Source organism: Salvelinus fontinalis, chromosome 1 (assembly GCF_029448725.1).
Source record: "Salvelinus fontinalis isolate EN_2023a chromosome 1, ASM2944872v1, whole genome shotgun sequence".
NCBI lineage: Eukaryota > Metazoa > Chordata > Actinopteri > Salmoniformes > Salmonidae > Salvelinus > Salvelinus fontinalis.
Window position 1 is genome coordinate 41,071,664 of NC_074665.1, and position 126,729 is coordinate 41,198,392.

General features: G+C 43.9%; 2 protein-coding genes and 1 long non-coding RNA gene across 8 annotated transcripts; 2 read left to right on the top strand and 1 right to left on the bottom strand.

Moving 5' to 3' along the window:
• The first annotated feature begins 26,997 nt into the window (after positions 1-26,997).
• Positions 26,998-31,986, top strand: LOC129854402 (uncharacterized). 3 transcript variants are annotated; one of them, XR_008759300.1, is made up of 4 exons: positions 26,998-27,671; positions 27,890-28,160; positions 28,249-28,537; positions 28,634-31,986. It is a non-coding gene; the product is annotated as an uncharacterized LOC129854402 (long non-coding RNA). The 3 variants fall into 3 exon arrangements; XR_008759298.1 differs by having other exon boundaries at positions 27,002-27,671; positions 28,249-31,986; XR_008759299.1 differs by having other exon boundaries at positions 27,003-27,221; positions 28,249-31,986.
• A 125-nt stretch (positions 31,987-32,111) lies between these two features.
• Positions 32,112-42,177, top strand: adprh (ADP-ribosylarginine hydrolase). The gene is given in 7 exon segments (XM_055925356.1): positions 32,112-32,121; positions 33,471-33,576; positions 34,052-34,270; positions 34,272-34,307; positions 34,821-35,035; positions 39,476-39,511; positions 39,514-42,177. Coding segments are annotated over 7 exon segments (747 nt in total). The 3' UTR covers positions 39,639-42,177.
• Positions 42,178-42,273: 96 nt separating this feature from the next.
• Positions 42,274-110,333, bottom strand: LOC129854389 (ataxin-2-like protein). 4 transcript variants are annotated; one of them, XM_055921387.1, is made up of 24 exons: positions 110,262-110,333; positions 109,426-109,552; positions 79,433-79,472; positions 79,061-79,117; positions 78,720-78,791; positions 67,702-67,864; positions 64,562-64,683; positions 59,046-59,137; positions 58,433-58,666; positions 57,518-57,945; positions 56,975-57,061; positions 55,138-55,251; positions 54,684-54,761; positions 54,189-54,250; positions 52,023-52,324; positions 51,211-51,280; positions 48,384-48,521; positions 47,891-47,954; positions 47,069-47,244; positions 46,690-46,828; positions 46,362-46,471; positions 45,830-46,003; positions 44,984-45,158; positions 42,274-43,001 (listed from the first exon to the last, which is right to left on the bottom strand). In XM_055921387.1, the coding sequence occupies exons 2-24, from the start codon at positions 109,536-109,538 to the stop codon at positions 42,952-42,954; spliced, it is 3,060 nt and encodes a 1,019-aa protein (XP_055777362.1). In that variant the 5' UTR covers positions 109,539-109,552; positions 110,262-110,333; the 3' UTR covers positions 42,274-42,951. The 4 variants fall into 4 exon arrangements, with proteins under 4 accessions (XP_055777362.1, XP_055777353.1, XP_055777344.1 ...); XM_055921378.1 differs by having other exon boundaries at positions 110,030-110,305; XM_055921369.1 differs by having other exon boundaries at positions 109,946-110,305.
• Positions 110,334-126,729: the final 16,396 nt, after the last annotated feature.

Below are 126,729 nucleotides of genomic sequence, written 5' to 3' on the forward strand. Positions count from 1 at the left end.
TTTTTTGGTAGGCTATACCCAGGCAGAGATCAAATTTAAATCTTTAGTTGGAATTTAAATATGAGTAGGCCTACCAACTAAATATCACTTTAAAGAAGTGTTGGACTATTTGTTCAGCTGTATAAAAAAGAGAAAGGGAAAATCAAGTCACTTCACACTATGGGCCATGGTCAAAATGAATGCACCAAAAAGGGAATAGGGTGCCATTTTGGACGAAGCCACTGCCTCACAGTCTCTCCACGGAACTGCAGTGTGGATTCATTCAGGCATTCCAGTCTCTTCTGCTGCTCCACCAATGTGACTTTTTCCCTCGGCCTCAAGGCTGAGCTGGAAGGAAGTTTTACAGTCAACCTTAAAGCAGCAATCAGCAGTAGAAGTTTAAAATGGCGCCCGAAGAAATGGCATCAGTTTTTTACAGGCGCCCAACCAATTGTGCTATTATGTGTTTTTTCTCACGTTATTTGTAACTTATTTTGTACATAATGTTTCTGCAACCGTATCTTACAGCAAAAAAAGAGCTTCTGGATATCAGGACAGCGATCACTCACCTCGGATTAGACAAAGATTTTTTCTTCAACAAACAAGATGCACAAGACATTCTCCAAACACCTGACAGGGCCAACATCCCCGTTATTTGCAAGAGGAAGCGACGCAGGTACAGAGGACAAAGAGCCGGATGCCTGGTCAGGACCCGGAGAAGGTGAGTGGGAAAGCTGCCGTTACCGTCAATACTACTCGCCAACGTGCAATCATTGGACAATAAACTAGACAAGGTACGATCACGAATATCATACCAACGGGACATCAACATTTTTTATATCCTATGTTTCACGGAATCACGGCTGAATGACGACATTGATATTCAGCTAGCGGGATACACGCTGCACCGGCAAGATAGAACAGCACACTCCGGTAAGACGAGGGGGGTGGGGTGCGGTCTGTGCATATTTATAAACAATTGCTGGTGCACGAAATCTAAGGTCTCTAGATTTTGCTCGCCGGAAGTAGAGTATATTGTGATAAATTGCGGCCACACTACTTGCCTAGAGAGTTTTCAGCTATACTTATCGTGGCTGTTTATTTACCACCAGAGACAGATGCTGGCACTAAGACCGCACTCAGTCAGCTGTATAAGGCAATAAGCAAACAGGAAACCACTCACCCAGAGGCGGCACTCCTAGTGGCCGGAGACTTTAATGCAGGGAAACTTAAATCAGTTTGACCAAATTTCTATCATGTTAAATGTGCAACCAGAAGGAAAACAATTCTAGATCACCTGTACTCCACACACAGAGACGCGTACAAAGCTCTCCCTCGCCCTCCATTTGGTAAACCCGACCACAACGCTATCCTCCTGATTCCTGCTTACAAGCAAAATTTAAAGCAGGAAGCACCAGTGACTCAGCCTATAAAAAAGTGGTCCGATGAAGAAGATGCTAAACTACAGGCCTGTTTTGCTATCACAGACTGGAACATGTTCCGGGATTCTTCCGATGGCATTGAGGAGTACACCACATCAGTCACTGGCTTTATCAATAAATGCATCGAGGACATCGTCTCCACAGTGACTGTACGTACATACCCCAACCAGAAGCCATGGACTACAGGCAACATTCGGACTGAGCTAAAGGGTAGAGCTGCCGCTTTCAAGGTGCGGGACTCTAACCCGGAAGCTTACAAGAAATCCTGCTATGCTCTGCGACGAACCATCAAACAGGCAAAGCGTCAATACAGGGCTAAGATTGAATACACCGGGTACACCGGCTCCGACGCTCGTCTTATTAGGCAGGGCTTGCAAACTATTACAGATTACAAAGGGAAGCACAGCCGCTGCCCAGTGACACGAGCCTACCAGACAAGCTAAATCACTTCTATGCTCGCTTCGAGGCAAGCAACACTGAGTCTTGCATGAGCACCAGCTGTTCTGGACAACTGTGTGATCACGCTCTTCGTAGCCAACGTGAAAAAGACCTTTAAACAGGTCAACATACACAAGGCTGAGACAGGGGCCAGACGGATTACCAGGACGTGTGCTCCGGGCATGTGCTGACCAACTGGCAGGTGTCTTCCCTGACATTTTCAACATGTCCATGATTGAGTCTGTAATACCAACATGTTTCAAGCAGACCACCATAGTCCCTGAACCCAAGAACACAAAGGCAACCTGCCTAAATAACTACAGACCCGTAGCACTCACATCCGTAGCCATGAAGTGCTTTGAAAGGTTGGTAATGGCTCAAATCAACACCATTATCCCAGAAACTCTAGACCCACTCCAATTTGCATACCACCCAAACAGATCCACAGATGATGCAATCTCTATTGCACTCCACACTGCCCTCTCCCACCTGGACAAAAGAAACACTTATGTGAGAATGCTATTCATTGACTACAGCTCAGCGTTCAACACCATAGTACCCTCAACGCTCATCACTAAGCTAAGGATTCTGAGACTAAACACCTCCCTCTGCAACTGGATCCTGGACTTCCTGACGGGCCGCCCCCAGGTGGTGAGGGTAGGTAGCAACACATCTGCCACGCTGATCCTCAACACTGGAGCTCCCCAGGGCTGCATGCTCAGTCCCCCTCCTGTACTTCCTGTTCACCCACGACTGCATGGCCATGCACGACTCCAACACCATCATTAAGCTTGCAGATGACACAACAGTGGTAGGCCTGATCACTGACAACGACGAGACAGCCTATAGGGAGGAGGTCAGAGACCTGGCCGGGTGATGCCAGAATAACAACCTATCCCTCAACGTAACCAAGACTAAGGAGATGATTGTGGATTACAGGAAAAGGAGGACCGAGCACGCCCCCATTCTTATCGACGGGGCTGTAGTGGAGCGGGTTGAGAGCTTCAAGTTCCTTGGTGTCCACATCAAGAACAAACTAGAATGGTCCAAACACACCAAGACAGTCGTGAAGAGGGCACGACAAAGCCCCTTCTCCCTCACGAAACTAAAAAGATTTGTCATGGGTCCTGAGATCCTCAAAAGGTTCTACAGCTGCAACATCGAGTTCATCCTGGCTGGTTGCATCACTGCCTGGTACGGCAATTGCTCGGCCTCTGACCGCAAGGCACTACAGAGGGTAGTGCGCATGGCCCAGTACATTGCTGGGGCTAAGCTGCCTGCCATCCAAGACCTCTACACCAGGCTGCTGCTACTCTCTGTTTATCATATATGCATAGTCACTTTAACCATATCTACATGTTTAACCTGTTAGGCTGGCTGTCCCGACATCGGTACACTTATGACAACATCCAGCTCAATTGCAGGGCGCGAAATTCAAAATCATTTTTTTTTTTAAATATTTAACTTTCACACATTAACAAGTCCAATACAGCATTTGAAAGATAAACATCTTGTGAATCCAGCCAACGTGTCCGATTTTTAAAATGTTTTACAGCAAAAACACCACGTATATTTATGTTAGTTCACCACCAAATACAAAAGAGGACAGACATTTTTCACAGCACAGGTAGCATGCACAAAGCCAACCTAACTAACCAAGATCCAACCAAACAAACCTAGAAACAACTTCCTCAGATGACAGTCCTAAAACATGTTACACAATAAATCGATATTTTTTTCAAAAAAAATATTTGAGCTATAAATCAGTTTTACATTGATGCTACCATCATAGCTACAGTCAGAAATAGCACGGGAGTAGCCAGAGTAAATACAGACACCAACGTCAACTACCTAATTACTCATCATAAAACATTTCAGAAAAATATATGGTGTATAGCGAAATGAAAGACAAAGATCTTGTGAATATTTATGATCTTGTGAATACAGACAATATTTCCGATTTTTTAAGTGTTTTTACAGCGAAAACACAATATATCGTTATATTAGCTTACTGCAATGGCTAACACACAACAGCATTGATTCCAAGTAATCGATAGCGATAGCACAGCTCAACAGATGTATGAAATAGCATCCCAAATTGGGTCCTTATCTTTGTTGATCTTCCATCAGAATGTTGTAAAGGGGTCCATTGTCCAGAGCCGTCTTTGTTTGGATCCAGAACTAACTATTTCCCTCTTGAATTAGCAAGCACACTGGCCGTGCGGCGCTAACCTCTCCTTCTTGAAAATATTCTTCCAACGCATGACGTCTAAAGTCCCGAATAAATTTCAATAATATAATTAAACTATATTGAAAAAACATACTTTAGGATGATATTGTGACATGTATCAAGTAAAATCGAAGCCGGAGATCATATTCACCTATAACGACGGTTTTCCAGGAGGCAAATCCAGGTCCAACTTCGCGCCTTCGAAAAAAAATAATAATGGCGGACCTCTCACTCCAAGAGGCTGTATTCAATCCCAGAACGAGATAATTAAGTCATTTCTGCTCTCACTTCCGCATGACACCCAAAGGAAGGTGTATGACGTGTTTCTATAGTCCCAAGTGACATACATGCCCTTTTATAGACAAGCTCTTGAAAAAATACCTCGCTTTTGGAAATCTCACTTCCGGATAGGAAATGGGCTGCAGAAAGAGTTCTGGTTCACTTAGAGAAATAATTCAAACGGTTTAAGAAACTAGAGAGTGTTTTCTATCCAACAGTAATGATAATATGCATATTGTATGAGCAAGAATTGAGTAGGAGGCCGTTTGAAATGCCCACCTCTTTCCAGGTTACTCAGTGCTGCCCCTTGCAGCCATAAGAAGTTTTTAACAATGTTTTGAGGCTATAGTGTTTGTTTACATTTACTTTGTTTACAAACATTGGAGTAAAACATGCATATATTTTGGGTTCTGATGGGGTACAACAGTTGAACTAAGCTCATGAGACATTTATAAGTTAGATTCTTCAAGAATCAATGGGTACATATTAGCGGTGAAGCGGTTCACAAAACTCACGGTCAGTTTGGTATGTCAAGGTTCGGTGTCACGGTTCAACAAAATAAATGCCTGAGAAATATATAATTTGTATTTCGATTTTCCAGTTATTATAATAGTATACATGGGTAGTGTCACGTGTGCTCCCTCTCCAGCTTCTTGGTCACCAGGCTGCTTGTTAGGGCACACACCTGTCACCAACGTTAGGCGCATAATGCCACTCACCTGGACTCCATCACCTCCTTGATTACCTGCCCTTTATATGTCACTCCCTTTGGTTTCTTCCCCAGTCATCATTGTTCCTGTTTCATGTCGGTGCGCTGTTCATGTTTCTTGTTTTGTTCATTTATTAATTAAATGTTTTCACTCCCTGAACTTGCTTCCCGACTCTCAGCGCACTCGTTACAGGTAGCTTGAATTCCCAGGAGCATATGGAAAGAAAGGGACAACAGAAAACAGCAGTGCCTGCCTTATAACATGAAATAAAATAGTAATTTTAGTTTTCCAAGCAGGGTGTGGTGGTGTATATTGATGACATTTTGATATACTCCACTACACGCGCCGAGCATGTGTCCTTGGTGCGCAGAGTGCTTGGTCGCCTGTTGGAGCATGGCCTGTACGTCAAGGGTGAGAAATGCCTGTCCTTCCAACAGTCCGTCTCCTTCTTAGGGTATCGCATTTCCACCTCAGGGGTGGAGATGGAGTGACCGCATTGCAGCCGTGTGTAATTGGCCGACTCCCACCACGGTAAAGGAGGCGCAGCGATTTTTAGGGTTTGCCAACTACTACCAGAGGTTTAACCCGGGGTTTTGGTCAGGTAGCGGCTCCCATTACCTAACTACTGAACGGGGGCCCGGTGCGCTTGCAGTGGACAGCTGAGGCGGACAGGGCTTTTAGTCACCTGAGGGCTCTGTTTACCTCGGCTCCCGTGCTGGCCCATCCGGATCCCTCTTTGGCGTTCATAGTGGAGGTTGATGCGTCTGAGGCTGGGATAGGAGCTGTGCTCTCTCAGCACTCAGGTACGCCACCGAAGCTCCACCCCTGTGCCTTCTTCTCTAAGAAGCTCAGCCCGGCGAAACTATGATGTGGGGGCCCGGGAGCTGTTAGCTGTCGTCAAGGCCTTGAAGACATTGGCTTGAGGGGGTTAGACACCCTTTTCTCATCTGGACTGACCACCGCAATCTGGAATACATCTGGGCAGCGAGGAGACTGAACCCTCGCCAGGCAAGGTGGGCCATGTTTTTCACCCGTTTTGAGTTTACCCTTTCCTACAGACCAGGCTCCCAGAACGTTAAGGCAGACGCATTGTCCCGGCTGTATGACACAGAGGAGCGGCCCATGGATCCCACTCCCATACTCCCCGCCTCCTGCCTGGTGACTCCGGTAGTATGGGAGTTGGACACCGACATTGAGCAGGCGCTACGTGCAGAGCCCGCTCCCCTCCAGTGTCCAGCTGGGCGTCTGTACGTTCCGTCTGCTGTCCGCGACCGTCTGATCTATTGGGCCCACACGTCACCCTCTGGTCATCCTGGGATAGGTCGGACAGTGCGCTGTCTTAGTGGGAAATACTGGTGGCCCACTTTGGCTAAGGATGTGAGGGTATATGTTTCCTCCTGCTCGGTGTGCGCCCAGTGCAAGGCTCCTAGGCACCTGCCCAGAGGTAAGTTACAACCTTTACCCATTCCACAACGGCCGTGGTCGCACCTGTCGGTAGATTTCCTGACGGATCTTCCTCCCTCACAGTGTAACACCACAATCCTGGTCGTTGTGGATCGTTTTTCTAAGTCCTGTCGTCTCCTCCCGTTGCCCGGTCTCCCTACGGCCCTCCAGACTGCGGAGGCCTTGTTTACACACATCTTCCGGCACTACGGGGTGCCTGATGATATAGTGTCTGATCGGGGTCCCCAGTTCACGTCGAGGGTCTGCAGGGCGTTCATGGAACGTCTGGGGATCTCGGTCAGGTTTTCACCCCGAGAGTAACGGGCAGGTGGAGAGAGTTAACCAGGATGTGGGTAGGTTTCTGAGGTCCTATTGCCGGCCGGGGGAGTGGGCAGCGTTCGTGCCCTGGGCAGAGATGGCCCAGAACTCGCTTCGCAACTCCTCCACTGGCCTCTCTCCCTTCCAGTGTGTATTGGGGTATCAGCCGGTTCTGGCTCATTGGCATCAGAGTCAGACTGAGGCTCCTGCGGTGGATGACTGGTTCCGGCCGGCGGAGGAAACATGGATGCCGCCAATGTTCACCTTCAGCGCTCCGTGCTGCGCCAGAAAGTTGGCGCAGACCGTCACCGCAGTGGGGCCCCGGTATTCGCACCGGGGGACCGGGTCTGGCTCTCGACCCGAAACCTGCCCCTCGCCTGCCCCGTCGGAAGCTGGGTACACGGTTTGTGGGGCCATTTAAAGTCCCGAGGAAAGTGAACGAGGTTTGTTACAGGTTACAGCTTCCCCCCGATTACCTCATTAACCCCTCGTTCCGTGTGTCTCTCCTCAGGCTGGTGGTGGCAGGCCCGCTCCAGGAATCCGAGGTGCGGGAGGTTCCTCCGCCCCCTCTGGAAATCGAGGGGGCCCCGGCGTACTCCGTTTGGTCCATACTGGATTCGAGACGTCGGGCGAGGGGCCTTCAGTACCTCGTGGACTGGGAGGGGTATGGTCTGGAGGAGAGATGCTGGGTTCCGTTGGAGGACGTGTTGGATCATTCTATGCTGCGAGAGTTCCACCATCTCCATCCGGATCGCCCTGCGCCTCGCCCTCCGGGGTGGAGGGGGGGGGGTACTGTCACGACTTCCGCCGAAGTTGTTCCCTTCTCCTGGTTCGGGCGGTTTTCGGTAGTCGACGTCACCGACCTTCTAGCCATCGTTGATTCATTTTTCATTTTCCATTGGTTTTGTCTTGTCTTCCATCACACCTGGTTCCTATCCCATCAATTACATGTTGTGTATTTAACCCTCTGTTTCCCCTCATGTCCTTGTCGGTGATTGTTTATTGTAAGTGTATGTGTACGTCTGTACTGGTGTGCGTCAGATTCCGTTACCCATTGATGTTTATTATTATGTTTTAGGGTGTTTTTTTTGTAAATAAACTGCGCCGTTGGAAACACAGTTATTTCTCTCCTGCGTCTGACTTCTCTGCCGCCAGTTACAATAACAATAATAGTTACAATTACAATAACTAAACTTGTTCTTTTGCTCAGTAAAGCTGAACGAAGCTGAAGCAGGTAATTTAAAAAGAACCACATGAGGGATGAATGCAAATAGGCCAGGTTGGTAATACGTCCTATTGAATCTGGATATCTTGTGAGCTTTAATTGACTTTGACACCGCTTGGTTGCTTCTGTGTATGATCATGTATAATTATTGAATGTCTGTGACGTGTGGAAACAACATATTGAAATCAATCCATATGTGCCTCTCCAAACTACACACATGCACATGCACATGAGCATGCACTTGCATGCATGCACACACACACACACACACACACGTGCACGCACACACGCACACACAAACATACACAGAATTAGAAACATTTTCAAATCATTGTGCATGAGCGGTTTTTGCTTTTAATTTTTTTACCAATGTGTTTCCATGATGTTGGTACAGTGACAGAATATCTCTAGCTAGAAGAGGTACAAATGCCTCCTATTCTATTCAAGAGTATCGTCACATGGATCACATGCACCACTTTATATCTCCACTTTCCATCAGCTTTATGGCCAGTTAAATCTCATGTAACAAATTACCACCAGGCTATCACCAATACTTCAGCCATCAATATCTCAGGTCTGTGTGATCTCAAGACATTCCCTGAGACAAAATATTTTTATATCCTGGATTACAATGTGCAGTAGTCATGGGATTGCCTCAAGCTATCATACACCAACCCTGAATAACTATTTTATGTGAAATTGTCACGTTCCTGACCTTGTTTTCCTTTTGTATAGTTGTGTTTAGTGGATCAGGACGTGAGCTGGGTGGGCAGTCTGTGTTGTTTGTTCTATGTTAAGTGTCAGGTTTAATTGACCTTGTATGGCTCTCAATCAGAGGCATGTGTTTTATGTTTTCCTCTGATTGAGAACCATATATAGGTAGGTTGTTTCACATTGTTTGTTGTGGGTGGTTGTCTTCCGTGTCTGTGTATGTCGCACCACACGGGACTGTTTCGCTTTCGTTTGTTCGTTCGTTCGTGTATGTGGTCTGTTCCTGTTCGTGCGTTCTTCGTGTTTATGTAAGTTCGTTTGTTCAGGTCTGTTGACTTCATTTATTGTTTTGTAGTTTGTTCAAGTATATTTTTGTCTTCGTTATTATTATTAAAGTTCATTATGTATTCATCACACGCTGCGCCTTGGTCCGCTCATTCACCACAAGACGACCGTTACAGAACCACCCACCAGAATCGAACCAAGCGGCGTGTAAAGCAGCAACAGGAGCAATACACAAAGGATTCATGGACATGGGAGGAGATACTGGATGGAAAGGGACCCTGGGCACAGCCAGGGGAATATCACCGCACCAAGGCAGAGATGGAGGCAGCACGACGACACGGTAGGAAGCCCCAGAGACAGCCCCAAAAAATTATTGGGGGGGGGGGGGCACTTGGAGCAGTCAGCGAAGTTGAGGGGTGAGTCTGAGATTGTCGAGGAGTTATTGGACAGATTGGAGGAGAGTGAACGAAGGGGAGATTATGAGACATTCTAGGAGTTGTTGACGAAATTGGGGGAGAGTGAAGAGAGAGAGCTGTTGGTTTGGCAGAGTATGCATGGCATTCTCCCTGAGGAGCATGTTAGCTGTCCGATGCCACCTGTGTCAGTTCCTCGTACTCAGTCTGAAACTTGTGTTAAAGTTCCAGAAGATTTGATGCCGGCCATACACACCAGGTCTCCAGTACACCTTCACAACCCAGTATGCCCTGTTCTTTCTCCCCGCACTAGCCTTCAGGTGCGTGTCCCCAGCCCGGTACCACCAGTTCCGGCACCACGCACCAAGCCTCATGTGCGTTTCCAGAGCCCTGTTCCTCCTCCACGCACTAGCCCTATGGTGCGTGTCTCCAGCCCAGTACCACCAGTGCCTACACCACGCACCAGGCTTCCAGTGCGTCTCCAGAGCCCTGTTCCTCCTCCACGCACTCTCCCTGTGGTGCGTGTCTCCAGCCCAGTGCCTCCAGTTCCGGCACCACGCATCAAGCCTCCTGTGCGTCTCCAGAGCCCTGTACGCACTGTTCCTTCTCCCCGTACTCGCCCTGATGTGCGTGCCCTCAGCCCGGTACCACCAGTGCTGGTACCACGCACCAGGCCTATAGTACGCCTTGAGAGTCCAGTGTGCCCTGTTGTTGTTCCCCGCACTAGCCTGATGGTGCGTGTCCTTAGCCCGGTACCTCCAGTTCCGGTACCACGCACCAGGCCTACAGTGCGCCTCAGCCGGCCAGAGTCTGCCGTCTGCCCAGCGGCGCCTGAACTGCCCGTCTGCCCAACGCCGTCTGAACTGCCCGTCTGCCCAATGCCGTCTGAACTGCTCGTCTGCCAAACGGCGCCTGAACTGCCCGTCTGCCTAACGCCGTCTGAACTGTCCGTCTGCCAAGCGCCGCATGAACTGCCCGTCTGTACTGAGCCTTCAAAGCCGCCCGTCTGTACTGAGCCTTCAAAGCCGCCCGTCTGTCTTGAGCCTTCAGAGCCATCTTCCAGACAGGAGCCGCTAGAGCCGTCTGCCAGACAGGAGCCGCTAGAGCCGTCCGCCAGACAGGAGCAGCCAGAGCCTTCCGCCAGACAGGAGCAGCCAGAGCCTTCCGCCAGACAGGAGCAGCCAGAGCCTTCCGCCAGACAGGAGCAGCCAGAGGCTTCCGCCAGACAGGATCAGCCAGAGCCGTCCGTCAGACAGGATCAGCCAGAGCCGCCCGCCAGACAGGATCAGCCAGAGCCGTCCGCCAGCCATGACCAGCCAGAGCCGTCCGCCAGCCATGACCAGCCAGAGCCGTCCGCCAGCCATGACCAGCCAGAGCCGTCAGCCAGCCATGACCAGCCAGAGCCGTCAGCCAGCCATGACCAGCCAGAGCCGTCAGCCAGCCATGACCAGCCAGAGCCGTCAGCCAGCCATGACCAGCCAGAGCCGTCAGCCAGCCAGGATCCGCCAGAGCCGTCAGCCAGCCAGGATCCGCCAGAGCCCTCAGCCAGCCAGGATCCGCCAGAGCCGTCAGCCAGTCAGGCTCCGCCAGAGCCAGCCAGCCAGGATCCGCCAGAGCCAGCCAGCCAGGATCCGCCAGAGCCATCTGCCAGTCATGAGCTGCCCCTCAGTCCGGAGCTGCCGCTCAGTCCGGAGCTGCCCCTCAGTCCGGAGCTGCCCCTCAGTCCGGAGCTGCCCCTCAGTCCGGAGCTGCCCCTCATCCCGGTGATGCCCCTTATCCCGGTGATGCCCCTTATCCCGGTGATGCCCCTTATCCCGGTGATGCCCCTTAATTTAGGTGGGTTTATTTGGAGGGGGATACGGAAGCGGGGAGTGACTATGGTGGTGTGGGGACAGCGTCCGGAGCCAGAGCCGCCACCGTGGACAGATGCCCACCCAAACCCTCCCCTTGAGGTTGAGTTTTGCGGCCGGAGTCCGCATCTTGGGGGGGGGGGGGGGGGGGGGGGGGTAAATGTCACGTTCCTGACCTTGTTTTCCTTTTGTATAGTTGTGTTTAGTGTTTAGCAGTCTGTGTTGTTTGTTCTATGTTAAGTGTCAGGTTTAATTGACCTTGTATGGCTCTCAATCAGAGGCAGGTGTTTTACGTTTTCCTCTGATTGAGAACCATATATAGGTAGGTTGTTTCACATTGTTTGTTGTGGGTGGTTGTCTTCCGTGTCTGTGTATGTCGCACCACACGGGACTGTTTCGCTTTCGTTCGTTCGTGTATGTAGTCTGTTCCTGTTCGTGCGTTCTTCGTGTTTATGTAAGTTTGTTTGTTCAGGTCTGTTGACTTCATTTATTGTTTTGTAGTTTGTTCAAGTATATTTTTGTCTTCGTTATTATTATTAAAGTTCATTATGTATTCATCACACGCTGCGCCTTGGTCCGCTCATTCACCACAAGACGACCATTACAGAAATGGAATCTCTGCTGATTTTGCAAGGAACTCAAGTTTAAAGAAACCATGCCACCACGTGGATGCACTTATTAACCAGAGATTAAATTTGGTTCTTTATTTTCTATAGAGAGAGATGGGCAGAGGCAGAAAGGGAAAGAGGGGTACCAAGACTGAGCATGAGGGAGAAAAGAAGAGGGCGCAAGAGAGAGAGAGATGAGAGAGAGATGGGAGGGGGGACACATACAGTGCATTCAGAAAATATTCAGACCCCTTGACTTTTTTCACATGTTGTTACGTTACAGTCTTATTCTAAAATGGATTAAAGTGTTTTTTTCCCCTCATCAATCTACACACAATACCGAATAATGACAAAGCAAAAACAGGTCTTTAGAATCACCTTTGGCAGCGATTACAGCTGTGAGTTTTTTGTATTTTTAATATATTTATTTCACCAGGTAGGCTAGTTGAGAACAAGTTCTCATTTACAACTGCGACCTGGCCAAGATAAAGCAAAGTAGTGCAACACAAACAACAATACAGAGTTACACATGGAATAAACTGAAGTTTCTAAAACTGTTTGAATCATGTCTGTGAGTATAACAGAACTTATTTAGCAGGCGAAACCCCGAGGACAAACCATTAAAATATATATTTTTTTGAGGTCACTCTCTTTTCAATGAGTTTTCATTGTGAAACCAGATTTCTAAGCGAATAGCTTGCAGTTCCTACGTCTTCCACTGGATGTCAACAGTCCTGAGAAATAGGTTGAGGTTATTCCTTTGTGTAATGAAGAAATACGGCCATCTTGAAGTCAAGTCACTCCAGGTGTCCTGTTTGATTGAAGTGCATGTCCAGAAGGCATGCTACATTTGGTTTTAATCCTGTAATGAACACAGATCATCCCGTCTTCAATTTTATCGATTATTAACGTTAAAAAATACCTAAAGTTGTATTACAAAAGTAGTTTGACATTTTTTGGCAAAGTTTACAGGTAGATATTTTGTCGTCACGTTTGAGCAAGTTGGAACCTGTGTTTTTCTGGATCAAACGCGCCAAATAAATGGACATTTTGGATATATATCGACGGAATTAATCGAACAAAAGGACCATTTGTGATGTTTATGGGACATATTGGAGTGCCAAGAACAGAAGCTCGTCAAAGGTAAGGCATGAATTATATTTTTATTTCTGCGTTTTGTGTCGCGCCTGCAGGCTTGAAATATGCTTATCTCTCTTTGTTTACAATGGTGCTAACTCAGATAATAGCATCGTATGTTTTTGCCGAAAAGCCTATTTGAATTCTGACATGTTGGCTGGATTCACAACCAGTGTAGCTTTAATTTGGTATCTTTCATGTGTGATTTAATGAAAGTTAGATTTTATAGTAATTTTCATAGTAATTAATTTGAATATGGCGCTCTGAATTTTCTCTGGCTTTTTGCCAAGTGAGACAGTATTAGTATTAGTATTAGTATTACCTAAACTCAGATTTTTGGATATAAATATGAACTTTACCGAACAAAAAATACATGTATTGTGTAACATGAAGTCCTATGAGTGTCATCTGATGAAGATCATCAAAGGTTAGTGATTCATTTTATCTCTATTTCTGCTTTTTGTTACTGCTCTCTTTAGCTGGAAAAATGGCTGTCTTTTTCTGTAACTTGGCTCATACCTAACATAACCGTTTGATGTGCTTTCGTCGTAAAACCTTTTTGAAATCGGACACTTTGGCTGGATTTACAACAAGTGTAGCTTTAAAATGGTGTAAAATACTTGTATGTTTGAGGAATTTAAATTATGGGATTTGTGTTGTTTTGAATTTGGCGCCCTGCAGTTTCACTGGCTGTTGACGAGGTGGGACGCTACCGTCCCACATACCCTAGAGAAGTTATCCTGCAGAAAGGTGAATTTGTTTGCCAGTGTCTGCTGTAAAGCAGAGTGAACCGTTTTCCTCTAGGAATTGTGTTGGAAGAATCAGAATTAGTTAGGTATTATAGATAATTATCCGGCTGCGGGATACTCCTTAATCATTTATCAAGTCTCACCTTGTGACGCATTCCACACATCTGTTGTTTGTCATGTAGACTATGGGGTGGATCTTTGCTATAAAATATTTTTATAGCCTTTGTATCGGGGCTCTAAACGAATCATCTGAGGGTGGTTCGTCGACCAGCCATTGCTATTGCAGAGCTCTCACTAATAAAGATTCAGTTTTAGTATAACTCTGACTTGTGGGATAATTTTGTCTCTCCTCATTTGATAATACCACCACAGATTTTGCATGTGCTTAACTCTATTCTGTTCTTTTTATCCTAAAAAAACTCCCTAGTCCTTGCCAATGACAACAATACCCAGAACATGATGCAGCCACCACCATGCTTGAAAAAATAAAGAGCAGTACTCAGTGATGTGTTTGGTTTGATACATTCACCTATGAAGGTAAATACTGTACTTACATTTAGTAATCCTGCTCTGATTTGTCCTCCTGAGGGCCCCAGAGAGAGAATGTAGCATAAAAATGTATTTTACCAAACAAAACTATGTTCAAATGTAGGAACTGGGGTCTACAGTTTGAACCCACTGCTGCCTCTGGCTTCACATCCATCCCGCCCAGAGATCAAGACGTGTGAAAGTTAGTGTATAAGCTAATGATCCATCATTATGACATTCCTGGGAGTGTGTAAACTTACATTTTTTATTACATAGAATTTTTGTATTTTCTCTATAGTTCTATAATTGAAAATATATACATTTACTAATTCGGCACATTTGGGCAAACACCTGGCAGACTTATTGTGCAATAATGTAATTCTTCACTGGATCAGTCTGAAACTTTGCGCACACACTGATGCGCACACACTGGTGGCCAAAATCTAAATTACACCTAGACTTCCTATCTGAAAGTATGGCCTTTCTCTTGCATCTCAATGATGGAAAAACATGTTGTTGTTTTTTAAACAAGTTTTTTTGTTTGTATTATCTTTTACCAGGTCTAATGTGATATATTTGCCTACATTAATTTCACATTTACACAAACTTCAAAGTGTTTCCTTTCAAATGGTATCAAGAATATGCATTAACTTGCTTCAGGTCCTGAGCTACAGGCAGTTAGATTTGGGTATGTCCTTTTAGGCAAAAATGTAAGGAAAGGGTACGATCCTTATTAAAGTCCCTGGGGGGTTTCCTTCTTCTCCGGCAACTGAGTTAGGATGGACCCCTGTAGCTTTGTAGTGACTGGGCATATTGATACCACCATCCAAAGTGTGATTAATTATGTCACCATGCTCAAACGGGTCTGATCTAATATTTTTTTTTATATCTACCAATTGGTGCCCTTCTTTGCGAGGCGTTTGGAAAACCTCCCTGGTCTTTGTGGTTAAATCTGGGTTTGAAATTCACTGCTTGACTGAGGAACCATCAGTGGAGGCTGGTGGGAGGATATAAAGGAGGATGGGTTCATTGTAATGGCTCGAATGGAATTGATCAAACGGTATCAAACACATCAAACATATGGAACCCATATTTCTGACTCTGTTCCATTTATACCATTACAGCCATTACAATGAGCCTGTCCTCCTATATCTCCTCCCACCAGCCTCCACTGGACCTTACAGATAATTGTTTGTGTGAGGTACAGTGATGAGGTAGTCATTCAAAAATCATGTTAAACACTATTATCGCACACAGAGTGAGTCCATGCAACTTATGTGACTTGTTAAGCATATTTTTACTCCTGAACTTATTTTGGCTTTCCATAAAAAGGTGGTTGAATACTTATTGACTCAAGACATTTCAGCTTTTAGCTTTTTATTCATTTGTAAAAATGACTAAAAACATCACGGACACCGATGTCTTGCTTCCAGACAAACTAAACACCTTCTTTGCCCTGCTTTGAGGATAATACAGTGCCACCAACGCGGCCAGCTACAAAGTGCTGTGGGCCCCCCCTCTCCTTCTCCGTGGCCAACGTGAGTAAGACATTTAAACGTGTCAACCCACGCAAGGCTACCGGCCCATACGGCATCCCTCGCCTCGTCCTCAAAGCATGCGCAGACCAGCTGGCTGGTGTGTTTACGGACATATTCAATTTCTCCCTATCCTAGTCTGCTGTTCCCACATGCTTCAAGATGGCCACCATTGTCCCTGTACCCAAGAAGGCAAAGAACTGAAATAAATGACTATTGCCCCGTAGCACTTACGTCTGTCATCATGAAGTGCTTTGAGAGACTAGTCAAGGATCATATTATCTCCAACTTACCTGCCACCCTAGACCGACTTCAATTTGCATACCGCCCCAAAAGGTCCACAGACGATGCAATTGCCATCACTCTGCACCTCTGCCCTATCCAATCTGGACAAGAGGAATACCTATGTAAGGAATACCTATGACTACAGCTCAGCAATCAACACCATAGTACCCTCCAAGCTCATCATTAACCTTGAGGCCCTGGGTCTCAACCCCGCCCTGTGCAATTGGGTCCTGGACTTCCTGACGGGCCACCCCCAGGTGGTGAAGGTAGGAAACAACATCTCCACTTCGCTGATCCTCAACACTGGGGCCCCACACGGGTGCGTGCTCAGCCCCGTCCTGTACTCCCTGTTCACCCATGACTGCGTGGCCATGCACGCCTCCAACTCAAATCATCAAGTTTGCATGGTAAAGTTGGTAAAGTTCATGTGGCTGTAAATTACAAGCTGACCCCTACCTATATGTACAAATTACCTCGACTAACCTGTACCCCCGCACATTGACTCGGTACCGGTATAGCCACGTAATTGTTATTTTATTGTGTTACTTTTAATTTTATTTTTTACTCTAGTTTATTTAGTAAATATTTTCTTAACTCTATTTCTTGAACTGCAATTGTTGGTTAAGGGCTTGTAAGTAAGCATTTCACGGTAAGGTCTGCACCGGTTGTATTCCTGCGCATGTGACCAATCAAATTTAATTTGATTTTGATTTGCTCCTACTTATATATATTATTTTATTTATGTAAATAGTTCACAAAAGTTCTGCTTGTACTGGCCGCCTACTTCTTTGTTGTTTTACACAAATACCATCAACACCTCCAGTGGTGTCAGGTTACACACTGTCCATCAGTTCGCCTTGGCATATAAGAGAATGGAGTTTGACGTTTAACAATGTAGCCCTGATGGACACGATTACAGATTTCGATAAGAGTTACAAAGCAATAATATCATAACAACCTGCAAGGTTGTATGAAATATACACAAAATGTTAAAATACAATAGCTAAAGGATTCATGCATTAAAATGTTAGTTTGTTCGGCTGGGTGGCACATGGGCTGAACCAAGCGCACATTGAGCAATATTTGTTGATCCCTCCAGAGATTGGACAGTTTGATGATCTGAGTTGGTGATCCCTCTTCTCTGTGCCTGAGGGCATAGTGTCCATCAATAGGGCACAGATATCATCAGCCAGAGGGATGAGAATATGGTCAGAGGGAGAGTTACTGGGCGATAAGGGGTTTCCCTAGCCATGTGTGTCAAAATATATTTGATGGGCATTATTGTGACCAGACTACATCATTGTAAGTCAAACTCTTGTGCAACTAGAGATACATTACATGACCAAATGTATATGGACACCTGCTCATCGAACATCTCATTCCAAAATCATGGGCATTAATATGGAGTTGGTCCCCCTTTGCTGCTATAACAGCCTCCACTCTTCTGCGAAGGCTTTCCACTAGATGTTGAAACATTGCTGCAGGAAATTGCTTCCATTAAGCCACAGGAGCATTAGTGAGGTTGGGCATTGATGTTGGGCGATTAGGCCTGGCTCGCAGTAGGTGTTCCAATTCATCCCAAAGGTGTTCACTGGGGTTGAGGTCATGGCTCTGTGCAGGCCAGTCAAGTTCTTCCACACCGATCTTGACAAACCATTTATGTATGGACCTCTGTGCACGCAGGGACATTGTCATGCTGAAACAGGAAAGGGCCTTCACCAAACTGTTGCCACTAAGTTGGAAGCACAGAACCGTCTAGTATTGTCATTGTATGGTGTAGCGTTAAGATTTCCCTTCACTGGAACTATTGGGCCTAGCCCGAACCATGAAAAACAACCCTAGACCATTATTATTCATCCACCAAACTTTACAGTTGGCACTAAGCATTATAGCGTTCTCCTGGCAGCCGCCAAACCCAGATTAGTCCATCGGACTGCCAGACGGTGAAACGTGATTCATCACTCCAGAGAACACGTTTCCACTGCTAAGAGTCCAATGGTGGCGAGCTTTACACCACTCCAGCCGACGCTTGGCATTGCGCATGGTGATCTTAGGCTTGTGTGCGGCTGCTCAGCCATGGAAACCCATTTCATGAAGCTCCCAAAGAACAGTTCTTGTGCTGACGTTGCCTCCATAGGCAGTTTGGAACTTGGTCGTGAGTGTTGCAACTGAGGACAGACGATTGTTACGTGCTTCAGCACTCAGTGGTCCCGTTCTGTGAGCTTGTGTGGCCTACCACTTAGCGGCTGAACAGTTGTTGCTCCTAGACGTTTAAACTTGACAATAACAGCACTTACAGTTGACCGTGGCAGCTCTAGCAGGGTAGAAATTTTACGAAATGACTTGTTGGAAAGGTAGGTTGGGCGTTACCCTGGGGGTCGGGTATGGGGCTACACCAATGCCATGATTACTGTATATATGTGATAACCTTTGTATGCTTGCAATGCGCAATGATGGAAAAGTACTGGGTAAATGGAGATGTACTGCTTTAGGTCTCAGGCTGAGAATTGTCTGCACCTGCTGAGTCACGCAGGCTCAAGGCCGAGATAGTAGAGTGAGAAATCACTCTTCTTCTGTTGAATCTGACAATTAATCTTGATGGTTGTACAGTCGTCTCAAATAAAACTGTGAAGGACCTCGGCGTTACTCTGGACCCTGATCTCTCTTTTGACGAACATATCAAGACTGTTTCAAGGACAGCTTTTTTCCATCTACGTAACATTGCAAAAATCAGAAACTTTCTGTCCAAAAATGATGCAGAAAAATGAATCCATGCTTTTGTTACTTCTAGGTTAGACTACTGCAATGCTCTACTTCCCGGCTACCCGGATAAAGCACTAAATAAACTTCAGTTAGTGCTAAATACGGCTGCTAGAATCCTGACTAGAACCAAAAAAGTGGATCATATTACTCCAGTGCTAGCCTCCCTACACTGGCTTCCTGTTAAGGCAAGGGCTGATTTCAAGGTTTTACTGCTAACCTACAAAGCATTACATGGGCTTGCTCCTACCTATCTTTACGATTTGGTCCTGCCGTACATACCTACACGTACGCTATGGTCACAAGACGCAGGCCTCCTAATTGTTCCTTGAATTTCTAAGCAGCTGGAGGCAGGGCTTTCTCCTATAGAGCTCAATTTTTATGGAATGATCTGCCTACCCATGTGAGAGATGCAGACTCAGTCTCAACCTTTAAGTCTTTACTGAGACTCATATCTTCAGTAGGTCATATGATTGAGTGTAGTCTGGCCCAGGAGTGTGAAGGTGAACGGAAAGGCTCTGGAGCAACGAACCGCCCTTGCAGTCTCTGCCTGGCCGGTTCCCCTCTCTCCACTGGGATTCTCTGCCTCTAACCCTATTACAGGGGCTGAGTCACTGGCTTACTGGTGCTCTTCCATGCCGTCCCTCGGAGGGGTGCGTCACTTGAGTGGGTTGAGTTGCTGAAGTGGTCTTCCTGTCTGGGTTGGCGCCCCCCTTGGGTTGTGCCGTGGCAGAGATCTTTGTGGGCTATACTCGGCCTTGTCTCAGGATGGTAAGTTGGTGGTTGAAGGTATCTCTCTAGTGGTGTGGGGGCTGTGCTTTGGCAAAGTGGGTGGGGTTATATCCTGCCTGTTTGGCCCTGTCTGGGGGTATCATCGAATGGGGCCACAGTGTCTCCTGACCCCTCCTGTCTCAGCCTCCAGTATTTATGCTGCAGTAGTGTATGTGTTGGGGAGCTAGGGTCAGTCTGTTATATCTGGAGTATTTATCCTGTCTTATCCGGTGTCCTGGGTGAATTTAAGTATGCTCTCTCTAATTCTCTCTTTCTTTCTTTCTCTCTCTCAGAGGACCTGAGCCCTAGGACCATGCCTCAGACTACCTGGCATGATGACTCCTTGCTGTCCCCAGTCCACCTGGCCGTGCTGCTGCTCCAGTTTCAACTGTTCTGCCTGCGGCTATGGAACCCTGACCTGTTCACCGGACGTGCTACCTGTCCCTCCACCCGGCACAGCCAGAAGAGGTCTGGCCACCCCTCAGAGCCTGGTTCCTCTCTAGGTTTCTTCCTAGGTTTTGGCCTTTCTAGGGAGTTTTTCCTAGCCACCGTGCTTCTACACCTGCATTGCTTGCTGTTTGGGGTTTTATGCTGGGTTTCTGTACAGCACTTTGATATATCCGCTGATGTAAGAAGGGCTATATAAATCAATTTGATTTTGAAATTTGATTTGACACTGGATTTATGTATCGTGTTCTTACCTGAGGGAAGACACTGGTTTTGTGTATGGTGTTCTTACCTGAGGGAAGACACTGGATTTATGTATGGTGAACTTACCTAAAGGAAGGCATTGGTTTTGTTTTGATATATGTATAATTGATGGGATTATAGATTTGGTGTGGGAGAATTGTTGTATGAGTTGAATGTATTTAATAACAGCGAATGGATATATGCTAGTCAATATCAAGAATTTCTATGTGCTGAAATAAATCTAGACTGGTATAGACAAGTCTTTAAGACTAGTACAAGAAAAGGATATATTTGTGAATTGCGTATTGGGAAAGAGATGTTGTGAGTTTACTCTTCCATTACATCCACAAGAGAGGAGACAGGGAGACCTCCGTACTGAAGTTAAAATACAATTGAAACCAATTGTGGTTATTTACCACACACATGTGGAACCATTTACAGTAGTGTAGTTAGTGAATGAATGTAGTGAAACTAAAGAAGAAGAGGGGTTAGAGAAAATAGAACTGCATTGGGGACAGTTGAAGTCGGAAGTTTACATACACTTAGGTTGGAGTCATTAAAACTCGTTTTTCAACCACTCCACAAATTTATTGTTAACAACTATAATTTTGGCAAGTTGGTTAGGACATCTACTTTGTGCATGACACAAGTAATTTTTCCAACAATTGTTTACAGACAGATTATCTCACTTATAAATCCCTGTATCACAATTCCAGTGGGTCAGAAGTTCACATTCACTAACTTGACTGTGCCTTTAAACAGCTAGGAAAATTCCAGAAAATGATGTCATGGCTTTAGAAGCTTCTGATAGGCTAATTGACATCATTCGAGTCAATTGGAGGTGTACCTGTGGATGTATTTCAAGGCCTACCTTCAAACTCAGTGCCTCTTTGCTTGACATCATGGGAAAAATCAAAAGAAATCAGCCAAGACCTCAGACAAAACATTGTAGACCTGGTTGGAACAAGTCTGGTTCATTCTTGGGAGCAATTTCCAAACGCCTGAAGGTACCACGTTCATCTGTACAAACAATAGTACACAAGTATAAACACCATGGGACCACTCAGCCGTCATACCGCTCAGGAAAGAGACGCGTTCTGTCTCCTAGAGATGAACGTACCTTTGTGAAAAAAGTGCAAATCAATCCCAGAACAACAGCAAAGGACCTTGTGAAGATGCTGGAGGAAACAAGTACAAAAGTATCTATATCCACAGTAAAATGAGTCCTATATCGACATAACGTGAAAGGCCGCTCACAAGGAAGAAGACACTGCTCCAAAACTGCCATAAAAAAGCCAGGTTTGCAAAAAAGCCAACAGGTATGGTTTGCAACTGCACATGGGGACAAAGATCATAATTTTGGAGAAATGTTCTCTGGTCTGATGAAACAAAAATAACTGTTTGGCCATAATGACTATCGTTATGTTTGGAGGAAAAAGGGTAAGGCTTGCAAGCCGAAGAACACCATCCCAACCGTGAAGCACGAGGGTGGCAGCATCATGTTGTGGGGGTGCTTTGCTGCAGGAGGGACTGGTGCACTTCACAGAATAGATGGTATCATGAGGCTGGAAAATGATGTGATATATTGAAGCAACATCTCAAGACATCAGTCAGGAAGTTAAAGCTTGGTTGCAAATGGGTCTTCCAAATGGACAATGACCCCAAGCATACTTCCAAAGTTGTGGCAAATTGGCTTAAGGACAACAAAGTCAAGGTATTGGAGTGACCATCACAAAGCCCTGACCTCAATCCTATAGAAAATTTGTGGGCAGATCTGAAAAAGCGTGTGTGAGCAAGGAGGCCCACAAACCTGACTCAGTTACACCAGCTCTGTCAGGAGGAATGGGCCAAAATGCACCCAACTTATTGTGGGAAGCTTATGGAAGGCTACCCAAAATGTTTGACCCAAGTTCAACAATTTAAAGGCAATGCTACCAAATACTAATTGAGTCTATGTAAATTTCTGACCCACTGGGAATGTGATGAAAGAAATAAAAGCTGAAATAAATCATTCTCTCTACTATTATTCTGACATTTCGCATTCTTAAAATAAAGTGACCCAAAGCAGGGAATTTTTACATGGATTAAATGTCAGGAATTGTGGAAAACTGAGTTTAAATGTATTTGACTAAGGTGTATGTAAACTTCCGACTTCAACTGTATATCCTCCTATTTTACGTTCTGCTACCCGCCTTGGGACAGCAAGTAGCCTAATGGTTAGAGCATTGGACTAGTAACTGAAAGGTTGCAAGATCGAATCCCCGAGGGGACAAGGTAAAAATCTGTCGTTCTGCCCCTGAACAAGGCAGTTAACCTACTGTTCCTAGGCCGTTATTGAAAATAAGAGTTTGTTCTTAACGGACTTGCCTAGTTAAATAAAGAAAATTAAAATCTGGGGATAGAACTGGGTTTTTCTACAGTACCATTGAAACAAAATCACAGGGCAAAATCACCATGACAGATTCAACCAAAGGCAGAGACAGTGGGTCCCACACCAATGAAACATATTAGTCCTAAACAATATTTACAGGACAAATATCCCTACTTGAAAACCGACAAAGACTGGGTGTTTTGTAAAATGGAATAAATGGACAAACAAAGAAGAAAAGTACAGATATCCGGTCACAGGAACATTTGATAAGACTAAGTGTGATGTGATAAGTGACATAGTCAAGGGAAGGCAAGGCAGTAATAAGAAGGTTACCATACTGTCAGCCACTATATTTGGACTAATTCGGACTAATTCGGACTGAAGGACAGACATTTTATGCTCAAAGTCAGTTGAAACAGTTGAAGAGTCAAAGGGTGGCGGAACAAGGGAAAAAGAGAGACCCAGGATGTGGGCCCCTTCACCCTACAGCTCCCCCAACTTATGAAGATAAAGAAGGTGTGGAAGTGAGAGAAGGTTTATACCCTTTAACAGCTACTGGTACAAAGGTAATTTGAAGATGAAGAAGGAGGAGAGGGTGAGAGTCTACAAAAAAAAAAGAATAGAACGAGATGGAGAAAAAAGTTTCAGTAATTGGCGAATTGCGGAATTCGGGTCCCCCGGGTCCTCGTCAACCCCTCTAGGAAACCCAGGCAAAGACAAAGGCAGGAAGATTCCACATATGGCCAGCAGTTCATATAAGGGCAGTAGTGGACCCTGGGATCCTGAGAAGGACTGGGAAACAGGCAGTAAGAAAAAGATCTCATACAAACCAGTGAGAACTGCCATATGATGGAAGAACAAAGTTTGAAACGAGTAAAAGAATACTGTGTTTTCCAAGAACAATGGAAGGACTTAAGGCGTAAAGTCCGCAAACACCGAAAACAACTGAGGGAACTACAGGATGACGATTCTGAGGAAAACAGGAGACAATATGACGAACTAAGAGAACAACTCACGGAAGAGGAAAGAATGGAAGGTGATATAGAAGAGAAATGGAAAGAAAAACTGGAAGAGGAAAAACGTAGAGGATATAGCGCAATAAGTTCAGATGATGACCCAATGGGCGTGTTCCCTCTAATGTACAAACAAGGCCCGGGGGGGGGGGGGGGGGCAAATGTATGCTGAATACAAGCCCTGGAGTTTGGAGACATTGCAATTGCTGCTAAATCCCTACCAAGAATGTCGAAAGGAGCCGAAATCTGGATAAGAGAATTTGAAACAAGGCACGGCCACCAGAACCTATGCCTTGGAGATATGAAGGCAATTTTATCCCGGGCACTCACCCATGGACAGTTCAATGATGTAATGATCCGTTGTGGGTTATTGGCTCAACCCGCTGAGCTGGAGTTAAGCCAGTGCAGACAACACCTATGGGACTGCTTGAGAGATATGTCCCCTACCATGTGAGACATGAGTCAACTGACTATAAATTTGGACTCGACTCAGATTTCGGAGATTGGATAGATAACCCGAAACAGAAATGGCTTGAGGAATTGGGAGAGTGCCATGACCATTCTGAAGCCACCGAGAACATGTTTTATGACAGAGCCTGCCGCAACCTCCCAGAAAAAGTACAGATGCAACTGAGGGATGTCGTGGGCTGGGATAGAAAGGCGGGAGGGGAATGCGAGGATTATATGAGACACCACTGCCATAACTGGCATTGTGATAAACAAGCAGAGAAATCAAGAAAACAGGGGCTTGATGGTGCAGTAAAAAAGGCTCAATTGGAGAAGAGTAATAAAGGAGGTGAGCCTGACATGTTGATGATGAACACTCCTGCTCCTACAGCGCCCCCAAGTGGACCTGCACCGGAACCACAGCCCATAGTGCCTTATGTACAATTTCCCCCTCAGACCTATGGGAACCCACAACCATGGGGCCCACCATCACCCAGAATTCCACCTATGCAATGCTGTGGGTGTGGACAATTTGGACACATGGATGGGCTACAACACCTGGAGTGAACCGAAGAGGGAGAGGAAATTTCAGGATGAAACCGAAGAGGATACCAACAATAAGGTGGACATCAGCAGCAACCCCAAACCTATGGAGGACCCCCCCAGCAGGCACAAGGAGGTTACCAGCCTGGTCCTGGCCACCAATCAACCACAGAGGGGGAAGAGGAGGTGTCTGGCCACAAGGAAATCAGAACACCACCAGTTCCTATTTTCCTGACGATCAGAAATGAAGAGGCCCCGACCCTTTCCTCCAGTGTCCCCAGTACATATTCGAAGATGGGGAAAAAGGACCTGAACTCTCTGACACTGCCCTGACTGATGCTGACTTGGAGCTTTTCGTTGACGGTTCCGCATGTATAGATCAAACTACAGGGATGAAACATGCAGGGTTTGGTATTGTGACAATTGATAGAACCACTCACATACAACAACCATTAGCAGATACTTTCTCAGCTCAACAGGCTGAACTTTTGGCACTAACCACTGCCTGTAAAATGGGAGAAGGGAAAATGGTTACAATTTTCTCTGATTCTGCTTATGCAATAGGGGTTTGTCTCTCCTGGTGTGGTGTCTGGAGGAGTAGGAGGTTTCACAATGCATGTGGAAGTCTATTCGTAATAGAACTATGGTTTTAGATCTCTTGGAGGCTATGATGTTGCCCTCTGCTTTGGCTATTGTGAAGGTTGCTTCTCACACAGGGGGGAAAGATTTTGTGAATATGGGTAATGCCGTGGCAGCTGAGGCTGTTAAATTGGCTGCCTCAAAGTGTCATAGCCACTCCATGTTCTTCTTTGCTACTGTTGGGAAAGATGCTGATGATTTGGCATCTAAACAGGCTTTGGATGTTGGTTCTCATTTGGTATGGCAACAGCGGGGTTGTAAACTTGACCCCGTTTCAAAAATTTGGAGACAGACTGTCTGGCAGACCATGTCTGCCAGCTTGTCTTATCGCCTCTGTTTGCCAAGTGGCCCATGGTATGGCCCATTTTTCAAGGGGGGGATAGGATAGAGGCAATTTCTTTGGATTGGTTCTGTCCAAATTTGACTCAGCATGTGAAACAGTTGCTGTTTCGATGTGCTACGTGCATGCAATTTAACATTGCCAAAGGAACACCTCTGAAACCAGGTCCTTTCCCTATGCCAAGAGGACCATTTGTCCATCTTGCCATGGATTTTATAGATCTTGCAGAAAGAAAAGGAAAAGGTACTGTTTAGTCCTTATTGACAGGTTCACCAGGTGGGTGGAGGCATTTCCACACCACACACTGTGATGCTAAGACAGTAGCAAAGCTACTAGTGAGGGAGATAACACCTCAGGAACACCAAATCTAGTATTATCTGCAGACAATGGTACCCACTTCACTGGTGATGTAGTGAAGCAGGTAGCCATAATGATGGGAGTGGACCAGAAGTTTGTGTCTATCTACCACCCCCAGTTACACCAGCTCTGTCAGGAGGAATGGGACAAAATTCACCGAACTTATTGTGGGAAGCTTGTGTAAGGCTACCCGAAACGTTTGACCCAAGTTCAACAATTTAAAGGCAATGCTACCAAATACTAATTGAGTGTATATAAACTTCTGACCCACTGGGAATGTGATGAAAGAAATAAAAGCTGAAATAAATCATTCTCTACTATTATTCTGACATTTCACATTCTTCAAGTAAAGTGGTGATCTTTACTGACCTAAGACAGGGAATTTGTACTAGGATTAAATGTCAGGAATTGTGAAAACTGAGTTTAAATGTATTTGGCCAAGGTGTATGTAAACTTCCGACTTCAAGTGTAAATAGGAATGCAAGAACACAAAATAGCAGGATGTGTAAACATATGCTCTGATAAAAGCATATCAACAAATGCAATATTAATATAGAGTAACAAGGATATTCACACATCATCAATGTAAACATCCTGAAGGCCAATCAGATTGAGAGGGGCCGGCCTTTTTTACACTGGCTGTTGATGATAAGCATATTCAGTTCATATCCATCTGTGAACCATTTCAGGAAACTAGGCGTATGTCGCAAGTCACGACTTCACAGGAGAGCCGTTTGAATGTAAAAAAAAACATGTTTTATCAAAATGCGTTTTTTGTAAGAAATGCCTTCTCGAACATGTGAACTTTCATGCCATCTGTAAATACGAATAAAGTTGTTCAATTACGAGCTTTGTTGGTTTAGCCAAAGGAAGGAACCTTCCTGCTAGCCATGATTGGCTGAGATAATGAGTGGGCTGGACATGCCGAGAGATGAGTTTCAGATTGGTCTGCGGTGTAGCATCTTGTGTCTATAAAATTAGCTGCTCGTTATGCGTACATAATCCTTTTTACTGCAGTTGCTTTTCAAAAATGTTGCTACTGCTCTCAATAAAATTGCTGCCCTGAATTTATCAGGCGCTATCGACTACAGTCAGTGATAAAACTTAAGCTAGCTATGACAATCGGTTTGTATTGCTAGTACTCTATTGCTTGGGATTATAGTTCATTATTTAGCTAGCTAGCTAACATTAACGTCACATGTCTAAACAAAAGACCCCAAGTTAAAGATTGCTGTTAGCTAGCTGAGGTTAGATGGCTGGCTTGCTAGCTAACATTAACTTACGTGTATGAACTGTGCAACGTTAGTGATGTTCTCAGAATGGCATTTCACATTTCTAGTTATATTATAGCCTAATGTTAGCTGGCTAACATTGAACTTATTTGGTAAACTTTTTTATTTTACTTATTTTTATTGACCCTTTATTTAACCTGGACAGTCAGTAAAGAACAAATTATTGTTTACAATGACAGCCTACCCCGGCCAAACCCAGACAATGCTGGGCCAATTGTGCACCACCCAATCGCAGCCGAATGTGATACAGCCTGGATACAACTTTAGTTAGCTATGACAATCGGTTTGTATTGCTAGTACTTTATGTATTTGGCTTAAGGTTCATTATTTAGATAGCTACACATCTAAACAAAAGACCAAGTTAAAGCTTGCTGTTAGCAGACGTTAGATGGCTGGCTAGCTAACTAACATTACATGTATGAACTGTGTGCAGTGTATCTCAGAATGCCATTTCGCATCTATTGTATAATAAAATATTTGTATCTGGAATTTGTCTTTCAGCATCAGTAGAACATGCCTGACTCTCCTCCACCAGTCATACAAGGAGAATGTTCTAATGCCTCCCATCAAAAAGAGAGCTGGCCCAAGCAAGCACAGGTTACACCTGAAGCATGAGGACATGCAGTGAGTGGTGAACTTCAACAACTACGCAGAGGATAATGCAATAGTATTACCAGGACACCACCCAGGACACAAACTCTTCGGTGGAAAGCTGCTACCATCCCATGTGACAAAAGCAGCAGTGTGGCTCTCTACAAGGAATCAACACTTTGTATGTAAAGCATAAACACATTTTGATTATTTAATTGACCAATAAAAGTAATACCAATCATGCTGATCTCACATTATTTCTGTCTCAGGGGGGCTCTACTGAACCAGCAAACAGTCTGGACCTTCACTTCCAAGATCAAAGGCCACACCAAGTTTGCCCCCGACTGGTGCTTCGGCCTCATCAAGCAGCGCCAGACCAGAGTGAACACTTTCTGAGATTGCTGGTGTTGTGAAGGACAGCACTGTGACGGGGGTCAACATCCCACAGCTGGTTGGACTGGAGGATGATACTGTGCTGGTGGAAAGCTATGGCAGGCAACAACACTTGACTTCGTACTTCAGGCCGCTGCCACAGATCAAGCAGTACCGGCACTTCAGGTGAAAATCATTTTCATTGCATTGTATGAGGTTATTCTTCTCTAAACTTGGGAGGTGAATTGATGTTGTGCAATGCTGACATCCTTCCTCCCATAGATGGTCTGCCTGTACAAGCACCACCTGGACTGGACACAGCTAGACAAACTTACATTTTTGAGAATATTATATGGACAGAAACGTGTGGTTCGGACAGACCAGTCATCAGCACTATCTGCAGTGCCTCTATTCAAATGACTCTCCTAACATACGTTGCTGCTACAATTTTTTCTTTCCTGCTGCTCAGCCGCTTTAACCCTGATTATATGCATATAGCTACCTTGTCTATCACTGATATAAATTGATATTGTTCTTGTACATACTGTATATTTGATTTATATTGACACTATTTCTGATATTGCTACGATGCAACTAACCATTTGGCTGTACCGTTTACACGTTCTGTAGAGACCCATCGACGTAGCAAAATATTGATATATAAAATTAATATTGATGTGTGGTCGTGACATACCACAACAATATCATGTAACCGTATCAAGTGTCCACCACATATGGCGCATGCATCTGTGTATGTACTGTACATGTGCACCTCACTTAGGTTTAACTCAGGTTGCATGGCCTTACCTTGTATGGAATAAGTGCGTGTGTAACAGTATATAAAGTATGCTAATGTATTGGTGTGAAGGCATTTGGGCAAAGTACTTCAGTAAAAATACTTTAAAGTACTACTTAAGTATTTTGGGGGTTATCTGTACATTACTCTACTATATATTTTTGCCAACTTTTACTTCATTAGATTCTGAAATAAAATAATGGAAATTTTCCCTGACACCCAAAAGTACATTTTGACAGGAAAATTGTCCAATTCACACACTTATCAAGAGAACATCCCTGGTCATCCATACTGCATCTGATCTGGCAGACTCAATAAACACACATGCTTTGTTTGTAAATTATGGCTATGCATCAATAAAAAAAAAAAATGGTGCCGTTGGTTTTAATATGATTTATACTTTTACTAAAGTATGACAATTTTGTATTTTTTCCACCACTGGATGTGGCTGGGGGTTATAGCATTTCTTTCAAATGACCCATCAATTTAGACAAGTGTGTCTGGGTAAGAGTCATCTAATATTTATCTGGACACCTGGAATTGTTCCTTATTGTAGGCTACTACCACTTTTAATCTTTACTACACTACTCACTGTTTAGCATATGACGTCATATGTGAATCCTTAAAGAGATGGGTGGAGCTAGCTTAAGAGGGTGTGAACAATGCTGAATGGGTGTAGACAAAGGACAGCTCTCCAGTAGGTACTAAAATATTCAAGGCCCTTTTCTCAAAAGTCAATTCACAAGTTCAACAACTTTCAAAGCAGAATTACTTTACACATTTTCCAAAAAAATGCAGTGTATGATATCATTTTGTAGCTCTCAGTATCTACTTTTACCCAATGTAAAAAAAAAAAAAACTGATTTCAAATTTTGTTACATATTATTTGATTGTGATTAAGACCCTATCCTCAGTAGCCTATTCCATATATATATATATTTTTTTTAATACATTTTAGATGAAGGCTGTAACGTAACAAAATGTGGAAAAGGTCATGGGGTCTGAATACCTTCCGAATGCACTGTTCCTCGAAATTGCCTTGCTATTCATGTTGGATAAATTAGTCTCTCAATTTGAACTAAGCAAGCTGCTAAATCATTCAGCGTACTTCTTGCCTAGGCTACTATTGGCTATCTGAAATTAAATGTAGGCCTATCAGGGACTTTAGTCTACCTGCATCTAGCTAAGCAAATCGTGGCAAAGTTGAAGTCAGTAGTGGTCCATGTATCATCTGTTCATTGGTAATTCCATTCAAACCAGGAAGTAGAAAAACTGGAAATAGTTAATGTGTTTGGTTTCAGAATTTTATGAATGAAAATTGGATATCAACTAGTTTTTTGTTTATGGTGTCCAAATGGGGCATCGATTAACAGAAAATAAATAACGACTAAATGTATCCTGTTTTTCGTTTTGTAGTACACACACACTAATATAACATTTACTGTGGATAGTCGGTCCTTGTTTTTTTCATTTATTGGTCTTTTTACCTATTTTGTTTTATTTTTTTTATTTTACGTTGATATTATTATTATGAACATATCAAATACAAAAACATAAATATACAAACAAGAGGAAATAAACCTGACAGGGGTACTACATATTCAATTTGTCAAAAAGTATTATGGTGCATATTGCTTTATTGTTTTAAAATTTACTGATATAATTTAAATTTTATTTAGAAATGATCTTAAATAATGTGAAGAGGGGTTTGTTCTCTGCCCACTTCTCCGAATCTTCCATGAAAAACAAACTTACAATGAAAGTTAAATCAGGGTCCATCTCATTTGGATCAAAATAAAACAATATCAGTCTCTCAAATGAACATTAATAGCAGTTTATTTTAAAATTAAAATATTCTAACTCACTCCAAAATCTTCTGACATAAGAACAGTCCCAAAATAAAGAGTTTCTGGGTCACAACCACAAAATACACATTTGTTATCAATAGCTATTTTGAATCTGTGTATAATAAATGTCTTTACAGGGTGGATTCTATGAATGAGTTTGTATGATACTTCTTTCACCTTATTAGATATACAATATTTACCAGACAACAATTCCAGTTCCAGTTCACTTGTTCTTAGGATTCATTCCAGTTAATATTAGCAGATGAAATATTAATATCTTGACATAGTTTCCTTATACATGTTATTACATTTATAGTTTAAAATGTCAATTCCTTCTAGCTGTATTGAGGCTACAAAATCGTCAACAGTTGCACTTGGAGTATTGTTATATTCTCCTAAAAGAAGAATAACACCTTTAGGGACAGCTCTTAACAACTATTTTAAACTCCTCAGGAGTGAATGTAACATTGTGTTCTCATGAATTCTGGATAATCATATAGTTGTCCATCATTATTCAATAATTGTTTAACCCAGATAATGTTGTTGTCAAACCAGTTCTGGAAAAACAAAGACTTGTTTTTGTATTTTATGTCTTTTATTATTCGAGATTGTATATCTATGTGGTGAAAAATGTTTGTACATGAGGTTCCAAGTTAGAAGTACTTGTTTATGAAAGTTAGCAAGCTTAATAGGGATCTTACCCACATCAAAGTTGCATTTGAGTAAGAATTCTTGACCACCAATCTGTTGGAATATTAAATGAGGGATTATATTCCTAATGCAATCCTTATTTCTTAACTTGTGTGACCAATAAATAAAAAATCTCTAAAGTTCCATGGGATAATGTAACAGAGCTGTTACTATTATTGTAAAGTGTCTTAATTACACTTTTAAAATATTGACCAAAACCAAAAAGTCAAAAAGTAAATAATGTTCAACTGTATCAAAAGCCTTGTAAAAGCCTTCAAATAAAATAAAGCTATCTTCCATAATGTGCTCATTGTAGTCTATCAAGTTCAATACTAGTCGAATATTATTACATACATGTCTGCCCTTCATAAAACCAGACTGGGTACCATCAATGATTTGGTCAAGACCTTTAAGTCTTTCTGCAAAGATGGATGCAAGTATCTTTCCATCATTGTTCATTAATGTGATTGGTCTACAATTTTCTAACATCCTAGGATCTTTGTTTGGTTTGGGGATTACAGAAATGAGGCCTGTCATAGAAACAGGCAGGTCCCCTAAATCAATTGCCTCCTTAAATACATGAAATATAAATTCAACAATATCCTCCTGAAAATATGTATAGAATCCACTAATAAGGCCAGCGTTCCCTGGAGATTTATCTTTTAACTTGCTGATGAATTTATTTCTATTAATGAAATAAAAAATGTATCACAAGACTTTTTAATGTCTTCATCGATGAATTTTGCATAATATTTGACAGAGCCTAGAAAGGCAGATATGTCACTAGTAGGACAGACATTACTGGTGGAAAGATTACCATAGAATTCTGAAACATATCTTTGGGGTTTTCATTTTCTTTGCCATCTATATTAAGCTTATGAATAGAGGTAAATTCAAATTGTAAAAGTATTTTGTTTTTTTCACCTTCAACCATCTCCTTCTTGTTCTTACAAATGCCCCTTTTGCTCTCTCTTGGCATCCATCTTGAAATTATCTTTGGCATCCATCTTGAAATTATCATCTTCCAACAGTCTGCTATTGAGTTTACAATAACTGTGATTTGTTTTATTAACTTCAGATCCATTAATATTTAAAGATAAAAATATAACTTTATTATCGGTAAGAATTAATGGTTCAAAGGATACCTTGAGTACAGTGTTATCTAATGAATTAGAAATCAACCATGACTGTCTGGACATGTCCTTGTTACTCCAAGTGAAGTCCTTTTTATCAGCATATTTAGATCTCCAATTATTGACTAATCCAAGACAATGATTATTAAGTTTAGAATTAACAATGCTGGATCTGTTAGGAGGGGGATGTGTGTCTATCGTCACAATAATACAGAATTAAAATCTCCACGCTCCCCATCCAACCTGACAGAGCTTGAGGGGATCTGCAGAGAAAAATGGGCGAAACTCCCCAATTGCAGGTGTGCCAAGCTTGTAGTGTCATACCCAAGAAAGACGGCTGTAATTGCTACCAAAGGTGCTTCAACAAAGTACTGAGTAAGGTGTCTGAATACTTATGTAAATGTAACATTTCCGTTTTTTATTTTTAATACATTTCTTAAAACCTATTTTTGCTTTGTCATTATGGGGTATTGTGTGTAGATTGAGGGGGGACAAAAACACTTTCATCCATTTTAGAATAAGGCGGAAAAAGTAAAGAGGACTGAATACTTTCCAAATGCACTGTATCAAAAATGTTTTTCTTTGTTCCCACATTTATTTTTTGTACTGTGACAAACACTCTAGACCTCATTTGCACTCTCTTGTACCCTTAGGAGTGTCCCAGTTGAGGCCGGGAACTGAAGGGCGCTTCAGAGTGCCCTACAACCCTGATGGCACCGGATGTGGGGCAGCCATGAGGTCTATGTGCATCGGACTGAGGTGAGGTTGAGAGAGAGAGAGCGAGTGGTTATATACACTGAACAAAAATATGAACACAACATGCAATAATTTCTAATATTTTACTGAGGGCCAGTTCATAGAAGGAAATCAGTCAATATAAATAAATGTATTAGGCCCTAAGCTAATGAAGAGTAGGAGTGCTGCTTTAGGATCAGTTTTGCCTTTTAGATAATAATGAATGAGATTATATGGACAGATCCCAGATCAGCACTCCTACTCTGTGACGCTTTAGGAATATGGGCCCAGGTAATATTATAGTTGCACCACTGGACTCTATTTTTACATATAAGAGACGGTACTTAGTCATGGTAGATGGTAGATGTAAATGCACTTTTACCAACATGGCAGAAAATACACACTGAGCATTCGAGATGGGTGTAAGGGATTGGGTCACAATGTAGTCAAACATGCACCTACTATGTTCAGATCCACCACCACATATCTCCCTTTCTAGGTACCCGTGGCCAGAGCAGCTGTCCACTCTGGTGGCCATTGCTGTGGAAACAGAAAGGATGACCCACCCTCACCCGACCGGTTTCCTCGGTGCAGTGCTCTTCACCTCGTACGCCGTCCAGCACCGACCAATCACAACCTGGGGGCTGGGCCTGGTCAAGGAGGCCTGTCCAATCTCCAAGAGCTTTGTTCAATCGCAGGGCTTTGCTGTCAGGGAGACAGAGAGACTGGGGCTACTTCACTGAGAAGTGGGAATGGTAAGAATAACCAATAACATCAATGATAACATGAAAATCAATAGGGGGCGGGTGTGTTTTGGTTGAGCTGCCATATCATTTTAAGTTCATTATTTGCTCATTCAATAGACACTTTTTCATGTTAAGGTCAATAACATTGGATGACATTTATACAGTACAATACAGAATCAAGTGACGGGCAACATTCAATTTCAATAATGTGGATGGATACAGATCTTAACTTATGATTTCAAACCATAACCCTCAGCAAGTCAAGGCAGCTGGCTGAAAGGTGGAATTAATTACATGCTGATGTACAGTAAATGAGGAATGAAAAAACTAAATCAATGTAAAAGCATTCATATCTGCTCTGGAGTGACGTTTCCCCAGCGGTATCTAGGATCAGCTTCCCCTCCCCCAATTCTAACCTTAACCATTAGTGGGTCAAATTCAAAAACCAACACAAGATTATTATCTAGGGGCAACTTCACCCCACACCTCCATCCCCTTCTATGACCCCCTCCCCCTCCATAGGTACCTGGAGCTGAGAGGCCTCTCCGAGAGGACAGGCCCCATGCTTTGGCCGGCATCCTATGGGCCGGCGGAGAGAGACAAGGTCTATGAGAGATTCAGCCTGAAGGGCTGGGCGGGCCGCAGCGGCCACGACGCTCCAATGATCGCCCTGGATGCCCTGCTGGGGGTGGGGTCAGACTGGGAGGAGCTGATGAGCCGCAGGGGCTTCCATGGAGGTCAGTTCACAGTGCAGTGTTTTGCCTTAGAGAATGATAGAGGCTTCTAGTGGCCAAAAAGCCCTGTTAGCATAGGCAGCGCCATTGAGGGCTTCCACCATTTTAATGTAGTTAACTGGGTGGGACTTCCAACAGGAGTCCTGTCCAACTGGGTCATCAGGAGATATCAGCCAATCGTGAAGAAAATTGACTACTTCAAAATGGAGATGGCCTCAATGGCAATGCCCATGCTGTCACAGACGCTATAATGGCACAGATACAAAGATGAGTTCTATCGATCTCTATGGTTTGGCCGCATTCCTGTCTGACTACATTGCTGACGCATGCCAGATCTTACAACATCTGGATAGCTGTTTAAAATTTCATCTAACCACATCATATGATATAACAATCTCATGCTCGACTGTGCAGTAAAAGACGTAGCATGCAACCATTGGTTGATGCAATGCAATGTGATCCACCGGGAATGTGACACGTGTGTTTATGTCACAATTTCTTGGTAGTGAGTGACTTGTTGGCCATCTTAAAAACGACAATATTGGCAACACTGTATGAATTGAGGAAATACATCAACTAAATTAAGGTTTGTGTGGTCTCTTGGGACACTTTTTTTATACTCGCATTCCATGCATTGTTTACTTCACAGGACTTTCTGTAGAGATTGAGAAACATTCTCCGCCATCCACTTCCTTATGGATGAAACACGGGCTTCCAGGGTAGGCAATTTTGGGGCTTCACCATGTTTCATCTAAATGTACAGCTGTGTGTCATCCGCATAGCAGTGAAAGTTGGCATTGTGTTTCCGAATGACATCACCAAGAGGTAGAATATATAGTGAAAAGAATAGTGGTCCTAAAACAGAACCCAGGAACACCGAAACATACAATTGATTTTTCAGAGGACAAACCATCCAGAGACGAACTGATATCTTTCCGACAGATAAGATCTAAACCAGGCAAGAACTTGTTCTTGTAGACCAACCGATCACCACAAAGGTCAAGGGGTACGAGGACAGGTGCAGAGCCTTGGTCTGATGCCATTAAAAGGTAATTTTACTACCTTCACAAGTGCAGTCTCAGTACTATGATGTGGTCTAAACCCGTTTCGTATACATTATTTGTCTTCAGGAAAGCAGTGTGTTGTAGCGCAACAGCTTTTTCCCAAAATCTTGAGAGGAATGGGAGATTCGATATTGGCAAGGTCAAGGTTTGGCCTTTTCAGGAGAGGCTTTATTACTGCCACTTTTAGTGACTTTGGTACACATCCAGAGGATAGGAAACAGTTAATTATGTTCAACATAGAAGGGCCAAGCACAGGAAGTATCTCTTTCAGTAGTTTAGTTGGAATAGGGTCCAGAAAGCAGCTGGAAGGTTTAGAGGCCATGACTATTTTCGTGAATGTATCGAGAGATACAGGATTAAAAAACTCCAGTGATCCTAGCAGTTCTATGCAGATTCAGGACAACTGAGTTTTGGAGTAACACGCAAATTCAAAGAGGAGTCCGTAATTTGCTTTCTAATGATCATAATCTTTTAGTAGAAGAAGTTCATGAATTCATCACCACTCAAGTGGAGGTCATCCTCTCTTGGGGAATGCTGGTTTTGAGTTAGCTTTGTGACAGTATAAAACATTTATTTTGGTTTGTTTTTATTCTCCTCAAATTTAGGTTGGAAAAGTAGGCTGATCGAGCAGCAGTGAGGGCTCTTCGATATTGCACGGTACTGTCTTTCCAAGCTAGTCGGAAGACTTCCGGTTTGGTGGAGCGCCATTTCTGTTCCAGGTCTCTGGAAGCTTGCTTCAGGGCTCTGGTATTTTCTGTATACCATAGAGCTAATTTCTTGTGACAAATATTTTTGTTTTTAGAGTTGCAACTGCATCTAGGGTGTTAAACAAGGTTAGGCGGTTAACATATGTTTGTACTCCAATATCCTTGGGTAGGTGGAGGGAGTCTGGAAGGGCATTTAGTAATCTTTGGGTTGTCCAAGAATTTATAGCGCAGCTTTTGATCATCCTTGGTTGGGGTCTGAGCACATTATTTATTGCGATTGCAAATGTAATAAGATGGTGGTCCGATAGTCCAGGATTACGAGGAAAAACATTTAGATCCACAATATTTATTCCACGGGACAAAACTAGATCCAGGTTATTACTGTGGCAATGAGTTGGTCCGGTGACATCTTGGACAAACCCACTGAGTTGATGATGGCTCCGAAAGCCTTTTGGAGTGGGACTGTGGACTTTTCCATGTGAATATTTAAATCAAATATTTGAATATTATCTGCCATGACTACAAGGTCTGATAGGAATTCAGGGAACTCGGTGAGGAACGCTGTATATGGCCCAGGAGGCCTATAAACAGTAGCTATAAAATGTGATTGAGTAGGCTGAAAAGATTTATTGACGAGAAGCTCAAAAGACAAAAATTGTTTTGGAGGGTAAATTGAAATTTGCTGTCGTAAATGTTGGCAACACCTCCGCCTTTGTGGGATGCGCAGGAGATACGGTCACAAGTGTAACCAGGAGGTCTCCATTTAACACAGTAAATTCATCAAGCTTGAGCCATGTTTCAATCAGGCCAATCACATGAAGTTTGTGATTAGTTAATTGACTATGACTGTTTTGGAAGTGAGGGATCGAACATTAAGTAGTCCTATTTTGAGATGTGAGATATTGGGGCGGCAGGTAGCCTAGTGGTTAGAGCATTGGACGTAACTGAAAGGTTGCAAGATCGAATCCCCGAGCTGACAAGGTAAAATAATCTGTCGTTCTGCCCCTGAACAAGACAGTTAACCCACCTAGGCTGTCATTGAAAATAAGAACTTGTTCTTAACTGACTTGCCTAGTTAAATAAAGGTAAAAATAAAAATAGAAATGATCACAATCTCTGTCAATAATGACAGGAATGGAGATGGTCTTTATTACCAGTGAGATATCTAAGGTGTATACCGCCATGTTTAGTTTTGCCCGACCTAGATTGAGGCACAGTCTCAATGAGCTGACTATACTGACAGTGCTAGTGGCAGACTCCACTAAGCTGGCAGGCTGGCTAACAGCCTGCTGCCTGGCTAACAGCCTACTGCCTGGCCTGTACCCTATCTCATTGTGGAGCTAGAAGAGATAGAGCCCTGTCTATGTTGATAGATGGGATGAGAGTGCCCTTCCAGCTTGGATGGAGTCCATCACTCCTCAGCAGGCCAGGCTTGGTCCTGTTTGTGGGGGAGTCCCAGATAGAGGGCCAATTTTGTACAAATTCTATCTTTTGGGAGGGGCAGAAAACAGTTTTCAACCAGCGGTTGAGTTATATTGCGCTTGGTGACCTCTGACTGTTTCATCCTAACATCCTTGGTACCGACGTGGATAACAATATCCCTATACCATCTACACTTGCCAGTTTTAGCATCAGCCAGCACCATCTTCAGATTAGCCTTTACATCGGTAGCCCTGCCCCCTGGTAAACAATGTATGATCGCTGGATGATTCTATTTAAGTCTAATATTGCGGGTAATGGAGTCGCAAATGACTAGGGTTTTCAATTTGTCAGAGCTAATGGTGGGAGGCTTCGGCGGCTCAGACCCCGTAACGGGTGGAGGAGAGACCTGAGATGGCTTAGGCTCTGAATCAGACTTGTTGCTTAGTGGGGAAAACCGGTTGAAAAGTTTCTAAATCTGCAGAATGAGCGACACTGGTTGTGCATGCCGGAAGTATTTCTTTCCAGAAGCCATGAGAAAATTGTCTGGCTGAAACTGTGCAGAGGGATTAACAATACTACCTGTATTTACTGGTGGCACAAACGCTGTATCATCCTTTCCTACACTTAAATTGCCCTTGCCTAACGATTGCGTCTGAAGCCAAGTTTGCAACTCTGCTATCCTCACCACAAGGCGATAGTTCTCCTGTATATAAAGAGTACAGCGACTGCAATGAGAAGGCATAATGCTACTTAGCTTTCTTTTTTTGTCTGGAGGAGGTCCTGCAAATCCAATTGTGAGATGCTACCATCCCGCCATACTAACATCCCCCAATACTAATCAAACCCAAATAAGAGGTGCGTTTTGATTCAGATTGGGTGTACATTTTTGAAGACCATATTTATTTTCACTCCTTAATAATTGTTGGGTGTTTATTGGACATTTAGCCAGTCAATAAGAGATAGGAAAAATATAAGAGTGTGCCAGAAGGGGAGTGGGACATATTTGTAACTGTGAACAGCAGTGGCACAAACTACAAGACCAACCCAAGGCCACATGATTGCATTAGAATCCACTTCCACATAACTTCACCTCAGTAACTCACCCACCTCCATCTACTTGATTCCTAACTGTACACACATCTCTCTCGCCCCTTTACCTCCCTCTCCTGCCTCTTCCTCCCTCATCTATTTTATATTCACTTCTACATCCATCTCACTCCCCCATTCACCTACTTCTCCCCCAATTCCAGGTGACAGTGACAGTACGGCAGTGATCGCCTGCTGCTGCTCCATGGCACGGAGGGCGTCCCGCCCGGCAACTACACCCACCTGGAGTACAGGGAGCGGCTGGAGAGCAGCGCTGAAAAGCTCTACGCCCTGTCACACACAGGAGGTGACAAGTACGATCCATAAAGCACTGAGGGGGAGACGAAGAGAGAAAATGTGTGAGAGAAACTGTGAGTGAGAGAATGAGACTCTAATGTTTTACTGTCTTAACCACATGCATTATCGCTGTACTCAGTCTTGCCCAAAAGTAACTACGCTTGGTAGGAAGTCAATTGATCCTGTGTGGCGCTGTCACAGTGTAATAGAAAAACTGTCATGTCAACGTAGATGCCTGGAGGGAATGGTTCCGTCCCACTGATCAAGAGCAAGGTTGCATCCCAAATAGAACTCTATTCCCTATGGGCTCTGGTCAAAAGTAGGGCATTATATAGGGAATAGGGATCCATTTGGGACACATATAAAGTCTACACCCACGCACAATGAGGATGAGGATTCAGTCATACAAGAGGCTATTGAGCATTGACAATACATGGTAAATTAAGGGAGTACAGTGCATTCGGAAAGTATTCAGACCCCCTTGACTTTTTCCACATTTTGTTACGTTACAGCCTTATTCTGAAATGTATTATTTTTCTCATTCATCTGCACACAATACCCCATAATGACAAAGCAAATAGGTTTTTAGAAATGTATGCAAAAAAAACATTATCTTATTCTGACCCTTTGCTATAAGACTCGAAATTGAGCTCAGGTGCATCTTGTTTCAATTGATCATCCTTGAGATGTTTCTACAACTTGTCATGCACCTGTGGTAAATTTAATCGATTGGACATAATTTGGAAGGGAACACACCTGTCTATTCAAGGTCCCACAGTTGACAGTGCATATCAGAGCAAAAACCAAGCCATGAAGTAGAAGTAATTGTCCGTAGATCTTCGAGACACGATTGTGTCGAGGCATAGATCTGAGGAAGGGTACCAAGAAATGTCTGCAGCATCGAAGATCCCCAAGAACACAGTGGCCTCCATCATTCTTAAATGGAAGAAGTTTGAAACCATCAAGACTTGGTCACTGACAGAGTTCCTCTGCGGAGAGAGGAGAACCTTCCAGAAGGAAAACTCTTTGCAGCACTCCACCAATCAGGCCTTTATGGTAGAGTGGCCAAACAGAAGCCACCCCTCAGTAAAAGGCACATGACAGCTCGCTTGTAGTTTGCTAAAAAGGCACCTAAAGGACTCTCAGACTATGAGAAACAAGATTCTCTGGTCTGATGAAACAGATTGAACTCTTTGGCCTGAATGCCAAGCGTCACGTCTGGAGGAAACCTGGCACCATCCCCTTGGGGGAAGCATGATGGTGGCAGCATCATGCTGTGGGGATGTTTTTCAACGGCAGGTACTGCAACACTAGTCAGGACAGAGGGAAAGATGAATGGAGAGAAGTACAGATAGATCCTTGATGAAAACCTGCCCCACAGTGGTCAGGACCTCAGACTGGGGCGAAGGTTCATCTTCCAACAGGACAACGAACCTAAGCACACAGCCAAGACAATGTAGGAGTGGCTTCGGGACAAGTCTCTGAATTTCCTTGAGTGGCCCAGCCAGAGCCCAGACTTGAACCCAATCAAACATCTCTGGAGAGACTTGAAAATAGCTGTGCGGCGACACTCCCCATCCAACCTGACAGGCCTTGAGAGGATCTGCAGAGAAGAATGGGGGAAAACTCCCCAAATACAGGTGTGCCATGCTTGTAGCATCATCCCAAGAAGACACGAGGCTGTAATCGCTGCCAAAGGTGCTTCAACAAAGTACAGAGTAAAGGGTCTGAAATGTGATCTTTCCGTTGTTTATTTTTAATACATTTGCAAACATTTCTAAAAAACTGTTTTTGCTTTGTCATTATGGGGTATTGTGTGTAGATTGAGGAAATAAAACTATTTAAATCAGTCAAGGGGTCTGAATACTTTCAGAATGCACTGTATTTACAATAACCGTTGCTAGATAAGTGGCTAAATTAGGGCTGGGAATTGCCAGGAACCTCCCTATACGATATTACCGCATCGATACGTATTGCGATTCTTCTATATGTATTGCGATTTGATGTTCCAAACATATTGCTCACTATATGTCTGCTGCAGAGGGACCAGAGAGCCATGAGAAAGCAAATGTTGTAGATAAGTGCTCAAAACATGTTGGCTCACTATTTTAAAAAGATGGACAAAAAGCTATGTGATGAGAAGTACAGCCGACTAGCACTAGCTAACGTTAACTACCTAGCAAATCGATACTCAGTCACAGTAGCAATATAAAATTGGCAAAATTATACCACGATACCCTATGCATTTTTTGACGCATTACTACATAAATTGTGAACATTTAAGAACTCTGGGTTGGACTGTCATTTTGCAACCCCGCTTCATGTAATGTGTAGACATGTTTATGTGTGAATGTTAATTGTTAAGCTGACAAGTGTTAAACGGTAAACACTAAACTCCAGTAAAAGTGTAACAAAAACCTCTTAAGTGACTAAAGTACAATGGATACCCATGACGTAAGAACTGCTTAAAAATCGGTTTTAACTGTGGGAACTGCATTTGGTTGTTTGTTTAAATGACATGATTACTTTGTTAGTGTCTTCTTTACATTGAAATGTGTCTTACAAATGGTTTCCCTTTGGTGTAACATTGTGGTTATTATGAGATAAGACTTGAGTAACTAACTTTCTTCCAAAAAAAAAAGTAATACATTCAACAAACAAGATGTTTCTGTAGTTAAGTTTAAAACTTTATTTTTTGGTCATTGTAGTTTAAAGTATTTTTTTTGTATTTTCCATATTTTGTATTATTATTATTCATAATTCGCTATAACTGAGAGGAAAGGGGAAGGGTGGGTTGATACCGGGTTAAAGTAAAAATCCAATCTCCTCTTTTATGCCGTTCTGTTCAATCCTCCTTTTTGCAACACTCAACGAATTCTAAGTGTTTGTATTTCTTCTGTCCATTCGCCCAATATCAAGGAACTTAAACTATAAAGGAGTCAGTCTCAAAGCGATTTGATGTTGTCAAACGTTGTGTCCTTTGCTCGTTTGGCGTCCATGTCTTTTCTCTCCACTATGATGATCTCACGTGGTCGTGTCTTTTGTCTTTAAAATGGATGGAGCTGGAAGAGAGAACGGGACGAAGGTTTGGATTGGGTGCGGCTTCTGTTGGCGCTGCTTATCATCATCATTATCATCCTCAGTTGGGCTATAACCGAGGCTTTAGCGACGATGAAGCTGAGAAGTGTAGCTGACCAATGAGGTCTTGCCGCTTCTCCCTGCAAGCCCATCACTGTGTCACGTGATTGCGTCACTTCTTGGTTGGGTGTGGTCATGTCCAGAGGGCGAGGGGGGTGGACCGTTCCAGAGAGACAGTTCTTTTGGGAGGGGAGAACAGAGGAGCTCAGTTTCCAGGAAGGTGGAAGGGAGAGGGGTGCGTCTGTACCTGCATCGCTGTGGGGGAAAAAACAGAGGGAAGAATTGAGTATCGATTAACACAATATTACTATGGACCAAAAAATAAGATGAGTAGTGGTGTTTCAGTTCAAAGGGCACCATTCACCTATTTGATATTTATCGAGGATGTAATAGTACCTTTAGACAAAATATTACAAAAGTACTTTGACTAGTCATCGCAAAACACATTAGAAACCAGCATTTATAACTACAGTTTTTAGGAAAGTTCTATATAAACGGCCAACATATATGCGAAGAAGTCCAGATACTGCTTCTCCAATAGAAATCCCAGATCACGCTTGTAGGTGATGTCATGGCAGCGAAACTCATGCGCAAAAACACATCATGGGGTCCAACGGAGTCGCGCCGAACTGCGCATGTGCAAACCCGTCAAACGAAAAGGCACTTATTCGCTATAGTTTTTGACAAATGTAAATGTGTCAGTTTAACTTTCACAAGGTTATAGTAATGACATGTTCAGCTACTTAAGACATTGAATCAGGGGTGAAAGTAGATTTAATTTCTTACTGGTACGAGACACGCAAGCTCGCTTAATTACATATCGAATCCCTATTATTTTCATATCTGGTCTTTCTATAAATAAATGGGGCCAATGTGTCACATTAGGATAAACATTTCAAAATGTTTTGAAACAAAAATAAAAAAGGATTTTCATGCAGTTCCACATGTGTACTTAGAGGAATATATAAAAGTGAATATATTCAAATTAGCCCATAACTCTACCTATACAACAACATAGGCCGAGGACTATACATCCTTTAACTTTAAGAAGGGTCATACAGACATTGGCAAGTCAAATTCAAGAACTTACAGGGACTTTTTCAAGAAATTAATTGTCATTTTCAAGGACCTCAATGTTATATAATTGTACATACAGTGCATTTGGAAAGTATTCAGACCCCTTGACTTCTCCCACATTTTGTTACGTTACAGCCTAATAATGACAAAGCAAAAATGGAAATATTTCATTTGCATAAGTACTCATTTACATAAACCCTTTACTTTGTTGAAGCACCTTTGGCAGTGATTATAGCCTCGCGTCTTCTTGGGTATGACGCTACAAGCTTTGCACATCTGCATTTATGGAGTTTCTCCCATTCTTCTCTGCAGATCCTCTCAAGCTCTGTCAGGTTGGATGAGGAGTGTCGCTGCACTGGCTGGGCCACTAAAGAACATTCAGAGACTTGTCCCAAAGCTACTCCTGCATTGTCTTGGCTGTGAGCTTAGGTTTTTTCAAGAGTGCAAACTTGTCATCGAGGTTACTTTGAAGAATCTCAAATATAATATATATTTTCATTTGTTGAACACTTTTTTGGTTACTACATGATTCCATATGTGCTATTTCATAGTTTTGATGTCTTCACTATTATTCTACAATGTAGAAAATAGTCAAAATAAAGAAAAACTCGTGAATGAGTAGGTGTGTCCAAACTTTTGAATGGTACTGTCTGCCTATTGTAATGACATTCAGCGATTGTATAATTGAATTGCATCCACTGTTTTCCGCGCACGTCTCGATCTCGGCCACTCATCTCTGCCTTGGGAAAATGTAAGTGTTCTCGTCGAACCACAACACAAGTTGGAGCGTATACCACCCGGTGTCAAGTTAATTCACTCATATTTCATGCGGCTGACATGCGGTAATGTAAAATGATGATGTAATAGCCTTGTTTTCTTGGTATTTTGTATTAATTGTGATCGGCTCACGTTTTACCGATACAGCGTAGCCCCACTGTTTATTTTGCAGGGACACCGGACCGGCGTACTTTTACCCACGCATTGAATCAAATCTAGGTTGTGCCTTTAGATTTAGAGAAACTTAACTAAGGATGAATTTTTCACTTCTACCATTGACTTCCAAAACCCCGGTCTTTTGGCACTGCGGAAATGTCGCACCCCCTAGTATAACACTCTGGTCCCCTTCTCTGCAGTAATACAAGCGTAGGGAACCTTCATACCTTGTGGATGTCCTATGTAGAAATGTTGGTGGGCCCCTTGCTGGAGGCCGTGTTGGGGGTGCTGCGAGACTTGTCCAAGGCCGTGCTGGGGGGGCGGGGCCTGGAGCATCACTACCTGCGGGTGGCCGTGTTGGCCCTGGTGGTGGGGTCCCTGCATGGCCCCTTGGACGTGAGCCTACCGGAGAGGGACCAGGGGCATAAAATGTGTCACACAATATATAAAACACAGGTAAAAAGACATGATCTGCCTAAATATAAACATTAGGACATCGTGTTCTTACAATCACTCTAAATTCCTTATTGCTTGGACATAGAAATTGATGGACAGTTATGCTTTTTCATTTTAGTCATTTAGCAGACTAATCCAAAGCAATTTACAGGAGCAATTAGGGTTGAGTGCCTTGCTCAAGGACACAGAGACAAACGTTTTACCTAGTCGGCTCGGGGATTTGAACCAGCGACCTTTTGATTACTGGACCAACGCTCTTAACCACTAGGCTACCTGCCACCCATTTTGGATGGAATTGAGTCATTTTTTTTTCACTCCTTCCAAAAGTTATTTACTTTAAAAATCTGGCATTAGATAACACATTTTTGACAGCTTCGAATAGATATGCAACACAGAAAAAGAAGGATATCTGTTTGTGGGTTAGCCAATTTCAATTATGAAAGAATAAAGGATGCTGTCAGAAAAGTGAGGAATTCCTGATAAAATCAACAACATTATTATCTCTGGTTACAGTCATAACCAGGGTTATATAAAAAACAATTACTGAAATATGGAGTTTTCCAAAGGCACATTTAAATGTCATGTTGCAAAATGTAACTCCAGCAGTGTAAATGTACCTGTGTTATCTGCCCCAGACCGGGGTACGTGTGCGTGATTCCCTGGTGGCCATGCAGGCTGTAGCCCTGAAGGGGGAACGAGCCCTGGGGCGTTGTTTGTCCGGGGGGCATATTAGGGGGGTTGGGGACTGAGAGCGGCCCCGAGTGATATAGAGACTGGGTTTGGAGTCCCGTCTGGGCAGAGATGGAGAAGGAAATCATTAGCATAGGATCAACTCAGACTCAGCAATACGACGTGACCACAAGTAGTAGTGTGAAACAAAGACATTGCAGATAGCTGTGATAGCTGTGTGACGACAACAGTCGAGAAGATTCATCTCTTGCTTCACGCTCTTTGTACTGAAAGTCAGCCCACTTGTCCCATCGCTGTCTGAGTATACCTTTAACACGGACCTTCAAAATGCCCAACAACGCTGTATGTCGATTTAAAAAAAAACTTGGCCAAGACAAAAAGGGGTATGTTCTAGAACTGGTATGCGTTCCGGAGAGGGATGGTGAGATTTGAAGCTGGGATGAGGGGTGTTGGTCTTACCTGTCCAGGGCTGGGGGCGTGCTGCTGAGGGGGGGGCTGGTTACACGTAGGGGTGCTGGAGGGCCGGGGCTGGTGCACTGCACCCTGGTGATGGGAGAACGACTGTGGGGCTAGAGGGGCAAGAAAGAGAGAGCTGAAGACACTTTCCATTATACATTTCCCAAAACAATGATCCAGTAGCCTGGTACAAGATCTGTTTGTGCTGCATACACAACTCCTATGGTCGTTGGTTGGCTATACAGCACAAACAGCAAACAGATATTGGATTAGGCTACCCCCAAAACAATGATCCAGTCTAAATCCAGGATCCAACCAGTTTTGGACTCACCATAGATACCCTGCTGTGGCACCAGAGGCACCTCACCTTGGCCGGGGAACTGGGGGCCCCCTGGAGGGCCCATGGCCTGGGGGTGACTCCCTCCCTGGCCCAACATCCTCGCACCGCCCTGCAGCATGGAGTACATCGGCTGGGGAGGGGAGAGCGGGTGAGATACATGGAGAAAGACAGAGACATTGTTTTCAGTATCTGACCGCTACAGTTATGATGACCAAAACTGGATAACCACTAAGGCAAAGGGATTCAAAACTCTGGGGAAAGGAAATTGAGGTCTGACCCCCCCCCCCACAGTACAGCCATAGACACGGACAAACACACACCTTCCCACCCACACTCACCCACTTCTCCACACACCTTCCCACCCACTGACCTGTCCAGGGTAAGGCGTCATGGCCTGGATGACCTGCTGCTGGCTGTACTGCAGGTAGGGCTGGGGGTAGGGCGACGGCACCAGGGGGGCTCCGGCTGCAGACGCCGCCGCCTGTAGCATGGCCTGCGGCGGGCCCGAGTTGCCATGGTCCGAGCGGGGGGCCCCCAACCCTAAGCCTGGGGGAGACCAAAACATGACTGCATAACAACGTTGACAGGGAGGGGAACTCGCTCAGTCACATAGACCACACTGCCCAAAATGATGCACTAGTAGATATGAACATGCTTTAAAAGAACAATAAAGAACTTACGATTTAAACTTCGGAACAAGGATAAATTCACTACTAGTTTTGCCCGACATTCAACTTTACTATAGAACTACAACAGTTTGCCATGCATTAGTAGATAAAAAAGTTAGAATACAAAGAAGTAGTAATAATACTATGTATTCGTAAGGTAAGTAAGATATAAATATGTATTTTTATTTTTTTACCTTAATTTAACTAGCCAGTTAAGAACAAATTTTTATTTACAATGACGGCCTCCCCTAACCCAGACAACACGGTGCCAATTGTGCGCCACCCTATGGGACTCCCGATCACGTCCGGTTGTGATACAACCCGGGATCAAACCAGGGTCTGCAGTGACGCCCCTAGCACTGAGATGCTGCGCCTCTCAGGAGCCCCTGTTTGTACTGTCTTGCCAACTCAGCTTGATACTGACCATAGTAGTTGGCCAGACAGCACAAACAGATCTGGGACCAGGCTAGAATATGTCAAGGTGTAAACAATGCATGCACACTGGTTGTGCAGAGCGCGCATACCTTTGACTCGGGGGTATTTCCCCTGGCAGACTGTAGACATGGTATACTGGTACATATGTGGAGGCTGGAGGGAAACAGAAGCCAGGAGACAAGAGGTCAACACAAAGCTACAAGCCGCATTGGCTTTTCAATGAGGGGATTTAGGCAATTTTAACATGAACTCGTACTAGATCCTAAAATGCGCTCAAACAATAGCATAACACTGTATATAGTCACACACTACATCACCACTACTTGCCTTAGTGGTTATCCAGTTTTGGTCATTGACTATAATTATTATATATTATTATTATTATATTATTATTCAGGGCTCGAAACACCCAGTTTATAATCAAGGATAATATTACCAATAATCCCAAAGCCTCCCATTCATACAAACAGGGGGAGCAGTATTTGATGGGGAAACGGAATGTCCCACAGCATAAGTCTTGTGCCACATAAGTGTCTTGTGTGTGCGGGTTACCTGTACAGTTGGGATCTGTGTGTGCGTTACCTGTACAGAGTGGATCTGGGAGATGTAGGAGAGGTAGGGGGCGTTGTAGATGGGACCCTGGCTGCCTGGGTGCTGCAGCACCATCGCAGGGCTAGGAGGGGGTGGCCGGGGGGGCGTGGGTGAAGGGTTGGGCTTCGTCTGCAGACACAGAGGGAAGGGAAAGAACCATTTATATCATGGTTTGGTAAGTAGATGTCTAGGCAGTGTTTGGTACGCTCAAGGGTGAACTCTCCCCTAGATACAGATAAGACCAGCTTCCCCTCCCCCAATCTAGGGATGGGCACGGTTATTTGAATATTCGATGTCTCCCCAAAATGAATGACATTATATGAATATTGAAATTATTTCAAATGCCCATCCCTACCCCAATCCTAAATCATTAGTTGGGAAAATTTAAAACGGACACAAAAATAAGTATCTATGAGCAACTTTACCCTACACCAGGGATGGGCAAATATTATTATTTATTTTTTTTAAATTGGGAACTCAGGGTCTCAACTTACGGTTGAGAGCTAGAATAGTAGAATACACACGGTGCAAATGTTTTTCTGCTTATTTTTGTGCAACAGCAATCTCTTATGTCAGACAGCTAGGTTTCCATCCAATTTGCAACAGATTTTCATGCAAAGTTTAAAATCTGCATAAAATAATATGCGCATTTTCCCACCAGAGATGTGTTTCCATCAAACTGACTTATTGCGGATAAAAGTATGTGCGTGATGACGTTGTGCACATAAAAGTTATGTTTGCGGTTAAATTCCCCATGTACCGAATGAAAAATACAAGTTAAATGGTTTCCATCGCATTTTCAACTCTGATAGTTTTGTCACAAAAACTGTTACGTTATATAGCAAATGTGCTCTCTCTGGTCTTGGTACGTGTGCTCTAGCCAACAGCTCGCAGATACAGTGCAGGTAGGCAACTAACAGCGCCGTGAAAAAGTATTTGCCCCCTTTCTGATTTTCTATATTTTTGCATATTTTTGACACGGAATGTTATCAGATCTTCAACCAAAACCTAATATGCAGTGTTAGGTTTCCACCAGACATAAAAATGGACCCATCTCGTCCAAAAAGTTGACTCAAGTTTGCCGAAAGCACCTGGATGATCATCAAGACTCTTGGAAGAATGTTCTATGGACAGATGAGTCAAAAGTATAACTTTTTGGACGGCATGGGTCCCATTATGGCTGGTGAAAACCAACCACTGCATTCCACAGTAAGAACCTCATACCAACGGTCAAGCATGGTGGTGGTAGTGAGATGGTTTGGGGATGCTTTGCTGCCTCAGGACCTGGGACGACATACCTTAATAGACGGAACCATGATTTCTTCTCTGTATCAGAGAATTCTACAGGAGAATGTCAGGCCATCCGTCTGTGCGCTGAAGCTGAAGTGCAGCTGGATCATGCAGCAAGACAATGATCCAAAACACACAATCAGTCTACATAAAAATGGTTAAAAAACAACAAATTTGAAGTTTTGGAATGACCTAGTCATAGTCCAGACTTAATCCCAATTGAGATATTGTGTCAAACGAGCAGTTCATGCTTGAAAACCCAAAAATGTTGCCGAGTTAAAGCAGTTCTGCATGCCATAGTGGGCCAAAATTCCTCCACAGCGATATGAGACTGATCAACAACTAAAGGAAGCATTTGGTTGGAGTCATTGCAGCTAAAGGTGGCACAACCAGTTAATGAGTGTAAGGGTGCAATTACTTTTTCACACAGGGGATTTGAATGTTGCATAAATTTGTTAAATAAATAAATGAAGTATCCATTTTTTTTTGTTATTTGTAAACTCAGGTTCCCTTTATCTAATATTAGGTTCTGGTTGAAGATCTGATAACATTCAGTTGAAAAAAATATTCAAAACTAGAGAAAATTAGAAAGGAAGAAAATACTTTTTCACAGGACTCTACATTATGAGATTATTATGGATAAGAGTGATATTCTTTTTATTTGTCAAACGGCAGCGAAGCATCGATCAATAAGACCCTAGATATTTTGTCACAGAAATAAGACCCTAGATATTTTATTGGAAAGAAACATCAAGCTCATCACATGCAATTTCACCACCCTGTGAAGTTCATCATAACTTATTTCATCTGTAGCCTAACAAACTGCATGGTTTTCCAAGTCGTAGTGGGAGAATCACACAACATATCATCGCGTGACTTCAATATGGCGGTTATTATATCAATACTTGCGCATAAAAGGCATTTCCACCACAATCTCACATAATTCATTTTACTGACACAAAAAAAGAGCCCACCAGGTCGAACAAACAAATTGTCTGTCTGCATTTAGCAAATTGTACAGGCATGTCCTTTTTCCATCAGACTGGCCTTGACTTTTTTCATGCATCAGGTAAATCATCCACATGAAATGGTTAGATAGAAACCTGGTTAGACACTCAAAAAATGCTAAACGCTCTAACATTTCAAAATCAAAATTTCACTTAGGGCTCTCAAAAAAAGTCTGACTGCATGTGTGGGTACGCGGACCCGCGAGCCACTGCGGCCCCTCATAATGAGTTTTTGTGGCCTTCCCCCACGATCAAAGTTGCCCATCCCTGCCCTACACCATTTCGTGCGTAGACCTCTAGACATCGTTTGGTACATAGGCGCGTCTAGACAGTGTTTTGTGGTATAGATACAGTAGATAGATAGCAGACGCTTTTAACCAAAGCCGACTTACAGTCATGATGTGTGCAAGCGTCATACTCTACCAACTGAGCCACACGTCAAGACAAAGTCATTGTTTGGTTTGTAGACCTCAAGACATTTTAGATACTAATCATTTTGCTCTTCTTGACACCTTGCTTACCAGAGTGAGCGCGATTTTGTTTGGGTTGAACTCTTTGGCGTTGGGATTCAGAGTTGACTTCCTGACTTGACTGAGAGAGTGAGAGAGAGGACACTGTTAGTACTGTATACACAATGACATCCACTGCTCTGTAACCAAATCCATCTATAAACCAGAAAGTAGTGCTGAGCGATGTGCTTTTTGAGGTAGGTTCGGTTTCGATTATTAAACAAAATAATCCCGGTTTTCGATTTAGGTTTCGATTATTTTAAACATTAACTGCATGTATTATGTGAGTTGAATGCTTTAACAGAATGAAACAATTATTAAAAATCCCATGGTGGAAGTGACTGCCCATAACTGCTTCAATAAAATATTTCACATTTCTATAGAGCTGCTGTCTATGTATACTTATGACTTCTAAATACCAACTATCAATCACTTAGATGATGTATCTTCGGGTAGAGATACCTCGTGGAGCAACTGCTCTTTATCCCTCTCGATCGCAAGTCTTATTTCTCTTCTCTCCATTTCAGTGTCTGGACAAGTAGACGTGCAATGGATTATGGTCATTGGCTAAACTACGTAGAATTGTGGACTGTTGGGAACTACAACTCCCTACTACATTGCACAGTTTGGGCTTGATCTGATTCATCTCTAGAGAAACTGCATGTTGAGCTCACAGAAGAAAAAAAACGAACAAAATGGAATTATAATAATTGAACCGATGTTGGTCAATTAGTCGTTTAAAAAAATGAAAAATAACTGACATTTTGGTTAATCGCTCAGCACTACCAGAAAGAAATCCCCTTTCAGTCTTTAGCAAAACTCACTCAATCACACCCTCCACTCGCTCTGCCTTCTGTCTGGACTCTTCACTTCCTGGGGTCCTGGCTGACTGGGATTGTCCTGGCGATTGCCTGTCTGAAATGGGGCTGGCGGTGGAGGCAGCTGCGCTGGAACTGGGTTCCTTGGCGGAGTCCCCAGAGGGGGAAGCGGAGGGCTGGGAAGTACTTTGGGGGGCGAGGGTCTGTTTGGAGTCTGAGGAGGCGGGGCTGGGGTACGAGGGAAAGGGCTTGGCCGTGTCAGAGGGAGATACCGCTGCAGCACTGGAGCCACATCCGCTGGGCTGAAGCTGAGGAGAATCACATCAAATCAATCTTTATTTATACAGCCAATTCATACAAAGCAAGTGCAACCCAATGCACTCTATACTAAAAAGAAAGAAACAAGAGGGAAATAAAATTACAAGGAGTATGAAACTTTAGTAAGGGGTGCTAGACCGCTTGCATTTCTCAAAGCACATTTCCAAGTTAATTTACAAACACATGCTTAAAAGGGTTTAACAGTAGAAATAGGTTATAAACTATAAATGTAATTTATTTCTGACTACTTATGTGAATAAACTCAGCAAAAAAGGAAACGTCCTCTCACTGTCTCACTGTCACTTTCAGCAAACTTAACATATTTGTATGAACATAACATGATTTAACAACTGAGATGTGTTCCACAGACATGTGACAAACAGAAATGTAATAATGTGTCCCTGAACAAAGGGGGGGTCAAAATCAAAATGAACAGTCAGTATCTGGTGTGGCCACCAGCTGCATTAAGTACTGCAGTGTATCTCCTCCTCATGGACTGCACCAGATTTGCCAGTTATTGCTGGGAGATGTTAACCCACTCTTCCACCAAGGCACCTGCAAGTTCCCAGACATTTCTGGGGGGAATGGCCCTAGCCCTCACCCTCCGATCCAACAGGTCCAGACGTGCTCAATGGGATTGAGATCCAGGCTCTTGGCTGGCCATGGCAGAACACTGACATTCCTGTCTTGCAGAAAATCACGCACAGAATGAGCAGTATGGCTGGTGGCATTGTCATGCTGGAGGGTGATGTCAGGATGAACCTGCAGGAAGGGTACCACATGAGGGAGGAGGATGTCTTCCCTGTAACGCACAGTGTTGAGATTGCCTGCAATGACAACAAGCTCAGTCCGATGATGCTATGACACACCGCCCCAGACCATGACGGACCCTCCACCTCCAAATCGATCCCGCTCCAGAGTACAGGCCTCGGTGTAATGGTCATTCCTTCGACGATAAACGCGAATCCGTCCATCACCCCTAGTGAGAAAAACCGCGACTCGTCAGTGAAGAGCACTTTTTGCCAGTCCTGTCTGGTCCAGCGACGGTGGGTTTGTGCCCATAGGCAACGTTGTTGCCGGTGATGTCTGGTGAGGACCTGCCTTACAACAGCCTACAAGCCCTCAGTCCAGCCTCTCTCAGCCTATTGCAGACAGTCTGAGCACTGATGGAGGGATTGTGCGTTCCTGGTGTAACTCGGGCAGTTGTTGTTGCTATCCTGTACCTGTCCCGCAGGTGTGATGTTCGGATGTACCGATCCTGTGCAGGTGTTGTTACACGTGGTCTGCCACTGCATGGCCGATCAGCTGTCCGTCCTGTAGCGCTGTCTTAGGCATTTCACAGTACGGACATTGCAATTTATTGCCCTGGCCACATCTGCAGTCCTCATGCCTCCTTACAGCATGCCTAAGGCACGTTCATGCAGATGAGCAGGGACCCTCCTGGGCATCTTTCTTTTGGTGTTTTTCAGAGTCAGTAGAAAAGCCTCTTTAGTGTCCTAGTTTTCATAACTGTGACCTTAATTGCCTACCATCTGTAAGCTGTTAGTGTCTTAACGACCGTTCCACAGGTGCATGTTCGTTAATTGTTCATGGTTCATTGAACAAGCATGGGAAACAGTGTTTAAACCCTTTACAATGATCTGTGAAAGTTATTTGGATTTTTATGAATTATCTTTGAAAGACAGGGTCCTGAAAACGGGACGTTTTTTATCTGTCCAACTTGGTCCTGCTTCTTGGAATACCACCAGCCCAGGACTTGACAGAACAATTATTTTCATCAAGAGAATTTAGACTCAGAGGTAATTGCGGATTTCTCGTTCACACATGGCTAAGGAGCAGCGACAGAAGTCTTACCCTGAATTCTTTGCCGAATTTCCGCAGCTCTTCAATTTGTGACCTTTGCTGAATGGAGGGAGCTGAGAGGAAACGGGGAGAGAAAGAGGGAGAGAAAGGATACAAAAAAGTTCTCAAGCAGGAGACAATGTGTTTTTGGCTGCACTTTTCTTTCAGACAGCACCTTATGGCAAACAAATGCTTTTCTACAGGAATACTCTTCTCATCTACGACAACAGCTAATTGACACACTAACATGCACACACTTTTTGAGGTGAGACACCACAACAGCAAACAGTTAAAAAATAGGGTGTGGCCACTAGCCATCCTACCGACCAGAATATCTGCTGTCATTTTCTGTTCATTTCCCAAAGGTGTCTACATGCTGAACCAGAGCAAACTGTCACCGTTCATCGACACCCAGCAGGTGCTTTAACCATTCGTTGTCGAGGTGTGTCTGACCTTTAATACACACAAACTCCCTCCCACAAACACACATTTCACAGACACACACACCTTTACTCTTGCCATCTTCCGTGTTGCCTGGACTCTCTGCTGATCGTTCTTTGGCAGCCATACAGAGAATCTCGTTCACTGTAGAACAGACAGACAGAATGAAAGACAGAGATAGAAGAAAAAAAACACACAGGGGACCAATTAGCCACTGGAAAACTCCAACCACTTGAACAGATTCCCACAAAACACCTGTCTGGTTCTTATACAGGTGACCCTGTCCTGATGACAGTTGGGGCCCTTTTCACTACTTAGATTAGATTCAATAAGCAAAGACAAAAAAAATGGAGACCGGACCTGGAAGATGTAGTAGTGCTTTCAGCCAAATGTATGAAAGTTTGTTTTATAAATACTTATTATCATGAGCAATTTCATTGTTATCACTACTACTCAACTACCACAACCTGTCTCTACTTGTTTAAAAATATAGTTTGTTGATTGTTGTCATTGTTCGTACCATCGATGGGGAAGAGCGGGGCGAGGCCTGATGTTATCTGGGCGGGCATGGAGACAGATGACGTGTCCAGGTACTGCACTGGGTCCTGCGAGCCAGATTTCGGGGAGCGGGAGGCTGAGAGGAGGACAAGACAGAACAGAGGTCAGAATGAAAGACAATGAGTCGTTATAAATGGTTAGCATTTCTGGCTGTGTCTGAAATGGCACACTGTTCCCTTTAAAGTGCACCACTTTGTGCTCTGGCACCCTATTACCTATATAAGGCCAAAAGTGGTGGACTATATACAGTTGAAGTCTGAAGTTTACATACACCTTAGCCAAATACATTTAAACTCAGTTTCACAATTCCTGACATTTAATCCTAGTAAAAAATCCATGTCATAGGTCAGTTAGGATCACCACTTTATTTTAAGAATGTGAAATGTCAGAATAATAGTAGAGAAAATTATTTATTTCAGCTTTTATTTCTTTCATCACATTCCCAGTGGGTCAGAAGTCTACATACACTCAGTTAGTGTTTGGTAGCATTGCCTTTAAATTGTGTAACTTGGGTCAAACGTTTCAGGTAGACATCCACAAGCTTCCCACAATAAATTGGGTGAATTCTGACCCATTCCTCCTGACAGAGCTGGTGTAACTGAGTCAGGTTTGTAGTTCTCCTTGCTTGCACACGCTTTTTCAGTTCTGCCCACAAGTTTTCTATAGGGTGGAGGGCAGGGCTTTGTGATGGCCACTCCAATACCTTGACTTTGTGGTCCTTAAGCCATTTTTCCACAACTTTGGACGTATGCTTGGGGTCAATTTTGAAGACCCATTTTCGACCAAGCTTGAACTTCCTGACTGATGTCTTGAGATGTTGCTTCAATATATCCACATAATTTTTCTCCCTCATGATGCCATCTATTTTGTGAAGTGCACTAGTCCCTCCTGCAGCAAAGCACCCCCACAACAACATGATGCTGCCACCCCCGTGCTTCACGGTTGGGATGGTGTTCTTCGGATTGCAAGCCTCCCCCTTTTTCCTCCAAACATAATGATGGTCATTATGGCCAAACAGTTCAATTTTTGTCTCATCAGACCAGAGGACATTTCTCCAAAAAGTACGATCTTTGTCCCCATGTGCAGTTGCAAACCGTAGTCTGGCTTTTTTATGGCAGTTTTGGAGCAGTGGCTTCTTCCTTGCTGAGCGGCCTTTCAGGTTATGTCGATATAGGACTCGTTTTACTGTGGATATAGATACTTTTGTACCTGTTTCCTCCAGCATCTTCGCAAAGTCCTTTGCTGTTGTTCTGAGATTGATTTGCACTTTTCGCACCAAAGTACGTTCTTCTCAGGAGACAGAACGTGTCTCCTTCCTGAGCGGTATGATGGCTGCGTGGTCCCATGGTGTTTATACTTGCGTACTATTGTTTGTACAGATGAACATGGTACCTTCAGGCATTTGGAAATTGTTCCCAAGGATGAACCTGACTTGTGGAGGTCTACAATTTTTTTTCTGTGTCATGCACAAAGTAGATGTCCTAACCGACTTGCCAAAACTCTAGTTTGTTAACAAGAACTTTGTGGAGTGGTTGAAAAACACGTTTTAATGATTCCAACCTAAGTGTATGTAAACTTCCGACTTCGACTGTATAAAAGGAATAATGTGCCATATCAGATGCATATGAAATGTGAGTTAGTAGTTTACTAACCAACATCTACCCTTAGTAGCAATTCTCATTGGATTCATTGGACTTAAGTCTATGATGAGGCAGAATGTCTGTGTCTTGAGTTCTGGAGTGCGTCTTGAACAAGTGTGTAGACAAAGTGTGAGATAAAAGGCATAGTTGTATGTTAACCTGTGGACTGGGTGTGTGAGTTAGGTGTGCGGACCGGTCGGTTTGACTGGGCGGGTCTCTGTAATTTGGGAGACATCCTGGTAGACACTGAGGCAGGGAGAAAGAAGAGAGGAGGTTCAATTTTCCGATAATCAACTGGCAATATATTATTGTAAGCGTCACCTATTACTTCCAAGACACAGTGCAAAGTTAAGAAATAAGGCCCAATGAGGACACAGCCCTTAGCCGTGGTATATTGGCCATATATCACAAACCCCCGAGGTGCCTTATTGCTATTATAAACTGGTTACCAACGCAATTAGAGCAGTAAAAATAAATGTTTTGTCATTGTTTTGTCAATAAATGTTATACGGTCTAATATACCACGGTTGTCAGCCAATCAGCATTCGGGGCTCGAACCACCCAGTCTATAAAAACAAATAATTCATGACTGACATGTACACTTTCTGGAGTAACAAATCCACGTAGACACACCGATATCCCATTACAACACAGATAACTGCCCGAACACACACAAACACACACACTAATAACTTCACTCACCTCCGTTGACGGGCCTACCAGTGTCCGACAGAGACAGCGAGTTGGAATGGGGGGTGGGGGGACTAGCTGAAGAGGGGGTGGCGTTGGCCGAGGCCGGACCCCCGGGGGAGGTAGGGGCGTAGGGGCTGGCAGTGCCAGGGCTGACCTGGGAGTGGTGGGGGGAGTAACCTCGGCCAGAGAGGGGGCTGCTGCACTCCGAAGAGGGGGGAGGGGGCTGGGGGCCACCAGTGGCCAAGGGCAGGTGAGGTTTGGGGGAGGAAGAGGAGGGAGGGGCTGAGCGGTAGCCGGCGCTTATGCGGTTGTGACCTTGGGGTCCGGCACTTCCTCCTCCAGGGCCTCGCTCCGCCCGCTCGCGTTCTCCTCGCATGCTGCCCCCCGACACGCCCATCTCCCTAGCTCGCTGGGGTAACGGAATGTATTTGCTTTCCCTGAAAGAGAGAGAGATAAACAGAAAGAAAGAATGAGGGGGGGAGGGTACTGTAGATCATGCTTTCCCCAATCCATCCACTGCTGCCAAAGACTTTCAGCATGATGAGGGGATCAGTTTGAGCAAGGTGAGGGGCAGAATCACTCATCTTGATCACATAATGAGCAGTTAATTGGGATGCCAGTTGATTTGTAGATCAGCCATTCTACTCAGTCCGACTGAAATGTGGTCAATCTCAAATACACAAACCACTTAGCAGTAGCCAATAGTGACACCCCTCCACACACTATCCAAAGGCTACATACCAATTTTCCACCCTTCTCCCCAAGTGTGGACTTTTTTACTCACCATCATATATTTAAAAACATGAAATCATTGGCTAGAAAGAGTTCATTTCCACCATTGTCGAATCCATGAAGTGCACACTTCTGGAAAAGGGTGGAGAATTGTGACATAGCCAAAGAATACAGCCTGACCGGAGCACTCACCTGCTGACTATGCTGGGGCCGTCGCAGCCTTTCTCCCTCTCCCTGGGGCTTTCCCCCCCCCGCTCGCCACGGCGCACCACTGCGCTGTACTTGTCCTCCTCGCTCTTGCCCTCCTCGTTCTCCAACGAGACGCGATGACGGTACTGGGGGCTGGACTCAATCTCACTAGCCATGCGGGCGGCACGCGCCTCCCGCTGCCGGAAGCCCTCCGTGCTGCCCCTCTCCAGATGGACCCTGAGGGACAGGGAGGGAGATGGAGAGAGAAAAGGATAGAGAGATGGTGAAGATCAACACTATGCATAGATACATACCTACAAACAATCATGTATGAAGATCAGATCTGGGTTCAAATACATTTGTGTTTGCTTGAGTCTGCTTGGAGTGCCAGATGGGCGAGAATTGCAGTTTTGGGACTCCTCTATTGGATTCTTAAGCCAGGCATGCTCAAACAGGAACAGATTAAGTATTTGAAATTATCTTTCAAGTATTTCAAACCCAGCTCTGATGGAGATTCAGGGGCATAATTCTTTCAAAAGGTTGTCCTTTCGCTTAGACTCTGTTTAGGCCTTGAAGACTTATTGTTTTTTTGTGTTGACATGGGAGGTGGACTTACGTGTACATTGAGAGGCTGGAGTCGTAGGTAGACTCGACGCCGAAGTTCACCTTGTTGTAACGAAACATTTCGTTGGCATCCCAACCGTTGGACTGAGAGAGGGCGAGAAAACTTTGTGTAAGTTGCCAAAGCCTGTGGCGGTAAGCTCCAGGTTGTGTGTGTCAATGGAGGCTCCTCAGAGGAGGAAAGGGAGGACCATCCTCCTCAGTGAATTTCATAAAAATTTAAATAGTGAAACTATACTAAATATATTCACATCGCCAAATAATTAATTATAACACACTGTTTTGCAATGAAGGTCTACAGTAACCTCAACAGAACTCTCTGGGGTAGCACCATGGTGTAGCTGGAGGGCAACTAGTTTCCGTCCTCCTCTGGGTAAACTGACTTCAATACAAAACCTAGGAGGCTCATGGTTCTCACTCCCTTCCATAAACTTACACAATAATTATGACAACTTCCAGAGGATGTCCTCCAACCTATCAGAGCTCTTGCAGCATGAACTAACATCTTGTCTACCCAACCAAAGTAATCAAGAATGAATCTAGTACTGAAAGAGTTATCTACAGGTAGCTAGAACTGCAGAGCATAAAATGTGGTGGGTAGTTGACTAAAAGAGAAAGACAATAGTTGAACAGTTTTGAACAAATTAATTTCTTCAAAAATGGAGAGCTAGCTATATTTCATTGTATTTTTTAAATTTGTACTTTCACTTGTTTAGCTAGCGAAGGCAGCTAGCTAGTATACTCAAATACCTAGCTCAAACAGAGAGGGATACTATGAAAGCTAGCTGGCTATCTAACACTGGAACGCTTCCAAATCAAGGTAAACTTTTGGTTTTATAAATGTATTGCCACCGGGGCCTGCCGGTGTAACTGCTAAACTGCTTGCTGTACTGCATGATTGTAGCGGGTTTACTAACACGTTAGTTATAGTAGCTATGTTGACAACGATGTAGACAGTGTGTAGCGTTTATGGTATGAAGTTTTGGCTTGGGAAGGTTCTCTCACCTGGTCACAGATAGCTGTTGTGGAATGAAATTCACAAGCGAAGGGAAAAGGTGAGAGGAGGAGACCGCATAGATGCGAGAAGGAATTATACAATGAGTCAAGTGATCATGCAGTTTGTATAAGGCAGCTATGAAAGTGAACTGTGTTTGCGGGTGATCAGGGGTGTATTCATTCCGCTGATTGTGTTGAAAAATGTTTCTTAAACGGAACGGGGATAAACATACCTGAATTTATCCAATAGAAACTTTCATTTTCAACTGTTGGACTAATGATTACACCCTAGATCAGCTAGATGGAGGCAAGAGTTTGCAAGGCGGTAGAGGGCAGGTCCCAACAGAGATCATTGGGGCGCTGTCTGCATTTTTCATGCTGCGGGCTGGAGCGGGCAGACAGACGACTCTGGGCAAAAAATATTTTTGTTGTCCCTCAGATTATGTGGAAACTGTCATTTTTCTGCTTTGTATGCATTAAAGCAAATTTACGCTTGATCCGTAAATGTGGTCGCAATTGTCGGAGCCTCCGGGGGCATGCAGAGGCCAAATCAAACTCGGTACCGCATCACCGTGCGCCTCTCAAATTGTGAAACAATGCAGAGGGCTCCTTATATCTCTGCATTGACATGATTGTTTGACGGTAGGTGGAGGCGGTACATCTTGTATAAACACAAACTCACTTCCTTGACAACTTCCTACACAATAGCTCTGCTCCGCTAAGCGCAAGAAGTATGTGTCAGGAGTTCACCTAGGGGTCATGATTGGGGCTGTACAAAATGATTGATGTATTAGAATAATTGATTATGTTTATGTTGTATTAATAGAAGGGGAGGGGTTATAAGACCCCTCCCTCCTTACGTGTATAGGGTCCTAGACTACAGATTAACAATATATATACATTAGGAGGTTTTAATATTGTTCCACAGTTGTTTTCTAGTTGTCTTTCTGCCTCATATAAAGAGACCCATCTGACAAATGTGTGACTGAGACAGAACTCTGCAGGGGAGTGTAGGAGATAAGACTAGTCAGACATTCCACTAAAAATCAACTTAGACATTTACTGGTAAGTTTTTAGATAACACCAAAAGCCTTGTTTATATAGCTGTGCAGGTAGGCAGGGTTTTGGTCACGAGTAAAAGATAATGATGTAGGCAGCGACATCACTAGGGCTGGACTTCGGGTTTAAAAAAATAACATGGGACCTTTTCTTTGATGCAGAACTTACTCGGAAACATGCGTGCTATGTTCCCGATTGTCAACATCGGTCTGCAATTGCATTAATAAAGGTTTTGAATGATTTAATTAAAGATATTGTCATAATGCTAATTTCACCAATGAACCAATGATTGACAAGAAACAAGGAAAGGAAGCCCAACATATGAACGCCCTGAAGTCTGGAGGCTGCACCTCAGTAAATGCTGTACGGCCACTTCAGATGTTGGATGACCACGCAGAGCCCTTTAGCCTACCTATTGTATTAAAAGCACATCTTTTTTTCATTATTCACACACTCAGAATTCACTGCTTCAACTTCAGTAGCCTACCTCTTCTCTCCTAGTTGGGCGTGCGAGTTCATGGGTGGAGAATCACGTGGCAGTTCATTTCATATCAAGGTAACTTAAATATGATTAGACTGTAGTTTACTACAGTGTCAGTAAATAAATACTGATAATGGAAAGAAATGGCGCTCGACCAACGTGAGTCGAGGTGTAATCAGAAAATATAATAATTGAAAATGAAAAGGCACGACGTGCCTATAGGTCAGGCTATAATGGTGAGCGAGCACTGAAACTTTTTCATTTTCAATAAGTATTGATTACCCATTTATTTGTCTCTGCCTGCAAATCGGCCTCCTAAAAGGTAGCCTATATTCTATATGCAAAATGTAGCAAGTGTCGCGGTCATCATTCTTGCTACTTCAAGTTCAGTAGCCATATGTGCGAGGTCCGGTGCGCGTGTGGTTTTAAATAAATAGAGTAGGCTATAGCTTATGTGTGGATGTAGAAGCACTGGGCAGATATCTTTATAATAAAATGTACAGTTGAAGTCGGAAGTTTACATACACTTAGGTTGGAGTCATTAAAACTTGTTTTAACTTGTTTAACCACTCCACAAATTTCTTGTCATTTAACAAACTATAGTTTTGGCAAGTCGGTTAGGACATCTACTTTGTGCATGACACAAGTAATCTTTCCAACAATTGTTTACAGACAGATTATTTCACTTATAATTCACTGTATAACAATTTCAGTGGGTCAGAAGTTCACATACACTAAGTTGACTGTGCCTTTAAACAGCTCGGAAAATTTCTGAAAATAATGTCATGGCTTTAGAAGCTTCTGATAGGCTAATTGACATAATTTGAGTTAATTGGAGGTGTACCTGTGGACGTATTTCAAGGCCTAACTTCAAAATCACGGCCTCTTTGCTTGACATCATGGGAAAATCAAAAGAAATCAGCCAAGACCTCAGAAAAAAAAAATGTGGACCTCCACAAGTCTGGTTCATCCTTGGGAACAATTTCCAAACGCCTGAAGGTACCACGTTCATCTGTACAAACAATAGTATGCAAGTATAAACACCATGGGACCACACAGCCGTTATACCGCTCAGGAAGGAGACGCGTTCATACTTTGGTGCGAAAAGTGCAAATCAATCCCGGAACAACAGCAAAGGACCTTGTGAAGATGCTGGAGGAAACAGTTACAAAAGTATCTATATCCACAGTAAAACGAGTCCTATATCGACATATCCTGAAAGGCTGATCAGCAAGGAAGAAGCCACTGCTCCAAAACTGCCATAAAAAAGCCAGACTACGGTTTGCAACTGCACATGGGGACAAAGAATGTACTTTTTGGAGAAATGTCCTCTGGTCTGATGAAACAAAAATAGAGCTGTTTGGCCATAATGACCATCGTTATGTTTGGAGGAAAAAGGGGGAGGCAAGTCGAAGAACACCATCCCAACCGTGAAGCACGGGGGTGGCAGCATCATGTTGGTGGTGATCCTAACTGACCTCAGCTCACTGGTCACCATAGCAGCACCCACCCGTAGCACGCGCTCCAGCAGGTATATTTCACCTGTCACCCCCAAAGCCAATTCCTTCTTTGGCTGCCTTTCCTTCCAGTTCTCTGCTGCCAATGACTGGAACGAACTGCAAAAATCACTGAAGCTGGAGACTCATATCTCCCTCACTAACTTGAAGCCCCAGCTGTCAGAGCAGCTCACATATCACTGCACCTGTACATAGCCCATCTGTAAAAAGCCCATCCAACTACCCCATTGCCAGTGGGGGTTTTTCTCCTTTGCATCCCATTATCTCTACTTGGCACATTCATCTTCTGCACATCTATCACTCCAGTCTCTATCACTCAAGTGTTTAATTGCTAAATTGTAACTTTTTTCTATTGTGTTATTGACTATATGTTTTGTTTATTCCATGTGTAACTCTGTGTTGTTTGTGTCGCACTGCTTTGCTTTATCTTGGCCAGGCCGCAGTTGTAAATGAGAACTTGTTCTCAACTAGCCTACCTGGTTAAATTAAAGTTAAATAAAAAAAATAAAAAAATGAGACTGGGAATTTGTACTAGGATTAAATGTCTGGAATTGTGAAAAACTGAGTTTAAATGAATTTGGCTAAGGTGTATGTAAACTTCTAACTTCAACTGTACTTCTTATATATGATTAGGCTATAGTTTACTACATTGCCTAGAAATAAATATGAATCACCCATATTTCTCTGTCATAAAAATCTTCCCACTACGAAAAGGTAGGCTATAAAAATAGCTCAAGAGAAAGGGCAAGTCTCTTCAACTATGCTCTCTTTAACTACATTTAGCATATTGGCTGATATAGCCCAGTAATACAGATAGCCTAATATAAATGGGCCACGTGAAAATCTCTAGTAAGTTAACCTATTTCTTAAGTTATTTTTGTGCATTTGATATTGCCTATGGGGCGCAAAATTGCTGGGACCATGGCGGGCAAGTGAGCTGCGTCACATAGGCCTAAAATAATATCACTGTTTGGGACCAGTTCTTGTGGTAGCGGGTGGAAGTCGGACTGAAAGGCAGCAGGTGCGGGCGGGGTGTGGTATGAAAAGCTGCGGGTGTTGGCGGGAGCAGGATGAAGATAACAGTCCCATGCAGACCTCTACAAGGCAGTATTGAATGTGTCACTGTCACCTTGCTTTCTCAGATTTCTCTCTCAGAGAGAGAGGAAGGCTAGGTTGTAGCAACCTCATGATGGGTATCGGGAAAATTTGAGTATCATATAGTAGCCTAAACCTATCAATGTTACATTGAGCTGGGTGAATCGAATATGAATGCTAGTCATCCAATATGCTGAAATAGAAATAAGGCCCATAAAAAATGTAATCATCCTCCCTCATCTTAAAAAGACACAGACCGCCGCCACTGATGTTTGTGTGTCAAAAAGAGTGATGGTGTGTGTGATTGTCAGAGTGAGTATAAGCGTTGGTATGTGTGCATACATATAAGCGTGTTAGACTCACAGCATCGTTCTCCAAATCGAAGGCGTCTCCGTTGCCATCTCCTCCCTCCCACCTCTGCAGCACCTTCTCTTTGTGTTCCCCATTGACACGGGTCGAGCTGATGGACGTGTCTATGAACGTGTCTGCACATACAGGGTAGAAACACAAGCATTATCCAAAAGGTAATGCGTGAGACAGAGAAGAGGTATATCTCTTTATATGACCCATAAACTGTCCCCACAACGTGTGTTTATGGTAAGCAGACAACAAATTACATTCTTACATAACATAACTATGACCCCATGCAAATTACCCTAATTTCTTATTAGTTTAACCCTCAGATGTCAACTTGGAATTTTGCCTTAAAGGAATAATCCACTCAAAATCCCCTTTATTTGTTTTATTAGTCCATTGTTGATACAGTCCCAAAAGGTTTCGCATTACAGCAATCATGTTTTCAAGATATAGGACATTCAAAAAGAAAATTGCAACATCATCATAATAATGTGACAAATTACAATTAGCTTTCTGAAAGTCCTTTATATATATATATATATATATATATGCACAGTGGAGCAAAAAAGTATTTCGTCAGCCACCAATTGTGCAAGTTCTCCCACTTAAAAAGATGAGAGAGGCCTGTATTTTCATCATAGGTACACTTCAACTATGACAGACAAAATGAGGGAAAAAAATCCAGAAAATCACATTGTAGGATTTTTTATGAATTTGTTTGCAAATTAAGGTGGAAAATAAGTATTTGGTCAATAACAAAAGGTTATCTCAATACTTTGTTATATACGCTTTGTTGGCAATGACAGAGGTCAAACATTTTCTGTAAGTCTTCACAAGGTTTTCACACACTGTTGCTGGTATTTTGGCCCATTCCTCCATACAGATCTCCTCTAGAGCAGTGATGTTTTGGGGCTGTTGCTGGGCAACACGAACTTTCAACTCCCTCCAAAGATTTTCTATGGGGTTGAGATCTGGAGACTGGCTAGGCCACTCCAGGACCTTGAAATGCTTCTTACGAAGCCACTCCTTCGTTGCCCGGGTGGTGTGTTTGGGATCATTGTCATGCTGAAAGACCCAGCCACGTTTCATCTTCAATGCCCTTGCTGATGGAAGGAGGTTTTCACTCAAACTCTCACGATACATGGCCCCATTCATTCTTTCCTTTACACGGATCAGTCGTCCTGGTCCCTTTGCATAAAAACAGCCCCAAAGCATGATGTTTCCACCCCCATGCTTCACAGTAGGTATGGTGTTCTTTGGATGCAACTCAGCATTCTTTGTCCTCCAAACACGACAAGTTGAGTTTTTACCAAAAAGTTCTATTTTGGTTTCATCTGACTATATAACATTCTCCCAATATTCTTCTGGATCATCCAAATGCTTTCTAGCAAACTTCAGACGGGCCTGGACATGTACTGGCTTAAGCAGGGGGACACGTCTGGCACTGCAGGATTTGGTAGGCTTTGTTACTTTGGTCCCAGCTCTCTGCAGGTCATTCACTAGGTCCCCCCGTGTGGTTCTGGGATTTTTGCTCACCATTCTTGTGATCATTTTGACCCCACGGGGTGAGATCTTGCGTGGAGCCCCAGATCGAGGGAGATTATCAGTGGTCTTGTATGTCTTCCATTTCCTAATAATTGCTCCCACAGTTGATTTCTTCAAACCAAGCTGCTTACCTATTGCAGATTCAGTCTTCCCAGCCTGGTGCAGGTCTACAATTTTGTTTCTGGTGTCCTTTGACAGCTCTTTGGTCTTGGCCATAGTGGAGTTTGGAGTGTGACTGTTTGAGGTTGTGGACAGGTGTCTTTTATACTGATAACAAGTTCAAACAGGTGTCATTAATACAGGTAACGAGTGGAGGACAAAGGAGCCTCTTAAAGAAGAAGTTACAGGTCTGTGAGAGCCAGAAATCTTGCTTGTTTGTAGGTGACCAAATACTTATTTTCCACCATAATTTGCAAATAAATTCATTAAAAATCCTACAATGTGATTTTCTGGATTTTTTTCCCTCATTTTGTCTGTCATAGTTGAAGTGTACATATGATGAAAATTACAGGCCTCTCTCGACTTTTTAAGTGGGAGAACTTGCACAATTGGTGGCTGACTAAATACTTTTTTGCCCCACTGTATATTGAAACTTGATTGCTGACAGGTTTATGTGAATATTCTAAAATCTGAATAAGAAACAGAAGTTCACTGTGATTCCACTGCATTTTCTACTGATGGTTTGGTCACAAACTGTTGCGATAAATAGCATACTTGCCCAATTTGGTTTTGGCGCATGCTCTATAGACAACAGTTCGCTGATAAAGTGGACAGGCAAGGTTATGATGATGATATGGATAAAAGCAAGATCATTTTTATTTAATAATTAGCAGCCAAGCACCAATCATGTCACCAGCATCATTCAAATAATAGCCTACCCTCGATATTTATTTCCATGGCGCTCATCACCGTGCACTTAACCATCCTTTGTGATGAAGTTATGAAATAAGTTCAGCGGTTCATCATATCTTATTCTACATAACTATGCTTTTCCACATCGTGGTGGAGGAGGTGGTAGTAGTAGTACAATGTAACATATCATTGCGTGACTCCAAGTTTAGTGCCACATGATAGTTTTTATATAAATATTTGCATATAAAAAGGCGTGTCCACCGCAATTGTCGCATAATCTATTTCACCGCCCAAAAAAGCATCCACTCTTGTCTAGCGTATTTTGTTTCGTCGACATCAGGACATTTTACTGACAAATTTCCTGTTTCCATCAGGCCTGTCGTGACTTTTTATATGCGTCAGGTAATTCATCCAAATGAAATAGTTGGATGGAAACCTGGTTAATGTAACCATCAACAATGACCTACAAATCCATTAAACCACTCACCCCTTACCGGACAATCTACACGTTGATTAAACCCAAACCTGTAACACACCCCTCCCTCCGTCCAACCCTCCCGATCCCACTTCTCCCTAGCTGTCTCAATTGCTTCAAAGATCGACCTTCTTCTACACTTGCAAAGTGAAAACAATATGATGGAAGATCATCATTAGGTTGGCTTTCACCTGGTCTGTTCTTATAGATTAGTGAAGATGAAAGAGAGGTGGGGGGGTGACAGATTTGACACAATTGAGAAAAAGCACTGTACCATCTGTACCTCTGGTGGCGTAGTTTAGGTCCACGTCTCGGCAGGTCATGGTGACCACGTCGTAAGAGCTGAAGACCATGGTGTCGGTGATCTCCTCCCTCCGGGGCAGGGCGGGCCTCTCGTCTTCGCCTCGCTTGTGGACTGCGTCCACTGCCAGCTCACACTGCAGACAGAAAAACATTTAAGTCAAAGAGAAGAAGGGCTGACCCCGACAAAAAATACCTTTAAATCGACCAAGAGTCGTCTGTTCTTTCGACTAATCGATTGGTTGACATTTTAAAAAGTGTATTTTTCCATATATAGACACGCCCTGTGTGTTTAATTAAATCAACTACACACACACAAAAATATATATACAGCACAAATCAAAAGTTTGGACACCTACTCATTCCTGGGTTTATCTGCATTTTTAGTATTTTCTACATAATAAATAATAATAATGAAGACATCAAAACTATGAAATAACACACATGGAATAATGTTCTTCAAAGTAGCCACCCTTTGCCTTAATGACAGCTTTGCACACTCTTGGTATTCTCTCAACCAGCTTCACCTGGAAACTTTTCCAACAGTCTTGAAGGAGTTCCCACATATGTTTGGAAACACTTACTCATTCAAGGGTTTTTCTTTATTTTTACTATTTTCTACATTGTAGAATAATAGTGAAGACATCACAACTATGAAATAACACACGTGGAATCATGTAACCAACACAGTATTAAACAAATCAAAATGTATTTTATATTTGAGATTTTTCAAAGTAGCCACCCTTTGTCTTGACAGCTTTGCACACTCTTGGCATTCTCTCAACCAGCTTCATGAGGTAGTCACCAGCAATGCATTTCAATAAACAGGTGTGCCTTGTTAAAAGTTAATTTGTTTGAGCCAATCAGTTGTGTTGTGACTAGGTAGGGGTGGTATACAGAGAATAGCCTTATTTGATAAAAGACCAAGTCCATATTATGACAAGAACAACTCAAATAAGCAAAGAGAAACAACAGTCCATCATTACTTTAAGACATGAAAGTCAGTCAATGCAGAAAATGTCAAGAACTTTCAAAGTTTCTTCAAGTGCAGTAGCAAAAATCATCAAGCACTATGATGAAACTGGCTCTCATGAGGACCGCCACAGGAAAGGAAGACCCAGAGTTACAGTACCTCTGCTGCAGAGGATAAGTTAGAGTTTCCAGCCACAGAAATTGCAGGCCAAAAAAATGCTTCCCAAAGTTCAAGTAACAGAGACATCAACTGTTAAGACGAGACTGCGTGAATCAGGCCTTCATGGTCGCATTTCTGCAGAGACACAACTACTAAAGGACATCAATAAGAAGAAGAGACTTGCTTGGGCCAATAAACATGAGCAATGGACATTAGATAGGTGGAAATCTGTCCTTTGGTCTGATGAGTCCAAATTTGAGATATTTGGTTCCAACCGCCGTGTCTTTGTGAGACGTAGGTGAACGGATGATCTCTGCATGTGTGGTTCCCACCATAAAACCTGGAGGAGGTGGTGTGATGGTGCTTTGCTGGTGACACTGTCTGGGATTTACTTAGAATTCAAGGTACACTTAACCAGCATGGCTACCACAGCATTCTGCAGCGATACGCCATGCCATCTGGTTTGCGCTTCGAGGGACTATCATTTGTTTTTCAACAGGACAGTGACACCACACACCAAGGCTGTTTAAGGGCTATTTGACCATGAAGGAGAGTGATGGAGTGCTGCATCAGATGACCTGGCCTCCACAATCACCCGACCTCAACCCAATCGAGATGGTTTGGGCTGAGTTAGACCGCAGAGTGAAGGAAAAACAGCCAACGAGTGCACACCATATCTGGGAACTCCTTCAAGACTGATGGAAAAGCATTCCAAGTGAAGCTGGTTGAGAGAATGCCAACAGTGTGCAAAGCTGTCATCAACGCAAAGGGTGGCTGCTTTGAAGAATCTAAACTTATTTAACACTATTTGAATACTACATGATTCCATGTGTTAATTCATAGTGTTGATGTATTCACTATTACTCTACAATGTAGAAAATAGTAAAGATAAGAAAAACCCTGGAATGAACACAGTTGAAGTCAGAAGTTTACATACACCTTAGCCAAATACATTTACACTAAGTTTTTCACCATTCCTGACATTTAATCCTAGTAAAAAATCCCTGTCTTAGGTCAGTTAGGATCACCACTTTATTTTAAGAATGTGAAATGTCAGAATAATAGTGGAGAGAATGATTTATTTCAGCTTTAATTTCTTTCATCACATTCCCAATGGGTCAGAAGTTTACATACACTCAATTAGTATTTGGGAACATTGCCTTTAAATTGTTGAACTTGGGTCAAACGTTTCAGGTAGCCTTACACAAGCTTCCCACAATAAGTTGAGTGAATTCTGGCCCATTCCTCCTGACAGAGCTGGTGTAACTGAGTCAGGTTTGCAGGCCTCCTTGCTCGCACACGCTTTTTCAGTTCTGCCCACACATTTTCTATAGGGTGGAGGTCAGGGCTTTGTGATGGCCACTCCAATACCTTGACTTTGTGGTCCTTAAGCCATTTTTCCACAACTTTGGACGTATGCTTGGGGTCATTGTCAATTTGGAAGACCCATTTGCGACCAAGCTTGAACTTCCTGACTGATGTCTTGAGATGTTGCTTCAATATATCCACATAATTTTCCTCCCTCATGATGCCATTTATTTTGTGAAGTGCACTAGTCCCTCCTGCAGCAAAGCACCCCCACAACATGATGCTGCCACCCCCGTGCTTCACGGTTGGGATGGTGTTCTTCGGCTTGCAAGGCTCCCCCTTTTTCCTCCAAACATAACGATTGTCATTATGGCCAAACAGTTCCATTTTTGTTTCATCAGACCAGAGGACATTTCTCCAAAAAGTACGATCTTTGTCCCCATGTGCAGTTGCAAACCGTAGTCTGGCTTTTTTATGGCGGTTTTGGAGCAATGGCTTCTCCCTTGCTGAGCGGCCTTTCAGGTTATGTCGATATAGGACTCGTTTTACTGTGGATATAGATACTTTTGTACCTGTTTCCTCCAGCATCTTCATAACGTCCTTTGCTGTTGTTCTGGGATTTATTTGCACTTTTCGCACCAAAGTATGTTTATCTCTAGGAGACAGAACACATCTTCTTCTGAGCGGTATGATGGCTGCGTGGTCCCATGGTGTTTATACTTGCATACTATTGTTTGTACAGATGAACGTGGTACCTTCAGGCATTTGAAAATTGCTCCCAAGGATGAACCAGACTTGCAGAGGTCTACAATTTGTTTTCTGAGGTCTTGGCTGATTTCTTTTGATTTTCTCATGATGTCAAGCAAAGAGGCAAGCAAAGAAGCTTCTAAAGCCATGACATAATTTTCTGGAATTTTCCAAGCTGTTTAAAAGGCACAGTCAGTGTATGTTAGTGTATGTAAACCTCTGACCCACTAGAATTGTGATACAGTGAATTATAAGTGAGATAATCTGTCTGTAAACAATTGTTGGAAAAATTACTTGTGTCATGCACAAAGTAGATGTCCTAACCGACTTGCCAAAACTATAGTTTGTTAACAAGAAATGTTTGGATTGGTTGAAAAACAAGTTTTAATGACTCCAACCTAAGTGTATGTAAACTTCCAACTTCAACTGTAGGTGTGTCCAAACTTGACTGGTACTGTGTGTGTTGGTGTGTATATATATTTATAAATAAATGTAAATATATAAATAAATGTGTTGATCCCATGTTTCATGAGCTGAAATAACAGATCCCAGATCGCAATATGCAACAATTTAAAAGATCTCACTGATTTACAGTTCATAAGGAAATCAGTCAATTGAGTATGAATTAGGCCCTAATCTATGGCTTTCACGTGACTGGGAATACAGATATGCAGCTGTCAGTCGCAGATACCTTTAAAAAGGTAGGAGCTTGGATCAGAAAACCAGTGACCATCATTTGCCTCATGCAGCGCGACATCTCCTTCGTATAGAGTTGATCAGGCTTTTGTGATTGTGGTCTGTTGTCCCACTCCTCTTCAATGGCTGTGCGAAGTTGCTGAATATTGGCGGAAACTGGAACACGCTGTCGTACATGTCGATCCAGAGCATCCCAAGTGAGTATATGCAGGCAATGGAAGAACTGGGACATTTTCAGCTTCAAGGAATTATGTACAGATCCTTGCGACAGGGGGCCATGCATTATCATGATGAAAAAAAAGGTGATAGCAGCGGCTGAATGGCACGACAATGGGCCTGGGGATCTCGTCACGTTCTCTATGCATTCAAATTGCCATCGATAAAATGCAATTGTGTTTGTTGTCCGTAGTTTATGCCTACCCATACCATAATCCCACAGCCACTCTGTTCACAACGTTTACATCAGCAAACCGCTCGCCCACAGGACTTACACGCCCACAGGCCTTACACGTGGTCTGCGGTTGTGTGGCCAGTTGGACGCACAGCCAAATACTCCAAAATGACGTTGGAGGCGGCTTATGGTAGAGAAATTAACATTCAATTCTCTGGCAACAGCTCTGGTGAACATTCTTGTAGTTAGCATGCCAATTGCATGCTCTCTCAAAGCTTGAGACATCTGTGGCATTGTGTTGTGTGACAAAACTGCACATTTTAAAGTGCCCTTTTATTGTCCCCAGCACAAGGTGCACCTGTGTAAAGATCATGCTGTTTAATCAGCTTCTTGATATGCCACACCTGTCAAGTGGATGGATTATCTTGGCAAAGGAGAAATGCTCACTAACAGGGATGTAAAAAAAATTGTGCACAAAATTTGAGAGAATTTCTGGGATATTCTGGGCCATCAGAGTTTCCCGCGCCATTGAGCTCGGGACATACACAGCTGTAGTATATTTGTGCAAGGGATAAGAAGTAATCAGGTATTTTATGAGGTTTCCACTGGATCAGAGGATTACATTTTTCCCTTTCATGCCGAGTGGTTATCGAAAGTGTCACGACTTCGACCGAGGCAGGCTCTCCTTCCCGTTCGGGTGGCGTTCGGCGGTCGTCGTCACCGGCCTATTAGCTGCTACTGATCCTTTTCTCCCCCTCCCTATGTGTTTATTGGGCGCACCTGTTTTGTATGAGGGTTAATTAGTTGGGCTTATTTAATCAGCCGGCCCGCACGTTTCTTTGTGCGGGATTGTTTGTTTGTAAGTGGTGGTGTTTGTTTCGTGCATCGTGTTTGCTGTACTGTTTTCGTATTCCCCGTGTCTGGGGTTGGTTAAGTGGTCACCCAGTGTATTAGTTGGGTGGCCTAGTTTTCTACATGTTCATTAGAGAACATTTGGTTATTGCACCTGCTGTTGCCTGCGCTTGACTTCCACTCCGACACCCAGGCCTTACAGAATCCCGCACCTAAAATATGGAGTCAGCAGGAGCAGCGGCCAACCCTCTCCCATCGATGGAGGAACAGGTGTTCCATCACACCACGGTAATCCACCGTATTGGATCAGCGATGGAGTCAATAATGGAACGTATGGATCGATGGGAGAGGAGTGGTTTCCTCTCTCCACCTTCGGCTCCTCCAGCCCAGGACTCTCCATCCCTCGGCTCCAGCGCTCTCCATCTGACACTCCCGAGGGATTATGATGGATCGGCGGCGGGGTGCCAGGGGTTCCTACTCCAACTGGAGCTGTACCTTGCCACCGTAAGACCCACTCCCTCGGGAGCGGAGAGGGTGAGTGTCCTCGTCTCCTGCCTCACGGGTCGTGCTCTGGAGTGGGCAAACGCAGTCTGGAATGGCCCAGACTCAGCGAAGGAGCACTACCCAGAGTTCACCCGCCGTTTTCGGGCCGTATTTGACCATCCTCCAGAGGACCGAGCGGCGGGAGAACGACTGTTCCACCTTAGGCAGGAGAAGAGGAGCGCCCAGGATTACGCGCTGGAGTTCCGGACCCTGGCTGCAGGATCTGGGTGGAACGACAGGGCCCTTATTGATCACTACCGGTGTAGTCTCCGGGAGGACGTCCGCAGGGAGCTAGCATGTCGGGACACCGCTCTTTCCCTGGATGAGCTGATTGACATGTCTATCCGTCTGGACAATCTGCTGGCTGCCCGCGGGCGTTCTGAGAGGGTCCTGTACGTTCCACCACCCAGCCCCTCCGCTCCTATTCCGATGGAGGTGGGAGGGGCTGGGCAGAGGGGTACCGGAGGAGGAGGCTCTCCCTGCACCAGCTGTGGTCGGAGAGGACACACGGCCGATCGGTGCTGGGGGGGTCCGTCTGGGAGTCGAGATGGCAGGCGGAACACTTCTCGATCACCCCAGGTGAGTCCGCACCAAACTCACCCAGAACCCCCTGTTAGTCACATGTTTGTCTTGATTTTTTTCCTTAAATTTTTCCCCTCTTCCCAGCATAGGGCGCTAGTCGATTCAGGCGCAGCTGGGAACTTTATGGATCGCGGACTCGCTTTTAGGTTACGGGTTCCGCTTGTGCCGATAGATTCTCCCTTTCCCGTGCACTCCCTAGATAGCCGGCCATTAGGGTCAGGGGTGGTCAGGGAGACCACGGTTCCCCTGGACATGGTGACGCAGGGGAATCATAAGGAGCGTATTAGCTTTTATATTATTGATTCGCCTGCGTTTCCGGTGGTACTAGGTATTCCCTGGCTGGCCCGGCACAATCCTAAAATTTCGTGGAAACAGGGGGTTCTCCAGGGGTGGTCAAAGGAGTGTTCTGGAAGGTGTTTGGGAGTTTCCATCGGTGCCACGTCGGTGGAGAGTCCAGACCAGGGTTCCACGGTGCGCATTCCCCCCGAGTATGCCGATTTGGCAATCGCTTTCAGTAAAAGGAAAGCGACTAAATTACCACCTTATCGACCGGGAAGGGATTGTGCGATAGATCTCCAGGTAGACGCTGCGCTTCCCAAGAGTCACGTGTACCCATTATCCCAAGAGGAGACGGTGGCTATGGAGACATATGTCACTGAATCTCTGGGACAGGGGTACATTCGGTCCTCCATCTCACCCGCCTCCTCGAGTTTCTTTTTTGTGAAGAAAAAGGAGGGAGGTTTGCGTCCGTGTATTGATTATAGAGGTCTAAATGCCATCACAGTGGGGTTTAGTTACCCACTACCTCTCATTGCTACGGCAATGGAATCATTTCACGGAGCGCAGTTCTTCACAAAATTGGATCTCAGGAGCGCGTATAGTCTGGTGCGTATTCGGAAGGGAGACGAGTGGAAAACCGCATTTAGTACCACATCGGGCCATTATGAGTACTGCGTCATGCCGTATGGGTTAAAGAATGCTCCAGCCGTTTTCCAATCCTTTGTAGACGATATTCTCAGGGACCTGCACGGGCAGGGAGTGGTTGTTTATATCGATGACATTCTGATCTACTCAGCCACTTACGCCGCGCATGTGTCTCTGGTACGCAAGGTGCTTGGTAGACTACTGGAGCATGACCTATATGTCAAGGCTGAGAAGTGTGTGTTCTCCAAACGAGCCGTCTCTTTTCTGGGTTATCGCATTTCCACCTCGGGCGTGGTGGTAGGGAGTGACCGCATTAAGGCCGTGCGTAATTGGCCGACTCCGACCACGGTAAAAGAAGTGCAGCGGTTTTTGGGTTTTGCCAACTACTACCGGAGGTTTATCCGGGGTTTTGGCCAGGTGGCAGCTCCTATTACCTCACTGCTTAAGGGGGGTCCGGTGCGTTTGCAGTGGTCAGCAAAAGCGGACGGAGCTTTCAACAGGTTGAAGGCGCTGTTCACGGATGCGCCCGTGTTGGCACATCCGGATCCCTCTCTAGCATTCATAGTGGAGGTGGACGCGTCCGAGGCTGGGGTAGGTGCCGTGCTATCACAGCGCTCTGGTACGCCACCAAAACTCCACCCCTGTGCTTTCTTCTCAAAGAAGCTCAGCCCAGCGGAGCGTAACTATGATATGGGGGACCGGGAGTTGTTAGCAGTGGTCAGTGCCCTGAAGGTGTGGAGACACTGGCTTGAGGGGGCTAAGCACCCTTTTCTCATCTGGACCGACCACCAGAATCTGGAGTATATTCGGGCAGCCAGGAGACTGAATCCACGTCAAGCAAGGTGGGCCATGTTCTTTACCCGATTCCAGTTTACCTTAACGTATAGACCGGGCTCCCAGAACGGAAAGGCGGATGCACTGTCCCGTTTTTACGACTCGGACGATCGGCCCACCGAACCCACTCCCATCCTTCCCGCCTCTAGGCTGATAGCACCAGTGGTGTGGGAGGTGGACTCGGACATCGAGCGGGCGTTACGGGCGGAACCCGCTCCTCCTCAGTGTCCGGTGGGGCGGAAGTACGTGCCGCTTGGTGTCCGGGACAAATTGATTCGGTGGGCTCATGTTCTACCCTCCTCGGGTCACCCTGGGGTGAAGAGGACAGTGGGGAGCCTTCGGGGAAGGTATTGGTGGCCTACCTTGGCAAGAGACGTTAGGGTTTATGTTTCCTCCTGTTCGGTATGCGCCCAGAGTAAGGCTCCTAGGCACCTTCCTAGAGGGAAGTTACAACCCCTCCCCGTTCCACAACGGCCTTGGTCGCACCTGTCCGTAGATTTTCTGACCGATCTTCCCCTGTCTCAGGGGAACACTACGGTACTGGTGATTGTGGATCGGTTCTCGAAGTCCTGTCGTCTCCTCCCGTTGCCCGGTATGCCTACAGCCCTACAGACTGCGGAGGCATTATTCACCCACGTCTTCCGGCACTACGGGGTGCCGGAGGACATTGTTTCTGATCGGGGTCCCCAATTCACGTCCCGAGTATGGAGGGCGTTTATGGAGCGGTTGGGGGTCTCGGTCAGCCTTACCTCCGGTTATCACCCTGAGAGTAATGGGCAGGTGGAGAGAGTGAACCAGGAGGTGGGTAGGTTTCTGCGGTCGTATTGTCAGGACCGGCCAGGGGAGTGGGCGAGATACATTCCCTGGGCCGAAATGGCCCAGAACTCACTACGCCACTCCTCTACTAACATGTCCCCCTTTCAGTGTGTATTGGGGTACCAGCCGGTCCTGGCACCATGGCATCCGAGCCAGACCGAGGCTCCTGCGGTGGAGGAATGGGTGCAGCGCTCCAAGGAGACATGGAGAGCCGTCCAGGAATCACTCCAACAAGCTAGTGGACGGCAGAAGAGGAGTGCTGACCGCCACCGCAGTGAGGCCCCCGTGTTTGTACCGGGGGACAGGGTCTGGCTCTCGACCCGAAACCTGCCCCTCCGCTTGCCCTGCCGGAAGCTGGGTCCGCAGTGTGTAGGGCCCTTCAAAGTCCTGAGGAGAATAAACGAGGTGTGTTATCGATTACAACTCCCTTCCTATTATCGTATTAACCCCTCGTTTCATGTGTCTCTCCTCAGGCCGGTGGTAGCTGGTCCCCTGCAGGACGGTGAGGTACCGGAGGTCCCTCCTCCCCCTCTGGACATCGAGGGGTCCCCGGCGTACACGATACGGGCCATTCTGGACTCGAGACGCCGGGTGAGGGGCCTGCAGTACCTCGTGGACTGGGAGGGGTACGGTCCGGAGGAGAGATGCTGGGTACCGGTGGGGGACATTTTGGATCCGTCTATGTTGAGGGATTTCCATCGCCTCCATCCGGATCGCCCTGCACCTCGTCCTCCGGGTCGACCTCGAGGCCGGTGTCGGCGCGAGGGGGGGTACTGTCACGACTTCGACCGAGGCAGGCTCTCCTTCCCGTTCGGGTGGCGTTCGGCGGTCGTCGTCACCGGCCTATTAGCTGCCACTGATCCTTTTCTCCCCCTCCCTATGTGTTTATTGGGCGCACCTGTTTTGTATGAGGGTTAATTAGTTGGGCTTATTTAATCAGCCGGCCCGCACGTTTCTTTGTGCGGGATTGTTTGTTTGTAAGTGGTGGTGTTTGTTTCGTGCATCGTGTTTGCTGTACTGTTTTCGTATTCCCCGTGTCTGGGGTTGGTTAAGTGGTCACCCAGTGTATTAGTTGGGTGGCCTAGTTTTCTACATGTTCATTAGAGAACATTTGGTTATTGCACCTGCTGTTGCCTGCGCTTGACTTCCCACTCCGACACCCAGGCCTTACAGAAAGGGAAAGAGCTGAATTTCTTTTTTTATACATTGAGGAACCATTGTCAAATCTCAAAGGATTCTAAAAACAGACTTCCTTGTTTGAAAAAAATACATAAAATAAGAAAAGACTTCCTTTACCTGCTCTTTGAGGTGAATAAAAAATTACTTAGAGATGCTCCACAGCTCATTAGTGGTGGTGAGTTAAGACAATCAAAAATACTAATCAGACATCCCCAAATGGGCACATTTATAGGCCTAGATTTGCGCACAGGCCAGGTAGCCTAGGCCTACTATTATATTACTCAACATTGACAGGAGCACTCCTAACAAAACACAAATAAATTGACAAAACTCATAAATGGAATGACATAAACCAAAATCTGTTTCACATAAGTGTAGCATAGGTTACGAGCTCTGAAATTAACAGGTCCACTCTGACAATGAGAATGGTAAACGACTGTAATAATGATATATTAAAGGCATTAACAGAAATTACTGTAACAAAACAAACATTGTAGATTAGAAATGATGGGAGTTAATGGTAAATGTAGGCTACTACTGGTGATACTGTATAGGTAATGGGGAATTGATAGACACTAACAATCAAAGGGCAAACAATTTACACAGTGAAGTTATTAAACAACGAAAGCGCACAAAGTGGCGGAAGAGTCTTAGCCACACTCCCGTCTTGGACCGTCCCATCCCCGCGGCTTCCGCAATGGATTAGTCCACTAAGACAAGCCTGAATCGGAAAGGTGTCTCGTTTGTCGTGAAAAAAATACATCTGTAAATCTATTTGCGATTGCTCATCTAAAATAATCTTAGTCGACCAACAGCCTATCTACCAAACAATTGACCAGTCGACTAAATGGGGTCAGCCCTTGAGGGAAGACAACCTTCTTTAGACCGTAAGGACTAGTAGAGACATCAGAGCCGCGAACACAAACCCTGGTCCCTGGTCAAGAACTACAGAGTGTGGTTTGGATCTTAGGGACTTTCATGTACTTACCCGTGAGCCGAGGGTCTTGAAGATGCCCTCGTACACGTTGCCGTTCTTCACTCTTACGTCACAGGTGGAGCCCTGTAAAGGACGCAAAAAAGAGAGGGGCATGGAGGGAGGTATGTAGGCAAGGAGAATGAGAGAAGGAGCAGGAGACTGAAGAAAATACTATCTAACACACTCTATGATGAGCCATCTCGACAACATTATGGTTCGATATAACAAGATGCTAAATGTCCGTGCAGACATAGCCCTGAGAAATGGCTGTAGACGCCATTGAATTCTACAGCCATGTCTCAGGACTAAAACAGACAACAACAAAAAACTGACCAGTGTTAAAAATGACTCACCACCACAGCTGTGAGGAAATGTATCATTCTGGCATTGTTGTAGACGCCCTCAAACACCTAGGAAAGGGACCAGAACATTCACCTTGAAAGAAACTCTATTCATTAGACTGCAGCTTTGTGCACCCTGGCCGACGATTCAGAAATCGATGACAATATATGTGATCTTCAAATATCGACAAAAAATACACACTGCTTTCAAACGGAGAACAGATGTTAGTTGCGTGCCTATTTCTTAACTGGCATAAAAAACTGAAAACAACATTAAAATGTACTGAACGGGGATGTAATTTCAAAACAAATCCAGGGGGTAATAATTACATAGTTCTATGGAGTTTTGGTTTTGTTGTTCTACAACCTTTGAGTCATACTCACAGGAGAGGACAGGAAAGGTGGCTTCACAGAGGTTCGACTCCTGGGCGGGGGGTGGGGGGGGGAAGAGTACAATGGGGTTAGAACAGATTTGACATTGAACAAAAATGCAGTAGTCCTTTCATTGCATTAGGTGTGCAAATGTCATAGCAAACCACAAAATTAAGAAAGTCACATTTCTAAATGTACTCCTACAAAGTGTAGATAGCTGTAATATGCACTTGACAAAACTGTGGATGTAGAACAAAACAAAGCAGAGGTTTGGTGACTAAACCAATCAGCTAACATGAGATAACTAATTTCCTTACAAACCTAGAATGACATCATTGGAAAATAGCAAGATAACTTTGTATACCTTTTCGTCTAACAATCTCTGTGAATGAATTTATGACTAATCTCTTGCTTTGTTAGCAAAAAGTCATTAGTTAAAAATTTCTTTATTTCGCGCCACAAAAAAACCCCCGCTTAGAGTCAACATCCTCCTCTGAAACACAGTGAGCGTTTGGCAGAACGATCAATATCCCATATTCTCCCGCCTTATTATTTGCTCATACTTGGATTGGCTAGTATGTATGGAGGACTGTTCCCGCCACCCCCAAAATAAAATCTGACTAGGAGCTGTGAGATAGCAAGTCATTATGAGATGGTAAGTAGAGCCTGACCAAATTTTTGGGCTGATATTAGTTTTCACAGAAATATTTATAAAATCGGTCTTTATTCTACACATAAAGCGCAGATATTATAAACATAGATTGAACAAATGCATACATCTGCTCATTTGTGGTCATTAAAAAAAAGGATTGTCTGAGGGCCCTCTACGTGCTGCTCATTGAACATCATATAGTTCGGAAGTCCCGATGTGAGAGAGTGGGCATGGTGGTTTGACGGTGAGTAGCTTGCAACAGCCAGCGTATTTGAATAAGTAAATAATCCAAAGTATTTTGTATATAGTGTTGATGCAACCGTCTCTTTTAACCGAAAATAGCTACTGGTTATCAGATCAGCGATTACGCACCTCAAACTGAAGTAAGATGTTCTCTTTCATGAGTCTGATGCAAATGATATAACGTTGCTCCCGGACTAAGAAATAAGGAAATACAGGGGGCGCAGATCAGGATGCCTTGTGAGAATTCGTCGGCGAGTGGGTAACCTGCCACTACCATCCGTTCTATTGGCCAACGTGCAATCACTAGAGAATAAACTGGATGAGCGCCGTTCGAGACTATCCTACCAACGGGGCATTAAAAACTGTAATATCTTTAGTTTCACAGAGTCGTGGCTGGCTGGGTTTTCCATGCATTGGCAGAACAGGACAGCTACGTCCGACGAGGGGTGGGGGTGTGTGTCTATTTGTCAATAACAGCGGGTGCGCCATGTCTAATATTAAGGTAGTCTCAAGGAATTGGTCGACTGTGGTAGAGAACCTCATGATAAGCTGTAGACCACACTATTTACCAAAAGTTTTAATGTATATTTTTCATAGCCGTCTATTTACCACAACAAACTGACGCAGGCACTAAAACCGCACAAGCTAATAAAAAATTTAAAACTCTAGACCACCTTTACTCCACACACAAAGACGTGTACAAAGCTCTCCCTCGCCCTCCATTTGGCAAAACTGACCATAATTCTCTCTTCCTGATTGCTGCTTACAAGCAAAAACTAAAGCAGGAAGAACCAGTGACTAGATCAATAAAAAAGTTGTCAGATGAAGCAGATGCTAAGCTACAGGACTGTTTTGCTAGCACAGACTGGAATATGTTCAAGGATTCATCCAATGGCATTGAGGAGTATAACACCGGTCATCGGCTTCATCAATATGTGCATCGACGACAACGTCCCCACAGTGATAGTACGTACATATTCCAACCAGAAGCAATGAATTATAGGCAACATCCGCACCGAGCTAAAGGCTAGAGCTGTCGCTTTCAAGAAGCGGGACACTAATCTGTACACATAAGAAATCACACTATGCCCTCAGCCGAACCATCAAACAGGCAAACATCAATACAGGACTAAGACTGAATCCTACTACACCGGCTCGGACGCTCGTCGGATGTGGCAGTGCTTGCAAGCTATTACGGACTACGAAGGGGAACCCAGCCACGAGCTGCCCACTGACACCAGATGGGCTAAATGCTTTTTATGCTCGCTTCGAGGCAAGCAACACTGAAGCATGCATGAGAGCACCAGCTGTTCCGGACGACTGTGTGATCACGCTCTCCATAGCTGATGTGAGCAAGACCTTTAAAAACAGGCCAACATTCACAAGGTTGCGGGGCCAGACGGATTACCAGGATGTGTACTTGGAGCATGCGCCAACCAACTGGCAAGTGTTTTCACTGACATTTTCAACCTCTCCCTGACCGAGTCTGTAATACATGAGTCTCCATTCAAGCAGACCACCATAGTCCTTGTGCCCATGAAAGCAAAGGCTACCTGCCTAAATGACTACCGCCCCATAGCACTCACGTCGGTAGCTTTGAAAGGCTGGTCATGGCTTTCATCAACACCATTATCCCGGAAACCCTAGACCCACCCCAATTCGCATATTGCCCCAACAAATCCACAGATGACCCAATATCAATTCACACTGCCCTTTCCCACCTGGACAAAAGGAATGCCCATGTTTGAATGCTGTTCATTGACAACAGCTCAGTGTTCAACACCATAATGCCCAAAATGCTCATCACTAAGCTAAGGACCCTGGGACTGAACACCTCCCTCTGCAACTGGATCCTGAACTTCCTGACGGAACACCCCCAGGTGGTATGGGTAGGCAACAACACATCTGCCACGCTTTTTAGACCCCTCTTGTACTCCCTGTTCACCCACGACTGTGTGGCCAAGCACGGCTCCAACACCATCATTAAGTTTGATCACCGACAGCGATGAGACAGCCTATAGGGAGGAGGTCAGAGACCTGGCCGTGTGGTGCCAGGATAACAAACTCTCCCTCAACGTGAGCAAGACAAAGGGAGATGATTGTGGACCACAGGAAAAGAAGGGCCGAACACTCCCCCATTCACATCGAGAGTCAAGTTCCTTGGTGTCCACATCAACAATCTATCATGGTCCAAACACACCATGAAAAGTTGGGAAGAGGGCACGGCAACACCTTTTTTCCCTCAAAAAAGATTTGGCATGGGTCCCCAGATCCTCAAACCGTTCTACAGCTACACCATCGAGAGCAGCCTGACTGGTTGCATCACTGCCTGGTATGGCAACTGCTCGGCATCCGAACGTAAGGCACTACGGAGGGTAGGCTGTACGGCTCAGTACATCAAGCTTTCTGCCATCCAAGACCTATATACTAGGCGGTGTCAGAGGAAACCCCCAAAAATTGTCAAAGACTCCAGTCACCCAAATCATAGACTGTTCTCTCTGCTACCGCACGGCAAGCGGTACCGGAGTGCCAAGTCTAGGTCCAAAAGGCTCCTTAATTAACAGCTTCTACCCACAAGCCATAAGACTGCTGATCAATTAATCAAATCGCCATCCAGATTACTTTTGTGATACTTTTCTTTTTCACTTGAGTTTATTTAGTAAATATTTCTTAACTGCATTGTTGGTTAAAGGCTTGTATGTAAGCATTTCAAGGTATTCGTTTCATGTGACAAATAAAATGTGATTTAATTACAGTAGTTAACATTTTCTTGCTAGCTAGCTCTATGTAGCCAGCAAGGTAGTTAGCCTAGCAATCTGTTACTTATGTGCGAACACTGAAATCAGCCTTGATACAAACACTTACTGTCTAGGCCTATTATATTAGTGGGCTTATTTATATAGTTAGTTTTCTGAAATATGCAATCTGTAAAAAGCAAGACAGTTGGCACAGCCTTATCATTCAGGCCAAGTGCTAGCTTGCATTCATGATAAGATTGTTTGCTAGCTAGCTAGCTAGCTAAATTAGAACATCTGCGTGACTAAAACCAGTGTTGCAAGCATTTTCCTGCATGGATGTTTTCAGTCATCAGCGCATGCTATTTTCAGTTGAAATATATAGCTAGCCAATACATTTTCTATTGTGTAACAGTGTAACTTACAATATAGTTTCAGGAAGAAAATATTTTAGTAAAGAACAGGTAGCATGTGCTTGTCATAGGAAGCTCAAAATTGCCATTAAGTGTTTCTATACATTACTTTTGAATGTTGTAAAGCACTAGAGAATCTACTGAATACAAATGTGACGCTTACGAACTGTGCATTACTGCATAGGTTGTGAACTTCAACAGTTTTAGATATACTTTGAGACAAAATTAAATTCATTCAGCCAGCCACCCCTTGTGGTGGTTTAGCAAAAACACTTTTGCATACTTCTTATCCACTGCCACAGATATACACATCTTTAACTCGTACCTAAGGAAGTAAACTGAACAAGTGTGTATTGTATTGATATTAAGTGCCTTCAGAATGTATTCTCACCCTTCGCCTTTTTCCACAGTTTGTTGTGTCACTGGCCTAAACGCACACAATACCCCATAATGTCAAAGCGGGATTATGTTTTTAGAATTTTTTACAAATTATAGTAGTAGTGTCTTGAGTCAACAAGTATTCAACTCCTTTCTTATAGCAAGCCTAAATAACTTTGGGAGTAAAAATGTTTAACAGGGTTACATAAGTTCCAAGGATTTTTTAATGACTACATCTTCTCTGTACCCCACATATACAATTCATCTTTAAGGTCCCTTAGTCGAGCAATGAAAACACAAATTCAACCACAAAGACCAGGGAGGCTTTCCAATGCCTCGCAAAGAAGAGCACCTATTGGTAGATTGGTACAATTGTTAAAAAAGCACACATTAAAAAAATTTAAAAAGCTGACATTGAATAACCCTTTGAGCATCTTTAAACACAAAAAAGTGTTTAAAGAAATGAAAATATATTTGAGATTCTTCAAAGTAGCCACCCTTTCCCTTGATGACAGCTTTGCACACTATTGGCATTCTCTCAACCAGCTTCATGAGGTAGTCACCATTTCAATTAACATGTGTGCCTTGTTATTTTGGGGAATTTCTTTCAGTCTTAATGCGTTTGAGCCAATCAGTTGTGTTGTGACAAGATAGGTGTGGTAATACAGAAGATAGCCCTACTTGGTAAAAGACCAAGTCCATATTATGGCAAGAACAGCTCAAATAAGCAAAGATAAATTACAGTCCAATATTACTTTAAGAAGGTCAGTCAATCCTGAAAATGTCAAGTACTTTGAAAGTTTCTTCAAGTGCAGTCGCAAAAACCACAAAGCGCTATGATTAAACTGGCTCTCATGAGGACCGCCACAGGAAAGGAAGACCCAGAGTTACCTCTGCTACGGAGGATAAATTCATTAGACTTAACTGCACCTCAAGATTGCAAATCAAATAAATACTTCACAGAGTTCAAGTAACAGACATCAAAAGTTCAGAGAAGACTGCGTGAGTCAGGCCTTCATGGTCGAACTGCTGCAAAGAAACCACTACTAAAGCACACCAATAAGAAGAGACTTGCTTGGGCCAAGAAATACGAGCAATGGACATTAGACTGGTGGAAATCTGTCCTTTGGTCTGATGAGTCCAAATTTGAGATATTTGATTCCAACCGCCGTGTCTTTTTGTGAGACGCAGAGTAGGTGAACGGATGATTTCTGCATGTGTGGTTCCCACCATGAAGCATGGAGGAAGAGGTGTGATGGTGCTTTCCTGGTGAGACTGTCAGTGATTTATTTAGAATTCAAGGCATACTTAACCAGCATGGCTACCACAGCATTCTGCAGCGATCCGCCATCCCATCTGGTTTGCGCTTAGTGGGACTATCATTTGTTTTTGAACAGGACAATGACCCAAAACACACCTCCAGGCTGTGTAAGGGTTATTTGACTAAGGAGAGTGATGGAGTGCTGCATCAGATGACCTGGCCTCCACAAATCACCCAACCTCAACCTAATTGAGATGGTTTAGGTGAGTTGGACCACAGAGTGAAAGAAAAGCAGCCAACAAGTGCTCTGCATATGTGGGAACTCCTTCAAGATTGTTGGAAAAGCATTCCTCATGAACCTGGATGAGAATGCCAAGAGTGTGCAAAGCTGTCATCAAGGCAAACGATGGCTACTTTAAAGAATCTCAAATATATTTTAATTTCTTTAAACACTTTTTTGCTTACTACATGATTCCATATGTGTTATTTCATAGTGTTGATGTCTTCACTATTATTCTACAATGTAGAAAATAGTAAAAATAAAGAAAAAAGCCTTGAATGAGTAGGTGTGTCCAAACTTTTGACTGGTACTGTGTACAAATGATTTATAAAGCCAGGCACATTTAACAGATACAATATTGATTATAGACCTAATTACGTTGGGATTTTCTCTCTCCTCAATTTTCTTAGACAATTAGGCTAAACCTTACTCCCACGAGACTAGTACTACTAGAAAATGTTGGTTATGTAATTATCACCCCAGAATATCCGTTATTCGGACGGGATTAGTTTTTTCCAAACTGCCTCCTGTAATTCTCAGCAGATAGAGATAATTAGAGATTCAGAAAGAGGGGGAGAGAAAGAAAAATCGGAGAGACAGAGAGAGTATGAGAAAGAGATGGAGAGTATGAGATAGAGGGGCACAAATGGGATGGCCGTGTTGGAGGGGGGAAATAAATTAAGTTCAGTGGCTACAAACTACTGTCGTGGCCAAAAGCTTTGAGAATGACACAAATATTAATTTCCACAAAGTTTGCTGCCTCGGTGTCTTTAGATATTGTAAGATGTTACTATTGAATACTGAAGTATAATTACAAGCATTTCATAAGTGTCAAAGGCTTTTATTGACAATTACATGAAGTTGATGCAAAGAGTCAATATTTGCAGTGTTGACCTTTCTTTTTCAAGACCTCTTTAATCTGCCCTGGCATGCTGACAATTAACTTCTGGGCCACATCCTGACTGATGGCAGCCCATTCTTGCATAATCAATGCTTGGAGTTTGTCAGAATTTGTGGGGTTTTGTTTGTCCACCCGCCTCTTGCGGATTGAGCGCAAGTTCTCAATGGGATTGAGGTCTGTGGAGGTTCATGACCATTGACCCAAAATATAGATATTTTGTTCCCCGAGCCACTTAGTTATCACTTTTGCCTTATGGCAAGGTGCTCCATCATGCTGGAAAAGGCATTGTTCGTCACCAAACTGTTCCTGGATGGTTGGGAGAAGTTGCTCTCGGAGGATGTGTTGGTACCATTCTTTATTCATGGCTGTGTTTTTAGGCAAAATTGTGAGTGAGCCCACTCCCTTGGCTGAGAAGCAACCCCACACATGAATGGTCTCAGGATGCTTTACTGTTGGCATGACACAGGACTGATGGTAGCGCTCACCTTGTCTTCTCCGGACAAGCTTTTTTCCGGATGCCCCAAACAATCGGAAAGGGGATTCATCAGAGAAAATGACTTTACCCCAGTCCTCAGCAGTCCAATCCCTGTACCTTTTGCAGAATATCAGTCTGTCCCTGATGTTTTTCCTGGAGAGAAGTGGCTTCTTTGCTGCCCTTCTTTACACCAGGCCATCCTCCAAAAGTCTTCGCCTCACTGTGCGTGCAGATGCACTCACACCTGCCTGCTGCCATTCCTGAGCAAGCTCTGTATTGGTGGTGCCCCGATCCCGCAGCTGAATTAACTTTAGGAGAAGGTCCTGGCGCTTGCTGGACTTTCTTGGGCGCCCTGAAGCCTTCTTCACAACAATTGAACCACTCTCCTTGAAGTTCTTGATGATCCGATAAATGGTTGATTTACGTGCAATCTTACTGGCAGCAATATCCTTGCCTGTGAAGCCCTTTTTGTGCAAAGCAATGATGACGGCATGTGTTTCCTTGCAGGTAACCATGGTTGACAGAGGAAGAACAATGATTCCAAGCACCACCCTCCTTTTGAAGCTTACAGTCTGCTATTCAGACTCAATCAGCATGACAGAGTGATCTCCAGCCTTGTCCCAGTCAACACTCACACCTGTGTTAACGAGAGAATCACTGACATGATGTCAGCTGGTCCTTTTGTGGCAGGGCTGAAATGCAGTGGAAATGTTTTTTGGGGATTCAGTTCATTTGCATGGCAAAGAGGGACTTTGCAATTCATCTGATCACTATTTCATAACATTCTGGAGTATATGCAAATTGCCATCATACAAACTGAGGCAGCAGACTTTGTGAAAATTTATATTTGTATCATTCTCAAAACTTTTGGCCATGACTGTACAGTAGAAAAGCTAAAGTATGCCATGAAGGCTTTCTTTGAGAAAAGGAGTGTAAAGAGGTTACGTTTTTTTCTCGGCATGAAGATATTTCAACAAGTCCAGGCAATAACTGGGCTTCACTGATAACTCAAGCTTGATTCCCAAGTTTCTAAACTATAGCAAACCATCTTTGGTATAGAGCCTCCGTAATATTTGAATAGAGGAAGTGTGATCATAATCATTAGGATATTTTAGCAAGACGTCCTAAACGTTTAGGTCAGTTGTATGCTGCTTTGCGATCTATTAAAAGCAAGGGTTACATTAAATAGGCGCAATATTTTTTACTGATGCATTTGGCAATATTCAACTCACAGCGTAGCCTAGTGGTTAGAGCGTTGGACTAGTAACCGGAAGATTGCAAGTTCAAATCCCCGAGCTGACAAGGTACAAATCTGTCGTTCTGCCCCTGAACAGGCAGTTAACCCACTGTTCCTAGGCCGTCATTGAAAATAAGAATTTGTTCTTAACTGACTTGCCTAGTTAAATAAAGGTAAAAAAAATAATAATAATAAAATAAAATAAAATATGCATGCACAAAACATATGAACAAAAGCATTCACTGTGAAAGTTGATATACCTAGGCCATTCATGTATAGGCTATGCGCAGCACTTCGTTCAATGTATCAAATCAGTTATTGTGTTCTTGCTCAAACCGTGAGCAACACCTGTCAAACTCAGATATTACTCTCAAAACACAGGGATGTCGATTCGCACGGGACTAATATTAAATCAGAGGACTTTGGAGTTCGCCCCCCAAAAAGTTGGTTATTCTGCCTAGAACTGTTACTCTCCTGCCATGTACAAATTACTGACGGGATTAAAATGACAGACGTGGCGTTTTGCGTTTGAGCACATAATTACATTACCCGACCACCCCCAATAAAAATAATTCCGTCCTAATAGGGTTTAAAGCAAGGGCTGTTGCTCGTCTCTACTGCATCCACCTCATTGTTCTCAATCCCAATATACTGTTTAATTTTGCTACTATGCACATAGCAACATATGAAAAGGCTCCAATTCTACGGCGCACAGAAGATTGTCCCCTGTTCTGAAACAGGGACCATATCAAACGTGGGAGAAAGCGCATTTGTTATAAAATAATAGTAGATTTATTAGTGTTGCACCATTATTGTTTCGTAATATAACTATATACAATTTCAGTATAACATATTTTAGAGTAACGGACTGTGCCATCCCCGTGGCCTCCGCAATGGATTGGTCCACTGAGACATGCGCGAATGAGACGGGTGTCTTGTGCACCATGAAAAATGTGTTTTGCGACTGCTCGACTAAAGAAATCTCTACAACAGCCCATCGACCAATCAATCGACAAAATGGGGTCAGCCCTACTAGTTACAGTTTTGACTTAAACTGGCTTTAAAATCTATGGCAAGACTTCAAAATGGATGTCTAGCAATGATCAACAAACAACTTGACAGAACTTGAAGAATTTTTAAAAGAAATTTGCAAATATTGTACAATCCAGGTGTGCAAACTCAGATGTAATCGCTGCCAAAGGTGATTCTAAAATGTATTGACTTAGGGGTGTGAATACTTACGTAAATTATACACTACATAGCCAAAAGTATGGACAACTGCTCGTGGAACATCTCATTCCAAAATCATTGGCATTAATATAGAGTTGGTCCCGCCCTTTGATGCTATAACATCTTCCAATGTTCTGGAAAGGCTTTTAACTAGATGTTGGAACATTGAATGGAAGTCCCACAGCATCCACAAGTGAGGTCAGGCACTGATGTTAGGCGATTAGGCCTGGCTTGCAGTCAGCATTCCAATTCATCCCAAAGGTGGCTGATGGGGTTGAGGTCAGAGCTCTGTGCAGGCCAGTCAAGTTCTTCCACACCAATCTCGACAATACATTTTTGTATGGACCTCGCTTTGTGCACAGGGGCATTGTCATGCTGAAACAGGAAAGGGCCACCCACAAACTGTTGCCACAAAGTTGGAAGCATAGAATCTTCTAGAATGCCATTGTATGCTGTAGTGTTAAGATTTCTCTTCACTGGAACTAACAGGCCAAGCACAAACAATAAAAAACAGCCCCAGACCATTATTTCTCCACCACCAAACTTTACAGTTGGCACAACGCTGTCGGGCTGGTAGCGTTCTCCTGGCATCCGCCAAACCAAGATTCGTCCGTCGGACTGCCAGATGGCGAAATGTGATTCATCACGCCAGAGAAAGCGTTTCCACTGCTCCAGAGTACACTGGCAGCGAGCTTTACACCACTCCAGTCGACGCTTGGTATTGTGCATGGTGATCGTATGCTTGTGTGCGACTGCTTGGCCATCAAAACCCATTTCTTGAAGCTCCAGACGAACAGTTCTTGTGCTGAAGTTGCTTCCAGAGGCAGTTTGGAACTCGGTAGTATTGCAACTGAGGACCGATGATTTTTACGCACCACGTGCTTCAGCACTCGGCGATCCCGTTCAATGAGCTTGTGTGGTCTACCACTTCGCAGCTGAGCCGTTGTTCCTCCTAGACGTTTCCACTTCACAATAACAGCACTTACAGTTAACCTGGGCAGCTCTAGCAGGGCAGAAATTTGACGAACTGACTTGTTGGAAAGGTGGCATCCTATGCAGTGCCACGTCGAAAGTCACTCTTCAATATGAACCATTCTACTGCTAATGTTTGTCTATGGCGATTTTTTATTTATTTTATTTTATTTTTTCACCTTCATTTAACCAGGTAGGCTAGTTGAGAACAAGTTCTCATTTGCAACTGCGACCTGGCCAAGATAAAGCATAGCAGTGTGAACAGACAACAACACAGAGTTACACATGGAGTAAACAATAAACAAGTCAATAACATGGTAGAAAAAAGAGAATCTATATACAATGTGTGCAAAAGGCATGAGGTAGGCAATAAATCGAATAATTACAATTTAGCAGATTAACACTGGAGTGATAAATCATCAGATGATCATGTGCAAGAAGAGATACTGGTGTGCAAAAGAGCAGAAAAGTAAATAAATAAAAGCAGTATGGGGGTGAGGTAGGTAAATTGGGTGGGTAGTTTACAGATGGACTATGTACAGCTGCAGCGATCGGTTAGCTGCTCGGATAGCAGATTTTTAAAGTTGTTGAGGGAGATAAAAGTCTCCAACTTCAGAGATTTTTGCAATTCGTTCCAGTCGCAGGCAGCAGAGAACTGGAAGGAAAGGCGTCCAAATGAGGTTTTGGCTTTAGGGATGATCAGTGAGATACACCTGCTGGAGCGCGTGCTACGAAAGCCGACTCTAGATTTGATTTTGGATTGGAGATGTTTGATATGAGTCTGGAAGGAGAGTTTGCAGTCTAGCCAGACACCTAGGTACTTATAGATGTCCACATATTCTAGGTCGGAACCGTCCAGGGTGGTGATGCTAGTCGGGCGTGCGGGTGCAGGCAGCGAACGGTTGAAAAGCATGCATTTGGTTTTACTAGCGTTTAAGAGCAGTTGGAGGCCACGGAAGGAGTGTTGTATGGCATTGAAGCTCGTTTGGAGGTTAGATAGCACAGTGTCCAGGGAAGGGCCGGAAGTATACAGAATGGTGTCGTCTGCGTAGAGGTGGATCAGGGAATCGCCCGCAGCAAGAGCAACATCATTGATGTATACAGAGAAAAGAGTCGGCCCGAGAATTGAACCCTGTGGTACCCCCATAGAGACTGCCAGAGGACCGGACAACATGCCCTCCGATTTGACACACTGAACTCTTTCTGCAAAGTAGTTGGTGAACCAGGCAAGGCAGTCATTAGAAAAACCGAGGCTATTGAGTCTGCCGATAAGAATATGGTGATTGACAGAGTCGAAAGCCTTGGCCAGGTCGATGAAGACGGCTGCACAGTAATGTCTTTTATCGATGGCGGTTATGATATCGTTTAGTACCTTGAGCGTGGCTGAGGTGCACCCGTGACCGGCTCGGAAACCGGATTGCACAGCGGAGAAGGTACGGTGGGATTCGAGATGGTCAGTGATCTGTTTGTTGACTTGGCTTTCGAAGACCTTAGCTAGGCAGGGCAGGATGGATATAGGTCTGTAACAGTTTGGGTCCAGGGTGTCTCCCCCTTTGAAGAGGGGGATGACAGCGGCAGCTTTCCAGTCCTTGGGGATCTCAGATGATTACGAAGGAGAGGTTGAACAGGCTGGTAATAGGGGGTGCGACAATGGCGGCGGACAGTTTCAGAAATAGGGGGTCCAGATTGTCAAGCCCAGCTGATTTGTATGGGTCCAGGTTTTCCAGCTCTTTCAGAACATCTGCTATCTGGATATGGGTAAAGGAGAAGCTGGGGAGGCTTGGGCGAGTAGCAGCGGGGGGGGGCGGGGCTGTTGGCCAAGGTTGGAGTCGCCAGGTGGAAGGCATGGCCAGCCATTGAGAAATGTTTGTTGAAGTTTTCGATTATCACGGACTTATCAGTGGTGACCGTGTTATCTAGCCTCAGTGCAGTGGGCAGCTGGGAGGAGGTGCTCTTGTTTTCCATGGACTTTACAGTATCCCAGAACTTTTTGGAGTTAGAGCTACAGGATGCAAATTTCTGCTTGAAAAAGCTGGCCTTTGCTTTCCTGACTGACTGCGTGTATTGGTTCCTGACTTCCCTGAACAGTTGCATATCCCGGGGGCTCTTCGATGCTATTGCAGTTCGCCACAGGATGTTTTTGTGCTGGTCGAGGGCAGTCAGGTCTGGAGTGAACCAAGGGCTATATCTGTTCTTGGTTCTGCATTTTTTGAACGGAGCATGCTTGTCTAATATGGTGAGGAAGTAACTTTTAAAGAATGACCAGGCATCCTCAACTGACGGGATGAGGTCAATATCCTTCCAGGGTACCCGGGCCGGGTCGATTAGAAAGGCCTGCTCGCAGAAGTGTTTTAGGAAGCATTTGACAGTGATGAGGGGTGGTCGTTTGACCGTGGACCCGTGGCGGATACAGGCAATGAGGCAGTGATCGCTGAGATCTTGATTGAAGACAGCAGAGGTGTATTTGGAGGGCAAGTTGGTCAGGATAATGTCTATTAGGGTGCCCATGTTTACGGATTTAGGGTTGTACCTGGTGGGTTCCTTGATGATTTGTGTGAGATTGAGGGCATCAAGCTTAGATTGTAGGACTGCCGGGGTGTTAAGCATATCCCAGTTTAGGTCACCTAACAGAACAAACTCTGAAGCTAGATGGGGAGCGATCAATTCACAGATGGTGTCCAGGGCACAGCTGGGAGCTGAGGGGGGTCGGTAGCAGGCGGCAACAGTGAGAGACTTATTTCTGGAGAGATTAATTTTTAAAATTAGAAGTTCGAACTGTTTGGGCATAGACTTGGAAAGTATGACAGAACTTTGCAGGCTATCTCTGCAGTAGATTGCAACTCCTCCCCCTTTGGCAGTTCTATCTTGACGGAAAGTGTTATAGTTGGGTATGGAAATCTCAGAGTTTTTGGTGGCCTTCCTAAGCCAGGATTCAGACACGGCAAGGACATCAGGGTTGGCAGAGTGTGCTAAAGCGGTGAGTAAGGCAAACTTAGGGAGGAGGCTTCTGATGTTGACATGCATGAGGCCAAGGCTTTTTCGATCACAGAAGTCAACAAATGAGGGTGACTGGGGACATGCAGGGCCTGGGTTTACCTCCACATCACCCGAGGAACAGAGGAGTAGTAGGATGAGGGTGCGGCTAAAGGCTATCAAAACTGGTCGCCTAGAGCGTTGGGGACAAGGAATAAAAGGAGCAGATTTATGGGCATGGTAGAATAGATTCTGGGCATAATGTGCAGACCAGGGTATGGTGGGGCACGGGTACAGCGGAGGCAAGCCCAGGCACTGGGTGATGATAAGAGAGGTTGTATCTCTGGACATGCTGGTCTCAATGGGTGAGGTCACCGCATGTGTGGGGGGTGGGACAAAGGAGGTATCAGAGGTACGGAGAGTGGAACTACGGGGTCCATTGCAAACCAAAACAATGATAACTAGCCTGAACAACAGAATGCAAGGCATATTGATATTTGAGAGAGACATACAATAAGGCATAAAGTGATTGCAGGTCATGATTGGGAGAGCTAGCTAAAACAACAGGTGAGATAACAGCAGCTAGTCAGCTAACACAGCAACAGAAGGTAAAAATGGCGACGACTGGGCAGAGAGGGTCGGATTAACTACACACAGATCCTGAGTTAAGGCACAGAGCCGACAGATAAAACACAAATAAACAGAATGGAGTACCATGAATTAATCAAGCAGGCATCAGCTATGTAGCCAAGTGATCATAGTGTCCAGGGGGCAGCCGTAGATGGAGCAGTGAGGCCTCCACTAAGCTAGCACGCGTTTAAAGTTAGTAGCCCGGGGGGTGGTCTGCTCAGACGGAGGGGGTCTGCTCAGACGGAGGCCGGTTGAGGGCACCGGTTGAGGGCACGTCTGCAGACCAGACGTGGTCGTGTCGACAGAGAATCCAAGCCGGATAGCGATGGCGATTGCATGGCTGTGTGATCTATTTGATACACCTGTCAGCAACGGGTGTGGCTGAAATAGCCAAATCCGCTAATTTGAAGGGGTGTCCACATCCTTTTGGCCATGTAGTGCATTTCATTTTCAATACATTTTCTAACATTTCTAAAAACATGTTCTCACTTTGGCATTATGGGTTATTGTGAGTAGATGGGTTAGAAAGAAAATCTATATAATTCATTCTGAATTCAGGCTGTAACACAACAAAATGTGGAATAAGGGGTATGAATACTTTGAAGGTACTGTAGTTGCTTTTTGGTGGTTATCATGTAAACCACAAATAAAATATAATTTAATCATGTTCATTTTATTATAATTTAGAGTATCTGTTAACAATTACATTGTTTACAAATCAGTGACTGTACTCATAATATGCAGAACTATCGGCTTGTGGTGAGGACAGCCGAGTTGCAAGCCCAGCTTCACACGCAATCGTTAGGCAAGGGCAATTCAAGTGTAGGAAAGGACGAAACAGCATCTGTGCCACCAATAAGTACAGATAGTTGTATTAATCAACCCCCATAGTCCCCACAATTTTCACTAGGCTTCTGAAAATAAATGCTGCTGGCATTCTCAACCGGTGTCGCTCATTCAGCCAACAGAAACTTTAAACCGGTTTTTCCCCACTAAGCAACGAGTCGGAGCCCAAGCGTTCTCAGGTCTCACCTCCACCCGTTACTGGGTCTGAGCCGCCGAAGCCTCCCCACCATTAGCTCTGACAAATTGAAAACCCAAGTCATTGGTGACTCCATTACCCGCAATATTAGACTTAAATAGAATCATCCAGCGATTATACAGGGGGCAGGGCTACCAACGTAAAGGCTAATCTGAAAACAGTCCTGGCTGATGTTCAAACTAGCGAGTGTTGTAGAGAGTATAGGGATATTGTTATCCACGTCAGGACAAGCGACGTTAGGATGAAACAGTCAGAGGTCACCAAGCGCAATAACTTCAGCGCGTAAATTAGCCTGAAAGATGTGTCGGTAGAGTAGTTGTCTCTGGCCCCTCCCAGTTAGGCGGAGTGATGAGCTCTACAGCAGAATCTCACAACTCAATCGCTGGTTGAAAACTGTTTTCTGCCCCTCCCAAAAGATAGAATTTGTAGATAAATGAACCTCTTTCTGGGACTCACCCACAAACAGGACCAAGCCTGGCTTTTTGAGAAATTACAGACTCCATCCTAGCTGGAGGGGTGCTCTCATGTTACCGGTCAACAGACAGGGCTCTAACTCCTCTGGCGGGCTGTTAGCCAGCCAGCCAGAGTGGAGTCTACCACTAGCACAGTCAGTTTAGTGTTCCCCATTGAGACAGTGTCTGTGCCTCGATCTAGGTAGGGAAAATCTAAACATGTGGTGTTCGCCTTAGCAATCTCACTGGAATAAAATACTCCTGAATCGCTGTAATTTTTTTTAAGAGACTGATAATACCTCAACTCAAAATAGGACTACTTAAATGTTAGATCCCTCATTTCCAAGGCAGTCATAGTCAATGAACTAATCATAAACTTGATGTGATTAGCCTGACTGGAACATGGCTTAAGCCTGATGAGTTAAAATGAGGCCTCTTCACCTGGTTACACTTGTGACCATATCCCCCGCGCATCCCTCAAAAGTGGAGGTGTTGCTACCATTTGTGACAGCAAATTTATATTTATTTAAAAAAACTGCTATTTTGTCTTTAGTTATGAAATCTATGCAGCCTACCCAATCACTTTTTATAGCTACTGTTTACAGGCCTCCTGGGCCATATACAGTGTTCCTCACTGAGTTCAATGAATTCTCGTGGATCTTGTAGTCATGGCAGATAATTCAAATTTTTGGTGACTTCAATATTCAGGGAGAAGTCCACAGACCCACTCCAAAAGGCTTTCGGAGCCATCATCGACTCCGCTCTCCCAATCAACACGTGATTTTTTTGTTGTTGTTTAAGATAGTTATCATTGTTTTAGTTCACTGCGGGACCCCTAGTCCCACTCAACATGCCTCAGATACCTCTTTTGTCCCACCTCCCACACATGCGGTGACCTCACCCAGCATAACTAGTGCGTCCAGAGATGCAACCTCTTATCGTCACTCAATGCCTAGGTTTACCTCCACTGTACCCGCACCCTACCATACCCATCTGTACATTATGCCCTGAATCTATCCCACCACACCCAGAAATCTGCTCCTTTTATTCTCTGTCCCCAACACACTAAACAACCAGTTTTGATAGCCTTTAGCCGTACCCTCATCCTACTCCTCCTCTGTTCCTCGGGTGATGTGGAGGTTAACCCAGGCCCTGCTTGTCCCCAGGCACTCTAATTTTTGGACTTCTGTAACCGTAAAAGCCTTAGTTTCATGCATGTTAACATCAGAGTTTGTTTTACTCACTGCTTTAGCACACTCCGCCAAGCCTGATGTCCTTGCCATGTCTGAATCCTGGCTTAGGAAGGCCACCAAAAAATCTGAGATTACCATCCCCAACTACAACATTTTCCGTCAAGATAGAACTGCCAAAGGGGGAGGAGTTGTAATCTACTGCAGAGATAGCCTGCAAAGTTCTGTCATTCCTTCCAGGTCTATGACCAAACAGTTCGAGCTTCTAATTTAAAAAATGAATCTCTCCAGAAATAAGTCTCTCACTGTTGCCACCTGTTATAGACACCCCTCAGATCCCAGCTGAGTTCGTTCTGTTAGGCGACCTAAACTGGGATATGCTTAACACACCGGCAGCCCTACAATCTAAGCTAGATGCCCTCAATCTCACATAAATTCTCAAGGAACCCACCAGGTACAACCCTAAACCCGTAAACATGGGCACCCTCATAGATATTATCCTGACCAACTTGCCCTCCAAATACACCTCTGCTGTTTTCAAATCAGGATCCCAGCCTCACTGCCTGTATCCACTATGGGTCCGCGGTCAAACGACCACCTGTCATCACTGTCAAACGCTCCCTAAAACACTTCTGCGAGCAGGCCTTTCTAATCGACCTGGCCCGGGTATCCTGGAAGGATATTGACCTCATCCCATCAGTAGAGGATGCCTGGTCATTCTTTAAAAGCAATTTCCTCACCATCTTAAATAAGCATGCCCCTTTCAAAAAATGTAAAACTAAGAACAAATACAGCCCATGGTTCACTCCAGACCTGACTGCCCTCGACCAGCACAAAAACATCCTGTAGTGGACTGCACTAGCATCGAATAGTCCTCGAGATATGCAACTTTTCAGGGAAGTCAGGTACCAATACACACAGTTAGTTAGGAAAGCAAAGGCTAGCTTTTTCAAAACAAAAATTTTAACTAAATTCTAACTCCAAAAAGTTTTGGGACACTAAAGTCCATGGAGAATAAGAGCACCTCCTCCCAGCTGTCCACTGCACTGAGGCTAGGAAACACTGTCACCACAATAAATCCACGACAATCGAGAATTTCAATAAGCATTTCTCTATGGCTGGCCATGCTTTCCTCCTGGCTAACCCAACCCCGGCCAACAGCTCCGCACCCCCCGCAGATACTTTCCCAAGCCTCCCCAGCTTCTTCACCCAAATCCAGATAACAGATGTTCTGAAAGAGCTGCAAAACCTGGACTCGTACAAATCAGCTGGGCTAGACAATCTTTACCCTCTCTTTCTAAAATTATCCACCGCCATTGTTGAAACCCCTATTACCAGCCTGTTCAACCTCTTTTGAATCATCCGAGATCCCCAAAGATTGGAACGCTGCATCGGTCATCCCCCTCTTCAAAGGGGGGGACACTCTGGACCCAAACTGTTACAGACCTATATCCATCCTGCCCTGCATTTCTAAAGTCTTCGAAAGCCAAGTAAACAGATTACTGACCATTTCGAATCCCATCATTCCTTCTCTGCGGTGCAATCCGGTTTCCGAGCTGGTCACGGGTGCACCTCAGCCACGCTCAAGGTACTAAACGATAACATAACTACCATCAACAAAAGACAGTACTGTGCAGCCATCTTAATCTTCCTGGCCAAGGCTTTCGACTCTGTCAATCAACGTATTCTTATCGGCAAACTCAACAACCTTGGTTTCTGAAATGACTGCCTTGCCTGGTTCGCCAACTACTTCTCAGAGTTCAGTGTGTCAGATCGGAGGGCCTGTTGTCCGGACCTCTGGCAGTCTCTATGGGGGTACCAGAGGGTTCTATTCTCGGGCCGACTCTTTTCTCTGTATACATCAACGATGTTGCTCTTGCTGCGGGTGATTCCCTGATCCACCTCTACGCAGACAACATCATTCTATGTACATCTGGCCCTTCTTTGGACACTGCGTTAACTAACCTCCAAACGAGCTTCAATGCCATACAACTCTCCTTCCGTGGCCTCCAACTGCTCTTAAATACAAGTAAAACTAAATGCATGCTTTTCAACCGATCGCTGCCCGCACCCGCCAGCCCGACTAGCATCACTACTCTGGACAGTTGACTTAGAATATGTGGACAACTACAAATACCTAGGTGTCTGGCTAGACTGTAAACTCTCCTTCCATACTCATAAACATCTCCAATCCAAAATTAAATCTAGAATTGGCTTCCTGTTTCGCAACAAAGCATCCTTCACTCACGCTGCCAAACATACCCTCGTAAAACTGACTATCCTACCGATCCTCGACTTCGGCGATGTCATTTACAAAATAGCCTCCAACACTCTACTCAGCAAACAGGATGCAGTCTATCACTGTGCCATCCGTTTTGTCACCAAAGCCCAATATATCACCCACCACTGCGACCTGTATGCTCGTCGGCTGGCCCTCGCTACATATTAGTCGCCAGACCCACTGGCTCCAGGTCATCTATAAGTCTTTGCTAGGTAAAGCTCCGCCTTATCTCAGCTCACTGGTCACCATAACAACACCCACCCGTAGCACGCGCTCCAGCAGGTATATCTCACTGGTCATCCCCAAAGCCAACACCTCCGCCATTGCAGTCTTTCCTTCCAGTTCTCTGCTGCCAAATGACTGGAACGAATTGCAAAAATCGCTGAAGTTGGAGACTTACATATCCCTCACTAACTTTAAGCATCAGCTATCTGAGCAGCTTACCGATCGCTGCAGCTGTACACAGCCAATCTGTAAATAGCCCATCCAATCTACCTACCACATCCCCATATTGTTTTTATTTACTTTTTTGCACACCAGTATTTCTACTTGCACATCATCATCTGCACATCTATCACTCCAGTGTTTATTTGCTAAATTGTAGTTACTTCGCTACTGTGGCCTATTTATTGCCTTACCTCCTTACGCCATTTGCACACACTGTATATAGACTTTTTTCTATTGTGTTATTGACTGTACATTTGTTTAATCCATGTGTAACTCTGTGTTGTTGTTTGTGTCGCACTGCTTTGCTTTATCTTGGCCAGGTCGCAGTTGTAAATGAGAACTTGTTATCAACTGGCCTACCTAGTTAAATAAAGGTGAAATTAAAAAAATATTGCCACAATCATACCATGGATCTAGTTTTGTCCCATGGAATAGATATTGATCTAAATGTTTTTCCTCATAATTCTGGATTGTCGGACCACGTTATTACGTTTGCAATCACAACAAATAATGTGCTTAGACTCCAACCCATGATTATCAAAAGCCGCATTATAAATTCTCGAACAACCCAAAGATTCCTCAATGCCCTTCCAGACTCCCTCCCCCTACCAAAGGACGTGGGAGTACAAAAATCAGTTAACCACCTAACCGAGGACCTAAACCTTGTGTAATCCCCTAATGCAGTTGCACCGCCCAAAAATATTTTAAAAGTAATTGCCTCTAAACCTTCCAGCTGTCTACTGGATCCTATTCCAAGATGAAGAATATCTAAGCAAACAGCTGGAGGCAGGGCTTTCTCCTATATAGCTACATTTTTATTGAATCCATGATCCATGTGATCCATGTGAAAGTTGGAGTCTTGGTCTCGACCTTTAAGTCTTTACTGAAGTCTTTACTCATCTCTTCAGTAGGTCCTATGACTGAGTGTAGTCTGGCCCAGGGGTGCCAAGGCGAACGGCAAGGCACTGTAGTGACAAACCACCCTTGTTGTCTCTGCCTGGCCGGCTTTCCTGTCTTCACTGGGATTCTCTGCCTCTGACCATATTACCTGGGCTGAGTCACTGGCTTGCTCGCGCTCTTCCATCCTTCCTGTCCTTGGACTCGTGCGGTGGGGAGATCTTTGTGAGCGATATTCAGCCTTGTCTCTGGGTAATAAGTTAGTGGCCCATTGATTTCCCTTTGGTGGTGTTGGGGCTGTGCTTTGCCAAAGTGGGTGGGGTCATATACTGCCTGGTTGTCCCTGTCTGGGGGTAACATTGGAAGGGGCCACAGTGTCCCTGACCCTCACCCCATCTCAGTCTCCTGTATCTATGCTGCAATAGTCTATGTGCCGGGGGGGGCTAGGGTCAGTCCTATATCTGGTGTAATTCTCTTGTCTTGTCTGGTGCCCTGTGTGATCTTAGATATGCTCCCTCTAAATCTCCCCTCTCTCTGTCCCCTCCTGGAGGACCTGAGCCCTAAGACCATGCCTCGGGACTACCTTGCCTGACGACTCCTGGCTGTCCACGTCCCTAGTCCACCTGTTCGTGCTGCTGATCCAGTTTCTGCTGTTCTACCTGCGGCTATGGAAGCTTGACCGCCCCTGGACATGCTGTCTCAACCTCTAAATGCTCAGCTATGAAAAGCCAACTGCCAGTAACTCTTGAGGTGCTGACCTCTTGCGCCCCTGTGATTATTATTTGACCCTGCTGGTCTTCTATGAATGGTTAAACATCTTGAAGAACGATCTGGCCTTAATGGCCATGTACTCTTAGAATCTCCACCCGGCCCAGTCAGAAGAGGACTTGCCACCCCTCAAAGCCAGGTTCATCCCTCTAGGTTTCTCCCTAGGGAGTTTTTCCTAGCCGCAGCCGCTTGGATCGCTTGCGCTGAGGTTTTAGGCTAGGTTTCTGTATTAGCACTTTGTGACAACTGATGTTGTAAAAAGAGCTCTATAAATAAATTTGATTGAATAGTCCTGCAGGTCGACCATTTATTAAAGGGTCAATCTGGGATTCAAACTAAAATAAAGCGTACTCCTCGCCACTTCATTTGGTAAACGGCTGAGAAATGGGGCAGAAGAAACGTAACCACTCTCAAAAACATAGAAGCAAGGACTCTCACATATGGAGGCAATGACGGACCATCCATGAGATCAAAATAATTTTAAAAAAAAGTTAGGCTATACAATGTTTGTAGACCATGCAACTGTAAACAAACACTGTATAGCTTACTCTCATGGATGGAGTAAGTAATGGAGTAAAACAAAACTTACTTTGGGTTCTGATGGGGTAAGACATTCTTTTTTACACTATTAAAATGCTCTGAATTTAAGAAATTGTACCCTCTGTCATCTTTAACTATCAGGAAGCCTGAAAGAACAGGCCGAGTGGGCAGGGATCTTATATTCATGAGCTCACCTTGACTAACAGCTCTTTGATACACCCTTGTGTTCATTGCCAGGTAACAAGGTAAACAATTGGCCACATGTCATTATGAGCCTAAATAGTATGCCTCAACCCATCTTCTCTGCAAAATGCTCACATGGTCAACAGAGCTGATCATGGACTGTTGGATATCAGACCAACAGCAGCAATACACAATTGCATTTCCATTGATTTGTAACTAATTACAGAATACAGTTCACTGATAAGCTTCTTCACAAGAATGAGTAAAGCCTGGGTCATCTTAGAGGATTAGACATAAGGGAATGAACATGAAAACAGCATACAATAAGTGTACTGGACATTTTATTGGTGCCTCTACATTAGCATTATAAATGACAATATGTTCAGAATTGTATATATATATTGATCAGATATTTATTTGATCATTTACAATAGGTCAGAATAGCAGAAATATTGATCAACATGAACACTCATGAGAAATAATGGTTAGACATTTGACATAAAAAAAAATGTTTTTGCCATAAGCCTAATATTTGGACCCGGCCTTTAAAGTTTGCAGGTACCATTGATTCATAACACTCATTGCCCATCCAAATGCTTAAAAAAAATATGAAGCAACTAACTGTGATATCAAACCAAGTGAAAGTGAATTAGTTAGGCTTTTGGAATCTCAACAAACTACAGAGATTGATGGGGAGGGGGACCCATGTACCCTGCTTCAATCAAGCAGGATTCAGATGTTTAAGTAACGTGTCGTGACTACCATTAATGTGATGACTGCTATTTATCAAATAATTACCTACTCCATTTAATTATTACTCGATTAAATTGTAATCATGTAACAATTAACTCATTAGGAACTTAGTCACTCTTTAAAACAACTTTTCCCATGGTGCCCCATCTCCCGACTTAAACTCTAAAGATACATAGATCTCTTACATCAATACAGTCAATTATTACCTGTCTCATTCTGAACGTCACAAATATCTTAATCCGCAACAAACCTAGCCTGAGTGATGAATCAGCAATTCACAAATAGTTAGTAAATAAATAATTAAGCCTAACTAAATAATCACACAGAAATACATAAACACACAAGGTATAGGTTATCGATTACGACCATAAAATGAAAAGTCCCAAGTGAACTAACCCGATATGACGGCTTGTTACATAATGGAAGGGGGGATAAAGAGCGGGGAGAGAAAGAGAGTGGACTTAACGTACATACACTTGGAAACTACGCTCACCGTAAATATAAATATTTAGCACCCTAACAACCACTCAGTCGGGTTAGAAGTGCAACATATATTTACACGTAGATGTCTTTCTCTGTAGTCTCTCTGTTGAAACCACTATCCATTTATGGTGAGTAGTTCGATGCAAGTCTCTAGTTGTCCACCATAGATTAATGTCCTTAGTTGTAGGCCTCGATCTTGGAGTGTTCGTTAGAATGGATACGTCAAAGGTGCACAGTGGGATCTGCACTTCCCCCTGTCCGTTAGAGTAGATACCTCCGAGGTATCAATGATGGTGAGAGATTTGTCCTTCCCTCTCGTCTTGGTCAACTGTCCTAGACTACTTTACATACCAGCTGCAGACTTGGAATGTTTTGGTCTAGTCTTCAACGTCTTCACTCGTCAAGAGTTTGAAGGTCTTACCATTTTCTGGTCTTGTAGTTTTAACCATTTCATGACATCCGGCTTACACCGTACACCTGCTTGGTCTACTGTAAATTTTGTTAAAAGTCCTTTTAAGCACTCTGGCCAGAAAGGCGGTTCCATCATGTTGACACGAACTCTGAGCTCACTTGGAAGTGGCTACTGATTGGCACAAGATTTACAAGAAAAACAATTCTCATTTAGAAGGATAAAATCACATTGCTATATTTATTCATACAAGGTGTACAACATTTACATGTAAATCTGATATACACATTGTGAAAGCTCTTAGTTACAATGTTTCCATTATAACTTATTTCTGATAAGTTTAATGACATCACAAAATAGACACATTTTCCATATTCCATCTGTCATAATTCCCAACATTTGGATATTGAAATATATTTTCCCAATGTTCATTGTTTGAAGTTTTGGCAAAGTCTCTCTGTTGTACTCAGACATTCCATTCTCAATACTGCAGAGCCAAAGGGAGAGTTTCTGCCAGGTATTTACGATCCGGTTGTTAAGTCAACTCCCCCAGGAGAGAGAGAGAGAGAGTTTGGCTGTCTGTCAGCCATTGGCCTAGCTGATGGGTCCTTTTGATCCTCACCAAGGAGTTTAGTTTTAGTTTATTAATTCGACCATTTAAAAAAAAAACAAGCACACATCAAACTTAAAAGCCATGAATAAAATCATCGAGGATAACACAATAAAGTCTGGGACTTATTTCCATTGTGGGAGAGAGAGATGGTTTACATGGGATGACACATGTACAGTGTTGCATGTGTGATTGCAGGGTACATTGAAAATCTTAGGCATCAAGCTCCAACATGCAAGTTTAAGTGGAATAAAATGAATATGGTAATAAAAACAATAGAATTAGCACAACATACAAAACTATGGCAGTGTTGAATAAATCAAATGTCCATTGGGATGAAGGCAGAGTAAAGACTTGAGGGGGGGGGGGGGACAATCTTAGGGGGAGCAACATAACCATTGAGGGGGTGTGGGGATCAAGTGAAATAAATAAAATACAAAAATAAAGTAATACACATCGTCACAACTGCAACAGTGATGAATGTCATTGGGGTGGGTGCAGAGTCAAATGCAATAGGGGGCAACAGGAGAGAGAATGTCCATAGGGGAGAAGCAGGTAAAGTAAGTGACCGTTGAGGGTGAATGTCCATAGGGTGTGTATCAGCGGGGAGGGTGGAGTGGTAGCTGACCAGTGATGGCCAATAGTTTATACCATCAGACTGCAGAATGGCCAGCCTTAATTTGCCATGATGCTCCTGTACTGCCAGTGTCAGAGGGATTGAAGCAGGGAGACAGGGGCATGGCTTGGGTGGCTGGGGTCTCTGATGATCTTCTTGGCCTTCCTGCGACACCTGGTGTTGTAGGTGTCCTGTAGGGCAATGGTGCGTTCTGCTGCACATACAGTTGAAGTCGGACGTTTACATACTCTTAGGTTGGTCATTAAAACTCGTTTTTCAACTACTCCACAAATTTCGTGTTAACAAACTATAGTTTTGGCAAGTCGGTTAGGACATCTACTTTGTGCATGACACAAGTCATTTTTCCAACAATTGTTTACAGACAGATTATCTCACTTATAAATTCACTGTATCACAATTCCAGTGGGTCAGAAGTTCACATTCACTAAGTTGACTGTGCCTTTAAACAGCTTGAAAATTCCAGAAAATTGTCATGGCTTCAGAAGCTTCTGATTAGCTAATTGACATAATTTGAGTCAATTGGAGGTGTACCTGTGGATGGATTTCAAGGCCTACCTTCAAAGTCAGTGCAAATTCTTTGCTTGACATCATGGGAAACTCAAAAGAAATCAGCCAAGACATCAGAAAAAAAAATTGTAGACCTCCACAAGTCTGGTTCATCCCTGGGAGCAATTTCCAAATGCCTGAAGGTACCACGTTCATCTGTTCAAACAATAGTACGCAAGTATAAACACCATGGGACCACGCAGCCGTCATACCGCTCAGGAAGGAGACGCGTTCTGTCTCCTAGAGATGAATGTATTTTGGTGAAAAAAGTGCAAATAAATCCCAGAACAGCAGCAAAGGACTTTTTGAAGATGCTGGAGGAAACAGGTACAAAAGTATCTATATCCACAGTAAAACAAGTCCTATATCGACATAACCTGAAAGGCCGCTCAGCAAGGAGCCACTGCTCCAAAACCGCCATAAAAAAGCCAGACTACGGTTGGCAACTGCACATGGGGACAAAGAATGTACTTTTTGGAGAAATGTCCTCTGGTCTGAAGAAACAAAAATGGAACTGTTTGGCCATAATGACCATCGTTATGTTTGGAGGAAAAAGGGGGGGGCTTGAAAGCCGAAGAACACCATCCCAACCGTGAAGCACGGGGGTGGCAGCATCATGTTGTGGGGGTGCTTTGCTGCAGGAGGGACTGGTGCACTTCACAAAATAAATGGCGTCATGAGGATGGAAAATTATGTGGATGTATTGAAGCAACATCAAGACATCAGTCAGGAAGTTAAAGCTTGGTCACAAATGGGTTTTCCAAATGCTACTTTCAAAGTTGTGGCAAAATGGCTTAAGGACAACAAAGTCAAGGTATTGGAGTGGCCATCACAAAGTCCTGACCTCAATCCCATAGAAAATGTGTGGGCAGAACTGAAAAAGCGTGTGCGAGCAAGGAGGCCTACAAACCTGACTCAGTTACACCAGCTCTGTAAGGAGGAATGGGCCAAAATGCACCCCACTTATTGTGGGAAGCTTGTGGAAGGCTACCTGAAACAGTTGACCCAAGTTAAACAATTGAAAGGCAATGCTACCAAATACTAATTGAGTTTGTAAACTTCTGACCCACTGGGAATGTTATGAAAGTAAAAATATATATATAATATTTAAAAAATAATAAATCACTACTATTATTCAGAAATGTAACATTCTTAAAATTAAGTGGTGATCCTAACTGACCTAAGACAGGGCATTTTTACTTGGATTAAACATCAGGAATTGTGGAAAACTGAGTTTCAATGTATTTGGCTAAGGTGTATGCAAACTTCGTTTTCAACTGTATCACCCTCTGAAGAGCCTTGCGATCCGTGGAGGTAGAGTTATTTACCATCTCCACAGCAGCCCCGTTGACGAAGATGGGGGCATGACCAGCCTGGTTCCTACTGAAGTCCACAATCAGCTCCTTTATTTTGCTACCGTTAAGGGATAGTTTGTTTACCTGGCACCACGCCTTTAGAGTGCCCACCTCCTCCCTGTAGGCTGTCTCATCATTTTGGGCAATCAAGCCTACTACTCTTGTTTCATAAGCGAACTTGACGATGGAGTTGTAACTGTGTGAGTCTACGCAGATGTGGGTATACAGGGAATACAGGAGGGGACTGAGGACGCACCCTTGTTAGGCCCCCATGTTGAGAACCAGTGTCGAGGAGGTAATGTTGCCTACCTTCACCACCATGGGGCTGGCCTTCGGGAAGTCCAGGATCCAGTTGCATAGGGAGGAATTCAGACCCAGGGCCGTGAGCTTTCTAATGAGTTTCAGGCACTGTGGTATAGAAGGCCGAGCTGTAGTCGATAATAGTAGACATCTTGAAGCAGGTGGGTATTGAAGTGTGAGACAAATCCAGCTATGGCCTCCTACTAGTCAGGCCTCTCACACTGGGCAGACAGGGGTCCTGGGATGGACAGCTCACACAGCTTCCCCACATATGGCGCTGGATCAAGGGTGGCCTCGTTGAAGAGGAGATCCAGGAGCCTGTCTATGTTGCTTTGGGAAATCTGATTTTGTATGACAGCCTTCCTGCTGCGGATGTTGCCTGGGAAGCTGTGCAGACAGAGTAGATGTTGAATTTTCTAAAATGTCTGCTTTAAGATAGTGAAAAGAGAAAAGGAGCTGGAAAGTGACATTAACAGCATCCGTATTAGCTTCCTGGTAAGCCCATCAAACGTTCTCGCGAATTGATGAAGCAACTTTGCTCTAAATGTACACACGACTGTAATTTTCGGTGCAGGCTGTCCACCCGAAATGAAAAGCAGACTGCTGTTGGATTTCTTCAGAAAATAGTGTAACGTTAAATTTACACTCTGGCATCCAGTCACAGCACAGTGTGCTTTTGCCGGCATGCTGGTAAGTAGCTAGCTAGCTAACAGTCACACCACTGATGAAAGGTTACCAGTATCTTTGCCGTGTGCCTACACCAAAGCAAGGTGTAGGCACACGTGATGCCGGTTTAAAAATACATTTCATGTTGCCATGTGTATTTGAGCTATTGTCGTTCAAGCAGGCATAAATTTGGCCAGCATGACGTCGCATTGCGATAAAGCCACTCTCAATACGCTGAAAGTTAATAGGAATACGACTTTGAGATTGCGAAAACATCTATCATACATGTCAGACTGTCATGTCATAACGCAGGAGGTTGTCTTCTCTTGAATAAGCCATTGATCATATTTTTCGAGAAATGTGAAATTTAAAAGAGGGTTTAACAGATTTCCACAACGATTTTCACGTCACTTCCAAATTTATTATAACGACAACAGGAAACATTTGTTGACAAAAAATATTGTTCTTTACATATAGAGTTACGTAAAACTAAATTATAGGAATGAGTGGTTTTCGGTGGAATTTTCCTTTAAGGCGGTACATACTTATATTAGTAAAGATGATAACACGCTACCATTGGTGTACATTTAAAATCGATGGTAATGCCTACCTCCTGATTCCAAGTGTTTGACATGGGGGAGGGGACCAGAAACTTAATCAAAGTACCAGCTACAGTCATTGTTCATACTTAGGTAACCCTTATTTCAACTGGTTTTATCCAAGTATCATCCAATTTGACAGAAAACATGATTTCCACTGTTCAGGACCTTTAATATACAGCTATTGCAGAGTTCTCCCCAAAGACTGTAAGAGGGGCACTGCACCACCTTGTGGACTAGCTGCGCCACTATGTAAAAACATAAATACAATTGTTTTTATTTGTCACCATTTAAGGCCAAGCACCACAGCCTAACACTGTATATATTTTTTGCTGTAGATTGCAGGAAATGGCAGTTACAGGTGTTCAAAAATGCCAAATTCTATGACTTACAGTACCATCTCACAGTAAGTCAGATTTGTTTTTTTGGGGGGAGTGGCAGGAACAGGCTTCCATACGTCAAGAAACAATAGCTATCCTGTATAAAAATGTGATGTACCAACACTAGATTGCTCCTTTAATGGATTTAATTGAATTAATGAATTAAATCTGATGTCAAACAGAAGTCAATTAATATGCACCAACTCACATCAACAAAACTGGAACAATAACTCCCTCACGTACACACTGTGATCGACTAAAGGCTATACATAAGGTTATCCTTGGAAGTTGAGGCAGGCCTGATGCAAAGTACACATTGGATTCAGGTGATACAGATCGCCTAAACGTATCTCACAATAACAACTCACTATGTCACAACTCCATCTGCGGACCGCGGTTACTACATGAAGTGCCCACTACATGCCGTGCCCACTACTTGTCACTACATCCAGCGCCCACTGCCATTGAGGCTGCTAGCTAGCTACTTCCCTCTAAGTAATGTTAACAGAAAGCAGTGTTCGGCAGGCAGGGGCAAAAGACACTGGGAGAATCTCAATTTCATACTCCTTGTGTCTCTCCTCATCCTCTCAAAACCCATTGAAGGTGGTCAGGGAGGAGGGACCTCTGGCTTTCTCATCCAATTGGTTTTGAGAAAGAAGCAAGGAGAAAAGACAGAGGATGCGAGGAGTAGGCAATTGAGAGGCTCCCATAGGGCACCGGTGTCCCCTAGCTAGCTAGCAGCCTCCTATGGTCGGGTTTTCAGTGGGTGGCATCCAACGTTATTGGTACATTACCGCCACCTACTGTACTGGAGTGTGGACCAGAGACAGCGCTAGCAGCACAGTGAGTGTGGCATAGTGGGCGTGGCATGTAGTAACCTCTTGTCTACTGATAGATGACATATTTTCTTGGTGCCGTGCAATAGCTTCCATAAGTACTTGTCTATCACGCACAATATATTTTCACAGGCCTATCAACAAAATCGCATTTCCCACCACAACAAGCTACACATGCTTTGACCGGTAGGCCTTGAAGCCATGATTAAAATCACCAGCCTTTCCTATCTGGACATCCTAATTTCACTCACCTCCCAACCTGTGCTCTGTTGTTGATCCCACTGGCTGTGGAAGACATACTGACAGGGCCCGGAGTCCAGTTGGAGGTTTTTCGCCCACCGGAGTTGGGCTGTTGTTTCAACATGGCCAAGCAGCAAGCTTTCACAAAATCAAGTTACAAAACTAAATATTATTCGAGCAAATAATTGGAGACAATTTGATACACCTACAACGGGAAGTTACTTTTTCGTAGCAGGTTAGGAAAACTCAAGCAGCATGTTTGGAGAATTAACGTTGAATGTTAGTATACTTAACTAGATCGGTTAATGTTAGGAAAAAGTGTTAGCGAAAATGCTCTCCTAACCTGCTACCTATGGTCACTTCCGGTCGTAGCTGTATCTCAGTTGAGTGTTTTTAGGGAGTCCCAAATAATTCGTTTAGCCTGTATTAATCTCAATGACTGAGAACTACCATGCTAACTAACGCTAATAGTAATTGGTATCGCAAACTGGAAAGCTACATACAGTAAGGCGGCCCGACATTAAAATATACCTTGGTTTCTGATTGTATTCCCTGGCGGGCTACTTTGTTGCTAAACAGAGAATAAGTCGATACAAAATAGCAATGTTTTCACACCAGATAGTGGTTGAGGATTCTACTGATCCAAGCTCGCTACGTTAGCTAGCTGGCAATCTCTTGGACATTTGGTAGCTTCCCTGTCTGGATTACTTGCTTCTTTAGGTCAATTTGACGTATTCTTCTTGAAGGTTAAACCTTAGAATCTCAGTTGTGATGCTAGTATACTGGTCATAAGCTTATTAAATGGTATTTTCTTCAGGTTTCGGGTTGAAAAGCCGCAGTCGCTCACCACCTCTCGATGTAAGCTTCACTCGATCAGAGCGCTGTTGAGTGGTCGTTACAAACCAATAATAAATCAATTGTTCCGGGTCAGGGATTTTTGGAATCCTTCAGAATAAGAGTCCCATCGTGTGTAATAATTGGGTTGAAAATGACGCACAATTATCGATGTATTTTTCTACTAGTTATCGAGTAAAAGTATTTCTATAAGATACATTTTTTTTGTTCAAGCCAAAATGGTCAACAATGTGTTTTGTGTCTGTACTCCTATCATTTATTGCACTTACACACGTTTCTGTGTTGCAGTGAAAGGGGTGTCCATTATACTCAGGAACACTTCTAGCTTCTAAATCCAGAGTTAATATCCAGAGGAGCGTGGCTACTCATTTTAAGGCCCTCAGCTTTTCATTTATACCTATCAGACTAAATCCAATCGTTTTCTCATATTGGGCATATACACTGCTCAAAGAAATAAAGGGAACACTAAAATAACACATCCTAGATCTGAATGAATGAAATATTCTTATTAAATACTTTTTTTTCTTTACATGGTTGAATGTGCTGACAATAAAATCACACAAAAATGATCAATGGAAATCAAATTTATCAACCCATGGCGGTCTGGATTTGGAGTCACACTCAAAATTAAAGTGGAAAACCACACTACACGCTGATCCAACTTTGATGTAATGTCCTTAAAACAAGTCAAAATGAGGCTCAGTATTGTGTGTGGCCTCCACGTGCCTGTATGACCTCCCTACAATGCCTGGGCATGCTCTGATGAGGTGGTGGATGGTCTCCTGAGGCATCTCCTCCCAGACCTGGACTAAAGCATCCGCCAACTCCTGGACAGTCTGTGGTGCAACGTGGCGTTGGTGGATGGAGCGAGACATGATGTCCCAGATGTGCTCAATTGGATTCAGGTCTGGGGAACGGGCGGGCCAGTCCATAGCATCAATGCCTTCCTCTTGCAGGAACTGCTGACACACTCCAGCCACATGAGGTCTAGCATTGTCTTGCATTAGGAGGAACCCAGGGCCAACCGCACCAGCATATGGTCTCACAAGGTGTCTGAGGATCTCATCTCGGTACCTAATGGCAGTCAGGCTACCTCTGGCGAGCACATGGAGGGCTGTGCGGCCCCCCAAAGAAATGCCACCCCACACCATGACTGACCCACCGCCAAACCGGTCATGCTGGAGGATGTTGCAGGTAGCAGAACGTTCTCCACGGCATCTCCAGACTCTGTCACGTCTGTCACATGTGCTTATGTGCTCAGTGTGAACCTGCTTTCATCTGTGAAGAGCACAGGGCGCCAGTGGCGAATTTGCCAATCTTTGTTATCTCTGGAAAATGCCAAACGTCCTGCACGGTGTTGGGCTGTAAGCACAACCCCCACCTGTGGACGTCGGGCCCTCATACCCCCCTCATGGAGTCTGTTTCTGACCGTTTGAGCAGACACATGCACATTTGTGGCCTGCTGGAGGTCATTTTGCAGGGCTCTGGCAGTGCTCCACCTGCTCCTCCTTGCACAAAGGCGGAGGTAGCGGTCCTGCTGCTGGGTTGTTGCCCTCCTACGGCCTCCTCCACGTCTCCTGATGTACTGGCCTGTCTCCTGGTAGCGCCTCCATGCTCTGGACACTACGCTGACAGACACAGCAAACCTTCTTGCCACAGCTCGCATTGATGTGCCATCCTGGATGAGCTGCACTACCTGAGCCACTTGTGTGGGTTGTAGACTCCGTCTCATGCTACCACTAGAGTGAAAGCACCGCCAGCATTCAAAAGTGACCAAAACATCAGCCAGGAAGCATAGGAACTGAGAAGTGGTCTGTGGTCACCACATGCAGAACCACTCCTTTATTGGGGGTGTCTTGCTAATTGCCTATCATTTCCACCTTTTGTCTATTCCATTTGCACAACAGCATGTGAAATTTATTGTCAATCAGTGTTGCTTCCTAAGTGGACAGTTTGATTTCACAGAAGTGTGATTGACTTGGAGTTACATTGTGTTGTTTAAGTGTTCCCTTTATTTTTTTGAGCAGTGTATATTGCACCTTACACAATTTTCTGTATCTTGTGTCGCAGTAAATGTTTGGTCCATTCTACTCAGGAGGGCTTCTAGTATCCAAATCCAGAGTTTACATCAAGAGGAGCTGCAAAATGAGCAGCGATAGTCCTCTGGGTGTAAACTGTGGACATGGAAACTAGAAGTGCTCCTGAGTAGAATGGACTCCGCTTTTACTGAGACACAAAGTACCAAAAATGTGGTCTTTGTGGTTGAATCTGTGTTTGAAATTCACTGTTCGACTGAGAGACCTTACAGATGTGTATGTGTGGGGTACAGAGATGAGGTAGTCATTAAAAAAAATCATGTTAAACAGTCCATACAACTTATTTAGACTTGCCATAACAAATGGGTTGAATACTTATTGACTCAAGATATTTCAGCTTTTCATTTATAATTAATTTTAAAAAATGTCTAAAACCATAATTCCACTTTGACATTATGGGGTATTGTTTGTAGGCCAGTGACACAAAATCTCAATTTAGTATCTCCTCCTCGTCAAGAAAAGTACATGAGCTAATTATAATGCACAAAGTAAGCAAAACTGTCACGTTCGTCATATTGAGGAGACCAAGGCGCAGCGTGGTATGCGTACATTCTATTTATTTAAACGAATGAACACTGAACAAACTAAACAAACGAACCGCTATACAAATGAGTGCTGACAGGCAACTACACATAGACAAGAACCCACGAAATCATAAGGGAAAATGGCAACCTAAATAGGATCCCCAATCAGAGACAACGATAAACAGCTGCCTCTGATTGGGAACCAATTCAGGCCACCATAGACCTACAATATGCCTACACTAACAAACACCCCTAGACATACAAAAACCCTAGACAATACAAAAACACGCATACCCACCCTCGTCACACCCTGACCTGACCAAAATAATACAGAAAACATAGATAACTAAGGTCAGGGCGTGACACAAAACAATGAAATCATTCCAACATTGCCTAAAATTATGAATAAGATACTAATGAGATAGACCTATATAAGCAATGGGCCTATAACAATTGAGATGTACAAACTATGCCATAAGGGAAGAATGAGCAAATAAGAGGCAATCTGTAATTTTGATAAAGACATTCCTGAGCGAGCTAAGATGGACCTAGTCAATATAGCTATAGTTCAATACTTTTTAAACGTACAGCGGCATAATTCAGAACATGGGCCATTCTTACTGTATTATCCCTGTACACCAAGTCAGAACCATAGAATAAATAAAGAAGGCATATAAGCAGACAAAGAGAGCTCTTACAATATTCAATAATGACATTTCTCTAAAACAGGCTATAGGCTACATGTGCACAACCAAGTCAGAACAGTAGGCTAAGTTCTGAGGGGGAAAGGGACCAAATTATTAGGGTAAGGCACATGGGCTACTAATAGCTTACTCCACAACATACACTTAGTATCACTTTCTTAGCTACAGTATACATATCTTCCTGTGTAACGATTTTCCTCCTCTTCAGACGAGGGGCGGCAGCGTAGCCTAGTGGTTAGAGCGTTGGACTAGTAACCGGAAGGTTGCAAGTTCAAATCCCCGAGCTGACAAGGTACAAATCTGTCGTTCTGCCCCTGAACAGGCAGTTAACCCACTGTTCCTAGGCCGTCATTGAAAATAAGAATTTGTTCTTAACTGACTTGCCTAGTTAAATAAAGGTTAAAAAAAAAAATATATAATAATAAAAAAATAAAAAAATAAATCCTTAAACCCAGACTTGGACCTCACACCCTCTCCACCGAATAGCAGGCAAGGGAAGTAAAATAGTGATTGCTTTGCAACTCTTGCAGTTAGCCATTGATTCCTTCCAAACCACTCATTGTAGAATTTGCTTTTTCCGACTTGTTGTGTAATGTTTATGTCCAATGTCCGATGAGCACCGATACGTTTTATCTATGATTTCTCTTCATATAACAAGGATTGAAAAGGATTTGCCAGTAGATTATCGAAGTGATTCATCATGATGACTGCTTGCTAGGTAAGCACTTTTGAAAGTATGATATTAACATGATCAGTCCAATCAAAGCTATGGTAGATATAATGTGATTTTAAGTCATTTTATTTATGGCCAATGAAGGATGGGCACTTCTAATGTAAATCTATGGCAGCATCAAAGGGGGCTTGAATTGCCTAGCTGTCCCTGTACATTATGCGGTGACGTAGTGTCCCTATGAGTGACAGAACACTGAGCCAATCACGGCGCAACTAGAGAAGATTACCAATGCCTATGCTCTGTATTTTCCGCTGGCTGCCCCTCCACCACAGAAAGCACTGAGCTAGGCTGAAACACCTGTATTTTGGAGCTGCCTTACTCAAGAAAGCAAAAAAGAGATCATGTTTGCATGCGGCTTTATTTGCTTAATAAATGGGTTTTTACATTGTTTGCAAACTGATATGACACAAATGAATGCCAAAATAACATGCAAAACAGGCAACAATATATGTGTATTTATTATTTTTATTTTTATTTTAGCTGAACAGGTGGGGCTCCAAACCTGCCCTGAATGACGGGTCACCGCTGTATGTTCAATAGGAAAAACGCACTAAACATTGTGCAATATGAATAAGTTGATTGTTATAATTATAATAACAATATTATTAATATAATAATATTAATATTGTTATTTGTATTACTGTTGTTACCATAATAACTATTTAACTACCATAATAAGTAACTATCTAATTACTTGTAATGCTGGTAACAATGCTATAATATAATTTTTGCTATAACGGTGATTAACTTTGTTTATTTCTTCATACTGTAAAAAAATAAATAAAAATGTGCTCATATTTCCTCATAAAATATGACGAATTTCGACCATTTAATTATTTTTTGACCATCTTCATTGCGGGACTCTTACTTTGAAGGAAAATCGCCGAGGTCACGGACTTATTGTTGCTAGGTCGTCTTTTCCCCCCCAAAGTAGGGTTAACCAAAACCACCCCACTTTTCAGCTAGGGGTGTATTCCAGCCTACATAGTCCACGTATTTAGTCAACAGCATAAAAGCGGTGATTGGGTGACTGCAGGTCAAAATCCGTGCTGATTTGGGCCTGGGCTGTCTGGGACGCCATACAGGCACTTGGGGAATTGTGTTCCAGCACCTCTATGAAAACAAATTATCCTATTGCTGGCCTAGATTCACACATCGAGGCAAAAAAAGTTGATGAAAGCGGAATGAAGGAGGGATTTTCATTGAATAGCAATAATTTTCTGATTCCGCTATGTTCAAGTTTATTTGCTGCTAGTCTGTGAATCTCTGCGTGGCAGTAGGCTGTCGAGATTGTGCAGAAATAAAATGCGCTAGCCTGAATGGTATGATGCGCTGTTCCAAATTGTCAAGGTTTGTAAGGTCATTCAAAGTCACGGAAATGTGTTTCATAATTGTTGTTAATGTAATTTATGAAAGCTCACTTTTAAATATGACCAATCAATTAAAAAAACATATTAGCTATTATTGGAATGAGTATTCAGTGCATGTCTGTGGTACTGCTTGTGTGCCAGTGTGAGTGGGCCATTGCCTAAGGAGAGCGAGTGCCACATTTCAGCAGCTGGCATACAATAATGACAGACAGACTAACTAGAATCCCAACTCAAAACATAACTTGTAGCAGTTATCTCTCTAGTTAACAATAGCTAACTAAGCATTCATTTCGTTGTCGCCTTTCACTGGCACTGTAGAGCCTAAATAAATCTGCACCCCTGGAAAGCTGGGATTTCCCTCTATTAAACAGTAGCCATGTAATTGTGACAACATAAAAAATATTATAAGAATAGTCTAATTGACAAATAACTTGCTGTGCATAGATCTCCCCTAAAACATGAATAGTTGGGCCTTATACACTATATATACAAAAGTATGTGAACACCCCTTCAAATGAGTGGATTTGGCTATTTCAGCCACACCCATTGCTGACAGGTGTACAGTGCATTCGGAAAGTATTCAGACCCCTTGACATTTTCCATATTTTGTTACATTACAGCCTTTTTCTAAAATGTATTAAATAGTTTTTTCCCGCTTATCAGTATACACACAATACCCCATGATGACAAAGCAAAAACAGGTTTGTAGAAACTTTTGCAAACTTATAAAAAATAAAATACGGAAATATCACATTTACAAAAGTATTCAGACCCTTTACTCTGTACTTTGTTGAAGCACTTTTGGCAGAGATTACAGCATTAATTCTTAGGTATGACGCTTCGAACTTGACACACCTGTATTTTGGGAGTTTCTCCCATTCTTCTCTGCAGATCCTCTCAAACTCTTCAGGTTGGATGGGGAGCGTCGCTGCACAGTTATTTTCAGGTCTATCTAGAGATGTTCAATCGGGTTCAAGTCTGGGCTCTGGCTGGGCCACTCAAGGACATTCAGAGTCCTGAAGCCACTCCTGCATTGTCTTGCCTGTTTGCTTAGGGTCATTGCCCTGTTGTAAGGTGAACCTTTGCCGCAGTCTGAGGTCTGGAACAGGTTTTCATCAAGGATCTCTCTTTACTTTGCTCAGTTTATCTTTTCCTCGATCCTGACTATTCTCCCAGTCCTTACCGCTGAAAAACATCCCCACAGCATGATGCTGCCACCACCATGCTTCACCGTAGGGATGGTTCCAGGTTTCCTCCAGATGTGATGATTGGCATTTAGGCCAAAGAGTTCAACCTGGGTTTCATCAGACCAGAGAATCTTGTTTCTCAGGTCTGAGAGTCCTTTAGATGCCTTTTGGCAAACTCCAAGCGGGACTTATACTGATGAGTGGTTTCTGTCTGGCCACTCTACCATAAAGGCCTGATTGGTGGAGTGCTGCAGATATGGTTGTCCTTCTGGAATGTTCTCCCATCTCCACAGTGGAACTCTGGAGCTCTGTCAGAGTGACCATCAGGTTCTTGGTCACCTCCAAGATCAAGGCCCTTCTCCCCTGATTGCTCAGTTTGGCCGGGCGGCCAGCTCTAGGAAGAGTCTTGGTGGTTCCAAACGTATTCCATTGAAGAATGATGGAGGCCACTGTGTTCTTGGGGACCTTCAATGATGCAGACATTTTCTTCTTTAAGAGGCTCCTCTGTCCTCCACTCGTTACCTGTATTAATGGCACCTGTTTGAACTTGTTATCAGTATAAAAGACACCTGTCCACAACCTCAAATAGTCACACTCCAAACTCCACTATGGCCAAGACCAAAGAGCTGTCAAAGGACACCAGAAACAAAATTGTAGACCTGCACCAGGCTGGGAAGACTGAATCTGCAATAGGTAAGCAGCTTGGTTTGAAGAAATCAACTGTGGGAGCAATTATTAGGAAATGGAAGACATACAAGACCACTGATAATCTCCCTCGATCTGGGGCTCCACGCAAGATCTCACCCCGTGGGGTCAAAATGATCACAAGAACGGTGAGCAAAAATCCCAGAACCACACGGGGGGACCTAGTGAATGACCTGCAGAGAGCTGGGACCAAAGTAACAAAGCCTACCACCAGTAACACACTACGCCGCCAGGGACTCAAATCCTGCAGTGCCAGACGTGTCCCCCTGCTTAAGCCAGTACATATCCAGGCCCGTCTGAAGTTTGCTAGAGAGCATTTGGATGATCCAGAAGAAGATTGAGAGAATGTCATATGGTCAGATGAAACCAAAATAGAACTTTTTGGTAAAAACTCAACTCGTCGTGTTTGGAGGACAAAGAATGTTGAGTTGCATGCAAAGAACACCATACCTACTGTGAAGCATGGGGGTGGAAACATCATGCTTTGGGGCTGTTTTTCTGCAAAGGGACCAGGACGACTGATCCGTGTAAAGGAAAGAATGAATGGGGCATGTATCGTGAGATTTTGAGTGAAAACCTCCTTCCATCAGCAAGGGCATTGAAGATGAAACGTGGCTGGGTCTCCTACAATGTGATTTTCTGTTGTTTTTTTCTCATTTTGTCTGTCATAGTTGAAGTTTACCTATGATGAAAATTACAGGCCTCTCTCATCTTTTTAAGTGGGAGAACTTGCACAATTGGTGGCTGACTAAATACTTTTTTGCCCCACTGTATATATATATATATATATGTGTGTATGTATGTGTTTTATAAATAACAGTATACAATACAGTTGAGGTGAGGGGGTTGCAAATGCTTTTGGCTGTTAATCTGCATCTGTTTTGTAGATGGCACTGTGTGTTCTTTTTAAAGGATGGATCTTATTCTCTCAAAGGAGCCAGGTGGACAGAGGTGGTCTGCCAGTCACTGGGACGACAACACAATTTGGGATGGGGGGAGGTTTTAGCAGGTGGAAACTGTAGAGAAAATTGGAGGTTTACTCAGTAGCAATGCAACCATCATGGTACAGCAATATGGACACTATCATCATGGTACTTTTTAATGGTAAATTTACAAACATGTATAATGGTAAATAGAATTGACACTCATTATGGTAAATGGTGAAATAAGTATAGTGTAACGGCTGTCCTCCTCTTCTTCATCCGAAGAGGAGCAGGGATTGAACCAAGGCGCAGCGAAGTTTGAACACATAATGAATTTAATGACAAGACGAAAAACGAACACGAACTACACTTGAAATTATACAAAATAACAAACGACGTAGACTGACCTAAACATGAGAACTTACATAAACACGAAGAACGCACGAATAGGAAACAGACTACATAAACCGAACAAACCGTATACAGTTCCGTATGGTGCAGACATAACACAAACACGGAAGACAATCACCCACAACGAACACTGTGACAACGCCTACCTAAATATGACTCTTAATTAGAGGAACGCCAAACACCTGCCTCTAATTAAGAGCCATACCAGGCAACCCAAAACCAACACAGAAACAGAAAACATAGAATGCCCACCCAACCTCACGTCCTGACCAACTAACACACATAACAACTAACATAAATAGGTCAGGAACGTGACATATAGCTAGTTATAATTGTAATAGCTTAGCAGATAATAAGAAAAAACGATCAGTATGTACCTGGCTAAAAGTGAAGGAATATAATATCTATCATTTACAACTCATTCAACAATTTTAGATGAAGATGTGTGGAAAAAGAACTATACAGTGCATTCGGAAAGTACTTTTTCCACATTTTGTTAAGTTAAAGCCTTATTCTAAAATTGATACATTTTTAAATGTTCCTCATCAATACCCCATAATGACAAAGCAAAAACAGATGTTACATTTTCTTTGCAAATTAATTAGAAATAAAAAACAGAAACCTTATTTACATACAGTACCAATCAAAAGTTTGGACACACCTACTCATTCAAGAGTTTATTTATTTGTACTATTTTCTACATTGTAGAATAATAGTGAAGACATCAAAACTATGAAAGAACACATGGAATCATGTAGTAACCAAACTTTTGACTGGTACTGTAATTATTCATACCCTTGGTTATGAGACTCGAAATTGAGCATCCTGTTCCCATTGATCATCCTTGAGATGTTTCTACAACTTGATTTGAGTCCACCTGTGGTAAATTCAATTTATTAGACATGATTTGGAAAAGGCACACCTGTCTATATAAAGTCCCACAGTTGACAGTGCATGTCAGAGCAAAAACCAAGCCATGAGGTCGAAGGAATTGTCCATAGAGCTCCAAGGCAGGATTGTGTCGGAGCACAAATCTGGGGAAGGGTACCAAAAAATGAAAATTACAGGCCTCTCTCATCTTTTTAAGTGGGAGAACTTGCACAATTGGTGGCTGACTAAATACTTTTTTGCCCCACTGTATATAAAAACAATATGCAAGATTTTTATATATATAAAAATCTTGCATATCTTAATTTATTTCCACAATTAACAAATAATATGTGTAATAATGTAGCACTTCATACAAAGGATTGTTGCCTATAACCAGGACTGGCATTACAACAACAAAAAAAGATTTGGCAAACAATTATTATTTTGGGAAACAATTCTTGGGATTCATCCTATACTGTCCCTAACATCATTACCCTTTAGCAACAGATGTGGGATACATACACACACTCTCCCCACCCTTCCCCCACAAACAACCACAAGCTCAGATGTTCAACAGTTTGTTCCATCCCTGGGCCCAACTCAAGAGAAGAATTGATGTGCAAATGCATATACAAGAAGCTGTTTGAAAAGGCATGCAAAATTTAGCAAGAATGGGGAGATTTGCTTAACCAATGTCAAGTCCTAGCTGATGGAACTCAGATACACCCCTTTCACCCTGAAACACACACACGCTGGTCCCCCGTTGTGACCATTTTTCCCAATCATCTCTGAGCAGTCAGATGTTTTGATCATTTTGTGCCGCCAGGGCCACAATCATTTGCCCCCTCTCTGATTTGCCCCATCCCCATGGGTAACTGCAGCTAGTGTTGCCAGCACTGCCACTACCTGGGTGGGGGTCTCCACCGGAATTCCCACCGACTAGGTACTAGGTCGTCAAGGTTCTCATTAGCAGCTTTGAGAAATTCCTTGTATATTATACTCACCCATCCGGGGGCTTTGGCTTTGTTGGACCAACTCTGCCAGGCAGGCTCAGACTCTAGAGGGGTCGGTGCTGCTTAGTGGGTCTCTGACCGTGTTTTTCGTTCTGTCTTGGCGGCGTATAGGTTACTTGCCTTAGGCCTATAAAACAGATAAGGACTTATCCTGACTGTGTGGATCGCTCAGGTGGGTGTCTAGGGTATAGGGTTGGGGACCGTTCCATCATGAGAGGATAATAAATAAATAGACTATATTTGTAATTTATTTTTAAAAGTATATCCCATATCTGCACAAAATTTTAACCGCTCTCTGTCACAAATCCTGCTCGCAAACACACATGGGGTCTGGCACACACCCCATCTCCCATTACAACCACACTCCCCGACATACTGTGCTTTCTATGTCCTCTGTTTTTATCTCTACCATGTTGATTCCTACCTTATTTCGGGCTTTTGAGTACTGGTGTTCCAGTTCCTTATGTTTGAAGATGTATTATTTCAACAATTGTTCTTTCTTCTAATGCTGTCTGTTGTCTATTTATAAATATTATACATATAAAGTCAAATACTAATTATTTTACAACATTCCCTGAGCAATGGGGCGGAGGTGAAAAGTCCCTTCAGTAGACGGAAGGCTTCGTCAGCTGCCGGACTCCACACCACCCTATGGGGACTACCCTTGCGGCGATAGGGGAGAGGAGGCAATGGAGCTGAAGTTCCTGATGAAACGGCGGTAGAAGTTGGCAAACCCCAAAAACTGTTGTAACCCCTTTATGGTGGTTGGGACTGGCTATGACCTGACCGCATCTACCTTAGTGTCCATAATCACTCCTTGCGGGCTGATCTGGTAGCCTAGAAAGGAGACAGCTTCATGATGAAATTGGAACTTTTCTGCCTTGACATATAGTTGGTTGGCTGTGAGCGATGTGATCTTCCAAGGTAGCCTAGTAGACCAGAATGTCATTGATATACATGACCACCTGCCGTCCAAGCATGTCCGGGAACACCTCGTTGACGAATGCCTGGAACACTGACGGAGCATTGGCTAAGCCAAAAGGCATCACCAAGTACTCGTAATGACCAGACATCATGCTGAACGCTGTCTTCCATTCATCCCTCTCCCGGATGCGGGTGAGTTTGTATGCAATCCGCAGGTCCAATTTGGTAAAGAACCGGGCACCGTGGAGATGTTCGATAGCTGTGGGCACCAATGGGAGAGGGTAACGGTATTTGGTGGTGATATCATTTTGTCCTCTGTAATCAATACATGGACGTAATCCTCCATCCTTCTTCGCCACGAAGAAGAAACTGGCAGACACAGGAGAGGTGGACATGCGGATGAAACCTTGTTGGAGTGCCTCATGGATGTACTGTGCTCCTCCATGGCCTTGGTTTCTGCCACCAACAGAGGGTAGATGCGCCTGCGCCGTGGCGCAGAGCCTGCAAGCAGGTCGATGGCACAGGCACAGGGGTGATGAGGAGTGAGACAAGTGGCGAGGGTTTTGGAAAAACCTCCCACAGGTCCTGGTATACCTACGGGATGTTGGGCTGAAGGGCAACCACAGGACTCAACCGACGTGGAAACACAGGGAATGCGAAATCAGGTCCTCCGGGAATTTGGTTGCACAGTTCGTGACTCTCATCCTCGACCATGAGATGGTTGTGTTATGGCGTTGGAGCCATGGGAGGCCGCTGATGATCTTGTGAGCTGGTGCACTAATGATGAAGGGAATGTTTTCCTGATGGCTGGACTCCACTGTGAGGGTGAGTGGTATGGTGATGTGTGTGATGGTTCCGGATCCTAGTGGCCGATTATCAAGGGCTTGAACTAGAAACGGAGAGGAGAGTGGGTATGAGGTGATGTCCAGAGAGGAGGCCAGGTCAATAAAGTACCCCGCGGCACCGGAATCTACTAGCACTGTAGAAACAGTACATGAGGGACAGCCAGCTAGTGAGAGTGACACTAAAAAGGGTTTGGCGGAAAGTGATATTCACACCTACCCCAGGAGGTGGAAGATCACGTGACCCTGAGTACCGGACACTGCTGAAGCTGGTTCCCCCCTTGACCACAATAGGGACAAGAGCCCCAGCTGTTTCCATCTGCGTCGCTCAGCTGCGGAGAGGCGCGTGACCCCTACCTCCATGAGTTCAGGCTCTGATACAGAATGGTCACGGAGGGAGAGAAGCGATGAGGGTACCGATGCTCCCGAAGTAGGTTATCCAGATGGATGGCCATCGCGATGAGTGCGTCCAAGGAGAGGTTGCCGTTTCTGCATGCCAGTTCCGTCTGGACCTCCTCACGCAGTCCTCTTCTGAATAGCGTATGGCGTGCCGGCTCATTCCATCCGCTGGATGCTGCTACTGTCCGGAAGGTGAGCGCGTACTCTGCAGCGGTCTGGTCATCCTGCCGTAGTGGGATTAGGCACTCACCCCCCACTCTGCCCTCCGGTGGATGGTCAAAGATACCTCTGAACAGAGCCATGAACCTCTCATACGAAGCCAGCTCCTCCCCTCCTCTCTCCCAGACGGCCGTAGCCCACTCCAACTCCCACCCAGCCAGCAGAGAAATAACCGTGGCAATCTTTGACCTCTCGGTGGTAGGGGCTATTTGGTAGGGGCTATTTTGTGCACCAGATGGGCTGGTGCACAAAATAAAGGGAGCACTGGAGTAGGAAGCCACAGCATTTAGATGAGGTTCCGTCATATTTATTCAGGAGGGACAAACGGGCATCGATGACCTGGGCGGACTGCTGAATGGACTGGTGTGCTGGCTCACTGGGTCGACTGGCAGTAGAGTATCCTCCGCTAGTTGAAGGCAATGCCTCTCGAGTATTTTTGAGATGTTGAAGAACGCGAAGGACCTCATCAATCGCCGTCCCCAGTTGTGCCAGCTGGTCGTGGTGTTGACGAAGTAGGTATCCCTGTTCGTCGACCGTCTGGGAGATGTCCTGATTCCCTGCTACTTCCATTTGTCGAGGCAGTATTCTGTACGGAGACGCTGCGAGTCGAAAAGCAGGTGGTGAGTTTAATAACACAAGAAACATAGACCTATACAAAACAGAAGTACCATCTGGACATGAAACACATAACCAATAGTGCCTGGGGAATGGAACTAAGGGAGTGACAGATCTCGGGGAGGTAATCAGTGTAGTGATGGAGTCCAGGTGTGCCTCATAATGAGGCGCAGGTACGCATAACGATGGTACTAGGTGTGCGTAATGATGATTGCTAGGACAAGTGGTTAGTAAACCGGCAACATCGAGCGGGAGTAGATGTGACAGACTCTCCAAACTCCCGCCAGTGGAAAGTGCTTGTTCTGTTGTTGAAATGTTTGCTGTTGCTTTCACACATTTCAATGCATATGTGGTAAATCTATATTCCATCTAACCCTACAATAATTGCTAACATTAGCGTTTCATCATTCCATCCCTGTATCATTTATTGCAACACTTAGACATTTCTGTTTCTGCGCACCATGCTTTGGAGTCAGTACATTCAATGAGAGAAAATGTTTGTTTGACCCATTTATGAATGGTGAGGAAATATAATGAATTCTAATTTAGACAGATGTACCAATGTAACAATGGTTGTGGAAAAGGACTTTTACATTGTAGAACCAGTTTATTGGCTGTAATTGCCAATTGGGTAATTGCATGGCACTGGGGGGTTGCATGTACCTGTTTGAGCTCCTGTTAGACAGATTCGATTTGGTTTCTCAAGGGATGGCTGTGCAGTCTTGCGCTCTACCTGTGTCCTTTCTGATAGGACAGACTCAAGGGATTATCCAGTACTTTTGTATAGCCTACTTTTTAGCCAATAGTTCTGAAATTAGCGCCCACTAACCAAAAGTGGTCCCTTCAAATTGTGTACTACATCACATATGGTATGTGCAGATATGTGCACCACGTCATTGCTCTCTCGCTCTACTGTGTGTGCATCTTGCTAACTGTTACTCAAATGGTAAGGGGCTGAAGAACATTGGCTAGAACTCGAAATTACTAGGGGGGAAATTACCGGCCAAATAGGGGGGGAAATGTAGGGAAAATGGTGATTCACAGCTTCCAGAAAACAGATACTTTCAAACTAGGGATTTCGTGGCTAATTGAGGGGAGACAGTAATTCTGCTCATATATTTTACATGTATGAATTGCACATTGACACATCCAGCCCAAAGCAGGTTTAAAAAAATACTTACTAGTCACCAATGTACTGGAGCATGTCTTTAAGCCTTATATGATATTGTGCTTTCACCATTTGATCACCAAAACCTGCAAAATAAATCTGCACTCTGAGCACGTCAACCTGCCTTGCCTTCTGCTGATTTTATGCCCTTAAGACTGCTACAAGATCCCTATTCTACAATTACATAATCAAAATGTGTTGTAGACAAAATAATGAAAGTGGCTGTCTGGTCGTAAGATTTGTAGTTGATCAAGTCGTTGCATGTAAAGATTTTTTTTACTTGACTTGTGACCGGACTTGACTGGCTCTTATAATGCACGACTTGGACTTGACTCAACATTCGACCCGTTCTACTTGGGACTCGGAACTTGTGACTTGAGACTTGCTTGTGAGTTGTATAATAGTGACTTGGTCCCACCTCAGTCTGCAGGTTGCATAAGCAATCTATACAGTCCTTTGCCATTTATTCTGTAAGATTCTGTATCTCTGCATTTGCGCTCTGGTATTCATTTTGTATGTGTGTACACCTCTGTTGTCTATTACAGAACCACTACTTTTCCCACTTTCCATCCCCATGTTCATCTTCGTCAGTGTGTGTGAATAAAGTTCCCTGTGTGTGTTAACTCTTGGACTGCCTTACTCCCCTCTAATCCGGGCGTTGTCATCGGGTCACAGCCAGCAAATACTTACACGGAACCCAAACCGGCTGCGCGCATGCGCCATCGTGCCTAAATTGATTTTGTCCCCCCACACGAAACGCGATCACGACATGCAGGTTAAAATATCACAACAAACTCTGAACCAATTATATTAATTTGGGGACAGATCGAAAAGCATTCAACATTTATGGCAATTTAGCTAGTTAGCTTGCAATTGCTAGCTAATGTGTCCTATTTAGCTATCTTGCTGTTGCTAGCTAATTTGTCCTGGGATATAAACATTGAGTTGTTGTTTTACCTGAAATGCACAAGGTCCTCTACTCCACCAATTAATTCACACATAAAACGGTCAACCGAATCGTTTCTAGTCATCTCTCTTCCTTCCAGGCTTTTTCTTCTCTTGACTTTATATTGAGATTGGCATCTTTCATAAATTAGGTGCATTACCGCCACTGACCTCATTCGTCTTTCAGTCACCCACGTGGGTATAACCATTGAGGAGATGGCACGTGGGTACCTGCTTCTATAAACCAATGAGGAGATGGGAGAGGAAGGACTTGCAGCGCGATCTGCGTCAGAAATAGAACTGATTTCTATTTTACAGGCTGACCACAACGCTGGCGTTGCGTGTGCGAGCGTCGCAAAATAAATGTAGAAATCCATGTTATTCAATTATTGCACCCACACTGCTCGCGCGCGCCAACGAGCGTCTGCGATGCCAAGGGCTAAAATAGAACTCCTTTCTATTTCTGACGCAGATCACGCTGAAAGTTCTGCCTCTCCCATCTCCTCATTGGTTTATAGAAGCAGGTACCCACGTGCCATCTCCTCATTGGTTATACCTACGTGGGTGATTGAAAGATGAACTGTTTTGCCGGTCGTCGTGGTAATACTATGAAAGTTTAGATGCGATCACCATATAAGTTCAAATATGAAAAAGCCTGGGAGGAGAGATGACTAGAAACGATTCGGTTGGCCGTTTTATGTGTGGATTAATTGTCGGAGTAGAGGACCTTGTGCATTTCAGGTAAAATAACAACTCAATGTTTATATCCCAGGACAAATTAGCTAGCAACAGCAAGCTAACGTTAGCTAAAT

Coding starts and splice junctions, on each gene's coding strand:
- LOC129854389 (XM_055921387.1), bottom strand. CDS start 109,538: ATGTTGAAACAACAGCCCAACTCCGGTGGGCGAAAAACCTCCAACTGG. Junction 67,865..78,719: donor TCAAGACCCTCGGCTCACGG/GTAAGTACATGA, acceptor TTCTGTCTGCAG/TGTGAGCTGGCAGTGGACGC. Junction 46,472..46,689: donor GCCACAGCAGGGTATCTATG/GTGAGTCCAAAA, acceptor TTGCCCCTCTAG/CCCCACAGTCGTTCTCCCAT.